The sequence below is a fragment of the Symsagittifera roscoffensis genome, chromosome 3, assembly GCF_963678635.1.
Source record: "Symsagittifera roscoffensis chromosome 3, txSymRosc1.1, whole genome shotgun sequence".
Lineage (NCBI taxonomy): Eukaryota > Metazoa > Xenacoelomorpha > Acoela > Convolutidae > Symsagittifera > Symsagittifera roscoffensis.
The window spans coordinates 54,655,415-54,799,593 of NC_087064.1; the positions used below are offsets into that span (position 1 = coordinate 54,655,415).

Below are 144,179 nucleotides of genomic sequence, written 5' to 3' on the forward strand. Positions count from 1 at the left end.
GATTTCTAGTTTGAAATTGAAGTTCAAACAACATTTTTCCCAGCGGAATAAAAAGTTTTCTTTGTCAATCAATTTTTTCAATTTGGGTCAGCTTAAGAAAAAATTAGCCAGTCAATCAAATTCTTCAAAATCGAAATGTTTGACGTGATAAAATTAATTTTGAAAAATGATTAAAAAAGCTTCAAAAAGTAGTCAGATATTGCGACGTAAGTAAGGGTTCGATAAAATCGATGCAATGATGCTTTATTAATTGTTGCTGATGATTGCCGTTATGCTAACGAACAAACTAATGATTAAAAATTAAAGAGTATGATATAAAAATTGGAAGAAAAAGCTATAGTTAGGAGGAGAAACAAGAAGAATCGAAATTATTAAGCAGTTAGCTTTACAAACAAAATTCATTTTTAATCACACAAAATTATGCTGGAGGAAAAACTAATCAACGCAAATTTTCTCATATTATTTGCAAAATGTATCTGCATTATCTAAGACAATGTCACTCAAACGTTGTAAGCGTGTCGACTTAATTGAAATCAAAATCAACAGACTAACCTTAACTTCACGAAAATTTTCAAGGCCAGTGTGAGGTTTTTCAACGTGGTATGACTGCTCGTAAACTACACTGAAAATCAACTAGCATGATAAGAAGTAACAAGTAGCAAAATTAGCAAAATGATAGCTAATTGCTTTTTGTGACCAACCTGAGGATATTCCATCATGGAGGAAACGAATGCCTTGACTTCTTTAGCCGGATTTGGAATTTTAATACCAGGGTTTCTCATGGGAGAGTCTTTTAGTTGACAAAAATTATGATCATTGGGCAATTGCGAGGACAAAAGATCAAGAAACTGCACGCATTCGCCATCAGACTGACAGACCATGTAATTGAGGTTAGGCAATAAGTCAATGAAAAACCTTTCTGGTTGTCATCAAGCTTTCTGATTTCAAAAACATCAAAAGAAAAAATCAAAAGTTAGTATGAAACCTGAAAAACAATCGAAGACCAGTTTCAAGTTATTCAGAACAACTCTGAAATGCTGCTAGGCTTCTTCTCTAGCGTTTGAGTTTAACCTAGCTGATGCTTCTCTCTCGTTAACATTCTGAAGTTAAAATTTAAATGTCAGGAATCTTAGGCGTGGAATTTACTGCAATCCAAATGGGACTCCAAGCAAACGAAAAAGTTGAGAGTACCCTCAAGAAAGTTAGACTCTAAACTTCTGAGTGTCGACATGACGGAAGTTCCGAAGTTTATCGAGCTACCTTAATTTGAATCTATAAAAGCCGCCGGTGTTATACTTTTTGAAGATGTGAGAACGCCATTGATCGACAGACCAATGGTTAGGAATATGGAACCACTTGAAAAGCTTTCAAAGGCTTGCGCGCATGAAATGAAGCTGCCAATACCAACAATTCCTCAGAAAATCAATTTATTTTCTGAAAAAAAACTAGCTTTCATTGGCTGTTATGGTCTTTATTGGGGGCTTCTTGCTTCAGTGCTTGTCCACTTACTTTTGCCAACAATTCAAGCCAACCAATGATTTCCTGTTAGGCTTCTGAAAGACATCACTTGAAGAGTTTAATTTCAAACAAGTCGCAAGGATGGACTTCGACAAGCATGCAAGAGATGAAAAAACCGCAAAATTTGTGGATTCGAGAAAGTAATGGCAAAAGAAGAACACCTTCTCAGACGTAATTGACAAAAGTGATTCCGTCCCCCAACAGAGCACTTCTAAGGAATAGTGAACGTTGAGTGACGAGGTTTCACGCTAAATTGGAAAGCAGCAGAGGAAGCACGATGCGATCAAGATCTCTGGGACAATTGTCAACAACTGGATGACAACACGGAGAAACTACAGTAGATGAGTCAAGTTAACCCTAATGTCTGGAATCGTAGCCGTAGATACTTGTTCAATCCCGATGTGACTGCAACCAAACAAAGAAAGTTAAAACTAGAAAATTAGACTTTAAAAAATTTCCTGACTTTATTTAACCTTAAAACTATCACCTTGCTGCTAACTGAAGTGGCCCGAAAACAAAATAACAGAAACCAAGAGTGACTTACTAAAACACGCCATTTAAAAAAAAAATCAAACTGGGCTTGTCATGCACAGTTTTTTTGCAAGGACTGAAAATCAGAAGCCAAAATCAGAACAGCTGATTTCACAATCGCGGGAAAAAGCCTAGAAAATTCAATCTTGAGTCCAGTTGCTGTTCGCAAATGGCCCACGTAAAATCCGCGAATGAGTAGAATTGTCTTTATTCTTGACAGAAGGTTCAAGGAGTAGTTCCAGAAAGTGGTCGAGAAAGTCGAAGGTCTAAAAAGTTCGTTACCCTTCTCGCAATTGAAACCAAACTGATCTGACGATCCAAACCTTGTTGAAACGAAAGAGTTTTATTTTTGTCTTCAGATAATGAAATCATTATTTTGAGCAAATCTTTTCTGATTATGCTGAGATAAGGTGAGTCCTCAGTTTAACAAAAATAAAAATTTACTACAGGTTCCCAACTCTGTTTTTAATATCGTTCACTTCTTTTGAGTAATTTGAGACTTTGTCATTGGGGAGTTCTTAATTCTATCTAGAATGTAGGGTTGTGGTTTTAGTAGTTTTAAACTGTAACAATCCAAAGGTTCCAAATTAAAGCAAGCCATGGGTTGACCTGACTCCTACAGACTGAGGATGAAGTATCTGGCCTTTGAACCAAGGCTATAGAGCCTATCATTATTGGCCTCTTAATCGATTTGATTGAAAGACATTTACAGCTATATTTATGTTTGAGCGGTTATGCGGATGAACAAACTACGGTATACAAAAAGAAAAATCTATGTTATAAATGGAAAGAAAAAGCGATAATTAGGAGGAGCTAGAGTAAGAGAAAAAATGACTAACAATGAATTATTTCCTTTTTCAGCTGAGATAGGGAACAAAGAGACAGCTTTTCTGGCTCAAGTGTTATTTAGTTTTTTTTTGTTTATGCATGTCAGCCATGAGGTCTGAAATTATCATGGTGACTAATGGTACTTAAATTGATCCAATGTTTCGCCTTGTCAGTATCCATTGAATTTTAAGATATAAGTGAAAAAAGGAAAAAGTCAGTTGGACGGAAATCAAGTTGACTGAAATGAGAAAACGAACATTTGTACAGAACATACCTGGACGAAAGTCTGTATCGAGAGCAACTTGTTTCAGCGCTTGTCCACTTACTTTTTCCATCAACTTAGGGAAATCCGAGATACCACTTCAAAATTTCTAAAGACTTTTATGGAGAACTCAGAACCAAAACAGTCGTAGTGATGGACAATGACGAGCATGGAAGAAATGAAAAAAAAAACTCGAGATATATGGAATCGAGAAAACAAAGAGTGAAGAAGAACACCTTCTGAGACAAAATTGACAAAATTGTTCGGTCTCGCAAGCATAATAGACGTATGGAGAACGGGATTTTAAACGGCGGGACGATTTGCGATAAACCACGGAAGGCAGCAGAACAAGCATGACATGAATAAGATCACTGAGACATTTGTAAGCAACTGGATGACAACATGGAGCAACAAGGAACTACAGTTAAGAAATCAAAATTACACCAATATCAGGAACCTTATGCGAGAAACCTTCTTGAAACCAATTAAGAGCCCTAATCAACGCGCAGACAACCCAAAGATTTAAGGAATTGAGATAGCAACAATTTGTTAATGCATATCTAATATGAAAGTTTGACCTAATCAATAAACGGTTCATACCTTTCTTTTTTTCTCTCTAATGTTTCTTGTGCTGGCCTATCTACAAATTTAAATCAAATACCGCTTGCAGCATTGATACTCTTGGTGGTACTCAAGCCATGATCCGGTTCATTTAAAATGAGGAATAATTTTTAGTTTGCCCCGTATTTGCTTAAAAAGACTATACGCTCTAACCATTTTAATGCACCATCGACATATAACAATTTGATTTCACTTATAAATGACTTTGATAAGAAGCAGTTTTGAATTGGAAATTATTTTTGTTTTTATTAAAGCAGCACATACTTATAATTGCCACCAAGCAAAGAGTTAAAAGTTATAAAGTTTGGTTTTACCCAAGTTTCTGTCTTATTGTAACTTAAAAATTTCAGCTTAATGCTATCTGAAGTCACCCGGACTAAAATTAAGCCATTTATAAACCAGGTATTTTTCACCCAATTTTTTGATGCTTGTGCAACCTTATGAAAATTCAGCTGATTTTAAAAATGTGGGACACAGTTGTGGATTACATAAAACCCGTGCTTGTGTATGGTTGTTTTTGTTCCTGACAGTAGGTTCAACGATGGGTTCCAGATAATGCCAAGAAAAACTGGATATTCAAAAACTTCGTTATTCCTTTCGGGTTTGAAAGCTTCTCATTGAACTGACCTGAAAACCCAAAACTTTATAAAACTAAATAATATTGAGTTTAGCTGATACTTTTAATCTAATCAATTTTATTACTGTCAATTCCATTTTGTTATTATATCTTGAGTTAGTCAAAGTATTCCCTCGTGCAAAATTTTTTGCATTGCTGAGACAAGGCAAGTTTTGGGTCGATAAACCTCAATTGGAATAAGTCTACACTCTCTATTATAATCCAACCTTAATTAAGGTTCTGAACTTTGTTTTTAACGAAAATTGTTTGACTTAGCTGTTTAAAGACCTGACCTTGCGGGTTTTTTGTTTCTATCTAGGGTGGGGTGGTACTTTTGTAGATTTTAACCTGTAACAATCCAAAGTTTCATATCATAGCAAACCAAAATTAACTACGACAGATTGAGTTGTAAAAGCACAAAAATTCATGTATCTTAGAGCCTATCATTAATCACCTCTATGTGTTTTGAGTGAACTACTGTAACGAAGAATCGAAGTATTGCTGTTAAGCGGAAGAACAAACTGAATTTCACAATTAGGAAGAACTATAAAACAAACGGGGAGAAGTAGCGATAGTCGGAAGGAGAGAAAGTAAGAAAGAAAAAAGAACCAACTTTTTTTCTTTTCAGTTAGCTGAGATAGAGAGAGAAAAAGAAACATCCTTTCTGACTCAATTGTCTATAAAAATTTTTCATCCATGTAAATCAGAAGGTTTTAATTTATCATGGTAACCGAATTTAATTCAGTAGTCCTTCAACAGCTCACACAGCTGATGTCCATGGGAATTTCTCAATTTTAGTGAAAATTAGGGTACAAAATGAATTTAAAAAAGAACCAGATCGAAAGAAATCAAGCTAACTGGATTGAAAAAACGAGCACCTGCACAGAAAAATTGGGATTTGGAAGAACTGCTTTTACGGGAGCACCTTGTTCAATGCTTGTCTGATTACCTTTTCAATCGATTCAAGGCAACCCATGATATCTCTCCAGGATTTCTAAAATGATCTCATTCAGAATTTAAATTCAAAGCAATTATAGCGCAGCTGATTGACAAGCGTGAAAAAGTTGACAAAACTGCGAAACTTCTGAAAGCAAGAAAAGGATGGCAAAAAGGACACCTTCTCAGAATCAGTCGATGAAATTGTTTCAATCCCGCAGCATAGTGGACCTGTAGAAGATGGGGTTTTGAATGACGAGGTGCCAGATTCTATGGAAGGCAGCTGAACGAGCACGAGTCTATGGAAGGCAGCTGAACGACAAGATCACCGAGAAAGTTCTCAGCGGAAGTGGACGAAACGATGGTGCAACAAACAACTAGTGTGGAGAAACGGAGATCACGCCAATGTCCGGAATTTCTTTTTTCTATGCAGTTATTAGACCAATACAACGAACAGACAGCCAAGCGTATTGGGAGCTGAGGTGAAATAAGATTTTATTTCATCTCCGTTCAGGATCCCTTATCAATTCCTTTATTTTATCAAAAATTTCTATGTTTGACTCTAATGACTCTCGTGGTGACTAATCTGTTAATTTGAATTACTATTAAATTTGATTTTCAGCCGGATTTTGTTAGAAGCTGTTCAAACTTTTTTATCAGCCTACTTGAATATAGTGTAACCCAAGCGTAAGTGTTGCTGTCTATAAAACTCCCTAACTTTGTTAACTGGCGTTATCTTAAGTCACCAAGTAACTTATTCAAAGAAAAGTTATAAAATAGATATTTTTCTTTCCACTTTAGTTACTTGTAAAATGTTGTCACAATAAGAAAATATTTTATATCTGGGTTCATTTTGTTTTTGCACATCCCAAACAAATTTTTGCAGTAGCTGAAAATCAGGACTCAAAATCAGACCACCCCAATTTACAATTGCGCTAAACACTCTTGAAAAACCACTGTTGGGTCCAAATGCTGTTCTCAACTGGTCTACGTAAAGCTCGTGCTCGTGTAGAGAGTTGAACCGGACTTTTGTATTCGGCGGAGGATTCAGAGAATGGTTTATGAAAGCTGTGGGGAAAATCTGTATCGGGCATTCAAACAAATCAATACTTTTTTGATTTTAACTTTAATTTTAGGTTAAATTTTTGAAAAAAAAATTTCTATCTGAATTATTTGATTTTTCAAAAGGGTCATGTCATGCGCAAATTTTCTCAATAACTGAAAATTAGAAATCAAAATCACAACGGTCGATTTTACATTTTTTGTGAAGACACACGCTAGTAAAATTAGTGATGAATCCAAATGCTGCTCGCAATGGTCTACGTACAATCCGTGCCTTAGTAGAGTTCTCTTGAATGCCGAAAAAAGTTTCAAGGAGTTGTTCCGGAAAGTGGTCGTGAAAAAGTTTTCTGAATTATGCTGGTGAAAGGTGAGATTTAGTTTGATCAATCTGAAGTGGATCAAGTGCACACCGTCTACCAAGAACCAATGATTACTATATGTTCTCAACTCTGTTTTAAACGTTATTTGCTTTTTAGGAACTTAAAGACCAGGCCATGAAAGCCTTCTTTTTTCTATCTTGAAAGGGCATTGATATTTCCGAAGCTTTTCAGCTGTATCAATCCAATGGTTCCTCTTCGACAACAGATTGAGCGCACAACAGATTGAGGTGTAAAAAACAAAAGATTGTATCTCTCTTGTTTTGAGCCAATAGCTAAAGAGCCGATCATTTTTAAACTAAATAGTGATTTCAGAGAACGACTAGTAAAGCTAAAGTCATGATTTTATTCTATGCAGAGGAATATTCTAAAGTTTACAAAAAAAAACTACTCTGTTATTGTTGAGGGCTCAAAGTAATAGTTAGATACTGCCGGAAACAAAAATTCAGCAATTTTTTTCTAATAGTCAGCTGAGATATGGAGAGAAAAAGAAATATCTGTGGCCCACGTGTCCATAAGAATCGTTTTTGTTCTTGCACGTTTATTAGAATGTCAGAAATTTTCATGGTAGCTGAAGTTACTTCACAATTGTTCATCATCCAACCCAGTCAAAAAACCATTGGAGTTTTGTTAAATAAGGGAAAGTAAGGTATCCGTAAATAAAAGTAGAGGTGAATCGTTTTTTAAGAATCAAAGTAATTAGATTGAAGTATTTAACACCTTCCTAGAATGTTTGGATACTGAAGAAACTCGTCAAAATTGACCTGTTATGAGTCTGCGGGTCTATCAGATACTTTCTCTAAACTGCCCTTTCGACCCAATTGCCGATTTTCATATTATCTTTGAATTTCTCATGGCTTTAAAAGCGAACGAATGAGATTTGAGACGAAACTTTGCCTTATAAGCGCATTCAAGTTCGAAAACCTAAAAAATACAACTGCCTTTTCCAGCAAAAACAGGCCAGGACATCCATTTTCGATTTCAATTTTTCCGGATAAGCATCTCTGATTGCTTCAATTTCTTGAACCTATGCAGTGTCTAATAGCGATTCTCAGCTGCTGAATTTTTAAATTCAATCTTAGTTTTTGACATGGAACGACTTTCAGCTATTGCGAATTGAATTTATCTCAGTCGCATTGAACATTCTAGAAACAGGTTGCAAAAATTGAATACTTTTCTTTTTTACAATTGTGATCATTCACACTTAATTTGAAAACTTCAAAAAAATCTTTCCAAATGATTCCACAAAATTGTTTTGCAAGAAACAAGGAACTATATGCAACAATTTCAGAAGTTTTGGCATGCTAAGCGGTTTTTTAAGCTGAGATCAGTAACTTCAATGACTTCCAAATGGTTTTCAGTTCATGTTTGTTATTGTTTAGCAGTTCTTTGCGACAAACATTTGATAGGGAGCACGGGATTACCAGCTCATTCTAGAAAGTGATTTTAAATTTCCTTCATATTTCTGGACATTGAGCTATGGTTGTAATGTACTGCGTAATTGTGCACGATTCTAGAAGTGATAGCTCACATCTTATTTTCCTAGGCACAAGCAACAGTTTTTGTCGTTATATAATTCAGCAATCCCGTCTTTTCTAACATCCTTTTCCGTCCACAAGACAAATCTCGCCAAAACGAGGGCAAATACGAAAGAACGCATATGGATGGAAAACTCCAGGTGACGACTTCGCAGTCTCCGAGAAGAGAAACGAGACCTGTGCTCACGCAAGAGAAAAAGAGAAGTGCAACAGTAACCACTTTCCGACATGGTATCTGGCCAATACGTCAGCCTTAACATCATGGTTTTCGTGGCAGTACACTCTGCTGAATGCTGAATTCATGACTCCATCTCGCAACAAACCTCCAGGATGCAACAATCGCGACATTACCTCAGATTGCGAGACGCAGTTAGCTTCCCGGAACATTCAGATGAGACTTATTATTCCGAATTTTGGCGAAATTCCAGTAAAACATTTAAACATAGAACTGTCAAATTCGTTGGCGCAACCCACGCATTGCCACATTTTCCAAAAATTAGCGAGCTGTTTTTTTGTGAATCTAAGATAAACTTTAGGAAGTTGTCAAATCAAAAATGGTCAGAAGCCAAAAATGGTCAGTGGATACGAATATGAAACGACTAAAAAAGATTTCACAGACTATCACGCATGGATTGAAGCTACCGAAACCAACACTTTCAAAAAATATATAAAGTTAAGTTCTGATAAAACTTCCGCTAACCTTGACTGTTATATACTCTCTCCTGGTAGCGCAATGAATATTTAGTGCTCGTCCGCTAAATTTTTCCATCGATTCAAGGAAATCCGAGGTATCAATCTAAAATATCTAAGGACACCTGTTGGAGAATTTACAATCAAACCAGTTGTACCGATCAAAAAGATCCTTTCGCTCGCAGCAAGGATTTGCATGCAATAAAGTTTGGCGTTTTTAAGGGTTTTTGATGAAAGTAAGTTTCATAAAAGGCATCCAGAATGCAATAACTTCCGAAAATTTTCCAGATCAGCTTGTTGTCCATTTAGGAGTTCTTTGCGTCAAGAATGGCCTCAGATTCATCCTTCGTTTTTGATTTTATCTTGACCTATACTTTTGGATTTTACCTATATTGAATTGTGCTTCGCTCTTTTGTTCAGTACTCAAAAAAAGCAAAAACTTTTCTGTGTTTAGGCTCAAGCAATAGTTTTTTCAGAATTCAAAATGACTGTTTTAAAGAAATTTTGGACAATCATTTCAGTTTTTTTTGCAAAGCGTTTCACAGACTACTAGGAAATGACCAGAACTACCCCTTTTGATCATAATAATAGTTTCAGAGCTACACTCTTGGGTAGTTTCAGAGCTACTTCTCTGGAACTATCGTTATTTTGTTTCAATGACTTACCATCTTACTGCGGGTCTGAAAATGCCAGTTTTACTCATCTGGAGTGAGTTTTGCAACGTTGTGAAAACCTCTTGAAAAAGTGGAGTAAAAAATAATTCATGCGACGCAAGACATTCTGAGTCAACAAAAGAAATCAATTAGTGCGAAAATTCTACTTGATCTCTGACTTGTTCACGCAGTGTAAAAAAAATTAGCCAATATTTGAAAAACTGGCTTTTTCAGAACAAAATTACGAGGGCAAGTCTTTGAAACATACTTATGATTTTTTCAGAGAGAGTAGTTTTGATCATTTGCCCCTGGTCTACGTAAATTTTGCAGAAAACTGAAGTAAAGGTTGTACAAATAGTGGGCATTAAGGAAAGCATTTTTGAGTGTCCTAATTTGCGCTTAATTTTGTCCAATAGTGTACTTACCAAACGTTTTTTTAATCTAAATACTTAACCAAAACGTTGAAATTGCAATAGATATATTACAGTAATTCTTTTTTGTATTCACACGTCTGTTAGCTTTTTCTGTCATTTAGAAGCTCATTCAGCTGGGCTTAAAAAACGAAAAGGTCACAGATAGTAAAAAAATTTACCTTCTCATGCTGCTTCATTTCAATTTTTAGGAGTTAACCTTCGTGACAAACTCTAAATAACAAAAATTATCAGCTTATGAACAAAATTGTTCTTGTTTAGAAAAACATATCTATAGTAAGAAAATTCCATGAGCTCGAACATTATACAGAAACATTGAAAAATCACCAAAGAACAGAAACTTGACAAACTAATTTATATTTGGAAAATTTTTTCTGGATAATATTTACTTTTTAAATTTAAATTGAAGTCGAGTAAATGGGAAATAATTAAAAATCTTCCAATCATCATTTGCAGTACACCTTTTATCTTAATTTGGGTTTAAGATCAAATCATTTTTGCAGTACCCCTGCTATCTTGCAGTATTTCTGCTGATTCTGCTAGTACCCCTAAAGGACAGCATCTAGGTGGAAGTCAATACATACAACAATAAAACTGAAAGATCTATCTTGATAATCATTACCCATAACCCCAAGAATTCTAACTAAATTGAGTTTCTTGATAAACTTGCTACATCCAATGATTATACACGAGCTTGCAACACAAACTTGATACTAATGGGAGATTACAATAATAACTAACTTGATTATGACAAAAAAGAGTTTTTCAAAACAATTACAACGCCGTATAACCAGCTAATCAGCACCAACATATTCAAAATCACTGATTGATTAAAAAATTGCCCAGCTAAACTCAACAGAATAAAGCCAAAAAGCTCTTATATTTAAAACACCGATAAACACAGAAAGTTTAGCTAAAACTTTCACTACAGAGCTGAAAAATTCTAGAAAAATTTTAATTTTTAAATGTACAATCTATGACAAATCAAGTTATTCAGAAAAAGGTTTCAAGATCGCCATTTCAAAACCAAATTTTGCACAGTTTTATCAACAAAATCATCAGGAACAGATGTTTTGAATATTCAAAACAAAAATAGTTGATTGCTTACAAAAACGCTCGCCGCCAAAATAATTTGTGTAACCAAAAAAAAATTTCAAAGATGACAAATTAATTGCACAACTATTCATTTCAAAAACCACAGAATAACAAAAATGAATTATTATAAACGAGATTGAAACTGCCGAAAAAATCTGCAAAAAAACACAACTTATAAAAACTCGTTTGACAATCAAATACAAACAGAAATTTTCATAATTAGGCTATTTATACGACTTAAAAAATTAAATAAGTTACCGGAACAGTTTGAACTGTAACTTAAATATAAACTACACAAAGCTAAACAACAAAAATGAGAAAAAAAATTGTTTTTCGAGTTCTCAGTGAGTTTGAAAGCATAAAGGAATTAAGCAATCCTAATTCAGGAAAATCACCAGGTCCGTCCAATCTTCGAGCACGGTACTGATCATCCGGCTTGATACTGTTGAACTGCTGGAATGAAGTATATTCTCACTAGATTTTCTTCATAATTGTATACACAAATTATGATACGTCTACTTTAAAACACAAAAAAGCAACTGGCACTCCAATCTATAAAGAAGACAACCCAGAACTATCATTTAATTCAGATCTGTTTCAATATTACTAATCAATACACAATACGGTCTTAGATCATTTTATTCAAGTATGCATACAATACCTTACTGGACCGAATTCTTCCAAAATGGCATGGACAGAAACAAATACGTCGCTGTAGCCTTGTTAGATCTTTCAAATTGATAGTCTAGAAAATCCCAAATTGGTTTTTGAGACGACGTCTGATTTCATCAGCAACAGGCGAAAAAAAGAGTATAGTAAAAGTTACAAAATCTGACTAGATATCACTCCACTAAGGTGTGCCTCAAAATACAGTCTCAGGAACTTCAATTTTCAACGTTTACATAAACAATCTAGGCATACATATGCCCGACCATTGCAGAGTTTACATTATGAAAAAGATTTTCAGAAAAAAGTTAGAGAAAATGGAAGTGGAACTTAAATACTGCAATCAATTGGAAAAGCTCTACCGATCAAGTCTCGATTATATTTAATGAACGCCTTGGTAGTTAGTAATCTACACTACCCATCAATAATGCTAAGCTGAATCACAACAAAATTAACAAAATCATTCGAAAAGCATCTTAGCTGGGCCACTAAGACCTGCTGCAATAGAAAGGAGTTCAGTTTTTCGACTGATCTAAGTTTGATTTACAAAATACCACCCGCGTCAAGGTTTCTCGATTGGAAATCAGTATTTCATCTCCATAAAATATAACAAAATATTCTACCTTAAAAAAGAAGAATCAAGTACAAAAACAGTCGCATTGAAGAAAACAAAAGAAACAAAAGTTATATTTCAAGAACGATTTGAAGATCAATTCATCAAATTTTTCTTTTTCAGACGTGTAGCTTTAATATGGAATCAAATTCGAGACCTAGACCCTAATTTAATAAGCAACGTTTCAACTTTCAATACAGTAAGACTTAATTTTAATTTTTTTTCTGATCTATTTTTAAGGATAATCAATCAGTGGCAAGTATGGAAAGATCTCTTGTTTCATTTTATACAGATTATTATTGATGTATGTTTGAACTGCATCCTCCATATTTTGTTTTTGTTTAATCTTTATTCACCTTGTATTAACTCATCAAAATGATTTACCTTATTGTTGTGATAAACATAAAAAAAAGACATCTCCATTACCCATTCAGATTCCGTGTATTTTCAGATTAATTGGGCTAGAGGACTACATCTATCAAACACTAATAATAAGTCCCACGCCTCCAGCTTAGCGGCTGAAGATTTGTTAAAAGTGTACCTCACTGGAGCCAGTTTTATCAAAGCTGCAATTGGATCAATCCCAACCAACCTGAAGGAAATATTGTTCCTCATCTCTTTTACAACAAAAGAATTGAGTTTGAACTCAAATTCAATTCACAACGTCCGGAACCTTGAATTTCTCCTAAAAAGGAGAAATCTCAAGAAAGTTGTAAACTTCATTCTTTGACACGACGCACTAGACAAAAAACTGTGATCAAATTGAGATTTGAATGACAACAAAACACACTCTGACAAAAACCTAATTCGAACTCTTGGGAAACGTATGTGGAGAATCGAAGCGATAATATTTTGTCAGCGATGAAGAACAAGAAATAAATTCGAAGGTCTCCGATCACTTGATATCTTTGTTTTCCCAGCCAGCAAAAAAGAAATCTCAAGCAGAAAACAAGACGATTGGTGGTACCAAAGAAACCTCACAAGACTTTATTCAACCACACTGTTGAAGAAAAAGTTCTGGGTAACACTCTTAAATCGATTCTCTAATTTAGATTTCATACTCAAGAAAAAACGAAAAGCAGATCGAAAGAAAAAATCGAAAAACTATAGCTAAAGGAAGAAAAAACCGAGAATCAGGTCAGAGAAGAAGAAATACCAGAAGCTTAGGAGCCAAAAGCATAAGATTAATTAATTTTTTTAAGATTTTTTTCTGGAAGCTACCATATGTTTTTTTTTGTTCCGGAGCGGCGCAGGTGAAATTTTGTAAAACACAAGAAGTAAAGATGATCCACAGACAGAAGAGGTATGGACATGTGTTACTTGCATGAAAGCGTTCCGTAATTCAATGGACCAAGTAATGGAAATCCATAGCTGCATTAACAGTATCTGTGTAAAATATTTTAAAATGCCGACGGCTGTTTATGACTACATGTTCAAAATAAAGGAATCTGGTGTTACAATAATTGTTCTGTTGAAGTCAAGAGCTTAATGAAAAGTGTAACGGCATCAAAACTATCAGACGAGATATCCAAAATCAAGACTTAAACGGATAAAACGATTTTTCTTCTGTGAAAAATCAAAGGGAGACTTCTAATTTTTTATTGATGGAAATCAAGTCAAGGCAGAACCAACAATGGGATTGAGTACAACGGAGGAAAAAATTGGAAAACTGAACCAACTGTTACCAAACCTCTAAAAGATATTACTCTGAAAGCGGGAGCCGAACACAAAATGTAAGAAAAAGAAGACTTGAGAAAGAAGAAAAATCTGGTTATAGATAAAGCCTTTGGAAGTTGACTAAAAGTACTGAAAGAGCCGCAGAATGAAGATCTGTTGTTAATACATGAACTTTGGTCAAGCATTAACATTGAGCCAACAATAGTTAATAAACATACCAGACTTGGCAATACACCTAATAACATGCATTACACTGGATTCAGCAGAAAACACTGAGCTCATAATTAAGAACCTGGAAAAAGTTGACATATGCAAAACAAGAACTACGGCAACTTCCAATCGCCACTGATAAGAACCTGCAAGAAAGAGAAAATGTTTAATTTTTAGTGCAGAGAGCAAAAAACTTAACAGCAGAGGAAAGCGGAAACTGCATACACCTTGTCAGAGGAAAAAAAAATCAAAGCAACGAAAAGGACATCAAATTTGCAAGATCAAACACCGGAAACAGAAAAAAAACCAGATCTGGTTTGTCAATATATATACTTTGACTCCCGAAAATTTTATTGAACCACAAATTAACTCAAAGCAGGCAAAAACTTTACCACTCATTATTGCTATGAGTGAACTGAAACCAAAGATTTCTAGAACCTAATGGAGTCCAAACTGGCATAATTTATATTGTTACAATCAGGAATCCAAAAACACGAAACCAACCGAGAAGGGTGGGAGAATGTATGTTTTTGTATATCCGGAAATATATAGATTACAATGAGGTAGAGAATGACTCTGGGTTTGAGAAATTGCATGTACACAACCTGCTCTAAACAAAAGGAGACAATGTGATAGCCTCGACTTATTGCAGCCCATCATCAACTCCAGAAAACAATTCCAGTCTCAACAACATTTTAAGAACCAACATTGGATCAAGCAGAGCTAACTATTTGGTAATGGAAGACAATAATTTCCGAGGCAAAGATTGGAATTAAGTTAGCACGAACCATGCTGAAGTCAGCAAAGAAAATCAATTCATTGAGGCAGCCAAGGATTCTTACCTTGATCAAAACACAGACAGGCTTACACGAGTGGCAAAGCCTAAGGAACCATCACTTCTAGATCTCTTACTAAAGCGACAAGAACTGGGAAATTTCAGCTATTGCCTCATTTTCTCAGCTGGAGAAAAGAAATTATACCTTTATACAACCAAAACTCAACCTGTGGATAAAAAGTCGAAGAAAAAAGTGATTGAAATAGAGCAAAGGGAACTCTCAAGAACTTCAGTCGGACACAAAGAAAATGGTAACTTATGAACAACTGCTTACATTAACAAATTAACTGGAGCAAACTCAAATGTACACTCGACATGGCATCAACAAAATTTATTCCCAGGATGAAAGTTCGTAAGAAGCAAATTAAATTTCCAATGAGAACTGAAGTGAGAGATGCCTTTGGCAAAAAAAAGGAAATTTGGAAAGAGTTCAGGCGAGGTAAGACCCAACAAAACCATAAAAGTGTTGTCATAATTCGAAAAAAGTCAAGAGTTTGACACGAGGATACACTAGAAAACATAAAAATGAGACGTGGAAATGTTTCAAATCCCAACCCAAAAATTTCTGTAATCACGTCAACAAGAAGCTTAAGTCAACAGATGCAATACCTTGCCCTCAGCCTTCGTCTGTGCCATTCTGACGAATTGGCACAGTCGAACCCTCCGACGAGAATAAAACGCACGTTAATGACACTAAAGACGAAGTCGTGATGAAAAGGAGGGTCAAAATGTTCTGGATTTTTTAAATTTTAAAACTTCGATTGTCGGTAGATTATTTCCCGGAAATGTAGAAAACGACCATTTTGATTAAAAAAGAGTAGAAAAACACAACGAACGAACGAGAACGTCGAACGAACAAGTTGAGAAAAGCAAGAGAAAACACGGAGTCTCTTATCGTGACGGTCACGCACGATAAGACACCTAACTGAAGCATATAGGAAGAAAGGAGGCTTCAGTGGGACAGCCGGAGCGGATCCGTACCCTCCCGTGCCACGGGAATGAGGACATAACAGTGTTATCTCAGGGGAGATCGGAAACGGAGGCCCGGTGCCCAGAGACTCAGTAGACTGTTACGTAGTTTTATTTGCTGCTGTGATGCCCTGAATAGCTGAATTTATTCCAATCTTATTTTGTATTTCGGAGCATGAAAAGCTAGAAAGAGGAAAAGAAAGGTCAATCCAACTCCAATTGATCTAGTATATAATTGTCACAAAAAAACATAGTAAATAAGCGTTTCCGAATTGATCTAGTATATAACTGTCACAAAAACAACATAGTAAATAAGGGTTTCCTTTAAATAGTAATCACGTATTTTAAGGATCCGAAACCCAATTATGTGGTTTTTTTTGCATGTAAACGAAAGCTGATCAAAAATCGTTTAACTGATGGCCTAAAAATGGTAATTATTTACTTAGCCCTAAACAGATCAGAAAACTAACTGGCTATGTCTAGATAGTGACAAACGAGTAGAATTAGGGTAACTGACGCCTGCCAGTCGTCAACATATGCTTTTTCTACGCTCCGTCACTATGTAGTATTTCGATGAATGTTACATAGACATTTTTATGGCGCTCCTTGGTGGGCCTGTTAAAGGCAAAAGACCATCATGATCAGCAAACGTTTCAGCGACGAACCCTCTGATCCGGCGTATGCCCGAACTAGAGGCCCTAATATGACCAAAACATCCGGGGGCCGGAGGGTTAGGTGGGAAGTCATGATCCCGCGTGTCCCAAGGCCCCTGGACCAAAAACAGTTAAAGAGAAAGCGTATACCAAACAAAAACAGCGTATAACTAAAAAAAAAGCCAAAAATAAAATTACTTGAAAACGAAAAAGTACAAATAACAAGAAAAAACCCAAAAAAGACCAAAAACAGTAAAAAACATAAAATGACAGATTATATATTATTTCCGGACGGGATGTGATCTGACCTTCCTATTTGTTGTTGTTTAAGATTGATTTATATCATTTTTGATCGAAAGATTGAGTGTTTGGGTGGTGGGTTAGGTGCCCTCCCTTGAGTGTTGTATGAGTATTTAAACACGTTAATGATAATTTTGCCGGTGACCGGAGGGTAGAGTGGCAAGCTGACAGACGTGTTCCAGACTCAACAAGAGGTAACAGGGACAACATCCACAACGACTGTTGGGTATCACTAACACAATTTTAGTATCGTTCGGGTACTATTTTACTAAGACTTAAGAGATGGCACAATTAAGGGTCTGAATTCGGGTATTTCGGTGCAAATCAGAGTATAGTAATATTGATTAATGACTACTAATAGGTTAATATCCTAACTAAATATTACTTGTCTCCCATTTAGACCCGAGAAACACCCCAATTTTATCGAAAAATACTGATTTTCGACCAAGCTGTTTACCCCAGAAATTTTGGATATCTGAGTTTTTTATTCAAGAAGCTTCTACGCATTGAGCTACTAGGTAGTCAAAGGACCCTAACTAAAGAAACCGCGCGGAAAAAGACTAAGTAGAAATTGGTGAGAATAAAACTTTTTCGATCAAAGTTTTTGTAGTTTTCCGAATTTCGTCATATTGTTTCGAGGATCGAGCTTTTGAGTTTGTTCAGTTAGAGCGATAAAAAATTTTGCGTTAGGAGCCCGCTAGCATAACCTGATATGTTGCTAGAACCAGTTTTTAGCAACCCTTCAAATAGCTCCGTGGATAGAACTAGAGACTTAAAGATCGGAAAAGGAAGGAATCGGAGAGCTCAAATTTGACAGTTTTTAACCAAAATTTTGTTTCGAAAACAATTTTGGTCCAGTTTCTTGCATTATTCCAGTGCTGTACAGGGCTACTACGCTCGTTTCAAGCATTTTTACGCACTTTCAGCAAGAACTTTCCGCACTTTCTGAGATTCTTTATAGGTAGTGAAAAAAGGCCAATTTAGCAAACGCGTTTTTGTAGATTTCTCGAAGACTAACAAATCGATTGGATTATATTTGATACCATAAGTCGAAAATTTTGACCATTTTTCTGAACCGCATCCATTTTTAGGTTGATAGCTTCGGGAAATAAAAATTTTTTCGAACTTATTAGCTCGGAGGCTCCCGTTTTTAGGAAACTCTCCGAGCGGCAGAAGTTTTTTATAAAACCACGTTTTTATCCTACTGGGTAGGTTGACCGGGTCAACCCACCTTGTTTTAAGCAAGCTAGACGGCGATCGGAGGCTTCAGAGCGGTGAAAACACTTGTTTTCGTGATTTTTGAGGAACCCTCCGAAGCAACCCTCCGGAGTCAGCTAAGCCCTTAACAACCCTCCTTAGTAGAACATCAGAGTAAATTTAGCTTGTTTGGACTGATTTTAACACTAGTTGGAGACTGTTTGAGGTGAGACTTGAAAAACTAGGTAAGTTGAGGGAACCCTCCGAATTAACCCTCCGGAGTGTAGTAGGCTTGCTATTGACCCTCCTTATTGAGTTTAGGGGGACCCTCCGAAGTAATTTGGGCGTTCAAGGTACCCTCCGAGATAACCCTCTGGAGTAAACTAAGAGTCTTAACAACTCTCCGAAGTAACCCTCCGAAGTGACTTAAGCCCCTTAACAACCCTCCTTTGTGAAAATTTGGAGGGATCCTCCGTGACCCTCCGGTACAGGGAGGGAGCTGAGAGAATGACCCCACACAAGTCGGAAGCTTGCTGGAAAGAGATAAAAGTGTTAATGGAATATGACATGATTGAGCCGTCGAACTCCCCGTGGGCTTGCGGCGTAGTCATGGTAAAAAGAAGGGGGCAACTCAGGTTTTGTTGTGATTTTCGTTACGTGAACGCGGTAACGATTAAAGACGCATACGCGATTCCCCGCATCGGTGAGAGCCTCTCCAAGTTGGGAGATGCAAAATTCTTCGCGACGTTGGACTTGGGCTCTGCGTTCTGGCAAGTGCCTCTCAGAAAACAGGATCGAGAGAAAACGGGCTTCGCGTGTGAACTGGGACTGTTCCAGTGGAAAAGGATGCCGTTTGGACTATGCAATGCGACGGCCACATTCCAACGATTGATGGCCCAGGCCCTCACGAATATGACTAAAAAGTATGGCAACCTCATAATGTGTTACGTTGATGACGTGGTGATCGCGACACCAACGCTGGAGGACCATATAGAGAGACTAGATGAGGTCTCTACTCGCATATAACAAACCGGCCTGAAATGCAAACCTTCCAAGTGCAAAATCCTGAGAGACTCAATCAAGTATCTGGGTCTTCTCGTAGATAAACACAGATTCAGACCAGATCCTTAGGCGGTTGAAGTAGTATTGACATGAAAAACGCCGAAGACCGACACGCAATTGATGAGCTTTCCTAGAATCGCTAATTATTATCGAGAGTTTATCAAAGGGTATGCTGACAAGATACACCCCATGCAGCAGATGATGCGAAGTAAGGGTAAGAAATTCAGCTGGACTGACGAGGCTGAGGTCTCTTTTGAGACCATTAAGCGCAAAATTTGCGAGGTTCCGGTCAAGAGCTTAATGGAAAGTGTAACGGCATCAAAACTATCAGACGAGATTTTCAAAATTAAGACTTAAACGGATAAAACGGTTTTTTTTTGTGAAAAATCAAGGGGAGACTTCTAATTTTTTATTAATGGAAACCAAGTCAAGGCTGAACCAACAATGGGATTGAGTACAACGGAGGATAAAATTGGAAAACTGAACCAACTGTTACCAAACCTCTGAAAGATATTACTCTGAAAGCGGGAGCCGAACACAAAATGTAAGAAAAAGAAGACTTGAGAAAGAAGAAAAATCTGGTTATATATAGAGCCTTTGGAAGTCGACTAAAAGTACTAAAAGAGCCGCAGAATGAAGATCTGTTCTTAATACATGAACTTTGGTCAAGCATTAACATTGAGCCAACATTAGTTAATAAACATACCAGACTTGGCAATATACCTAATAACATGCATCACACTGGATTCAGCACAAAACACTGAGCTCATAATTAAGAACCTGAAAAAAATGAGGTATGCCAAACAAGAACTACGGCAACTTCCAATCGCCACTGATAAGAGCCTGCAAGAAAGAGAAACTGTTTGATTTTTAGTGCAGAGAGCAAAAAACTTAACAGCAGAGGAAAGCGGAAACTGCATACACATTGTCAGAGGAAAAAAAATCAAAGCAACGAAAAGGACATCAAATGTGCAAGATCAAACACCGGAAACAGAAAAAAAACGAGATCTGGTGCGGCAATGTATATACTTGTATAAAAGGATCCCAGGAAGTTGAGATTTCCCCTTCAATCAATAGAGTCGTCAGGATTCACTGAGGTGGTACAAATTGATCATCAGAATATATGCATGCCGGCCACGGGCTATAACCAAGTGCTGGCAATGATTGATAGTTTTACGAAATACGCAAAGGCAGCTCGCTGCATGACAGCATCAGCGGAGGAGACGTGTGATCATTTGATAAATGTTTGGATAGCAAGGTACGGATGCCCGATCACGTTCCAGTCAGACAATGGCAAAGGATTCGTTGGAGATCTCACAAAGGAGTTGTTGAGGAGGTCGCTAGTGGCACAGGCCCACTCGACCACTCATCATCCACAAACGAATGGCCTGGTCGAAAGACAAAATCGCACACTAGTTTCCAAGTTGAGGGTCTATTGCTCACGATACATGGACGAATGGGATAGGCACTTGCCGCAGGTGATGGCTGCTTACAATAGCAACGAACGCTCCACCACGGGAATAAGCCCGCACATGATTTTAACAGGCCATGAGAAGGCCCTCCCCTTAACGTTTTTCTACCCTGAGTACAAGGAAAAGAGAACAGCACCACAAACGTACATGCGTGACATGATCTGGAGGCAGCAGGAACTCAATGATCTGTGCAGGAGAAACACGCAGCAGGCTCAAGTCAAGCAGAAAAAGAGGTTTGACAAGAGGACCGCTGATGCAAAAACCTACTCAGTTGGGGACTATGTCTGGGTGTTCCAGGAAGTCGTTCCTCCAAAGGGAACCAAAAAATTACTGAAAAAATGGCGTGCCCCATTTCAAATAACTGAAGTGCACCAGGGTAGTCGTTTTTATTGGTTGAGCACCGGACGGGCAGCTCATTACGAGAATATCAAACCACATAACGCCTCATCGGTGGACTGTTGCATTCCGGCTGACATGAATGATGAGGACAACTTGATAGTTGACCCGGCCTGCGAAGTGAATGAGAGAGGCACACGCGACAAAAACGACGGAAATGAAGTAGTGGATGACTGTGATCTGCCACTTGACCTGGAATTAACCGAGCGAAGAAATACAACCCGTTTTGTTTTCAACGATAATGGGTCTGGACGAAAAAGTGATGTCACAGGAGATTGACCTGATCAACGACACAGACCAGGACTGGATCGACGACCGCTCAGAGCCGGAAAAGGAAATCGCGCCTGAGGTGGAGCAGATGCATGAGAAAGAGTTAACAAACCTACGAGAGCTCGAATGGCTCCATGATCTACCAGCTGATCACAAGGAGACAATCCTGACGATTCAGGATATCGATCAGACTAGCATCAATTATATTAGTCACGACAACACCGGGTCCAACTGGATCGCTCCAGATGGTCCCTTACGTGTTCCCGCAACCAATCTCAATCTGCTCGATTGTGGGCAATCGACAGGGACGTCGATGGATATTTTGTCCGGGGAGTGGGGGTAGGACTCACCCACACCAAAATTTTGTGATCATAAACCTAAAATCGGCAAGGGAAACAGGCGATTTAGAAACAGAGGGGAAAAAAGCTAAGAAACAGCTTTTTAAACGAAATTTTGAATCAAATTTTGATCTGCCGAATCACTACTCAAACAACATTCTTGTCACAGACAGTGATTTCATCATTACGGAACGTACGTGCGCTATAGCGATAACCGCTGATGTAAGTTTTAAACAGCACTAGTGATCGAATTTAAGAGAGGTTACAAGAATATCGAGTTTTTGTGGAAACAGAGGCCTGGTGTTGGAGGGATGATAGAGCTACCCCCTGTTGCATCACAGATACCAGGAAAATACTTGTGTTTATTGGTAACGAAGGCCACTGACAGACAACTTGTGAATCCCGAGAGTTTAGTTCTGGCACTAAATTGACTCAGGGACTTCCTAATTGAGAGGAAAGCGACCTTGCTTTCCTTGCCGGTCGGTGATCCCAATAGGGGAAAATTGCATTCGAGAGAACTGTACGCCTAGTACATGTAATATTTTTGCAAACGGACATAGAGGTGTACTTACATGAAAATTATTGTCTGAGCATATGCTAGAGCGACATTCAGTGCTAATAGTTTGTGTTAAGTTTACTTTTTAGGCATTAGGATTAGGCTTTAGGATATTTATTAGGTACTAGGTTTTTAAGTAATAGTGTTGATGTATGACATTTGTATCTTATGTTACCGTTAGGTTACGTTTTATGTGATGTTTATTTTTTAGTAACGTGGACCACACCAGGCGCAAAAAGTGACAGCGTTCAATTATACTACTTTGAAAAGATCGCAGGTGGACGATGCTCCTTGGTGCTAGCTTTTCAACTAAGAACAAATAGAGAGTTTCAACTGAGTGCTTTTAAAAGGAATGAATGAAGTCCTGATGTTTGATTGAGATAGCTGGCATGGTTAATCTAAGTCGTGAGTTGTCTTTTAGATTTTGTTTGATCGTACGATTGTTTATTGAACTTGAATTGGAATCGAGGAAACAAAATAGAACCTACACGAAGAAGCATGAGCGACAATAATGACTTGATGGATTTTATCTCAGCGAGCCCAGGAACAACTCTGGACGAGGTGTATAACCGGTTGATTGATTGTAATTTTTGATTGGAAGAACCGGAGTTGGCGATGTTCACCGTCGCACTCCTGAATGCTATGGGATGAGAAGGCCGTGGGGAACGCCCCACAGAAGTGGTGTTAATGCTGGCTTTCGGCGAGTCTGGTACCGCTGAGCGGAGCAGGAATCGACTCATGCGATGGAGACGCGGAGAGATGTCTGGGTATGACCTGGCTCGTGATACAGGTCAAGGCGAACAGAGAGATTATAGGCTGGGAGAAATGCCAATGCCAATACGCCCCAGTTCCTCAGCGCAGCCTCTCTTCGGACCGAGAAGATCACGCAATGGGCTGGCCCCATCGCATTCTGCAGACTCACCAACCGCAGCCTCACCATCAAAGAAGGTGAGAATGAACGAGATTGAATTACTGACGGCTGAAACCAGTGAAACTCTCGAAAAAAGGGGAAAAGACGGGGCAAAATTGTGCGCCAAGTTTGATGAGTACAGGAGAAAGCAAAGGATCGTGACGAATGGAAGAGAAAGTACGACGAGTTACAGTTCGCTTTCACGGAGGAGTAAATCAAGCACCTGAAGGCGAGATTGATCAAGTTGTCACCAGATTTCCTGGCAATGATGAGCCCCGATACGGCGACTAAGGCTAAGGCTCAGGAGCTTTACAGACCGTGTGAAGTGACAGCCCCGCAACGAATAAGCTCGCCTTCAAACTCGAAAAATGCGATACCTGATCCCTCAGATACCTACCTGGCTTCTCAGTATCAGGAGAAGTTCGAGCAGGTGGGAAGAGCTACGATGCAGGAGATACTCCGAGCAAGGGACAGAAGCTTGGGTAGGATCGTTCCTTCTCAGCGTGCAGGCCAGTCGGGAAAAAAAATCTAACAGAACCGAGCCAAAAAGAGGTCGCGAGTGATCGACATCCGAAAGGATCTCAACACACGAAGGAACTTCGTGCAGGTTGTCGCAGAACACCCGATGCCTGAATGGTATGACCTGGAACCCGGCGAAAATCCACCAGCCGGTGCCAACTGGCAGCCAACATCTGATCATAGTTGATAGCTTGGTGAGGGATCTGAAAGATATCCTCGTGTGGGGCAGACTGCTGTAATCTCCTTTGGCGGGGCCTCAGTGGCCCAAGTGATTAAAATTATGAAGCTGCAGAACGACGATAGGGTGGATACGCTAACCCTGATGATAGTGACGAACGACGTTTCGAGGAATCCTGTCACCCTTGAGGCGAAGTGGGAATCCTTACTGACCTATCTCCTCAACGAACAGAAGGAGAAGTATAGACCGAGGATTGTGGTTTTGTGTACCATCTCTTTTAATCCGGTGGCCGACTACATGAATGGGAACTTAACTCAGTGGAACGTGGTGATCAGGAACCTGATTGCAGAGAATCCTAATTAGCTCCGGTTGATGGACGTCAAAAATGCACTGAGAATGGTGGACCACTGCGCCTTGACGAGAGATGGTATACAGATCAAATCCCAACCTGGGAAACAGTGGATGCACGACGCATTTCAAACGAGGATAGAAGAAATGGAAGCTGAGCTGCGGACAATAGTCAACCCGGTAGCACGAGGTAGCCCTGCCGGCGGGGTGAGGTCCCATGTACCTCAGACATTAGCGAATCGTCTGGGACCTCTAGCCACAGAGACAAACGTGGTGCAGCCCACTCCCAGCTCTGACGTGAGAGAGAGGTTGGCGACCGCCTCCGCTCCCCGAGGTCGATCCTTTGAGAATCTACTTGAGACGAGAGATGGTCCATCACAGGTGGCTCCACAAGCAACTACGAGTACAGCAACCCAACCTACAAGGACGCCACCGGCTCAAAGGATCTCGTATGAGGATTGATACCAGCAAGGTCAGTGAGTTGCTAAGGCACAGACCAGACCCCAGACCCTGGAGACGGTATAAAGCAGACATGGCGATCAAGTTGAACAGGAGAAGGTTGACCTGCCATGCGGACGCAAATAAAATGCTCAACGGGCACGACCCTACGGTAACCGGTTTATACCGGATGGCGGGCGTGGACTGGCTTTTGGCCGAAGAGGAGCAATTTAGTTCCGCCACTACACTGCGATTGGCAGATCTGCAGGGTTTGCCCAGAGACAACACCATGTGACCACTAAATACGAGGTCATTGACGGACGTCCGCCATCAGGTGAGAGAAAGAGCCCCGCTAAACCGTAAAGGGAAGTTTCTAGTGGAGAAAAAACCCAACAAAAGCCAGCAAAAGATGTGCACACAGTTCACTAAACCCGGGACAGTCCGCGAGCGAGTATTCGAGGGGATACCCTAGAGTCAGTTCTGTGGAAGGCGACGAGAGAGGATACGCGCATCTGGAGTCGCCAAAGGGAGACAGCCTGTTTGCAGTCCAATACTCTCAGGAAATGAAGCTGGGGAAAGTCGTGATGGTGGCCAGCTCCGACTACCTGTATACTCCCCGCTCACTCTTTTCTTGTGATCTTCCTCATAGCTCCCCACGGATGCGATCTTCCTCATAGCTCCCAACTTGGATTGGGGTCAAGCGGTTGGAATGGCGATAAGTCTGCAGAGAGTGGTGAACGTGGATCCAGAGGTGGTAATAATAGCTGAATCAAATTACTATTAGCAGAGTAGGGGACTCTTGAATGCTCTCATCGACGGATCTACCCCAAGCTCGGAGGCTGTGGAGGAGGTGACCATGGCACTTCTCTCTGCCATGACGGAGGCCGAGAAATCAATAATGCAATGATTTGCGAGGCAACTTGTCAAGGTTATCTTCGTGCTGTCTCCTGGCTATGCCTCACTACCCGAACCCCTGCAACTCGTGTACGCCATGGTCGTCCTGTTGACGGAGGGACGATTTGATGTAATGATATCTGCACCGAACCGACAAGTGGATCTCAAACTTTACTATCCCTTCCGATCATAATTCCCTGCAAAAAGGTCGGACATCTCGAACGCGATTCAAGGATGAAGGGATCATAGCCCGACGCGTGTCGTTTTGGATGAGGGGTTGGGACTGGAACCTTCCAACTTTGCCCGTCTGTTGAAAATGAGGCCAGTAGTGGTTGATGATTACCGGTTAGTACAACGTGTAGCAAACAACTTGTGGTTTCGACAGACGGACTGCGTGAGCCATGAAAGGGGGAACTTGGTGAGGAGAAATGCCCTCTCAACAGAAGAAGACCTTAAGGCTATGGCCTTGAGGACAAAGCCTCACACCAACCCTTGCTTGTATTCGTCATGTAGCTGTGTGCGTTGGGGCAAGATGCCTTTGATAGTGCTCCAGCAGTAGTGAGGGAGATCCACCAGTATCTGAAGAAGATATAAGACGCGAAAAAACAGGCAGAAGCGACGGTGTTGCAACTGATGTAGCAAATCAACACGATGTCCTTGGACTGGTTCCAAGCGGACGTGCTGGCAACGAAGGCCGAATATGAAAGGTCTGATGCGATCCTGGCGGGAATGGGCGTGGGTTGGTCCAGACACTCAACCCGTTCGGCCCAGACACTCAACCCGCATTTATCAGCAGTTGCTACCCTAGGGCATCGTGGAACTTGATAGGCAACTTCATGAGGGATATCAGGAAGTTATCCATTGGCCTTGTGCTGGCACTGTACGGGGCTTTCGGACACGAACGCTTTTTGAATGGTGCGTGCTTTTCACGCAGGAATTGGTTGATCTCCGACTGGATGGTCTGCTCACATTGATTGTGGTCGTTTGGGAGACTTGTTTGTGTTACTGAGATACCCCGAACAGCTGCAAGGACCAAAGAGAAAAATTGATGCCCAAATATAGACAGCCTCTAACCGAAAACTGAAGGATTTGAGGAACTTGCTCTTTCATTACCTACTACAGCAGAATAGAAGTTTAACCGGGGAAGATAAACCAGTGTCCGACGGAAAGGAGGTGAAAAAATGTGGGGGAAGCCTGTTGACCGACTTGGCCCTGATGATGCGGGTCAATCCGCTAGCTCTGATCTTCGGATTGAGCGAATTTGTTACCGTGGTTTACGGGCCTATAGTGACGCATGTGTTACCGGACGTGCAAGTGGAGGCGTATAGACACTCTGTTCTGTACTTTAACCTCGTGTCAGTCGTGGATTGTTCCGTGCTGAACTGGGTGGTGCAGAGGGAGTTGAGGGGACTGGCGAGCGAATATCAATTATTCGGTAGGATAGCGGAGCCTGGCTGAGTGTTGATGGACCTGAACAACAGCTTTAAGTGTAGAATGGGCGGCGAGAACCTTTCGAACGTCCAGTTCAACCCCAAACTCTGGAACTTACGACCAATTATTAAAGGTACGAAAGACGCAGTGAAAAACCTGGCCTGGTCGGAGACATACGCCATGTAAAGGAGAATCAGGACACGTGGTTAGCGGGTTCGTTTAGATCCGCTGCCGGATAGGTGCCCTCTGTATCCGCGCATCAGGAGGATGTTGTTGGGAGCGAATAGTGCAGTCCTGGCACTTAGGATTTGAGCTGCACAGGACGTTATGGAGAGGATGCTCAAGTGGAGTGAGGGAATGGAGCCGCGCTTCATCATTTGGAACGCTACATCTCTACATACTTTCGATTTCACCTTTCCGGACATACGGAGTAGAAAGAAGATTAAGGCAATACCATCAAAAAAGCCAGAGGTATCTGCAGACCATTGGAAAGATGTGTACACTCCAGTCGATGACAAGTCAAGGCTGAAATGGCCCAGACGAGAGACAGTAGTGATGATGGAAGTGAGCAAGGAGTCCAGAGGAGGCATCTATATGACAGTAGATGAAGTGGCGCCGTATAGTGAAGGACAGGTGGAAATTGTCATAAATGACCAAGTGTTGTGCCAAGCAGGTGACCTGATGACACCGGTTCGGCTAGACTCAGGAGTTGATATGCGCCAAGGTCCCTCTGGGCCGAGACCTAAGCCGAACGATGGAGAAAGGGAAGGAGACGCGAATAAAGCAAATCAAGGGAAAGATGATCCTATGTAGGGTAAAGGCGACAAAGTGAGCGAGTTCGACTTGGGTGCCCTGGAGAAAGATCTCCTGGAATACGACTTTAATGAAACGGAAGATGGTGGGACGAATGAGACGCTAGTGCTGATGACACCATCATCATTTATGTCACCCACCAAGGAGCACCCGGCTAGTTTGTCTCCCGTGGAGTCAGAGTCCCTGGTTGAATCTCACCAGAGTAGAGGCGCGCGTAAGCTGCTCTGTGAATCTCCTCGAAGGCGGAGGATTGATGAATCGATGCGAGTGGCGTAACTGAGCATGTTGCCAGAAGAAGAATGGGAACGGTAACAGGGCGAACTGGAGAGAAAAACTGGTGAGACTTCGGGAGAGTACCTGGGGCATAATCCGGAGATACGGCACTCAGTCCGTGATGAGAGTGGGATTGAACCAACCCATCATGCGTGAAGTAAAAAAGAGAATGGTGGAGTTCACTGATCCTGGCGGTCTGACCGCGTCAGTCTCGGAGGAAAGCGCTGAGGAGAGCCCGATTATATGAGATCAACCCATTAGAAGAACCAAGAACGGGCTTAGGAGGTATAAGTCTATGGTGAGAAAACTGAAGGAGAGAGTGAATGATAAGGTGACCAACCCGAAAGTAGTGAGGTCAAAGACCGCAACAGTGGTAATGTCGCTACCGAAGGTGTCCCGTCCAAGTGAAGTTGGACAAGGGGAGGGTGCAATGCACGGCGGATGGAGAAAGAGAATCAGGTGCCTTTTGATGTTGATGGCAGAAGTGAATTCGCCGGCTTCAAAAGCAAAGAAGAGCAAGAGGACCTTGGCTGACACCAGACTGCAAATGGAGGTCATCAGCCAATGCGGATGCGGCGGGTTGAAAGACTATAAACCATCACTACGAACATGGCGAAGATGAAGTGGGAGAGACAGCTCGACGTGTTCGAGTGCAGTCGTAATACTGTGCTCGAGTCAGTCCACATGGGCGATCCTGCTGTTAGCTATATGGAAATGGTGAAAGCAAGAAATTCCGCGAGAGGACACCTGATGGCCTGGCACGATAAACAAGCCATGCAGGAACACTTGAAGGAGTTGGTGACGGGCTCAAACCTGAAGAGGAAGGAATATGTGATGTCATTGGAGGCTAATTTGGAATGGTTTGGAGCTTCTGAACAAAACTTCCTGGAGGGTAGCCTACAGAAATATTTCGATGACACCATGCGTACTCCCTTATCATTGATGGCGTACATAGCCAACCACTGTCTCAGGACCGATTTACAAGTAAGACTTTTGTGGTGCCTTATTGGAATAAAAAAACGTGAGTACGAAGCCACCATCGAGACGAACGCCAGAGAACAGCAGTTGAAACTGATGGGGGCTTTCAAAGTGCTGATCGCTAGGGACGATTCCGCGATAGCATGGGCAAAACGGAAGGATGCATCTTGTTTTGTGAAGTTCGTGGTGAATCGTAACCCCACTCCGGTGCTAGAAGATTGTGCGAAGACAATCAAGCAGAGCTCGATGAAGAAATCTACCAGGATATGCCATTGCGGATCCCGACAAAGGAGTTAAACGACCTTGATAGCTACCGGAGAATGGAGGAAGTCAGGAGGTGTTCCAATAAAGAACTGACTGTCACGAGGGAGTTGTTGGAGAAAGTTCGGAGACTGAAAGAGTATGCGACATTAGGGAAACGGAAGTACTTCTAATACGTTTCGGGTGTCCCCGGAGTCGCCTTTAATCCACTCGTCAACGAAGAATCGAGAGACTCAGATTTCGACTTTGAGCAAGCAGTGATCCTCAGTTTCTGGGTAAAGAGAGTTCGGGAATGGGAATAACGTCTGAACAATTACAGTTAGCAGTATTTCTAGAGGAACGAGTGATAGAACTCTCGGTCCTCCCCAGCTGGAGGGACAAGTAAGTTTTGAGTGTGGTTTGTGGGACGGTCCACTAATGACCAGCTTAGTAACAATGTGGTAACTCATGAAGCCTTCAGGGTGCCCAAATCCAAACGCTTGCCTGATATGGGAACTAATCGCTGTAGTTGAGCTAGAAGGAAACAATGATGAGAGCCTACACGTCTTAGCCGTGATACACCATTTATTGGCTCTGAAAATAACAAAGCAGGATGACAGACAACCCACAGGAACCGTCCGAGGGGAACTCTCCAAGCGATTGGATCAAAGAGGGTACTTGCCTAGCTTCCAGCTGTGGAATGGAAGGGCTTGTATGTGGGAACGGTCACTGCTTGAAAACATTGAGTGAACAGCACCGCCAGTTAGCCCAGTTGTATTGAAAATTGAGTATGTCGGATCAGAACGAGATGGAGTTGATTGCGGACTGCCATGGAGTAACCGACGACCGCCTTAGGGTTCTGCAGTATGGTCAGCTCAATTGAGTCAGGGGAACTGACGACCGCCTTAGGGTTCTGCAGTATGGTCAGCTCAATTGAGTCAGGGGAACGTCTGGAGCGTGCCCATGAGCTGGTCACATCCTTGAGTGTGGAAGTGTTCCCTGGAGCGTTATAGACGGAGCACAAAATTGGAAGCTGGCGAGAAGATCCTGAGAACGAAATGAGTCCGAAGCATAGCGAGGGGTATCAAAAGATAGTCGGCTCCAAGTACCTGGTGGGATCTAGCGCGGAACCATAATGGAACAGTAAATGCCCGACGCACCTGGTGGTTGTAGATGCCAGAACGCAACATAGACTGATTGATCAGCTCTTTTAGGTGACGAAGTGCGTGAGACTGTCGAGAATGTCTGAAAAATCCCATGAGCTACGGACGAAGATCCTTCGGGCAATCCCGGAGAGGTATAAGGATGAAATAGATGAGATAGTGCGAGAAGATTTCGTGAAGTGGGACGAAGGAAACATCATCAGAGAATTCCAGAGAAAGAAGGCGAAATGGATGATGTCAACCAATTTCCCCACGATAGTTGAGAAAGATGAAACACATCAGACGATGATGAAAATCTGTCTGTTGATAGCATCGGGTTATCGAAATTGGAGGAATATCCTGTTGACTCATGGGAAGCATCCGTGTCACTGCCTGGCGCAGACGTTTTGGTACCCCAAGAGAGCGAACCTAGTTCTGGTTTGTGATGCAGAGGAATTATTCTCCATGGGTTTGCCTGATCAAGCCCAGATCGTAAAGATACCGTTGGTAAGCGTCATTTTAGCAGTGAGGTGGCTGGAAGCCAATGCAGGGACGACTGAACAGGAGATGGACGTGCTAACTCCAGAGCAACTGAGCAGAGTGAGCCTCAGTAAGAGAGTGGATTTGTTCAGGACTACTAGTAAAGTTGTGAGAATACCTAAGGCGATAGAAAGAATATGGGCAAGACAAAGATTGATGCCTTGGTTCCGTGCGGTGATTATGGCATGGGTGTATGAACGCGCGAAGCGTCATATGTCCAGAAATACGGAAGCCTATCAATCCTTCCAGCTAGATATAGGACCGGGAGCCTATAGAAAAGCATTCCTGACACATAGGAACGCTGTGACTACAGTGGTGAAAAGAGTAGCTGGGATGTCTTGCACCACAGAACAAGAGAAAAAGAGGTCTTACAAGCTGATCTAGAGCAGAAAATGAGCCTGTGTCTGCATAACAGCTTCTGCAGGAATAGGGAGCAGAAAGTAAAGGTAGATCTACTGCCCTGCTGCAAACAGAGGTTGATGGAGCAAGAAAGCAGGGGCACGGCCCGTAAATCTGTTGATATGCTGCAGAAAGTTCTGGAAGACAGCGAGATGGGTAAACAGGAATAAGAAACTATGGAGTGAATATTGAAGACGAGACTGAATATTGATTATTCAAACTTTTAAACTTTCTGTTTTGATGTTGTTTGGTGAAACTAGTTTTTGAAACTGTTAGAAACTGTTGCAATTGTTGAATTACAATGAAACAATTTAGTTGAAGCTTATTTGTTTTTTTTAGGCCTTAGGTGAGTATTTTTACCTATTTAAACCTGACTGAAGTTTTTAACCTGTGTAGGATACATATTCACTTTGTGGTGATCTTGTAGGGTCTGCGTACGCTCGCTCGAGGAGGATGAGTACCTCATTACTTTTCCTAGCCACAGAGTTTTTTTAATTTTAATATTGACGGCAACAGCATAACTGAATGATTATAATTTTTGAGTGAAATTAAGTTATATTTAACGGATGCGTGGCCGTGCCACGTCCCAAATATTTTTAAATCAGCAAGCGCGAGAACAAATTTTACAGTGGAAGGATGTAAGTAGTGAGAAAAGAAGTTTTATTTTGGACACTCCTCATAGTGCAAATTTTGTGAAAATGTTAGACAGCAGAGCAATGTAGTACAATGCCATTTATGACACGCAGTGATTTGAGGTGACTAGATAAATTTTTAATTTCTAATGCAAATTCTAATTTGATTCTAGAGAACTGGATCACCACTTGAAGATAACTCGGAGTTATGCATTCAATTAGGACATTGAAGGGGACTGTCCGGGGAGTAAGTGCCATTCTGCCGGATTGGCACAGTCGAACCCTCCGACGAGATTGAAACGCATGTTAATGACGTTAAAGAAGATGTCGTGGTCAAAGAGGTCAGAATGTTCTGGAATTCTTAAATTTAAAAATTTCGATTGTCGACAGATTATTTCCCGGAAATGTAGAAAACGGCCACTTTGACTGAAAGAGAGAAAAAAAAACAATAAACGAGAACGTCGAACGAACAAGTTGAAAAAAGCAAGAAAAAAACGGAGTCTCTTATCGTGACGATCACGCACGATAAGACACGTAACTGAAGTAGATAGGAAGAAAGGAGAATTCAGTGGGACAGCCGGAGCGGATCCGTACCCTCCCGTGCCACGAGATTGAGGAGATAAGAGTGTTGTCTCAGGGAGAAATCGGAATTGGAGGCCCGAGCCCAAAGACTCAGTAGACAGTAATGTATACTTTTAAGCCGTTGTGATGCCCTGAATAGCTGAGTTTACTCCAATCTTATTTTGTATTTCGGAGGATGAGTAGCTAGAAAGAGGAAAGGTCAATTTATCCCAATTGATTTAGTATATAATTGTCACTAAAAACATAGTAAATAAGGGCTTCCGAGCCGTGCTTTTAATAGTAATAACGTAGTTTGGGGATCCGAGACCCAGTTATGTGGTTATTTTTGCCTGTAAACGAAAGCTGATCAAAAGTCGTTCGACTGATGGCTTAAAAAGGTAACTTTTACTTAGCCCTAAACAGACCAGAAAACTAACTGGCTAGGTCTAGACGGTGAAAAACGAGTAGAATTAAGGTAACTGACGTAACTATGTAGTATTTGAGCGAAAGTTACAGTCATGACTAGTGGCTAAAAATCGACAAGGACAAAGCAAGAGCATTGTCAAGTTTTTTTTAACACAGTATTTACCATAGAAGCAGCACAAAGCTTTGAGGTAGTGGATAAGTAAGAAAATTAAATTTTTGATGATCTACCTCTCATATGATCTTAAATGAAATTGCCATAATAGACACCACAAAATCAATGGGAACAGATAGTGTTCACCCGCGAACACTACATGAGACTCGAAAAAAAATAGCGGAAGAGCTATACCGTCTAATGCGAAGCTTCTGGGATGCTGGTGAATTCCAGAGGAAGGGAAATGTGCGAACATAACCGCGATTCACTAAAAATGCTAAGCTTTTACAAACCGATAAGTTTCATAGTATTCTGTTGCAAAATTGAGAAAGAATTAAGAAGATACCCACTTGATTACATTAGAGAAAACAAAATTTTACAAGAAAGGCAGTACAGATTGCTACCAGGTCGCTAAACGACCCTTCAGTAACTGAGAGCCCTCAGCGACTGGACGACAGAACTGGAAATTGGAATTGAGGTAGACATTGTTCATATTGATTTCCAAAAAGCCTTTGATAGTTTCCCACACAACAGATTGCTTAACACATTGTCAACAATTGGAATCAGAGAAGAACATCTTATGTGGATCACCAATTTTCTGACTGGAGGAAGCAACGCGTCCTAGTAGATGGAAGGAAGCAATTAGTCCCAAATACTTTTCTAAGCAGACGATGTGAAAACATAAAGATCAATTGCACAGGAAGAGGGAACAAACAAACTGCAGCAAGACCCAAACGGAATATCAAAATTGGCAGAAGGTACCCTAACGAAGTTCAGCATGTCAAAATGTCCCAGCGTAACCTCAACAGGAAGGAAAAAGCTACCAGAACATAATTACATTCCGGATGGTAAGTCATACTTAAGCAACGTAGAAACTGTGAAAAAACTAGGAGTTATTGTATTTGAAATTAACGTTTCGAGAACACATTGCCTCGAAAACGAATCTGATGAACAATATGTTTTCGATTGTAAGTAAAAGTTTTCTGAACCTGAGCAAAGATATTTTGACAACCTTGTACAAGGTATTAGTGATAGCGCACCTAGAGTTCGCAAACCGAGCTTGGAATCCATACCTTTTGAAAGATAAGGTCGTAATCTTACATGTACAACGACGCGCAAAAAACAATATTTCCAGTCATGCTCATATTTAACTATTCAAACAGATTTAGGATGTTGAATTTCCCAATTTTCGAATACAGAAGAAAATGAGGGAGAATTATTACAAATTAGAAAAACTTAAAAGGAATTTGTATTGTAGCAGCAACTGAAGGACTTTTCTCAATTAATCAAAAGGACACGAGAAAAAACCGTACAAAATACTCACCTGAAAGACCAGGACCACTTCAAGAAACTTCTTTTTCTCCGTAGCAGCTATTAATGACTGGATTTCACTATCAAAAGAGATTATATCAACCAACAGGTTAACACATTTAAAGCAGAACTAGATAAACTATGGGCATCTGAAATGTATAACGGTTCTAGGGATTTTAGCAGACCGGTTTTTTAATAGACTCAGAACACTCATAAAATCATTTAGCTAACTTCAAACGCGACATTGGCGTTAAGCGACTCTTTGGTCCGCTGCGCTTCAATTCAGAAGAGTGTTATTGTGCGTGTAATTTTTTTTTGTCGCTAATTTAGATTGTTGTGTTTTTGAAGTTGATAGCTTTGTTGTTGATTCTTGAGATAATTGTCTTAATTGTAGAAGCTGACCGTCTTTTTGAGCCTGTAAATTAATCATCCATCACTTCATTACATTTTAAATAAAAAACCAAAAATAATTTGGGACTTAAGTTTTTAGTGTTAACTCCTTGCTCTTAAAATCATCGTTATTGCCAATCAGCTCTGACAGCCTTTTTTGTGTGCCACTACCAATCGCAGAGATTTCAGCTCCAATTCAGCACTCTGATGCAGCTTCAAATATTCCTTGAGCTGCGCAGGGTCATTTTGCTTGCTCTTGGAGAGTAGCCGTTTTGTTGCTGGAATAATGAGCACTCCTGTGCCGAGAAGCTGACTAAACAAGTCGGGCGTTCCTTCCCTTCTGCAATAGACGATCGCCAATATCTGCTGCTTCTTCGACTTCAAATAGTTTGTCAGCTCCTCGACACCGGCTGGGCGATAGTTGTTTGTTCTGTGGCTGCTAATGGTGTTGTGCACAACGTCGTGCCACACAACCACTTTTTTCTCCTTCAATGGACTGTCTTCTAGTAATCGTCGGAGGTTCTTTCTTTGGTTCAGCAAGTTGTTATTAAGGGATAGGCCAGGAATTGCTGTAACAAGGCTCTCATAACGCTTTTTCTCACAGGTTTTAAGGGTGCTGATGCTGTGGAACAGGGAGCTAGCTGCTACAATATGAAACATTTCGTAACTCAAATTAAAATCGGCCATATTCTACGTATCAAGAAAACTTCAGTTTTTGACTTCATTACGTTGGTCTGCTAAAAGACTCATTTTTTACTTTATGCTAAAAGATTGATCTGCTAAACGATTGGTCCCCATGTACAGCACACATTCTATTGAATGACGCAATGGACGTCCAAGAAAAGAACTGATCGCTAGAGGCCGAAATAATCAGTACTGTATAAAAAAAATTATGCGTACTGTATGTCTAGAATTTCCTATGAAAACATTTTGTTCTCGGCTCAACGGTCTTTGACCCAGGTTTTTTTTCGTCTTTTTTTTTCGCTCGTTAGATGTTTCCTAATCTGTATTAATCGCCGGTTAGTATGATGCTGACATGTTTTCCTTAACTTGAACATCGTTTGAGACAAGCTCTCGTAGTTTTTGTGGATTCGGTAATTTTTTTTAGACTAGGTGGTTTTCATTTCAATTTCTGTCTGCTAGCTTGCAATGTTATTATTTTGTAGTGTCGCTAGTGGTGCGTCATCTCTGTATTAAACATATGATAAAAATTGTGTACATAGTTTTTTTTCTTGAAATGATGGAAATAAATTATATAAGTATGTTAGTATACATTATGCAAATCAATGATTATTTTAGTTTTAATTGAAAGATGACGTCAGTGGTGGATGTCCCACCTACTGGCGCAGTGGATCCCGGTGGCTCAGAAGAAGCTGGACCAACTGTTCCTCCTACTGTTGAAATTGCCGAAGTATCGACATTTCAGCAATATTTGCGGAAGATTTTGCCGATCATGCTTGAGGATGGTGCTATTACACCCTCTGGAAATTTAGAGAAAACTATTGAAATCACTACAAATATCGAATTGTTCAAAAAATTTATGTCTGAAGCAGCAACGAAATCACTTCTTGTGAGAAAATGTGTACTAAAAGGTAAGATAAATTCTTTTTTGTCGCTGTTTCACTTCTGAGGTATTTTAAGTCAGACTTCTTGCAAATTGCGAGGTGTTTTTGGTCCAATTTTTGCTATAGCAAAGATTAACTGTAGAACAGCTTATTTTGCATTGTTTTTGTCTTTCAATGATCTATGATCATTTCTTGACCAGGAGTAGGTAGCTTTATGAGTTTTATCTCCAGCCAGTTGCAATCAAAGGCGTGTTAGTCATAAAACCAAATAAAAGAGAAGGTTAATTCTATCGACAATAATCAAACCCCATACATCGTTACACGTTCATTTAAACGTTTCATTAAATGTTCCCAGTTTCTGAATGTTGGGCCTATGTTACGGCGCGTTTTTAACTTTGAAATGTTTTTCGCTACCGTGAAAATTGCTCAGTATTTCCAAGAGCCTTAGCAGCAAGGATTTTTTAAGTGTTATTACCAAAAATTGACAGTGAAAACTTCACTCTGTTTTTACATGACCACAGTTTTCTCTTTGATAAAACGAATCCTTTTTTCTTAAGCGTAAGCCTTTCTTCATTAATAACAACGATTATTCTTTCTTTTTTGGCCTGTAAGTTTCAAGATAACTGGGAAAACTGATTATTCAAATAAATTGAGGTGATTGCTGGGGAACTTAGGTCTGCACATCAATTTCGGCGTATTGAATTTATCGGATTGTTTTGCGCTTGCTTTTAGCAAGCGTTGTCTAATGGGAAAGTAGACGTTTTTCGTGTTAACAACTACTAGTTAAGCAAAATCTGTTGAATTCGCTTTTAAGGTTTAGCGGTTTTGGAAAATGTGAGATCAGGTTGGTCGTCTCGTGTTACATCACTTGAAAAGAGATCATATATTTTCATAAGCGAGCGTAGTACATTAGTATGACTCTAAATTTTTCAACCCAACTCGCAAATAGAAAGGCCCAATTGGTAGCACTTTTGCTAAAATCACGATCTGTAGCATTGGAAGTTTCATAGCAGCTGTTCTCTGCTTGATTTGTGGCCAGTGTTTGCCGATCGTTAAGCGTCTGTGGCTGAAATGGAAGGAAGTGATACGCCAATTCTCGAGGTCGGAGGTTGGAATCCGACACGTTGTCTTTTTTCTGATTTCAATTTATAGGGCTGCATGTTTGTCGTTATCTCGCTAGTGAATGCAAAGCGCAGTTTTGCCTCTATTCACACTAGCTAGCTTGTGAGAGTTAGCGTTTAGTACGAACCTTCTTTTATTCTAAAGCGTTTAGTACGAACCTTCTTTATTCTAAACTCGCAAATATAGGTGTTAGCGTTTAGTACGAACCTTCTTTGTTCTAAACTCGCAAATATAGGTGTTCATTGACAATGTTCTTTTTTTATGGAAATTTCACTGTAACATTGGAATATGCATAGCATCTGCTTTATTTGTGGCTAATGCTTGTTGTTAATTAAGCGTCCGCGGCTGAGTGGTTAGTGCGTGAGACTCATGTCTAGGTCGCAGTAGGTCGTATCCGAGACATAGCCAAGTTTTTACTAATTCGAGGCTTATTTCCACGTTTTTGATTTGCACATTTTCCGCTTCGCCTCTGTGTCAATGCTTGCGTTCGTGTGTGACACGGTGAACCAAATGATATTTCTCGGCTCAACGAGCATTTACACACGTGTTGGCTGAGTTAGCGCTTGATAGATCTTGTTTTCCTATACTTATTGCTCGAACATTCTTCGGGTGTGTTCAAGTTCTTTCTTTTTTTTTGTTTTCCACGCAAAATCAGGTACCACAAATATTAATTGGAATGGGCTGACTCATATATAATAAAGCCCTTTTAATCGTGAATCGAATGTTAAATAAAGATTTTGAAAAAATTGTATGAGTGTTGAGAAAAATTCGTTTACAAGCCTGAAAATAAGAACAGTGAACTAGAAAAACTTCTTTCCAGAAAAAAATGGTTCATGAAGCCTGTTTACCGCTTTCTTGCCAGTAATACGTTTTAAAAAATCAAAATTTTTCTGCAAATAAATCGGAGAAAAATTTAAGATTTTTTTTTCGACGCCAACAGTTGTTCTGTATGTCTAATTCCTTTTTTTTAGTTTGTGGATTTCGTCTCAAAAAAGCTAGCTGCTGTGTTTTTTTTCCGTTTTTATCACAAGTGGTGCAAAGCTTCGCTTTGCTTCTGCGCAAAACCTTGTTTTTGTTTCTCATTACTTGTAGGTTTTTTTTATCTAAAGGCTTTGTTGTAATTTTCTTCCGGATCTATATAACAACCTTCCCGTTTCATGAAAGGGGAGGATATTCCCAATTCAGCAGAATAATTATATTTTTTTAACCAATCAGAATGCAGGAAAAATAAAAATTTTTCAACTGGAAAGCTGTAAATTGCGACAGCTGTTACATGCCTAATTAGAAGCTGCGCAGGTAGCACAGAATGTTTTCTTAAATTTTTTTTATTCGTTTTCATTCAAAATAGTGTGGTTCATAGTTCGGGTAGTGATGGAAGAACTCTACAAGCGCAAAAAAGTTCCGTGAGTTAGGCTGTTTTTGAAAACATTTGTCTTAAATATCAAATGACTAACAAAAAAATGATAAGTTTAGTTTTTTGTACAAATATTGTTGCATTAGCCTAAGAGCCTAAAGCCTAAACAAAAGTTAATACTGATATAACGTACGTTACTGTATCGCTTTACTCGCTCGAGAATTGAAAGTCAAAAGTTTTAAGCTCAGTTTTTTTGAATCACGATGAAAAGGGCTTGAATCTGATATATCACTCGACCGCTTCCGACGATTATTTGTGGTCCCTGTTTTCTTGTGGAAAACAAATCCAGAAAAAACTTAAACACCTGAATACAAATTTCCTCTCCATTCTTAATGGTGAGAACTATGATTTTCAAGTAAAAAATTTTGCTTTGTTTGGACGACAATAAATGCTAATTTTTTGATGGGGGTGAATAGATATTTCTAAGCAATAGGGAGAATTTGTTTAGCTAGATCCGTTTTTTTGCTGCTACATTTTTACAGTTTTTAAGAAAAATGAATGTTTTCAGGAAAGTCTTATAACATGTCCACGCTAGAATTTGATTTTACGCGGTTTGACTTTGATTTCTTCTGAAGTTCATTTCTTTTTTGTTGGAAGGAAGGCAAACTAAACTCCACTATTGAACACTAAAATTGTTAAGGCCACAAAAACGTGATTTTAGTTTCGAAAGTAGATTTTATGTTCAGATTTCCTTGCATTATAAAATTTTACCTATTGATCCAGTTTCCTCAATTTAGTTTAATTTTATCAAAAAGCATCAGTCAGAATTGTTCTTTAAATTCAAAGAGCTTTAATGGCAGATATTTTTTCTTTAAAATTCAAAATAGCAAATTTTAAAAATAAATAAGACAGTTTGTTTTCCTTTTTTATTGCGTTCATTAGTCTTTTCCAACTCATTTGGCTATTTTTCAATTTATTATCTTTTTATCTGTTTTTGTCGCAAGTAATGCGAATCTTGGATGCGTCTGTTTGTTTTTCTGCGAGCCTAACTTTTTTGGATCCGCTTTTTATCCGATTGTTTTCGCGAAAGGCTTAAATGCCTTAGTGTCATGGATCAAAATTGCTTTTTTGCCAAAATTTTTTTTAAAGGAACACGAATAAAATCCTCTTTTTCAGATAATTTTTTAAACTTATTTTCAGGATAAAATTTGAGATTCATGGAAAGGTTTCTAAAAGTTGTAATTATAATGTTATAAAGAGATAAACATTAAATATAATCTAAAATCTTACTGTGATTTTTTAAGAGAAATGAACGTTGTGAGTACTCATACATAGATCTTGGTGATTTTTTCAGGGGAAAAAATTAATTTTGATCAGGCTCGTTTTTGGTTTTTCGGGGTTCGACTTTTGATTTCGTTTTAAGTTCATTACATTTCCTTGTTTAAAAAAAGTAACTTCCACTATCGAACAGCAAAAGTGTAAAGGTCACGAAAAACGTAATCGACTTCTAATTTCGAAAATGGAATTTATTTATCAGATTTCCCAATGAAATGAAAAGTTAAACGAATTAATCCAATTTTCTCAAATTAGGTTAATTTTATCAAAAAAAACTAGTCATAAATTGTTCGTGAAATTCAAAGAGCTTTAAGGGCATCTATTTTTTCTTTTGAAGGTCTAAAAAAAATTATTTCAGTTTTTTCTGTTTCCTTGCGTCCATGACTGTTTTCCAACTGTCTGCTGGATGTTTTTTTTCTTATTGCAATTTGAATCACGGCTGCGAGAGCTGTGATAAGATATACCACTCTATCATATCTGAAAACTATTCTTGGATCTAATTTTCACTGGAAAATTTCCAATTTCTTAGGTCCCAACTTTTTCTTGTGTTAGAACTAAAAAATGGACCTGGCAGCAATGAAAGAAACCGAACATTTAGTTTGAGCAAGGTCGTAGAAGATAAAATAGTGGTCATGATGATACACCTACAAAAATTGCGTCTAGCTTTTTGTGTAACTTGTTTTTCAATAGCTATGAGTTGGTGATGATATAAGCTTAGACAGATATGTGATTTTTCCTCGTCATATTGTGAAAACACATGTTGCGTTTATTTTGTTTGATTAAAATTTTATGTAAACAGAAATGTTTAGCGAAAGAATGTCAGTGTAGAAACACCATATGTTTGACGCCGCAGTTGACTGCAAATGTGAAATGTGGTTTCATTGCTTGACTGTTTTATGAGCAAAGCTTATTGAGTTGGTAGTTGGTATAAGAAAATGGATTCAGTTTTCATGCAGAATAATCTAATTCTTTCTAGTCTAACTGCTGAAAGAACTGAATGAAATTAGCCGCTCAGTTTTGCAGATCTACTGCATGCTTGCAGGTTTTAAGCTGAGAATTGAGTGTACAACTTCCAGATTTTCTAAGTATAAAAATTTAGGTTGCGCAAGAATTTTTCAGAATTGCGGCATTGAATCGCAGTCAGTGATTGAAGAACCTTTTTGTATCTTTTTCTAATAGGCAATCTCAGAGGAAAGTTGTTGTCTCCAAGAGTTGATTTTATTTGTCTGCTGGTCGTCAGCGAAGTTTTGATTTAGAGATTTAAATAGATAGTCTAATATTTCAAATATATATTTTTTAAAGATGACCTTGAGGCGGATCCCAATGCACCCCCTGGGTCTCCCTCGAGTGCCGGACCCACAACATCTGCTGCCCAAGTTGTTTACACAGTGACAGTGGAAATCAGCTTCGCAAGTGTAAAACAGCAACTCCTGGCCAGTGTGTTGTTCTTGAAACGAGGACTGGTCATAGAGGCGGAGAAGTCAGTGCCATCTCAATTGAGGGTCATGACCTTGGATGACCCCTCGGCGACCCCGTATGAGACACTGCACAACTATGTGAGCAATGCGGTGGCGCCTTACTTCAAGTCGTACATCAGAGCTACTGGAAAGAATGAGTTAGTTGCTAGAATTCTTTATCTAATTCTTTTGTAAATCTTATTAAGAGTCGATGCACGTAGCTCAGACTCTTATATAGGTGCTGATGATTTCGTTTTTTTTGTTTCAGGAAAATTCTAAAAAAAATTTCAGTCTCAAATTTATTTTTCGCGGCTTGACTTTTGATTTTTTTAAGCCCAGTTCATTTATTTTCGTAAAAGAAAGGCTAACTCCTCTATCCAACAGCAAAAGTGAAGAGGTCAGGAAAAACTTCATCGACTTCTAGTTTCGAAAGTGGAATTTAATTTTTAGATTTCCCAGCGGAATGAAAAAGTTTGCCTATTGATCCTGTTTTCTTAAATTGAGTTAATTAAATAAAAAAAGTGTCAATCATAAATTGTTCTAGAAATTCAAAAAACTTTAAGGGCATCTATTTTTTTTCTTTAAGATTCGAAAAATAAGTCAATTGTTCCGACTTTCGATACGAAAGAAACGGAATATTTGTGCTCGGGGTGGGTTTTTTCTTCAGACAAATTTCGACTTTAATTAGCCATTTTTGACGGATTTTTTATATCATTCGAAAGGTATTGTTGTCATGAGCTCAAATTTGAAAAGATATTTCACCTGTGATCCTTTTTCGTGGGGGGTTTAAAGATTGCCATTTTGGCCAATTTGGGACAATTAACGCGCGATATATTTCGCGCTATTAACGCGGAAGCGGAGAGTTAATCCGTCTTAGAAATCGTTCTAAATTGGTAGTGAGAAGCTTATTTGCCATAATTGATTTGTTACAAGGAGAGAAATCTATATTTTTGTACTTTATATGGCGTGTGGGGGGATGATTTTCGTTAAAAATTTCATTTTCGTTTTTTTTTATATTTAATTTTTTAATGTTATTACTGCTCCATAAACCTTAAAAGGCAGTTGGAACATTCTTGGCTTCGCCCTGATACGAGCAGTCTTTTTTTCTGTTTACTTTCGTTCATATAATCTTTTCTAACTGTCTGTTGGCTATGTTTGTTTCAGTATGTTTTTCAATTAAAATTACTGAAAATTAGTAATTGTGTCTTTACCAATTTGAAAGGAAATCCTAATAATGGCGTAAATTCATACATTACGTATCAGCATTAGTTCTAGAACATCATGCATTACTATCATAATCTTGATCTGTTTTGTGTTTAGTCGGGACAGTGATAAATTGGCTCCCTCGGTCGAGAAAAAACTGGCCGAACTGGAAATGAGTTTGCTTCATCTACAACAGAACATCGAAATACCCGATGTCATTTTGCAAATACACCCAACGGTTGTGGCCACAATCAAAAAAGCCAAAGACGAAGATCGAACTGCAAAAGTCGAGGATTTTGATGACCTAATTGAGGACTCCAGCTTCTTGAATGCGCTTCAAAACGGAGTCAATCGCTGGATCCGAGAGATCCAGAAGGTCACTAAACTCGATAGAGATGCCGCATCTGGGACGGCAATGCAAGAGATATCTTTTTGGCTGAACTTGGAGAAGGCTATCCAGAAAATCAGGGAAAAGTTAGACACAATTGAAGTGACTCTGACTTTGGACATTTTGAAACAAGGTCGAAGATACATGGCGCTGTTGTCTTTTGACACTGACACGGGATTAGGACAGGCTATTTCCTTGGTGAATGACTACAACACCTTGATGAAGGATTTCCCTCTGAATGATTTACTTTCAGCGACTGAACTAGACAAGCTGAAAATATCGCTGATAAGCATTTTCCAACACTTCAAGAAAATGCGAACTACTAAATACCCAGTTGGAAGGTGCCTGAGACTGATCGAAGCTATTTCAAGAGATCTAATGACAAAACTGCTGAACATTCTTGGATCCCAGAAATTGATGCACATTTCTCACGACGAGTTCGAAAGAATACTTGCATCATGTACTGAAATATTCCAAACTTGGGACACGGAATATGACAGATTGATTACAGCGCTACGAGAGCAGTCGAAGAAAAAACGAGACGATACTGTTAAAATGATCTGGAGGGCGAATCCTGCGCATAAGAAACTACAAATGCGTTTGGACCAGATGCGAAAGTTCCGAAAGCAACACGAGCAACTGCGGGCTGTGATTGTCAGAGTCCTTCGTCCGACTGTTCGGCAAGCGGCGCCTAACCCGGCAACAACACCGACAGAGCAGTCGGTTAATGTCGTGGATTTGATAGATGCGAGCGATGCAAATGCTATAGACGAAGTGAATCTAGCATATGAAAATATAAAAGAAATCGATTGTTTGGATGTCTCGAATGAGGGTAATTTTCAATCCGTAAAACTTTTTTTTTAGTTAGTTGCTTGTTTTCTTTTACAACACGTTGGTTGTGGTTTTATACCAGACGCAACTGTTGCGTTTTGGGCAGTTAGCTTACGTTACTTCTGATGATTTCGGTGAGAAAATTTCTGAAATAATTTAAGGTGCGACAAGTTGGGAGGCGGCGAAGCGAAGATACGACGAGAGAATTGACCGAGTAGAGACAAGAATCACTTCGAAACTGCGAGACCAGCTGGGCACTGCGCGAAATGCAAACGAGATGTTCAGGATCTTCTCGAGGTTCAACGCTCTGTTTGTGCGTCCCCATATTCGAGGAGCAATCAGAGAGTACCAGACGCAACTGATTCAGAGAGTGAAAGATGATATCGAACATCTTCATGACAAGTTCAAGGTAGCTTTACCAGTGTTTTCTACATGCGAAAACCTGTATTTTAACTAAAAGTTACTGTAGAGCATTTGGAAAGGGACCTGTGAAATTGTGTTAAGATGTAATCCGTTTTTAGATCAACTACCAATCCACCCGGGCTGTCAAAGTCAGCACAGTGGGAGACATTCCCCCGATGAGTGGCAGCATCATCTGGGCGAATCAGATCGAGAGACAACTGGTCGCTTATCTAGGCAGGGTGGAAGCAGTCCTCGGAAAAAGTTGGGAGCAGCAACTGGAGGGAGCTAAACTTAAGTCGACTGGAGATGCATTCAAGACCAAACTGGACACAATGCCATTGTTTGAAGAGTGGGCTAGAAATGTAAGCTCAGTCTTCGGTTATATATATTTTTTTACTACGTGTCTGAACTCATCCGCTTCAAAGGCAGTTATTTTTTGTCGTTCTTTATGCAAATGTCAGGAGCCTATGTTGGTGTTACTATAAAAATTCTGTTGAAATTTTCAGTATATTGTCTTTTCAGTCGAGTCAAAAATTGATTGCCAATCAAGGACGAATCTTCGCCGTAGAAAGCTTTCGAGTACGCAACACGACACGACTTAGATTCAAAGTCAACTTTGACCCCGAGGTCATCTCCCTCTACAAAGAAGTGCGTGACCTGAACGCCATGGGTCATCGACTGCCGATCAATGTGAAAAACAAGTCCCATCAGGCCAACCAGATGTACCCGTTTGCTGTATCGCTGATTGAATCAATGCAGACATACAACAGGACTTGTGATAAAGTTGATCCAGTCTACAGTCTAAGTTTGCTGGTGGCAGTTTTGAAAAGGGAACTGCATAAACTGATTTCAGAGGGGTGTAATTTGACGTGGGAGAGTTATAAATTGGACCATTACGTGCAGAAGTTCTCGACAATGGTGTTCAACTTCCATGAGAAGGTTCGTAATTGTCACTATTATTTATACTAAATGGGTTGATTTTTATTCCAACCTCATATAATGAGCTGTACAGTCTGGATTGTCAATCTAAAAGTTTTTCGCGATCGTAAACCATGATCGTTTGGTAACAAATTGTTTTCAAAATGTATTTAATTTATTATGGTGTTAAACGAGTTGAAGTTTCTTTGACAAATTGTATACTGTAGCATCTGCCATACTCGTGCTGACACGAAGATTATTCTTTCAGGCCGAAGACCTGGTACTGATCGAGGACCGAGTTTGGAAAGAAGTGGAGAAACTGGGAACGTGTGAGTACAGCTCTGAAGTGTTCTCCACCATCCTCCAGAAGATCCAAGATGCTGTGGACGAACTCAATCTGGCATCCTTCAGCAATCTGCCCTTCTGGGTCAAGATTGTAGAGGAGAAGCTGGAAAAGAAACTGGTGGTGAGACTAGAAGCCGGTTTGAAGGCCTGGTCTGAGAAGTTGCTGAGTGGAATCAAAGAGGTGAAGGATGATGATGAAATGGAAGACACGGAGCCGGAAGTGGGACACAAATTGGGAGGCGATCCAGTGATTCCGGTTAGTTGTTCTATCAGTCCCTCGAGGCTTATCAAGTTCCTATCTTAGTATATTTGAGCATGTCTACTGGGCTCAGTTGGGCTTGAACAACCCAGAAAACTAAGAAGTCGTGTATAAATCTCTCATTGAATTAATTAGTTTCGTTGCTCCTATAAGAAAACGTTGGACGATTTCAGCCTCTTGTCCACGAGATTAGAATCATCAACCAAGTCATGCAGTTGTCGCCGTGCATCGAAGAGTGCAGGTATCAACTCATTCAGGCACTGAATGCCTGGGAAGCACATGTCCTGGAACTTCCCAGAATCCAGACTCAAAGATTCCAAGTAGGAACCGAAGTTCAGACAATCCGAAGGTACACACACTTGCTGGACGGTATGCCAAATGGGTACACCAATCTAGTTGATGCGTACAAGGCTATTGAAACTGTAGTTGCCGCCGTTGAAAATTACACGCAGACCTGGTTAAACTTCCAGGCTCTCTGGGACTTGAGTATGGACCACGTGTGCGCTAGAGTTGGCAATAATATGGACTTGTGGATGCAGTTGCTATTTGAAATCAAGAATGACAGGACGACATTTGACACATCGGAGACGAGGAAGACATTCGGACCTATTGCAGTCGACTTTGGAAAGGTATAAATTAAAAAAGACGTTAGAAGAATTTACACAATTAAAAGTCTTTATAGATAAATACACACAAAGGCATTAAATCTTCACAAAAACCACTGATTTTTTTGAAATTTTTTGCAAGCCTTGAATGAAATTCAACTTCAAATGTGCGATATTCTTTCTTGTGATTTCCTTGAGATTGACCCTCTCACCATGGTGCGTGACAGGCTAATTAAATACATCAACAATAGGAATGATTTTTAAGAAATTGTTCGGTTTCCAGGTGCAATCGAAAGTGAATCTGAAGTACGATTCGGTCCACAAAGAGATCCTGGCAAAGTTTGGATCCCTCCTCAGCCACGAGATGTCGGAAGTGTTCACAGTGTTGAGCAAGTCACGTGGCGAACTGGAGTCGCATTCAGTTGAGACTGCTTCGACGTCGGAAGCTGTGTCGTTTATCACGCACGTGCAGTCGTTGAAGAGGAAATTGAAGTCGTGGGATAAACAGGTGGAGACATTCAAAGCTGGTCAAAAAGTCCTAGAGAGACAGAGATTCCAGTTCCCTCAAGGTAGGTTTATTCAGTCGAAGGTTACAGACGAGCAGATCATATATGTATTTCCCATCAAAGCGGTCAGTGCTGTTTAATGTCTTGATAATTGGTGTCAAAAATCTAGAGAATTATTGAAAGCTATAATTAGCTGTCGAAAGCTTTTAATATCAAGCGTGCTATTTGCAAGCGTTTTAAAATCGGAGCGTAGTTTTTTTAGATTAACAGGTTGCTTAACAGAATCCTTGAATCATTGTATGGCTTGCTAATTGCTAAGTTGGAATTCTGGGTTTTGTTATGCACTTTTATGCCTGGCGCTGCAAAGATCGAGAATTCAAATCCGGTCAAAATCTGTTTTTTTTTCGGCTTGAAAAATTAATCGGTTCATCTCTTGTCTTCTTATTAAGTGTAAAACGTTGGACGATTGCAGCCTCTTGTCCACGAGATTGTCCACGTTGACTTTTGTAGTTCGTGATGATTTTTTCGGGAGAAAGTTTAAATATTTTTTCACGCTGAAATTTGATTTTTTGCGGGTTGATAGAAGTTCAGTTCATTTTTTTTTAGCTTAGCCTCAGAAAGGAAGGCAAGCTCCACTATCGAACAGGAAAAGTAAAAGTTACGAAAAACTTGAATGCCTTCTAGTTTCAAAAATGGACTTAAGCTTTCTGACTTCTGGATAATTCAAAAATACCTATTCCTCCAGTTTTCTTCAAATGGGATTTTTAGGAAAAAACTCTAATGATAAACAATTCTTGAGCATTAAATAGTTAAAAGGTGATTTGAATTTTTTATTCGAAATTCAAAAGATGAAAAATAAGCAAAAAGGTTGGATCCGCTGTTTTGGCGGCCGTTGATTAAATATGAGAACATGATACTTCTAGTCTCAAAATCACAATCAATTTTTTTCTCATTTTTTGAAAATCTTTTTGAGTTTTCCTTATTTCATTTTGTTTTGCTTGCTTAGAGCTTTTTTTAAGCATTTTCTTTGATTGCGTTGGCGAAGCGCAGCAACGCCTCTGTGACTTAAATGATTCGTTCGACTGACTTTTTGACTCATCACTCTGATAGCAATTATTCAATTGTGCCGAGTCTTGGAATACTTCGGCTTTGACGTTTTTGAAAAATTTGAAAAAAGCGGAGTTTCGTGCCGTCATTTTCTTACGCTTGAAAAGCGACTTGAACCTTTGTTCTCGTTTACATTAGCGGCTTACACTCGCAAGCTTCGAGCGTAGTGTATTATTACGAACCTTCTTTTTTCTATCCTAACTCGCAAATAAAAATGTTCATTAAAAGTGTTCAATTTTTTGGCATTTTTGCTACAATCATTGGCATTTTTGCTACAATCACGATCTGTAGCTTTGAAAATTTCAAAATATTTGTTTTTTTTTTGCTTCATTTGGAGCTATTGATTGTGATTTATTAAGCGTCCCTGGCTGAGTGGTTAGTGCGTTTGACTGGTAATCTGTAGATTGCAGGATCGAACTCGACAAGTATTCGACTTTTTACTGATTCGTGGCCTTTTTCTACTTTTTCTTATTGCACTTCATAGAGTTGCTTTCTGTCGCGTTTCGCTAGTGTTTAGCGAAGCGAAGCTTCGCCTCGTACAGAAACTTCGTTCTCAGAATTCGTACGTAAGAATAATACGTGTTTACCTTTGCGATAAGCAAGGACTCATTTCTGGTGTACTTCTGGACTCATCTCTAGTTGTACCTTCTGAGAAATCCCGGCCCGCTTTAAATTCTTAGCGTTCGTTTTCAGCTTAGACTGGAGGTAACAAGTTTGCCTGGTACGGCAAAGGTCCTCGGTTCGAATCTGACTGGAACCTGTTTTTTTTTCCAACGAAATTTTCCGTTTCAAAAAAATGTCGGCTTAATATTTGTCTGCTTACATTATCGTAAAATTATTTTTTCTTGCTATGCGCAATTTACAGAATTTTGAGTCAATTCAAGTGAAACGTAGATTTTATGCTCACCTCTGGATCACAAAGTTTGCTATAGTCTTAATAGAAATTGTAGTTTTTCGGCTTAATTGGTTTCAGGATGTTATTATATCGGCTTAATGGCCTCATCTTGCGACTATCGACCAGCGAAAAAAGTTATTGCGTTCCTGTGTGTTTTGGGGGTGAGGGGACAAAAAATTTTGAGAATTTCTTTTTTTTTCCGTCGTAATCGGTTTCGGTTTTTATCATATCTGCTTAGTGGCCCCATATTGGTTGATTTGACGAGCAATTAAAAATTTTTGTGTGTGCTGAGGGTGAGGGGACTTGTTATTTTTTTTACAAGTCTTATTTCTCGTTGATTTTTTTCCATTTTTTTTATTATTGTTTTTTTTTGGCAAGTGGTGCGAAGCTCAGCTTCGCTGTATAAGTTGCTTAATTATTGAAGTTTTTTAAGGTGTTCAATTGGCGTAGAACATCTCATACTTGACCGCCCTAGCTAGATAGTTCGAATCTTATTGGGACCTTTTTGCTTTATTGTCAAACATGTTTTTTCGGTATAAAATCGCCTCATATTATTTTTTGAAACGATTTTTATGCCTGTGTTCTCCTCGGGAGTAGGATTGAAACTCGTAGCTTCAAACATTTCATAGCTCAATTTTTTTTGGCAACATTTTTTCAGATAAACGGGCATATTCCGAATAACGGGCTTCGTCATTTTTGTTTCAATGCTAATTAGAATCTAGCAAAAACATGAAACTTTGTTAGGCTTACTTTTTCTTCGAAAGGTGAGATAGCTTGCCATGCTATATTTGTGCCGTATTGCAAGTGGTGCGTAGCTCGGCTTCTTCTCTGTATAAAAATTGCTATCTGATTAGGCTGGATGTATGCTGACCAAGTTGATGGCGAGTGGGTTGCATTTAACGAGATCATGAAGCGAAAAGATGCCTCGATTCAGTCTCAGATAGCCAACTTGCAGATGAAGATAGTAGCGGAAGACAAAGTTGTGGAGCAGAAGACGGTGGAAGTGTTGGGAGAGTGGGAGAAGGATAAACCAGTGGGAGGGTCGATGAAGCCAAGTGAAGCGACTGTTCAGTTGACAATTTTGGAGGGCAAATTCACGAAACTGAAGGAGGAAAGAGATAACATGAACAAAGCCAAGGAAGCCCTGGAACTTGGAGAACCTGGTAAGCACCGGCACATTTGGAGAAGGATCCGAAACATGATTGCAAACTTGATTGAAAAGTTGCTGATAGGAGCGGTCTAATGTCCCGGGTTGACCAAAACCGCTAATCATACAATTTTTGTACATGGGAAAATGCTGATCATACACGTTTCAAGCAATTCCATAAGTACAAAAAATTGCATGAAAAGTCTATGATTAGTGATTTTTCATATATGGAAATTGTATGACTAGCATTTTTCCATAAACCAAACATATTGATTTTATACATTTTAATTTCTCAAAATTTTTTGGTAGTGTTCATAACCGAACACAAGTGACAAAAACCTTCGTTACTCAAAGTAGAGTAACCAAAGTTTTGACCGTCTGGCATTAAAAATGCATTGGAAACGGCCTGAAACTTGGTCAAATCTGTCCTACACAAATAATATAACGAAAGTATCTAACTTCTAATTTTTGGCAACGATGATTACTTTGGCAACAATGATTACTTTTTAAAATTTGAATTGTTAAATTATCAGACATTGATCGAGGCATACATAAACATGCCATACTAAAAATAAGAATTTTTAGCGTTTTTGAAAAAACGTTAATCAGCGAAAAGGAAAAAAAATCCAATATTAGTGTATCCACGACTACGTTATGCACACAAAAAATTAAATTTTGCATGCAAAAAAAAATTTCCAAATCTTTGTTTTAGTACAAAATTCAATTTGCGATTGAAAAAAAAATTGGGACAATTTCAAAATTACTTTTTCGTTGTCGCTGTCAAAAAATGCTAGTCATACAATTTCCATATATGAAAATTGTATGATTAGCATTTTTTTGACAAAAAGTTTTTCTTTTTTATTTTCAAAAAATTCGATGGCATGGTTTTTGCTAAATGTAGGAAATTTTTATGACAATTATTCTTTCATAGACTTGGTTTATGGAATTGTATGATTAGAATTATTGGTCTATGAAGGTCAACCCGCGGTTTCAGATGAGGAATGTTCAATTCCACTATTTCAAAGATATAATTTGAATAATAATAGCAAAATCTTTTAGATGCTTTGTATGCTCTTTTGCTGTATGAGAACTCGAAAAAGCGCTTTTGTTGAGTGCGAAAAGGCAAATTGAAGTTCACATTTTGCATGATCTGATTCAATTGATTTAAACAGGAGCAAAGAGCGCCCTTGATGACCAACTGCAAATCGCTCTGGAGGAACTCACTGACCTCAAGGGCGTCTGGGGTGAACTGGCTGGCATCTGGGAGCAGATCGAGATCCTCAAAGACCAGGCATGGGTGTCAATATCGCCGAAGAAACTGCGCCAGAGTCTGGAAGCACTGATGACACAGCTGAAGAACATGCCAGCTAGATTGCGACAGTATGAAAGCTTTGATCACGTGCAGAGGGTGCTGAAACAGTACTCGAAGATGAACGTGTTGATCGTGGAACTCAAGGTTTATTACGTTGTTTGTGTATTTGTTCCTTATCCCTTTTGATCCCGATGAATTTGTAAGTTTAATGCAACAAACAGGGATTCGGATTTTTTTTTGCTGAGTTGTTGCTGAGGAATTTTTCTGAACCTTTATTAAATTGAAAGAGCAAAGCTATATGAAGCATCGTTTAACCATCAAAAGTGTTAAAGAACGAGATCTGGGATTTAAGATAATCTAATAGAATCTGACATTGGTTTTAGGCGGACTATTTGAAAGACAGACACTGGAAGACCTTGATGAAGAAGCTGCGAGTGAACTGGGTCATGACTGACTTGACACTGGGCCATGTTTGGGACATTGACTTGGGAAAGTTCGAGAGTGATATAAGAGAAGTGCTGGCTGTTGCACAGGGAGAGAATGCACTGGAAGAGTTCTTGAAACAAGTATGACTTCCTATTATCTGTTCAGAAAGTCTCATTGATAATTTAATAAACTGATAAGTATCTTAACCTTTTCTAATTGTTTGACTAAATATACTTGAAACTCTGTGTAGTTTTGTAGCTTTGTTCTCGTTTCCGTATGCGTAAAATTACTGAAAAAACTATATTTTAATTTTACGGTTGCGAAGAACAAAATTAAAATAACTCGATTGAATCTTGTTTGGCTGTAGGTTAGGAACTGCTGGCAGCACTATGAACTGGAACTGATCAACTACCAGAACAGGACCAAAATCATCAGAGGCTGGGACGACCTCTTTGGCAAGGTCAAGGAGCACATCAATTCAGTCCAGGCCATGAAGCTGTCGCCATACTACAAGGTAAATTAATCTGGAAAGTTACGGATGTCTTTACTGTGGATTTGGAAGCGAATTAAAATCAATTAGTACTAAGTGTAGGTTGATTGACGAGATTTTAGTTTCCATTTAGTGTTTGTATTTATTAGTTGGGCTTAAATTTACTCCATGCTTTTTGTTGGAACTGTTTAGGGGGTGAGTAAAGCTTTGGGTGGGAAAAGACAGAAATTGTTTTTAGTCCACGGTACAGAATTCGAGGCCGTAAAATGAAATGGTACAGGATATAATTAATTTACTGCACTCGCAATTTGCACAAAATGCTGACCGATGTGAGAAAAATCAGATCGTATACCGTTTATCTAACGTTGAAAACTTTAAAAATATATATATTCATGAGAAAAGGTGTATGATCTGATTTAGCTTCAAGGATATTCATATTTGTTTCTATCTCATTAATCAATGATGTATCCAGGTGTTTGAAGAAGAAGCTACTGGTTGGGAGGACAAACTGAACCGGATTAATGCCCTGTTTGATGTGTGGATTGATGTGCAGAGACGCTGGGTATACTTGGAGGGAATATTTGCTGGCAGTGCGGATATTAAGAACTTGTTACCGGTCGAGACACAACGTTTCTCGTCGTAAGTAAATTATGACTGTGTAAGTTTCCATTCCTTTTTTGACGTCAAACTTTCAACGTGTCTAACAGAATCACTGAATCATTTGATAGCTGGATTTAAAATAAATTAGATTTCAGTGTTTTTTCTGCTCATTTGGCGCAGACTTAACGTTCATACCTGAAACGACAAAGGTCAAACGCTCAAATTCGGCCAGAATCTCTTCTTTTTGCAAACTTAATATTTTTCGCATAAAAATAATGGACGGCCTTTCTTTTCCACTCTTCTGGTTGGCTTAGTTGCTTTGCGCTAGCACGGACTGTTTGTTGCGATTTAATTAATTTTCACTATTACTAAATATTTTTAATCAAACCCTCTGATGTTTTATAGCGTATTTTCATTATCTTTGTAGTGACAATATAGCAATGAATGGAGCATAGTCAAATTGTTTGAAATCATCCGATGTTTTCCTCTGCTTAGTATGAGTTTGTCTTATTAGATTTTATCGATAAATGTGTGATTACAGGGGCGGATAACAGGATTTTCTCGAGGGGGCGGATTTTCAAAAAATTTCAAACTTTGTCAACCTTTTTTTTTAGGTCGACCAAATTTATTTTCCGAGCTCTCCCAAAGCACTAAAAAGACCCTGTTTTGGTGAATTTTTGACCAAAAAATTGCGTGTTTTTTGGCGCGCGCTCCCCCCTCAAAATTAGTATATATTGGCGCCTAAGGCGCCTTTAGAAAAACTTTTGTGTCCGTCACCAAATATGAATATCTCAAAATAGTACAAAGAGAGGACCCTTTGGGTCGGCAGGTGGTCGAATCCCTGAGAGAGAGGGGGGGGGGGGCGTCCGCCCCTGTGTGATTATAAACTATGAAATAGGTCACTTTTTTACAGTCAATTTTTATACGCTTGCATGTGGGGATATATATTTGCATCACAAGTAATGCGAAACACTGCTTTGTTTCGTTGTGTCACTATGGTTCTAAAATTTCGGGCAATTTGTTTATGTTGAATCTGTTTAATACGAAGAATATTGATTTCAGTTATTATGTAGGTTGTTGAGATTCTTGTCGTGATGACTGCCTAATCTGAATCGAGAGAAGAATCGACGGGTTCTTCTCTCATTGCACACAATGATTGCATAGCGCGGGGCCATCTGAACCCAATCATGTCGTTTATTGACTATAATTGATAAATTCCAAAATATTTTATTTTTTGATTCTTCGGACTGATCCTGGTTAGCTAATTCCAGCCAGCTTGCCTTGTAACGAAGAAGAATGCGTGAAAGCTGAAGTTGAATGTAGTCAAATGACATTTTATGGATCATAAGCGTGTTTACATTTGCGAGCGTTGTGTAAGAATACTACTATTCTCTTTTTCCAACTTAAGACGCAAATCTTAGTGCTACTTTTGGTGACACTTTTGAAGCTGGCTCCATTGTCAGTTTGATAGCATGTGCTTTGAAATTCAATCTGTAAGAAGCCCGTGCAGTTGCGAGGACCGGAGAATCTAAATCAAGGCTTATTTTTTCAAGGCTTATTTTAACTTTTTTTTATTGCGAATACAAAGAATACCTCTGTGTAGACGATGGCTGGATTATGCCTATTCTTGAAGTACTATGAAATAGGTCGCCTTTCCTTACAGCAACTTTTATAAGCGTGGGCGCTGGTATATATGTTACGATCGCTGCTTAGTCTGTGTGTAAATTCGTTTGCAACATTAAGGGTTTTGGTTTATGTTGAATGTGTTTTTAAACAACGTTGATTTCAACTATGGTATAGCTTTTTGGAGATTCTGTTGTAACTTGCCACTTTTTAGCGTCCCTGTAGATTATTTTGGATGTGATTGATGTGATGACTGCCTAATCTGAATCGAGAGAAGAATCGACGGGCTCTTCTCTCATTGCACACAATGATTGCATAGCGCGGGGCCATCTGAACACAATAACGTTGCTTCTCGACTCTACATGTATATTTTTTGATTATTCAGCTTGTTCTTTGTTAGCTTATGTCAGCTCGATTTTTAATGTAGCAGAATACGTGAAACTTGAAATATATTGTAAACTAGTTTGATAAAGTGTTCAGTCCATGTTCATTCAAAAATATCTTTGCTTTTTTCTTCGCAACTTTATTCTAATTGCAAATGATGACTGCCTAATCTGATAAAGGGATCCGAGGCCTCTGAAAAGGGTTGCTTTGGGTCCATTGCACCAAATGACTGCAATGCGCGGGGCCATCTGATCATTTTTGATTTTAATGGGTTCGGAATGGGTTTTAATGGGTTCGGATACGTTTGAAACGTTCATTTTTTCAAAAAAAATGTTCGCGGGAGTGAATACTGATAATACTAAGAATTATACTACAAATTTAACGAATAGATTTTCGCTAATATAGGTCTTGATCATTGTTTTTTTTTCGCGCAGTCTTGAAATTTGTTCACGTTCAAATTTGCCTGATATTTGGTTGGTTGTAAAGTTCAGATCATTTCGTTTGTTAATGCTATCGATTAAAAAAGTCTAAAGGTCTTGAAAATCTCGAATGATTTCTAGATCAAAAATAGACTTTACTTTTCTGAATTCCCAATGAGATTGATAACTTTTCTCTTACAGGAATGACATTAACATACCTTTTCTCTTAACAATATTCTTTGAAGGGGATAACTTAATGTAAAACGTGCAAATTATGAACAGTTCTTGAAATTTAAAGAGCTTTATCGTGAATTTCAAATTTTTTCGGGAGTTTCGGAAGTTTAACAATTTTTCAGCTCTCTAGGATATATTTTCCAGGCGAATTCTTATTTGGTCTAGTGTTAAAGTGCGTGGTTATCGATCCTCAAGTTCCAAAGCATGGAATTTTTTTCGATGTCAGCAATTTTTACCATTATGGAAGGTCGTTCGGTAGTTCGTAAATTTGTAAGTTCTCAGTTCGCATAAGTTGCTCTGTTGTAAACGAGTAGATGAACGTATTGCAGACTCTTATATAGGTAGTGATGATTTTTTTTCCAGGAAAAGTCTTAAAATTTGTTCAGGCTCAAATTTAATTTACTCGGTTTGACTTTTGATTTATTTTCAAGTTCAGTTATTTTCCTTTATTAAAAGGAAGGCGAACTCTGTCGATGATAAATTGTTCTTGAAATTCAAAGTGCTTTAAGGCCATATATTTTTTCTTTGAAATTCGAAAGTTGAAGTTTTCAAAAAAACAAGTCAGTAAGTTTTTCGATTTCTCTATGTTCATGACTCTTCCAACTGTCAATTGTTTTGTAATTAGTGGTTGATGTCTCAGTTTCTGTTCGCTAGCGTGAATTGCTGTGCTTGCGTTGTATCGCAGGTGTTGCGATGCTCCGCTTAGCCTCTGTGCAGTAGTTTGTAACAGGGAAGATCATTGAGGTTCTGCATTCCAGGATCAGTTCAGAATTCTTGGGATTGATGAAGAAAGTCACTCGTGCTCCTCTAGTTTTGGACGTTCTCAACATCCAAGGTGTCCAAAGACAATTGGAGAAACTTGCCGACCTCCTGAACAAAATCCAGAAGGCTCTTGGTGAATATCTGGAACGTGAGAGGGCTTCTTTCCCTCGTTTCTATTTTGTAGGTGATGAAGACTTGCTGGAAATAATCGGGAACAGTAAAAACGTTGCAAGATTGCAGAAGCACTTCAAGAAAATGTTCGCGGGAGTGAATACTTTGATTTTCAACGAAGATTACACTGTAGTGGAGGGCGTGGCTTCGCGAGAGGCAGAGAAAGTTGTCTACAAAACGAAGGTTTCACTCATCGAGAACCCGAGGATAAACGAATGGCTGACGAAGACAGAAAGTGAGATGAAGATTTCCCTTGCGAAATTTTTAGCCGATGGTGTTGCAGGGATCCAACAGTTTTCGACGGCCGAAGTGATTGACCAGCAGAAGTATATGGAGTGGTTGGACAATTATCAGACACAGTTGGTGGTCATTGCAGCACAGATTGCATGGACTCAGAATGCGGAAGTCGCTTTGGGAAAAATAAACGGAGGTGACGACGATTTCCTGTGACACATTAGAATAGTTGGCAATATTGAAACTGAATACAGTCATCGGTTTTTGCTTAAGCTTAAAATGAATAAGTTTTTTTCTTATTTTTTCGATGGAATTAAAATTCAATTTGTTATTGAAATACTCCTTGGATATGAGTGAAATGTTTCGAAAAACTTTCGTTATTAGGAACTGATCTTTCGCCTTTGGAACAAGTCAGTGGCAACGTGGAGAAGGTCCTAAACGTCCTTGCTGACTCAGTGTTACTGGAACAACCTCAACTGAGACGAAAAAAGCTGGAACACATGATCACAGAATTAGTCCACCAACGTGACGTCACCAGATTGATGGTGTCCAAGAAAATGAATTCGACTGCAATGTTTGATTGGCTCATGCAGATGAGATTCTACTTTGACCCCAAAAACTCGAATCCTTTGAAACAATTGGATATTGTGATGTCTAATGCGCATTTTAACTATGGCTTTGAGTACCTAGGAGTGGTGGATAAGCTGGTCCAGACTCCTCTGACGGATAGATGTTACTTTACTCTGACTCAGGCACTGGATGGGAAATATGGAGGGTCTCCATTCGGTCCAGCAGGTGCGTATCAATTCAATAGTTGAAGTTGAAAACACGCCATTCGAAAAAACATGCCAGGTTAAAATTGGCCTAATTGTTTTTCTAATAACTGCTTGTTTTGTACTGTTCGTTTTGTATATGTTCTTGGTTTCAGGAACTGGGAAGACGGAGTCTGTGAAGTCCTTGGGGAACCAGCTGGGAAGATTCGTGCTCGTTTTCAACTGTGACGAGACGTTCGACTTCCAGGCCATGGGCCGAATCTTCGTCGGACTCTGCCAGGTATAATTCTGATATTTAATGCTAAATTCTGATATTTAATGCTTAAAAAAACTAATTCTGATTTTTAATGCTAAAAGGTATAACCGAAATAGAATCTGAACAATGAATGATGAAAAATTTTTCCTTGCTCTTTTTGAAACGGTCAGAATCTTTTTTAAATTAATATATAAAGAAAACAAATATTTTGTCTTCAAGAGGTTCCCAAATTTTTCTCTAGGTTCCTCGTAGTTTTTTCTACAGAACTCAGATATATCATTAATATGATGTCAGATCAGAGTTTCAATTCGCAGTCTATGTTGAATTTGTAAACAGGTTGGTGCATGGGGCTGTTTTGACGAGTTCAATCGATTGGAGGAGAAGATGTTGTCTGCGGTGTCTCAGCAAATCCAGGCCATCCAGGAGACCTTGAAGACGATGGGTGCACTGACTGTGAAGCCAGACAAGCCACTAACTGTGGAACTGGTGGGAAAGACTGTCTCTGTAAATCCGGACATGGCTGTGTTCATTACGATGAATCCTGGTGAGACCCCCTATGTATAAATTGTTAAAGAATGAAATGACTTTTCACACATTTAGGTCGCGTTTTTTTTCATTTGCAATCTGCAGAATAATCCGCCTTAGTAAAACCTGGGCTCTGCTCAGCCGTGATTTTGTTAGTATTAAAGTTATAACCAATTTCAACTAGTATTTGTTAGTTAATTATTTATAACCAATAGTCAAATCAATTTTTCGTTCTTTTTTGCTAAAAATGGGAAAAAAACTAGATCGTTATATCATCAGGCGAAAACTTAGTTTCGCTTATGCTATGCCTGGGATCGTTTTCATGGAATATCTTTTTTCTTTCAGGCTACGCCGGTCGATCCAACTTGCCGGACAATTTGAAGAAACTGTTCCGAGCTATGGCCATGACCCAGCCGGACAAACAACTCATCGCCCAAGTCATGCTCTTCTCTCAGGGCTTCCGAACAGCCGAAATCCTATCAAAGAAAATTGTCCCCTTGTTCCGACTGTGTACGGAACAACTGTCGAACCAGAGTCATTATGACTTCACACTGCGTGCGTTAAAAGCAGTGTTGAACTGTGCAGGAAGTATAAAGCGTGAACGAATGATGAGAAGACGTGAAGAGTTGGAGAAAGAAGGTCAAACTGTGGACCCGTATGCCATTTCGGAGCAGATCAACGAGCAAGATGTACTGATTCAGTGTATCTGTGAAACAACCATTCCGAAATTGGTTGCAGAGGATATTCCTCTGATGAGGTATTGAACCACTTTCACCGTCATAGATTAATTTGATTATTATTATCTAACTTAACGAGGCAAAACTGTACCTCTATCAGATGCGTATATTTGTGATTTTGTTAGTGGAGTTCAGAAACAGTCCTTGAAAGTGTCAAAACTCAACCGCCGAGTCCACCTGCCAAATTATTGTGAAATATATAAGCAAATAGTTTTTCCGCTATTAATTCCTTATACCATAAATTTTTTGGCACCTACAATTGTCGAGGAGTCCGCTACGAGCGAAAAGATTAAAGAAATAAGCAAAAATATTTCAGAAACATTTTAGCATTTGGAGCAACTCTATATTTTTACCATTTTTTTCTGATTCCAGTTTCTCCTTGAGGATCACAAGGAGGGTCGAGTTGGGAAAGGTTGCGAAGTTCGATGAAACGAGACTCTGCTGGCAAATTCGTGCAGCGTAAACATTTAAGGGAAGCGAGCCAGACGGTTGAAAAATGAATTTTCTAGTCCTTAACTTATAAAATGAGAACTCGTCCTGGCTTGTCTCCGTTGGACTTGAATTGTTCTCTGTTGGTCTTTAATCAACTTGTTTTTTCCTTCAGGTCTCTCCTGGCTGATGTTTTTCCTGGCGTTGACTACTCCGGATCGATGATGGACGATCTAAGACGTGAGATCCAGAAGGTCTGTGAGGAAAAGTTCTTAGCTTGTGGAATGAAAGAAGATGAGTTGGGATACATCTGGACCGAAAAGGTATGTTGTGTGATGTTTGTTGTGTGTTTAATTTCTGCTCGTGGTGCAAATGTGATAGTTGGGTCCCTGAAGAAAAAGAATTGGTATTATAATCTTCGGTAATAGGGTGAGCATTTTAAAATGTTTTTAGAGTCGATGAACGCAGGGAAGACTCTTATATAGGTCTTGATGGTTTTTTCAGGAAAATTTGTTAAGTTTCAAATTTGATTTTCGAGGTTTGACTATTAATTTCATTTAATTTGTTAAAAGAAAGGCATTCAAAAGTTGAAGGCTCTTGAAAAAACAAGTCAGTTTTTTCAGTTTCCTTGCGTTCATTACTTTTTTTTCCAACTGTTAGTTGCCTATGTTTAATCAATAAGTTGATATTAGTTCTGCAATACTGTGCTGATTTAAATTAAACGGACATAATTAACAGAATTTGAATTTTAAAAGGCTTTTTTTCTCAAATTGGGTTAAGATTCGACAAAAGGTGAACAGAACACTAGTTGCTCAGAATTTCATCAGAATTAATATGGTGCAATTTATTTTTTGAAATTCTTCACCAAAATTTTCCCCCAAAAATGGGTCATTTTGGCTTTTTTTTATCAAAAGAAGACTCTTACTCAGTACGACAAAGTTCGCGAAAAGTAGAATTTCAATAAATCTGCCTAAAAGAATATATTTTTGGTTGATAGCCAAAAAAAGGTCATTTTTACTATATAAAAATAAAAATCTTTGCTTAAAAATAATTTTCAAACGTTTTGCGCAATTTTTTGGAATGTTAATCTTTCTAAAACTTTGTCGGGCGTTGTAAGAGGCTTCTTTTGATATAACATTTTCACCAAATAACTCGATAGTTTTAGCATAATTATTGGTTCACTAAAAAAAATGCAAATTGACCCATTTTTGGAGTAATTTTGGTTGCGAATTTCGAAAAATAAAGTGCAGTTTTAAGCAGTTCGAAAGAGCAGATTTGGTCTCTTCACTTTTGTCTAATCTTAACACATTTTGAGAAAAAGCCTTTGAAATTTCAAATTTTGTTCGTTTTGTCCGGATAATTTAAATCAGCTTTAGTTGCTTGAAAATTTGTTGTAAAAATAGAGATAAAGGTAACTGTAAATGAGTTAGGTTTTGAGTATAAGTTTGTTTGCCCTCACAAATGTAATTTTGTGAATCTTTTATAACATAAAAGATCGGAAATGTGATGAAATTATTTGTTTTAGGTTCTGCAACTGTACCAAATCATGAACTTGCAGCACGGTCTCATGTTGGTCGGACCATCGGGAAGTGGAAAGACCTGTGCCTGGAAGACTCTCCTCACAGCCCTGGAGAGATTTGACGGAGTGGAGGGAGTGGCGACCTTGATTGACCCCAAGGCCATCACGAAGAAGGAGTTGTATGGCAGTCTGGACCCAAATACGAGAGAGTGGACTGATGGTATCTTCACCTTGACCTTAAGGAAGGTAAGATTTCAAAAGAAATCAAAGTTGTAGTTGTAGTTAATAGTTGCTGAGTAACTGTGTGGGGAAGATGCTGTCTCAACATTTAAATTATTATCGTCTTCATGATAAGGTTTTTAAGCCTTGCAAGGGTGTGAAGCGTTTCTGCGTGAAGAGCTGATCAGCTCGTATGTTGGTCCTTTCCCTTGTGGATTAACCGTATTTACACTTGCGAAGCAAAGTGTATTAGTACGAACTTTCTTTTTAAGAGTAATGAACGTAGTGAAGACTCTTATCTAGGTCTTGCTGATTTTTTTTCGTTTCTTTTTCCAGGAAAAGTCTCTAATAGCTACAGATGTGCATTCATACATATTGATGCATTTACGAATGCACTTAGGTATATATGCACTTGTTGTGCTCAATTGATATTCATCTGCTGAAAGTGTCGTAAATAGCGTTCTCCAAATACAAAAGTGCAAATAGCGCGAAAATTCGTGAACGATTTCTAGTTTCGAAAGTGGAATTTAATTTTCAGATTTCGAGCGGAATAAAAACTTTACCTGTTGATCCACTTGTCTCAAGTTGGGTTAATGTTATCAAAAAGCGCTTATCATAAATCGTTCTGTAAATTCAAAGAACCTTAAGGGCTTCTGTTTTTTCTTTGAATTTCGAAAGTTGAGATTTTTTAAAAGAAAGTCAGTGTATTTTATGTTTACTTGCGGTCTTTACTCTTTTCCAATCCTCGATTGACTGTTTTCCCTTCTAAGTCGCAAATAAAAGTGCTACTTTTGGTGGTACTTTTGAATCGGTAGGCTGTGGTAGTAGTATAATGTCATATGTGCATTGAAATTTGATTTTAAAAAGTTAACACAGTTGATGCATTTTTAATTCGTCAAACGAACCGAAAAAAGTTATTTGTTTCAAGCAGCAGTACAATGATAAAAAGCTTGCTCTCATAAATTTTCCAACTCAATGTAATTCGCAATTTTTTGAAATGCATCAGTTTAATAAGTTATGTCTTTTTGTATTTGATGCTACTTTTGCTGCGTCGAATTGCCAATTTATGAGCATATGTAGCTGCGTTATTGGTGGCTAGATTTGGTGGATTTCAAGCATCCGTGGCTAAGTGGTTAGTGTATGAGACTCAAATTTGCTTGGTCGAATCCGACACGTAACCGAGTGTATGCTAATTCGAGACCTATTTCTACTTCTTATTTCTTTTGATAGAGCTGTTTTTTGGTCGTGTTCTCGCAAGTGTTTGCGAAGCGTAGCTTCGCCTCTGTAACTGAAATTTGTTCAATCAATGAGTTACAGTACACGTATACAAACTGGGGCCTAGGAAATTAGACAAGCAATCTAGACAATCACAAAAAAAACTGAATTTAGACGATAACTCTGTGATTTTGGAAGATAAAATCTGGGCCAATAAAATTTTTGACTCTACATAATTATCTAATTGATTTCATTATGATTTTCATTAAAGAAATTTTAATTAAGCTAATCAGTCTTGACAACAGAATGCATAAAAAAGAGATACTTATTTGATTGATTTTGATTACTTTTACATATGAATTTAGAAAAAATTATAGAATCATAAAGCCTGCACATGAAAAAAATTAAACAAAAAATTTTCAAGTGTGAATTTATTCTCGAATTCCGTCCTTAATTGAGCCAACTCCCCCTTCCCCCCGCGATCATATATACAACTGTTTCTTGTCCAACTTTAATTGAAGTTGATGTTATGTGTTGTTGATTGAATTGATTAGGTGATTGACAACGTGAGAGGGGAGAGGAACAAGAGACAGTGGATCATATTTGATGGAGACGTGGACCCCGAGTGGGTGGAAAACCTGAACTCCACTCTGGACGACAACAAACTACTCACCCTCCCCAACGGAGAACGACTCGCTGTTCCCCCCAATGTGAGTGGAACAGTAGTACTACATCTAAGTATTAAGAGTTAGACCAACACATGTCAGATCATGTGATATTTGAATAAAGCAACTGTATTGCGAGATAGAGGTCACGAAAAGTTTCCTTCGGCGCCAATCTAGGATCTTGTTAACTATCCCCCCCCCCCCCCTTTGGACCTTGTTAACTATTTGCTCAATCCGCTACTGAGTGTAGAATAGTGTATACAATACCCCCTAAATGGAAAAAATAAACATGAAATTTTTCAAAACAAAGTTGGATCGATATTACTAAGAAAGGCAAGGTAGTAATTAATCTACAACTTATCAAGGCTCTTTTCCAGTTTTGCACCCCCCTCAAAAAATTGCAAAATAAAACTGTTCAAAAATTGCTCACACGACATTTTGCATGAAAAAAATGCTGTACAAATTTGTTCACCTGTTCACGCTGACACATTTTAACGCTGTTTATAACATTTTAACGCTGTTTAAATAGGCTTTCATATATTGAATTTCAGAAAATATTAAAGGGGGAACTGGAAAAGAGCCCTTATCAAAGAATCAATGGCTCTTTCCTTTTTCCTCCCCCCCCCCCTCCACTGCAAAACTTTACATGTAAATTTGTTGACCACATTGGGTTGGAAAAAGAGCCGAAGTAATGATCACTTAATTTCTACGGCCTGTTTGTTAGTAGATTGGGCTCTTTTCCAGTTGCCCCCTTTCAAATTCAATTTTGAAAGGTGTATTTAACATTGTCATAATGTAATGAAATTTTGAAATTTGGCGTGGTGAACAAATCGACAATTCTGAAAAGATTTGTTCTTCATACTTTACATCGCAACATCACGCATTTAGCCGTAATAACACCTAAAACAAACATAAGCGAGCATTTTTTAAGGAGGACTGGAAAGAGCCGTAGATTGTCTTGCTTATTGGTATATAATTGCCAACATATGTATGTGTGAGCGATATATACAACACATACTCTTACTTTTCTTTTGCAAACGTTGTAACGAAAAGCAACTATTGTGGCTATAGGCTCACTATAAACTTAACCAAATTGCGTGTTTGGATAAGCATCGTTGGTGTAGTGGTAGCATAGCAGCCTTCCAAGCTGTTGACATGGGTTCGATTCCCGTACGATGCAGATTGTTTTTATTCCTTCACTAATAAATAGTAGAAAACCAATTCATAACCTATAAAACCAACCAATTCAGAGACATTTTAGCTCTTTTCCTTTTCTTCAATTGTCTAACGTATTGTATTGGCTGAACGCGTGATGTTACGAAATAAGGTCTGACGAACAAATGTGTTTCACAGATGTTAATTTGCTCATCATGCAAAATTAAACATTTCATTAGATTTTGACAACGTAAACTTAGTTTTTCAAAAAGCAACTATGATAGACAGGTCCTGAGGTCCCGCATGCATTTCGCATGTTATACATTTGAGATATACCTTTCATTGTGATTACTATAAAAATTGTGATTACTATAAATTTTATATGAAGAAATATGCTAACAACCATAATTGGATTGACTTATTTGTCATCAAAATTCGATTTTGGCATTTTTTTTGAATTTTTCCACCTTATAATGATGAGGTTTTACTGGGGGGAGGTTTTACGAAACATAGAAACTTCAAATTTGTTTGGCTCTTTTCCAGTCCCCCCCCCCCCCTTTTCAAAATACCGAGTTTTATGTTTGTTTTACGTGTTATTACGGCTAAACGCGTGATGTTACGCTGTAAAGTATGAAGAGCAAATCTGTTCACAGTTGTCGATTTGTTCACCTCGCCAAATTTCATTGCATTATGACAATGTTAAGTAGACTTTTCAAAATTGAATTTGAAAGGGGGGGGAACTGGAAAAGAGCCATTTGTTTGAAAATATACAGCGAAATCTTTCTGAATGGCGAGAGCATAATTGTTAAACATTTCAGAGCCCTGTGTCTTTTTCGCAAGGGACCTGGTTATTTTCAAGGGACCACTCTATCATAGTAGTAAAATCAAATAATGATTATTAATATCATGTTTTGGTGCGATAGAGGGGTCCCACGGAACCAGGGCCTCCGTTTATGTTATTGCAATATATTGCACTGTTGCAATAAAAAAATTTATTTTGCCCTGCTTGTAAGAAATAATTGCAATAAAAATAGGCGTGCAACGAATAATTGCAATTATTGCATTTTATTGCTGATACTTGAAATTTGTACCAAAAGTACATCATACAAATCTTAGTATAGAAATAACGGTTACATGTCAGTATTTAGACAACCTCGTATTCAGACTGGTCAGTATTTAGGCAAATGCTGTTTCAACCAATCAGAATCGAGACAAAGAAGAAATTATTAAATAATTATTATTTATTTTGGATTATTTATGTTTTTTCTCGATTCTGATTGGTTCATACAGTATTTGTCTAAATACTGACCAGTATGAATACGCGGCTGTCTAAATACTGGCTGCACTCCAGAAATAACAGTGGTTCGTTAGTGATTCGAGATGCAGTGGGGAAAGAGATGCAGTGGGGAAAGTAGGCGTCCGAGAGTGAGATTAGCCCGACTGATCGCGGTGCAACTTTTCTGCATTGCGTTTATTGCAAAGTAATCTTATCAGTAGCAAGAAATTATTTTATTTTTGCTCATTCGTAAGAAATTTTGCACTACAAATTATTTTATTGGAGAATTGAAATTGTATTGCAATAATTGCAAAAGCAATATATTTTACGGAGGCCCTTCACGGAACTAATATCGTCCCTAATTAAATACCCTCGCAAATGAGGCAGGTTAACCCAGAGTTGGAACAGGCCTGACTTTCAAAAGAGTTCACACCTTTCACACTTTGTTAACACCTTTCACACTTCAAAAACTTCTCTTTTGTGCCGGAGACAGTCACAGCTGAGCGGCGATTCAACTGCTAGGATCGGCTGCAGTGAATGGGCTCATTAAAATTTTGATTTAAAAAAAAATTACATTTGAATTTCAAGTTACTTTTTGTTAGAATATTCGTGTTTTCATTAAAAACGGGCCCGGGCTTGAAATTTTCGTTCTCCATCCGGGCCCATTTCAAACTCTGGGTTTGAAGAAAACCATTTGGAGAAAAGTCTTCACAATCGAGTGGCGTCTGTTGATTTACTTGATTGCTGTCTTTGCTTAGATTAAGCGTGACATGAGACCCCTCGGTCGCACTTGGTTCTTACAGGGACCCCCTGTATCTCATTTTTACCGCTGCTTTTTTGGATAAAAATGTATCTACCGCTCGATGCTCGGCTCTTGAAGGCTTGGTCATGAAGTCATCACATCAGGGCTGGTCAAAAATTAATTGTCATTGCAATTCACGCATTTTGAAATACCCGCACGTTTCTCAGAAAATAAATTACATTTTTAAACTCTGACTTCAAATTAGCTTGAAAGATTTTTTCAGTATTGCAGAATATTCATATTCTGATCTTCGGCAAAGTTTGTTGCCGCAAAACCTGGAAATAGATTTGGCAATCTGAACTAGTACCATCTAAACCCGGTACCACAAGTACTGGTACGTACTAGTACATGTACTGATACCACAAAGAGAGGACTTCGTTCAGGCTAAAAAAAACCTTGTTTCGAAAACCTTTTTCGAAATCGTTATTGGAGTAATTGACTTTATCAACATCATCAAGTAGAACAGAGTTATGGTAGATAAAAGTCAACTTTTCGACTCTGAAGCACGGAAGGCGTTGAATTTCCCGCGTAATCAACGAATACCCTTCTTACTCTTTTCAAGTCTTTTTTGAATTTTTCATGACTTAACTTTGTTGAAACTATTCTGAAAAACCAAACGCTTTTTCAGAACGAAATTCTTCAAAATTTTTTGAAAAAATTTACTCCAAAAGGTCAAACTGGAGCGCAATCTTCAAAAAATTCGAATAAATGCTGGAATCGAAAAATCATTTCAAAAACGAAAGCAAATAATTTGTAATTCCGCAAATAAAATAGTAATACCGCAAGTTACTCACAAAAACCTTACGAAAAAAAAGTTACTCCCTGCTAAAAAAAAACAAAAATAATAATTACCAATTTTTTCCTAGGACGTTGCTGAATTGAATACACCTCCGATTATTCAGATTCTTTTCTTCCGACTTTTATTCCATCTACGATATAACCTCGATACGATTGAACCTCCTGATTTACGAAAACTCTGAAAGAAACAGAGTTAAAGACTTTAATTTATATTCAGCGCTCAAATTTTTCAGAACACCTGCCAATCAATTGGTTCTTTTCTATATCAGTTCCCAGTTTTTTCTTAATGTTAAAGGGGGAACTGGAAAAGAGCCCTTATCAAAGAATCAATGACTCTTTCCTTTTTCCTCCCCCCCCCCCCCTCCACTGCAAAACTTTACATGTAAATTATGTAAATTTGTTGACCACATTGGGTTGGAAAAAGAGCCGAAGTAATGATCACTTAATTTCTACGGCCTGTTTGTTAGTAGATTGGGCTCTTTTCCAGTTGCCCCCTTTCAAATTCAATTTTGAAAGGTCTATTTAACATTGTCATAATGTAATGAAATTTTGAAATTTGGCGTGGTGAACAAATCGACAATTCTGAAAAGATTTGTTCTTCATACTTTACATCGCAACATCACGCATTTAGCCGTAATAACACCTAAAACAAACATAAGCGAGCATTTTTTAAGGAGGACTGGAAAAGAGCCGTAGATTGTCTTGCTTATTGGTATATAATTGCCAACATATGTATGTGTGAGCGATATATACAACACATACTCTTACTTTTCTTTTGCAAACGTTGTAACGAAAAGCAACTATTGTGGCTATAGGCTCACTATAAACTTAACCAAATTGCTTGTTTGGATAAGCATCGTTGGTGTAGTGGTAGCATAGCAGCCTTCCAAGCTGTTGACATGGGTTCGATTCCCGTACGATGCAGATTGTTTTTATTCCTTCACTAATAAATAGTAGAAAACCAATTCATAACCTATAAAACCAACCAATTCAGAGACATTTTAGCTCTTTTCCTTTTCTTCAATTGTCTAACGTATTGTATTGGCTGAACGCGTGATGTTACGAAATAAGGTCTGAAGAACAAATGTGTTTCACAGATGTTAATTTGCTCATCATGCAAAATTCAACATTTCATTAGATTTTGACAACGTAAACTTAGTTTTTCAAAAAGCAACTATGATAGACAGGTCCTGAGGTCCCGCATGCATTTCGCATGTTATACATTTGAGATATACCTTTCATTGTGATTACTATAAAAATTGTGATTACTATAAATTTTATATGAAGAAATATGCTAACAACCATAATTGGATTGACTTATTTGTCATCAAAATTCGATTTTGGCATTTTTTTGAATTTTTCCACCTTATAATGATGAGGTTTTACTGGGGGGAGGTTTTACGAAACATAGAAACTTCAAATTTGTTTGGCTCTTTTCCAGTTCACCCCCCCCCCCCCCCCCACCTTTTCAAAATACCGAGTTTTGTTTGTTTTACGTGTTATTACGGCTAAACGCGTGATGTTACGCTGTAAAGTATGAAGAGCAAATCTGTTCACAGTTGTCGATTTGTTCACCTCGCCAAATTTCATTGCATTATGACAATGTTAAGTAGACTTTCCAAAATTGAATTTGAAAGGGGGGGGGAACTGGAAAAGAGCCATTTGTTTGAAAATATACAGCGAAATCTTTCTGAATGGCGAGAGCATAATTGTTAAACATTTCAGAGCCCTGTGTCTTTTTCGCAAGGGACCTGGTTATTTTCAAGGGACCACTCTATCATAGTAGTAAAATCAAATAATGATTATTAATATCATGTTTTGGTGCGATAGAGGGGTCCCACGGAACCAGGGCCTCCGTTTATTTTATTGCAATATATTGCACTGTTGCAATAAAAAAAAATTATTTTGCCTTGCTTGTAAGAAATAATTGCAATAAAAATAGGCGTGCAACGAATAATTGCAATTATTGCATTTTATTGCTGATACTTGAAGTTTGTACCAAAAGTACATCATACAAATCTTAGTATAGAAATAACGGTTACATGTCAGTATTTAGACAACCTCGTATTCAGACTGGTCAGTATTTAGGCAAATGCTGTTTCAACCAATCAGAATCGAGACAAAGAAGAAATTATTAAATAATTATTATTTATTTTGGATTATTTATGTTTTTTCTCGATTCTGATTGGTTCATACAGTATTTGTCTAGATACTGACCAGTATGAATACGCGGCTGTCTAAATACTGGCTGCACTCCAGAAATAACAGTGGTTCGTTAGTGATTCGAGATGCAGTGGGGAAAGAGATGCAGTGGGGAAAGTAGGCGTCCGAGAGTGAGATTAGCCCGACTGATCGCGGTGCAGCTTTTCTGCATTGCGTTTATTGCAAAGTAATCTTATCAGTAGCAAGAAATTATTTTATTTTTGCTCATTCGTAAGAAATTTTGCACTACAAAATATTTTATTGGAGAATTGAAATTGTATTGCAATAATTGCAAAAGCAATATATTTTACGGAGGCCCTTCACGGAACTAATATCGTCCCTAATTAAATACCCTCGCAAATGAGGCAGGTTAACCCAGAGTTGGAACAGGCCTGACTTTCAAAAGAGTTCACACCTTTCACACTTTGTTAACACCTTTCACACTTCAAAAACTTCTCTTTTGTGCCGGAGACAGTCACAGCTGAGCGGCGATTCAACTGCTAGGATCGGCTGCAGCGAATGGGCTCATTAAAATTTTGATTTAAAAAAAAAATTACATTTGAATTTCAAATTACTTTTTGTTAGGATATTCGTGTTTTCATTAAAAACGGGCCCGGGCTTGAAATTTTCGTTCTCCATCCGGGCCCATTTCAAACTCTGGGTTTGAAGAAAACCATTTGGAGAAAAGTCTTCACAATCGAGTGGCGTCTGTTGATTTACTTGATTGCTGTCTTTGCTTAGATTAAGCGTGACATGAGACCCCTCGGTCGCACTTGGTTCTTACAGGGACCCCCTGTATCTCATTTTTACCGCTGCTTTTTTGGATAAAAATGTATCTACCGCTCGATGCTCGGCTCTTGAAGGCTTGGTCATGAAGTCATCACATCAGGGCTGGTCAAAAATTAATTGTCATTGCAATTCACGCATTTTGAAATACCCGCACGTTTCTCAGAAAATAAATTACATTTTTAAACTCTGACTTCAAATTAGCTTGAAAGATTTTTTCAGTATTGCAGAATATTCATATTCTGATCTTCGGCAAAGTTTGTTGCCGCAAAACCTGGAAATAGATTTGGCAATCTGAACTAGTACCATCTAAACCCGGTACCACAAGTACTGGTACGTACTAGTACATGTACTGATACCACAAAGAGAGGACTTGGTTCAGGCTAAAAAAAAACCTTGTTTCGAAAACCTTTTTCGAAATCGTTATTGGAGTAATTGACTTTATCAACATCATCAAGTAGAACAGAGTTATGGTAGATAAAAGTCAACTTTTCGACTCTGAAGCACGGAAGGCGTTGAATTTCCCGCGTAATCAACGAATACCCTTCTTACTCTTTTCAAGTTTTTTTTGAATTTTTCATGACTTAACTTTGTTGAAACTATTCTGAAAAACCAAACGCTTTTTCAGAACGAAATTCTTCAAAATTTTTTGAAAAAATTTACTCCAAAAGGTCAAACTGGAGCGCAATCTTCAAAAAATTCGAATAAATGCTGGAATCGAAAAATCATTTCAAAAACGAAAGCAAATAATTTGTAATTCCGCAAATAAAATAGTAATACCGCAAGTTACTCACAAAAACCTTACGAAAAAAAAGTTACTCCCTGCTAAAATAATTACCAATTTTTTCCTAGGACGTTGCTGAATTGAATACACCTCCGATTATTCAGATTCTTTTCTTCCGACTTTTATTCCATCTTTGATTGAACCTCCTGATTTACGAAAACTCTGAAAGAAACAGAGTTAAAGACTTTAATTTATATTCAGCGCTCAAATTTTTCAGAACACCTGCCAATCAATTGGTTCTTTTCTATATCAGTTCCCAGTTTTTTCTTAATGTTAAAGGGGGAACTGGAAAAGAGCCCTTATCAAAGAATCAATGGCTCTTTCCTTTTTCCTCCCCCCCCCTCCACTGCAAAACTTTACATGTAAATTATGTAAATTTGTTGACCACATTGGGTTGGAAAAAGAGCCGAAGTAATGATCACTTAATTTCTACGGCCTGTTTGTTAGTAGATTGGGCTCTTTTCCAGTTGCCCCCTTTCAAATTCAATTTTGAAAGGTCTATTTAACATTGTCATAATGTAATGAAATTTTGAAATTTGGCGTGGTGAACAAATCGACAATTCTGAAAAGATTTGTTCTTCATACTTTACATCGCAACATCACGCATTTAGCCGTAATAACACCTAAAACAAACATAAGCGAGCATTTTTTAAGGAGGACTGGAAAAGAGCCGTAGATTGTCTTGCTTATTGGTATATAATTGCCAACATATGTATGTGTGAGCGATATATACAACACATACTCTTACTTTTCTTTTGCAAACGTTGTAACGAAAAGCAACTATTGTGGCTATAGGCTCACTATAAACTTAACCAAATTGCGTGTTTGGATAAGCATCGTTGGTGTAGTGGTAGCATAGCAGCCTTCCAAGCTGTTGACATGGGTTCGATTCCCGTACGATGCAGATTGTTTTTATTCCTTCACTAATAAATAGTAGAAAACCAATTCATAACCTATAAAACCAACCAATTCAGAGACATTTTAGCTCTTTTCCTTTTCTTCAATTGTCTAACGTATTGTATTGGCTGAACGCGTGATGTTACGAAATAAGGTCTGAAGAACAAATGTGTTTCACAGATGTTAATTTGCTCATCATGCAAAATTCAACATTTCATTAGATTTTGACAACGTAAACTTAGTTTTTCAAAAAGCAACTATGATAGACAGGTCCTGAGGTCCCGCATGCATTTCGCATGTTATACATTTGAGATATACCTTTCATTGTGATTACTATAAAAATTGTGATTACTATAAATTTTATATGAAGAAATATGCTAACAACCATAATTGGATTGACTTATTTGTCATCAAAATTCGATTTTGGCATTTTTTTGAATTTTTCCACCTTATAATGATGAGGTTTTACTGGGGGGAGGTTTTACGAAACATAGAAACTTCAAATTTGTTTGGCTCTTTTCCAGTTCACCCCCCCCCCCACCTTTTCAAAATACCGAGTTTTGTTTGTTTTACTAGTTAAGAAAATTTTCTTCTAAAAGTCCGGTGCTTTTTGCCCTTGAACGTAATGCTTGTTTCTGATCTTAACTAGTATCTCTCTGTTTGCAAAACGTCATCTTGATCAAATTGTAATTTATAGCTGTCTAAATAAACGAAGCTATAGAAACAATTTTTCATGGTCATAGTTTTCACACAAGTATTACGCATTGCAACTCTTGCGCATTTTAAGTTCAAATTTGGTTCCTCACAAGCTAACCAGTGTTCTTATTTAATATCATATCGTTCTTGTTTTTTTATAATCAATACTGTTATGACTATTTATATGATTTTAAAAAGCAGGGGACATTCATTCAAACCCTGGTCCCTTGTAAAAATATGAAAACATCACACACAAGTAAGAGAATTTTTGGGATAATTTTAAAGCCCTTCATCTTAACTGTAGAAGCTTAAACAGGAAGCGAACAGAGCTCCAAACTTCCATGAAAAAAATAGGGGATAATACAATTTTTGGCTTTTCAGGAAAGTGGTTTCATGACTGACGACGAAAAACTGTGGACACGAAACAGTTCAAAGTTGGTCTCTTTTCGATGTGATAGATCCTCCGAAAACAGCAAAAAGTTAAAAGGAGGCGGTGTTATGCTGCTCGTACCAAAGAGTCTAAGCCCAAAGCTAAGTCAAGACCTAAACATTCTACTCAAAAAGTATGATAGCATGTGGATAGAAATGAAAAAAACTCATCGGACTAAAATGCAAGAACAACTTTGCTGAATGTATCGTACAGCCCAAATAAAAACAATACAGTTAAATTTCTCGAAAAACTTGCTATATTTATAGACTATGCGCAGTCATTCAACTCGAATCTGATCTTATTAGGAGACTTCAATCTCAATTATTTGAAAGCAAACGAGAATGCTTCTCTCGACACAATATTCATACCGTATATTTTTGACGTCGCTAACAAAATCATACCAAAACATTCCAAAACCCTAATAGACCTAATGATCAGTGACATCAGTTTAAAAGACCAATCAAACAGGTCATTTATTTTCACTCCCCCGATTAAAACGGATCATCTAGTTACACTTTTCATAACTGAGCGCAGGGTGCGTAATCGAATTATCCCCATCAAACGCGAAATATATGAGAAAAGCAATTACTCAGAATTGAAATTTAAGACACAAATTTTGAGGATAAACTGGGAAAGCTTCTACAGACAAAACACTCCCGAGGAGATGTGCAAAGTTTTCTGTTCAAATATTGTGATAGCCATCAATTTATGTGTACCGCCGAAAACAATATTTATACGAATTGATACAACTAGAGTGAATTTAGCTGAAGAAAAATTTATATCAGAGTTGTTTTCGTCGAAAAAATGAGACACCATAAATGACAAGAAATACAAAAAAAACATCAAGTAGCTTTTATTTTCTAAAAAAATCTTTTGAAAATCAATCTCCAATCTTACCAAAATGGCAAACCTCCCAAACTACAAGTTTTCAACACTATGCTGTTTCTTTGACAAAAAACAAATTTCCTAATCTTTTTGAGCGAATGGCACATTTCATTCAGAAAAAAGGTTTATATAAAGAAATATATAAGTATCTACAAACAAACAATCTCAGAAGTAACACTCAATTTGGGTTTCGAACGTCTTATTCAACCATTGACGCTATCTTATACTGTACAGAAGCCCTTAGAAAAGCAATTGATAACAACAAATGCATTGCTCGCTCAATACTAGATCTACTGGTTCTCAAAGCATTCGGTTCTCAAAAGCGTTCGGCAAAAGCAAATTGTGCAATACGCCGACGACTTGCTTATTTTTGTGAACACCACGATGTAAATTTTGCACTGTAACAACTGGAAAAAAATTGCAAAATCATGGATATTTTTAAATCCCACTCTCTTAAACTCGGCCAAAAAACTGAACTCATTGTATTCACTCAAAAGTTTTCAAGAAAAATTAAAGAAAAATACTCAAATATGTTAGATAACCAATTAAAAGCGGAAAAAACTAACGTTAAGTATCTTAAGGTTGTCTTAGACCAATTTTTAACGTTCCAAAAAGAAATCATAATGATTTTGCGAAAAATGGCGTGCGGAATAAAAACACTTCAATCAATCAAAATACCATTTCCACTACCCAGCCATTCTTATAGGCGGAATTTCCACAAATTTAACTATATCACTCGAAAAACAAGTAGGTTGGGCTATAAAAACATGTTGCAATCGCGCAAAATATGACTCATCCTCCGTTTTGAAACTGAAACATAATATAATGCCAGTTTTAATGTTTCTTGACTAGAAATTGGTTCGCAACTACTGGAAAATAAAAAACAAACGACTGCCAGATTATGAAAAAAATCAAATATGAAAATTCTCAAATCGAGGAAAACTCAAAAAAAACTAAAGCTAGTGGAAAGATGTAATAGTAATTTTATGGATTTTTTTCAAAGACAAGGAACAATATTCATCAAAATAAATCCTCAGATGACGTACCTACTTACAGAAAAATAAAAGAAAAATACTATGTGACAACCTATGGTAAGCTGTCATGGAAAGATTTCAAATTTATTTGAGCTTTTCTTTTATCTTTCTTAATTTGATTTTACTGCGATTAATTTATTATGAGAATTGTGAAATTATGTAAAAGTTATCTGAATTAGACTTACATTTGCCTCTTGGATTATATTTCAATTTGCTGAGAAAGTGTTTTTTTACTCCAATAGCTTAGCAAATCCGAGCGAAAACTACATTTCTGCCTCCTTTCGGTTCTGAGGTAGATCGGTTTCGGGTAGCTGGCTGATTGCATTTCATACGTAATTTAATCGTTGTTATCGGAAATTACAAGTTAACAAAGAATAACGAACTGGCATAAATTCCGGCAATTATAAGCAGAATTCAATATCATAAAATACGCAAAATGAAAGCATTAATAATTAAACTTGTGAAGCGAGCGTATTAGTATGAACCTTCGTTTTTCCAACCTAAGTCGCAAATATTGGTGCTAATTTTGGGGCCCTTTTACAGCCTATTCATAGCTTGTGCTTTGATATTCAAATAGTAATAAGTTAACACAGTTAATACGTTTTTAATTCATCAATTGAAACCAAAAAAGCGATTTGTCTCGAACAATATTACATTAATGAAAACACGATTTCAGAATTTTTCTATTTCATTATATCTGGCAATTTTTTGAAGTGCATTTTTATACATAATGTGACTTTTTGCTTTGAGATATGTTAACTGAAAAGTTAGTGTGGATGCCTTCAGTTTGCGATAATTCAAATTGTTACTTGCAAAATTGTGTCTATTTGTATTTGGTGCCACTTTTGCTGAATCGTATTTGCAGTTTTTGTTTGTCGATTTTTAAGCTTGCGTGGCTGACTGGATAGGGCGTGAGACGCAAAATCTTTTGATTGCATTAGGTCGCAGATTCGAATTCTACACTTAGCCGAGATTTTGCTAATTTGAGGCTTATTTCTATTTTTTCTTATTTCAATTGATAGAGCTGCTTTTTGGTGTGTTCTCGCAAAACGGAGCTTCGCCTCTGTGTTCAATTTTTAAACAGCGCCTGAAAAACCTGTGAGTTTTGTTTTGATTTTTCAGCTTTTCGGTTTTTCTCACACTGTTCATCAGAAAATTCATTAGTTACGACCTTGATTTTTCTCGCTATGAAATCTAGCGAGAACACACTAGGTGAAAGTTGACACCCGTGTTTGCAAGGTATTAGTAACTCATAACGTGGGTAACGTACTGTACTAGTACTTGTACTAGTACCAAATGTACTAGTACCGCTATCATGCCAACGCTACCTGGAAATGCAATTGTTTCTGAAAATCAACAAAAAATACTGGGAAAAAAACTCGTGTCCAAAAATGTTAACGAAGAGTGAAGCTTCGTGCTTGCAATCAATTGCAATTTAATTTCGGGTTGTGCCAATTAATTGATAATTGATTTTTAACATTTCAATTAATTGCAAAAGCAGGATGAAAAACGATGTTAACGCCGATCGAGGATTTTCTTCAAGGGGTTTCGAATTTTTCTAATTCTGGCAAATCGATTATCCGAGTTTCTCCTTAAACGAGGGCTCATAATGTCAAAATGACCCTATTTTGACGAGTTTTTTTCGCTGATAGGTAAACTTTTGAATCAACAGACAAAAGCGATGTTTTCAGGCACTATTTGAAGGTTTTGACATATAAATGTTCGCGTTACCCAAAATTAGTACGTACCGGCGTCATCGAAAAAGTTTAGGGTCATGTAAGTCTTGAAAGTTGTAAGCTAGGAACTTTTCCTACATATTTTTCACAAGTTTTCTTATAATCAGTTTAAAAATTCTCCACTGTCGCAGAAAACACTAACGGTGACTCGTTGACCACACGACTCGTATCGCCACATGAGTTTACTGAAAAACTCACTAACTTAAAGTAAGTTTTTTTGCTGATAACTAGAAATTCCGTCGATATGTACCTGAACCCCTTATACAACACTTCCGCAGCTATATGACGTGATTAGTCCAAGTTGGTGTTTTATTGTCTCCAAAATAATTCAGATCTGTAATTACGCGTAATCAGGAGGTTCATTGAAAAAAATTTACATGAAAAAAAATTTCGAAAATTGATTTTTATCTGTTATTACGGTACAGAAACACAAATGTTTTTAGCAATTTTTTTTTGAATTTCTTTTTTTTTGAAAAAGTTCCAAGATAAGGGAACTTTTGTAGGATGGTGAGCCCGGGTGGAGAAAAAAGTCAGTTTGAGGCCCAATTAAGTGAAAATGTTTCGTTTACCAGTTGTATAATAATACCGTTTATTTCCTATTAACATTGGTCAAATTTGAAAATAAAAATTTTCATTTTTATTTTTCATCATTTAGGGGTTGTATAGCCAAATAGACTCAAATTTAGTATCGGACAGCGAAAATGGATGTAAATTAGTTCTAAATGGGGACCGTTTGGGTGGTAAGAGTGTCGAGCCACTGTGGGGGGAGGGAGGTAGGCTTAGAAAAGGCGACCACACTTTGCCTCTTTCTAAACCTGATATTGGTTAAGTGTCGTTAACGTAGTGAATCTTCTTTGATAGGTCTAAGTGATTTTGTTTGTTTATTTTTTGAAGGAAAAGTCGTAAAATTTATTCACGTTAACTTTTGATTTTTCGGGGTTTGACTTTTGATTTTTTTAAGTTCATTTCATTTCCGTTGTTCAAAGGAGAGCAAAATCCGCTATCGAACAGAAAAAGTGAAAAGGTCACGAATAACGTGATCGACTTCGAGTTTGGAACGTGGTTTTTATTTTTCAGATTTCCCAGCGAAATAAAAAGTTAACATATTGATACAGTTTTTGTTTTCAAATTGCTTCAATTTTATCAAAAAAAGTCAATCTTAAATTGTTCTCGTAATTCAAAGAACCCTAAGGCCATATTTTCTTTTCTTTGAATTTCAATAGTTGAAGTTTTCAAAAAACAAATATTTTTTTCTTGTTTTTTTTTTGCGTTATGACTCTTTTTCAACTATCTGTTGGCTCAGTTTGTCATAATGCAACGACATTTGGCATGGTGAAACAAAGTAATAATTTTGAAGAGTTTGTTCTTATACTTGACATCGTAAAAGTTTCATACTCTACATCGAGTTTGGAATTGATCTTTTGAAGGGGCGTTTTCTGTTAGTATACGGATCAGCATTAATTTAGAGTAATTAACGTAGTGAGTACTCTTATATAGGTCTTGTTTTTTTTTGGAAAAATTTGTTCACGCCAACTGATTTTTAATGTGAAGCTTACAAAAAAGGCGAGCGATTTCTAATTTCGAATTGTATTTAATTATCAAATTTCCTAGTGAAATAAAAAAAAGTTTACCTATTGATCCAGTTTTCTAAATTTGGGTTAATTTTTATCCAAAAAGCGCCAATTATGATTGTTCTTGAAATTTAAAGAACTTTAAGGGCTTATATTTTTCTGGCTGTAACCTATTGATCCACTTTCCTAAATTTGGGTTAATGTGCGCTATCTGCCAGTTTTTTCGACACGACTAGCGTGAGCAGCAAGTTAGATCGCTACAAATTGAATTGAGGCAGCTCAGTTGTTCCAAAATTTTTTGTTAATAGTTATTGCGTGTGGGATAAGGTTTAACAATATAACAAACTGTTTGAAAGCTTTCATCATTTTTTGAAAAATTGTTTTTTGCGCCAATTTTCCACTTTTTTCGAATGTGCATTTACGTCTTAGATCTCTCAGTGTCATTAAATCTTGTTTCAGATTCATGAACATAGTGAATACTATAGGTTTTGGTGATTTTTGTTGGTCGCGGAATAAAACTTTACCTATTGATCCAGTTTTCTCAAATGAAGTAATTGATCAAAACAGTGACAATCATCATTTGTTTTGAAAATCAAAGCGTTTTAAGCCTTATTTTTTTACTTTGAATTTGTAAAGACGTTTTTTTTCGATTTTTTGGTTTTAAAAATGACTTGTTTTTTGAAAGCATAGCCAGAAGACAGTTGGAAAAGATTCATGAACGCGTCTCTTGGCAATGTTTTCAATAACAAGTCAGTCATTTTTAAGTTTTCCTGTGTGAATTGCTACTTTTCAACTGGATGTTTGCTCTGCTTGAGAATGGAAGCAAAACTCAGATTAAATAAGTGGAAGCCTAATTTATTATTAATTTTCTTTGTTTTTTTTTGTTCACGCTCAGTTTTTACGCGTGGAAAGAAAACTATGCTCTCTGGTAACTAAAGTGGAAATTCCGCCAAGAAACGTGAAGGACTTAAATTTTGAAAGTGGGTTTTATTTTCAAGTTTTCCAGCCGAATAAAAAATTAACCTATTGATCCAATTCAGATTTAGCCAATTTGGTTTATTTTATGAAAAAAGTGCCGATCATACAAGATTATGTTAATTCAAAGAACTTTAACGTGATTTAATTTTGTTTGCAATTTTTTTGGCTTCTTTGGAATTTTTTTCTGGAGTTCACTGGCACTTTTTCATCTGTATGTTGGCTATGTTCTATGATTGATCAAAATTTCTAAAATGTTTTTTAATCAAAAAAGTGTCAATCCTAAAAGTTTCTGGAAATTCGAATAATGTTTGAATTTCAATTAGTTTTTGAAATCCATTGAGTCACTTCGCTACTGCGACAAGATCAAAAACGTATCTATAAACGAATTGTTATTTTGTTTTAAAAGATGCTAAAGACAACAATTTTTTACGGTTATTTTAATGGTTGGTAAACTACGTATGCATAAAGGAATTTTTATTTTGTTTTAGAAAATGCTAAAGACAACAATTGTTTGCGGTTATCTTAATGGTGGGGAAACACTTGGCACTCGTATACTATATTTTGAGAAAAAACTTCCAATACGGAAGGTTTTTCATTTTTCAACGACTAGCTTGACACACAAACAATGTGTCATTTTGGCGTTTCATGAGAACCCAGAAACATGTTGAGTCGAGTTCAAAAAATTGAACGATGAAAGCGTTAAGTTATCGCACAATTCCACTGAATGAATTTTGATTTGGAAATCCAATATTCTAATTAAACTTCCTAGTTTAACAAGCGAGCTTGCAAGCGTTGTGTTTGACAATAAGCCATTTCTGTCCAACAAAACTCGGGCATTATAGTGCAAACTTTATGCGTACTCTTTCGCATAGTATTGCACTTTCTATGCTGCCTGATGTATTAAGTATGCGCAGGCGTAAGCCGAGGCGCGGTTTTTTCCATTAAAATTTTGAAAATTCAAGTGATTTTCTCCTATATAGATCGTGGTTTTAATTGTTTTTTTTTGCTGGAAAAGTCAAAAAATTTTGTTCACACTCAAATTTGATTTTTCGAGGTTTGACTTCTGCTTTTTCGAAGTTCAGTTCATTTCTTTTGTTAGGAGGAAATCGTTTCAACTATCGAACAGTAAAAGTGTGAAGGTCATGAAAAACGTTCATGAGGATATTTAGTGGGCGAGGTAGAGATATTGGGGCAAAATGTAATATGAGATGTGAAATGTGAGCAGATCAATCAATCATTATAACATCTATTTCTCTGCCACCAGGTGCGCATCATGTTCGAAGTGCAAGATCTGAAACACGCCACCCTGGCCACAGTGTCCAGATGTGGTATGATCTGGTTCAGTGAGGAGGTCATGACAGTGGACATGGTTTACCACAACTTCCTCCAGAGACTCAGAAATGTATCGGTGGAGCCGGATGACGAGCAGGCAGTTGCCGGAGGAGGGGGAGGGGCATTGCAAGGGGCGCAGATGGGAGATAAAGACAAAGATGCGCAGGATAAAGAGTTGTCACCATCTATGCAGGTCAGGCAAAATTTGATGTTTCAGTAGCTAAAAGATACAAGCTTTTGAGAATTTTTGCTTCTTTAAATTTTTCGTTCATTAATTTAAAACTACTCTATAAAAGGTCTGAACTCGATTTTATTTAGCAATTTCTGCTTTCTAGCGTAATTCCCGACCTTGCTAATCTAGAAGTAATCGCCTTTTTATTTGCAGCTAGACTTAAAAAATTGTTTGTTAGTAATATTACCAACACAATCGAATATCGTTTTTCATACAAAAACAGTCATTGCTCGGTGCAGTATTTTGAATTTAAAAACGCGTGTTGAATAAATAAATCACTGGCTTTTAACTACACGCATATTAGAATACTTTGAAAAATATTGTAAATCTGAATCTCACACGACGATGATCAACGTTCGCAATTTGAAATTACGCGTTGAAGCGGACGACTATCTTGGGTTCAAGAAGAAACTAAAACTGCAAGGAAAAGAACTGAACCCAATGCCACCAGAGCTATTCCACCTAACTGACCTCGAAGTTTTGGAGGCAAGTCCAGAGCGGGAATCGTGCCTTGACTTCTCCCTACGAGACCTCCCAAGAGACATCGGACGTTTGACGAACTTGAGGATTCTCATCCTTGATACAGGAAGTTTGACAATGCTTCCGGCTGAAATCGGATACTTAATATACCTGGAGAGATTGTATCTATCGAACAACGATTTGAGAAACCTGCCTCCAGAGTTTAGTAAGCTTGAGAATATAAGGAGTCTCCATTTGGCCAACAATGAGTTCAGAGATTTCCCGCTTGAGATCTGCTGTTTGGAGAACCTCGAGTTTTTGGACATGACGGATAATAAGATCAAGGCCATTCCTCAGGAGATCCAATTGCTGACCAAGATGACATCATTCTTGTTCTACTGCAACAAACTGAGAAAGGTAACTATTTTATGCTATTTTTTAGGATTTTCGGTTCAGTCTTGGAAATATATACTAAGTTTGTGGGGCAGCGTGCGACAAAAAAGAGAGTTTTGGTTCAAACTTTCCTATAAGTGCTCAATTTTTGTTTGGGTTGACATGTTTTTTACCCTTGTAACAAGCAAGGGTATTGCAATCGGGTACTAAATTTTTTCCCGTAAATAACATTGTTCACAGAATGGTCTAAATTAGCAATGGTAAATTTAGGATCAGTTCATAATGAATTCAAATTTCTGTGTTTCCGGCACACTTGGCCTGGAGCTAACGAATACGCCTGGGAAGGCAAAGTTGGTGGGTTCGAATTTGACATGAAATGTTTTTTCTCAATGTTCCGCTTCAAAACTAGTGTTGGTTTATGAATTGTCTGCGTGTTTTGTCGGCTTAGTTGTCACATCGTAGAATTGTTTTTTTTTATATACGAAATTCATATTGTAGTTTAATTTGTTTAATTTTATTTACTTCTGCTGTTTGTAATTTTAACAAGGATAGCCTCTTACTGTGCAAGTAGCACAGAATGTTCCGACCACAATCTTGAAAAAAAATACAAAAAATGGTTTTTCAAATTGATGTCTTGATAAAAAGATCCGAACGAAAAAATATTGCTTAAATATATTTGAGAGTCATAGTAAAATAGGTCAAATGGAAAACAATTTTGACAAAAATGACCAGAAACCAAAAAAAAAAATCAAAAGTTTTTTTGTTTTTTATTCCCAAAGTTGCGCTATAATTTCCAAAAAGTACCTTTACTTGAGTAAAACTAAGTTTTCACGCTTTTTAAGTTCTTTGTTTCTTAGATTTCAAGAGGGTAAAAATATCTCGTGGTTTTCTAATTTTTATACTCTTCAAAATTTTCTGTTTGATTAGAAATTTTTTTAAATTCAAGTTCTCTTTTCGGTGCAAGGTTTCTGATTTATTTTCTTAATATTAAAGTAAGTGGAATTAGATTTCCTTTAAATGTATTAGTGTGCTATTGGATTGAGGAATTTTTTTTTGAAATCGATTCAAGTCGATGGCATAGCGTATTGTTTTCAAATATTGTTTTCAATCGTCATTTTTTTCGATTTTTTTTTGCATTTATGACTTGACTGTTTTTTCTATAAAGATATGTGGCAATAGTGACATGAGATTCAGGAGTGGGTTTTTTTTCTGCATGAGTTTTCTGCTCTATGCTTTCGATGTTATTTAAGGGTTTTTGTTTTTTAATGTTATCTTTATTTTTTTGTTGTGATTTAGCTCTCTTAACGTTGCTTATCAAGTTCATATTTCATAAGTTTGGCGTATTTGGGTTGTTTTTCACTTGTGTTTAGAGTTTTTTGGAGATTTTATGCATGTCTTTTTATGAAAATTAATTGAAACTTTAGTATTTTTTGTGGTTCTTTTATCTTAAAAAAAAACCTTTTTTTTTTCTTAGATTTTAATGTCTTAGATTTTAGCAAAGGTTTTTTTGATGTTTTTATAGCCAATTGTTTATGCAGGTTGTTTTGTTGCAAGATTTCAAGCAATGTATTTGAGTACATTTAGGAAATTTTGAATCTCAGATTTTTTAGCAACCTTTTTTCTGGGCGTTTCCATCTATTGGTTATGAGAAAGAATTGATTGGAGCTTGTGCATTTCGAATATTTCTTATGTAATTGAATTTTATAACAACTACAACAAAATTTTTCTTGATTTCTCTAGTCTACGATTTTTTCAACAGAATTCATTTATTTTTTCTCTTTCCGTTTAAGTCGCATTATCTTTTCATTTTGGGCATTTTATTTTGTATCGCAAGTGGTGCGTAGCTCAGCTTCGCCTCTGTGTGCTTTTTAGTGTTGATGTTTAACCTCCACCTCCCTCGAGAACTAGATGAGTCCCTGTATTGAATACTAATTTATTCATTGCAAGCTGTGCAAAGGGTTCATTGATTTTAATTGAAGCACAATCACACTTAAGTGACAGTTTCTCCATTTTGGACAGCTGTCGTAAACTTCGAGGTCTAAGTTGTATGAATTGTTTGTGACCAGATAAACTCTCTTAATTAAATAGTGATTTAAGGTTCCGATGGGACTGTGCAAACTGAAGTTGCTCCGTACTCTGTGGCTGGGCAAGAACAAACTGCGTAAGCTGCCCCACTTCTTCGGCAGACTCAGCAACCTCGACTGGGGAGAGTTCTACAAGTCAGCCAATATTGACGAGAATCCCCTGATGCGGCCGCCAGTGGAAGTTGCGAGACAGGGACCGGCCGCGATCAGAAGGTTCTTCGATGACCGAGGAAAAGGTTATTACTGTTTACTTGCAAAGGCTGCTTAAATTCTTGCTTACATTGCTATGAAACCTAATGAACAGTAGAGCTTATTAAGGTATTGACGAAAGATTTTCATGAGAAATACGCATTGGTACAAAACTATTCAATTTAATACAGATTTTATTTGAATGAAATAGGTTTTAGTAAATGTGAAAGTTGTTTTCGTTGTTGTTTTGTAAATATTTTTAATTAGGCTGGGATGGAGTGAACGAAAGTGAAGATGAAGACGAGTGGGTGCCCCTGTCAGACTCAGATGACGATGATAACGGAGGCGTATCAAACTTCTTCTAATGACTGAAAGTTCTCGAGAACAGTTAAAATTGAATCGAGTCGAAAGGAAGCAGCTATCTCAATCGAAAAATTATCGTAGCAATTTGGGTCGAAACAGAAACATTTATGGAATCGTTTGAAAGTGTTGTATTGCTTGTCGAAGCAAAAGTTAATTTGTAACTGGGTTATCTGCTATTATGTTGTTCTAGTTGATTTAGAAAAAGAATTGTAGTGTATATTAAAATAAAATGTGAAATCTTTGCATGCAATGAAAATTCTTCCAATTCAAAATTGGTCTTTTTCTAAGGGACGTTTTCTGCCACAGATTTATTGATTTGATTGCCTCATTTTACAATGATTCATTCTTACACAAGCGAAGCGTTGTGTACTTTTACGGAGATTGATTTTTTCTAACCTAAGTTGCAAGCAAAAGTGCTCATTTGGTGGCACTTTTGGTGAATTTCACTTTAATCATATTTTAGCTAATTTAAGCATAAACAATTTCATGGCAAATGTTGCTGCTTTGGTTTTGGCTAAGGTTACGTCCTGTTTGAAAAAAAATGTTTTATGAAAATGTATGGGATTTGTTGTTACCCTTGCGACATAAGTTCATAACCATTTCAAGTAAGTTCGTAACCAATTCATAAGTTCATAACCAATTCTGGGAAGGCAAACTTGCTGGTTTCGAATCTGACCAGAACCTGTTTTTTTTTTTCAAATGGTAAAACTTCCGGTTCTAAAAAATTTCGGCCTGTTGTTTGTCTGCTTGTTTTGTCAGCTTAGTTTTGTCAAGATCTAAGAAGATCTTGCTTGTTTTGTCAAGTTCTAAGAATCGTTTTTTTGGTGCTAACAAAATTCAATGTAGTTGCTTATTGTCTTAGGATTTTAAAGACGTGGACCAATCGAAATTTGCATTTTTTGCGTTTTTACATAGGTTGTAATTTTAACAAATTGATTTGTTAAAATTTTTGTTTTCTCAATCGTTTTGTCTGCTTTTTTCGACTTAGTCGGTTTCGGCTTACTTTATGTCTACTAAGTGGGCCCTTATTGCATATTTTGGTTGTCATCAAAAGTTTTGTTTGCGTGTGTGTTCTGAGGGGAAGGGGGACTCATAGTTTTTTATTATGATTTAAAAAAAAAATTTTTCGCCATAAAGGGCTACTGCCGAGGTTTTTTCTGTTTTGTTGCTGCTTGGTTAGTTTTGTTCGGATGATATTTTTGCATTCTAATTTTTTGGCATGTTTTTTTTCAAAACTATCATTCAGTTTGATAGACTGGTTGTATGTATAGTTATAAAACATCGGTTTTATTTCTTGCTGATGATTTTTCGTTTTCTGATTGAGCACTAGGTTTAGCTTCCGAAGTGTGTATACCACCTTAAGTTAAGCACATATATGGCTTTCGTAGATATTATTTGGGCAGTATTTGTATATTTTCCAATAAAATTTTGCCGAATAATTTTGGTTTAAGGTTCAGCTATTTGGCTGTCGGTTTTAATTCTGTCGGCTTATTTACCTAATATTTTGTTTCCTACGAATTTTTAATATTATTGATGAGATCGTTAAGACTTTGGCCTCAAATATAAATTTTCGAATGCTCGAGTTCAAACCAACTTGGAACTTTTTTAAAAAATTAATACGTTTAAACATAAAAGATTGATTTTAATTTTTTTTGTTTCTAGCTGTTCCTCTACACTTCAAATTTTCGAAGTGCTTTTTGATAACTATTGAGTGTCTTGCTGTTTTTTGGTCGAAATTTTGCTGCATAACATTGGCAATTTGATAGAAACTGTAGCTGCTTTTTGGTGGCTGGTGTTAGTAAAGTTACAAGTGGTCGTGAGGCAGATGTGAGAACGTGATACTCCTAGTTTCTACAAAATTTATTATAAATTTTAGCTGATAATTTTGTTATTTTATCATATATTTTTTATGAATATAGCTTATTGAGCTTGTTGCATTATTCGCTCCAAATTGAGCTAAAACACACATTCGGTAAATTTTTAATTTGTTCTTGGGTTGCGACTGAAACGGCTAAAATATGATTACGCGATTAGCAAGCGTTATGAAATCTGAATCTATCTATATCTATCTATCTATCTATCTAATCTATCTAACTATATTTAAATGCTAGTGACAGCTATCTCCCATGTTTAAGCATAGTAATTTTGCATGTTTAACGAAAGAATTTTTTCATGTTTAAGCTATATCATATATTGCAATGCTTAAGAAATTTTTTAAATTAGTTTTTCGCAAGGTCATTAATTTTTCAGTATTTTTTTCGAGGCCAAATTAAGTCTGTCTGTCTGTATACATGCTTTTTAAACTAATTTGATTATGTCTGTCTACCCGTCGCCTAATTTTTTAACTTTCATCTCTTATCTATCTATTAAATATTTAAATGCGGGCTTCACTGTCTCGCCATGTTTAAACGTATTATCTATCTATTAAATATTTAAATGCGGGCTTCATTATCTCGCCATGTTATGTTTAAACGTATTATTTTTTCAAGTTTCAGCTATATCGTATATTGCAACGGTTAAAGTTTTTTTTTCTATTTTCCAGTTTAAATTTAGTGTTTATTCCATCAAGTTTGAATTAAGCAACCCAATGGTAAGATATTGTCAGAGTTTTCCCAGATTTTGCGATTCTGGCCTCCATATATGAATAACCAAATCTTTTTAGTTTACGAGATAGGCAATTTTCGAGGTTTTTCAAAAAATTTCTGGAAAATTTAAATTTAAAAATGTTCTCAATTTTTGAAATTCTCGCCCTGTAGTTGGGGTACTCTCAGGGGTTGCGAATCTTGCCTCCAATTCCTTGTAGTTTTCGAGATATGACGTTTTTTTATGATTTTTTCAAAAAATTTTCAAAAACTTAGAATTTAAAAAATTCCAAAACGTGAAGATCTCATTCCTGTTATTGGATATTGTGAGGGTACTCTCAGAGGTTGCGAATCTTGCCTTTGATCATGGCAGCTCAAATCCGTGTAGTTTTCGAGATGACATATCTTTGGATTTTTTCAATATTTTTCAGAAAACTTAGATATAAAAAATTTAACAAAACTTGAAATTACCATCTATGTAGTGAGGCTTTGTCAGGGTACTCTCAGGAGTTGCGAATTTCGCCGCCAAATATGACTACTCAAATTTTTGTAGTTTTCGAGATAAGATGTTTTTTATGATTTTCTCCGAAATTTTCAAAAAAACTTAAATGTTAAAAAAATCCAAAACTTTGAAGTTATCAATCCTGTTATTGGAATATTCGCTGTACTCTCAGGGGGTTGTGAATGTTGCCTCTGAATAGGACTGCTCAAAATCTTGCAGTTTTCCAGATATGACGTTTTTTGTGATTTTTTCAAAAAATCTTCATGAAAATTTAATTAATTTTTTTTCAATGTTTGAAATTCCTAACCTGTAGTTGGGGGCTGTCAGAGTAATCTAAGGGGTTGCAAATTTGGCCTCCAATTACGAAGGCCCGAATCATTTTTCTTTAAGAGAAGACGATTTTTGTGACCACTTGAGAAGAAGAACTTTTATAAAACTTGACAAAATTTTATGGTTCTTCAAAATTTGTATAAAAACATGAATAAAAAACTTTGCACATTTTTTAATTACGAACCCTGAAATTGGGTGCTGTCAGAGTACACTCAAAGAAAATCTTAAAAGTTTGAAAGTTTCAATCTTAAATTTGAAGCACCGGAGGTGCGGTACACGCTAGTATAGACTTATTTTCGGGTTGACATTTAGCTCGTAAACCTTGCATTATCAATTCCAACGGTACAGCGGTACTTCAGGTGTTATAATCACTTTTTTCAACATGCTCAATTTCTTTGAAATTTTTATTTAAGTGCTGGCTACTAGGAACAACTGGTAAATGCTTTATCTAGGATTCCAACTATTGTATGTAGTTTTGTAGAGGTTTGATAGAAGATTTTTTGCTGATTTTTTTGGCGAATTAACCTCTGTTGGCTTATTTTACGAAATATGTATACCACCTTGCATACATTACATATAAAGCACTGGTTGATTGTATACGGGCGGTACATGCATTTTTTAATGAGTTTTTGCCGAAAAATGTTGGTTGATTTTTATTCTATTGGCTGTCGGTTTTGATTCTGTCGGCTTATTTAGATTATTTCAAAAATCACTTCGGTTAATAAAATCAAAATCAGGGCGTCTATCCGCACATCGGCATAGAGGTAACACATGCTTGTAAAGGCAAAAGTCCGTGGTTCGAATGCAACCAGGGCCTATTTTTTGTAAACCAAAATTTACGGTTGACAATATCTTTGCCGAACTTTTTTGCCGGCTTAGTTGCCACATCGCCAATATTTTTTTGCATTTAGCATTTTACCTTTTCCAATATATTCCAGATTTGTGCAAGTAATTGCATGCACGGAAGTTTTGCTCCATTTTTTTTCAAAATTGGTCAAATTTTTTTCTTTATTTTGTAACTAATCAATAAAAAATTTCTGTCCTAAAATTTTTTGATTTTTTGAATCTATCTGATTGCGAAATTTTGAATAAATTTTTTATATGCCAGTACTACGGCGTAGAAAAAGATTCAGATTTTCCTACTTCAATTGTTTCATTTGCCTGGTTCGAGTGTATCAAGTGAGTTTTTCTCAAAATTTTGGGTAAGAGAAGGTTCAGTTTTTCCTCTTTCAAATGTTTCATTTGCCTGGTTTGAGTTTATCAAGTGACCTTTTCTGAATCCTTAATTTAAGGTAAGCGAAGTGACTCATTCATTTAAGGTAAGCGAAGTGTACCTGATTTTGAGTGGAACAACTGTTAGGAAAATACCCGAAGTTAAGCTCACTTTCAGTGGTCAAAAATTGATTTTCACTTTTTTTACACATGCGAGATTACCAAACGTTATCAAATCTCAATATAGGTTTTTTCAGGTTGACCACTAGCTTAACGAAATCACTTGAATCACTCGGGGCAGTAGTTGGCATATTTGTTCTGATAGAAGGTCTGATAGAGTTTTATTTTTAATCGCCGTTCCATTTTAATTGTTTTGTGAACTCACTGAGCGTACTGAAGACATAGATCGGTCGTGATGAATTTTTTGCTTTTCTTCTGCGATTTGGTTTTGATTTTTATTCAAATAATTTTGCTGAAAGGAATTCAGTTTTTGCTCTCCAATTGAGAAAGAGGAAATGACCCAAAATGTAATCAGCTTATAGCTTCGAAAAAGGATTAAAAATTTTTTCAGCGGGTTACAAAAAATACCTGATAGTCTAATTTTCTGCAATTTCTGAAGTTCGAAAGTTGCAACAAATTTAATTTTTTTTTTTGGTTTTACTTCTTTTGGCTCAACGGTCATTCGCCCAATACTTGTCTGCCTAGTTATCGCTTGATAAGTTTTGTTTTTCAATTGTCATATTTACTCTTGCGATCAGCTTAGTGTATTATTACGAACTTTTTTTTCTAACCTAACTGTTTAATAACAGTGCTCATTAAAAGTGTTCACTTATTTGGAAATTGCTTAGCATCTGTTCTCTGCTTTATTTGTGGCTAGTGTTTGGTGAAAAGTTGGTGTCCGGTGCTGAGTGGTTAGTGCGTGAGACTCTTAGTCGCTAGGTCGCAGGTTCGAATCTCAGATGTTGCAGAATTTTTTTACTAATTCGAGGCTTATTTCTATTTTTCTTAATGCACTTCATAGAGCTGCTTTTTGACGTGTTCTCGCACGTGTTTGCGAAGCAAAGCTTCGCCTCTGTGTTAATGCTGGCATTTAAGTTTATCAGCATTCTTTCTTCAAATTGAACGCATTGGAGACAAATTTTACAAGGATTTAAATATATCTTCGATTTTTTCGTTTTTTTTTGGCTAGCTGGCGTTCAATTTTTGTGCTTTATTGTAGTTGGTGGGAAGTGGAAAAAAGTTTTGTGCGAGGATTGACTTACAGTAAGCTAAAAAAAATCTAGCAATGGCTTTAGTAGTGTAAAAAGATGAAATATTAACAACTGTATCTGGCTTGAAATGGTTAAACTTGAGGAGTAGCTTCAGTTATATCTCTGAATTCTTCTAAAAACAATAGTTTCATAATGTCAAACAGATTTTTCTCAAAAATTTAATTTGGAAATGTCTTATATCGATCGAATCAAGGCTGAAAGGTCTTCAATATGATTCATTTGTTTTGCTACATTCAGCCTTTGAACCATTAATAGCTGTCGTTTTTGGAGATTTAAGACCACTTTAGTTGTACTACAACAAAAAAAAACTGGGCTCAACCTCTTCCCCTTCTGTTCTAAAAAAGATCTCCCTCCCCCAAGGACATTTATGTCATGAATTTGTCTCTCGTTAGTTCACACAAAACGCGGTGAAATCACTTAATAATGTCATGACTTGTTGCGAATCATGATATTATTAAGTGATTTCACCGCGTTTTGTGAGAATTAACGTGATGTTGAATTTGACATGACATGAATTTGCCTCACAAGTATTCATGGAGTTAATGAGCTCAATGGAATAGTTGCAGTTCAAGTAGTGTGAAAAAGATTTTACGATATTATACTTGTCAAATGCCAACCAATCAATCGCTGGACGTCTGAAAATATTCAGATAAATTTATCTCGGTACTGATAACGCTTTTTCGAAACTTTACGATGTGATTTGTCACTCGACTTCGTCTAAAATTGTTGTCTGTTTAGATCAAAAGCCGACTAGTTTATCGAGTAATAATCAGTCTATTTTTCTGTTATAACTCTGTCTTACGCTAATTCTCTCTTCGTAGTGTTTCCTCTGAAAATGTAAATATTTGTGTTGTAGGCTAATAAACAGACTAGAAAAATGGCAATAAAGGTTAAAATCACAAATTAAATAATCGATGATCACAGTTCGCCCTTGCATTCACAAGTTATTTGCATAGCGTTGACACCATCGATCGATTCATGCAAAGCCTTGCTGAGAATTAGAAAATAAAAAACATGCATCACACGTTCAGTGACATCGAAACTGTTTTCACTTGCTTGAGAATTGACAAAAAATACTTGCTTTTATTGAAATTTGAAAACAATTTCAACTGTTTAGGTTCAAAATGACGTTGCAGCTGTACTTGAACCTCATTTCGCAGAAGGCGGCATTGTGTCCAGAGTCCTGGAACAGGCTGCATCCTTGGACCACATCATGGAGTATACCAAACTACGGGTTCTCTCGACACTCTTCTCGATGTTGAATCAAATCGCGAGGAACATCATCAAGTATAACAGAGACCACGCCGACTTCCCATTGGCTAGGGAAAAAGTTGAGTCGTATTCTGGGAAAGCGTTGATCTATTCGTTGATTTTCGCTGCAGTTGGCGATGGAAAACTGAAGGCGAGAGAGCAGCTGGGAGCGTTCATTGCTCAGGCGACAACAATCCAACTGCCGACAATGCTGCCGAATCAGAGCATCATTGACTTCGAGGTGACTGAAAATATGTCAACCGTTATCTAAGTTCGAAATATCTCTTGAAAAAAAATCTGTTCATCGGAATCTAAATGTCTTTTGTTAGTAATCGAATTAAATTTTTCTCTTATGAGTACTACTCTTGGTGTTTTTGCAACAGCTTTCAAAAAAGTCAATGGTATAAGAAAGTAGTGGTTTGTTGTATTTAATTGTTTGTGCTAGAGAAATGATTTTGTCTATTTCAGGCAACAGTGGAGGGTGAATGGCAGCCGTGGTCCAACAAGGTGCCCCAGATAGAAGTGGAGACACATAAAGTGGGATCCCCAGATGTGGTGGTGCCTACATTGGACACAGTGAGACACGAGGCACTCTTGTACACTTGGTTGTCCGAACACAAACCACTAGTGCTGTGTGGACCACCAGGTGAGAAACAATCAATTTTCAAACTCAAAGTAGTTGGGCTTCAATAACTAGAATTTAACTGCAATTTTTTTGCGGTCTCGATTTACTGAAAAATTCTTGGCTATTTTACTGTTTCTCTCCCCCTATAAGTTTTGACTTCATAATATTTTCGACCAGCTGTCCAAGTATATGCATACGATTCTTCTCTCATTTTCCAGCATTTTTGGCTGAAAAAAGAATCTTGTAAAGCCACTAGTTACTCCGTCAAATGGACATTTTGTCTGACGATTTTCATGCAGGAAGCGAACCATGGGGTATCATGAAGTTGTTTTTGCGTGGACCAGTGGCTTGCGCAGAAATTTTTCTAGGGAGGCGGTTTTTCGAAAAAACTTTAAATTTTGCGGACCTTTTTTAGATCGACCAATTTGATTTTCCGAGTTCTCCGAAAATACTTTAAGGACCCTATTTTAACAAAAATGTTCTGAGTCGCAGGCAAATTTTTCAAGAAACGGGCCAAAAAGGCGTTGTTAGGCACTTTTTGGAAAATTTTGACCAAAAAATTGCATTTTTCGGCGCCATCTCCCAACTCAAAATTAGTTATTTTGGCGCCCTTAGAAAAATTTTAAGGTTGGTCAGCCAAAAATGGGTGTCGTAAAGTTATACCAAAGGGCGGACCCTTTGGAAAATTTTGCAACCAGAATTGAGAAGGGGTGGTCGCTCCCCACCTAGGAATCACTACTGGTGTGGACATATTTATATTAGTATGAATGAGAGAATCAAACTTGGTCTGATCGAATTTATTTTTGTTCAGGGTCGGGAAAAACAATGACTCTATTCTCTGCTCTACGAGCCCTGCCAGACATGGAAGTGATTGGATTGAATTTCTCAAGCGCCACGACACCAGAACTTTTAATCAAAACTCTAGACCAGTACTGTGAGTATCGAAAAACTCCAAATGGAACCGTAATCGCACCCATTGCTCTCGGTCAGTGGATTGTGCTGTTCTGCGACGAAATTAATTTGCCCGATCAGGATAAATATGAAACACAGCGAGTGATAACCTTCTTGAGACAAATTGTAGAACACGGAGGCTTCTACAGGATCTCAGATATGCAATGGGTCCAATGTCAAAGAATCCAAATTGTTGGAGCTTGTAACCCTCCGACAGACCCCGGACGAAAGCCGATATCTCCTCGATTTTTGCGTCATATACCGGTTGTGTATGTCGATTACCCCGGAGAAATGAGTTTGAAACAGATTTACGGGACTTTCAACCGAGCTATGTTGCGGTGTATATCATCTTTGAAGCCGTATCACGAACCCTTGACCAATGCGATGGTAGAATTCTTCTTGAAGACACAAGAGCGATTCACGGCTGATATGCAGCCCCATTATATTTACAGTCCGCGTGAAATGACGAGGTGGGTGAGAGGTATCTACGAGGCAATCAAACCTCTGGAAATGCTGCCGGTGGAAGGACTGGTCAGGATTTGGGCACATGAGGCCTACAGATTGTTCCGCGTGAGATTACTCTACCGTTTGAACCTATGAAAATTGTTAACTTTGAAAATGGCTCCATGAGACAGAAGTGGAAAGTTGAGCATCGTTAATTTAACGGAATATTTTATAGAAATCTGATAAGTTCATATGATAAACGCGATGCGTCATTTTTCGCATACGAGTTTAAACATCCATCGCTCTGACTAATTTATCATTAATTGTTGCATTCTATTTTAGGATCGCCTGATCGAGGACGAGGAGCGCCATTGGACAGATGAGCACGTGGAGAAGGTGGCACTGAGTCACTTCCCAGGCATAGACAGAGAGGAGGCACTAAAGGGACCCATCCTGTTCTCAAACTGGCTCTCCAAAGACTACATGCCAGTGGAACAGGAACAGCTCAGAGACTATGTCAAGGCCAGACTCAAGGTAACAGTTGTTACTAAAACAATGAGGCTATTCAAGGTCAGCTCATCGATAATTATGTGCATCGATAATTCAGTTCAAAATTTTTGGTAAAGAATTTCTTTGGAAGAAAATTTAAGAGGCATTGTTAGAAAAGACTTTCAAAACTGAAAAATCGTCCTTGATTTTTCCTAAAAGTCCCCGTAAGTTAACATCTTTGTACTGTCGTCTTTTCCATAAAATGATATTTTAAGGATCTTTTGCTCTCAGGTGTTCTACGAGGAAGAATTGGACGTGCAGTTGGTGCTGTTCAACGAAGTGCTTGACCATGTATTGAGAATAGACAGAGTGTTCAGACAGCCCCAAGGTCATCTGTTATTGATCGGGGTGTCAGGTGCAGGAAAGACTACTCTGTCTCGATTTGTGGCCTGGATGAACGGACTTACTGTCTATCAGATTAAGGTACATACTCTTACACTGCAGTGAGAATGTAGAAAAGATCGAAGTCACCAAAATGAAGCTGAAGTTGAGACATCAATTTTCAGCCCAGAAAGCATAATTTTTTTAAAATTTTACGGTTTTGCTTATTGGTCCGTACTTGTGAATAAGCGGTAGTTAAAGCTCAACTCAGAAGTATACGCTGGTTGGCCATTTGAGGTGATATAATAAATGGTTAATATAAATCTCGTTTCTATTAGTGCAACTAAAAAATGAATTGGTGAGCTAAACTATGGCTTAAAATTGTGGATAGTTAGTTTCAAGGGTGTTAGAGTGCGGTTTAAGTGGGCTTCACGAAACATTAAACGATGATTAGGTGCACCGCAAGTACACGGGAGATGATTTTGACGAAGACTTGCGAATAGTGCTGAGACGATCGGGATGCAAAGGAGAGAAGATCTGCTTCATCATGGACGAGGGCAACGTGTTAGACGCCAGTTTCCTGGAGAGAATGAACACTCTGTTGGCTAATGGAGAAGTGCCTGGTCTGTTCGAGGGAGACGAGTACACTACTCTGATGACACAGATCAAAGAGGGGGCGGTGAGAGAGGGATTGATGTTGGACTCGAACGAAGAGTTGTACAAGTGGTTCACGCATCAGGTTACTGTCACTGCTTTCTAATGATTTCTTCGTGCTACATAGCAATCGAAATCAATTATGGAGATAAAAATAAATAGAGGAAAGATGGTCGAATTCTTCCGTGTCAGCATGAAGAAGTTTTATCTAAACCATCTATGATCCTCTTTTTAGTTAACTTAAGTTAAATCTATTACAGAAATAGACATCTTTCAGCAAGTATTGAAAATGGAATTTGAAGTAGAAAACGTTTGATAGCTTGCATTTTTTTAGGTAATGAGAAACTTGCACGTGGTGTTCACGATGAATCCCTCTGCTGATGGGCTGAAAGACAGAGCCGCAACATCGCCTGCACTCTTCAACAGGTATATATTTGACAGTTTCAACAGATGAGATCGCCGGAGAGTTAAAATGATCAGTATTCTAGAGCGTTTGATTCCATCTAGTGCCTCCTGGTATTAGATTCATTTCTTGCCCTCAAATATGTAGGTTAAGCGAGTTGTCCAACATTTGCGCGTTGAAATGAACAGAATAATTATGTAATTTATGCCGTTATTCAGGTGCGTGCTCAACTGGTTCGGCGACTGGTCACTGTCGGCCTATTTCCAAGTGGGCAAAGAATTCACAATCAAGGTTGACATCGACAACAACCATTACACGGCGCCACAGTTCAACCCGCCCCTCGCCTTCGAAAGTATCCCGACACCACTGTCGTTCCACGGTGCAATTGTGAACACATTTGTATTCATTCACCAGTCACTGCATAAAGTGAGTGATAAGTTGATGAAGCGAGGAGGCCGTCCAGTGGTGGTGACTCCGAGACACTACCTGGACTTCATCAGTCACTATGTGAAGTTGTCGAGTGAGAAGAGGAATGACCTGGAGGAGCAGCAGCAGCACTTGAGTGTGGGTCTGCAGAAGATTAGAGAGACTGTGCAGCAGGTGGAACAGATGCAGAAGGAGCTGAAAGTAAGTAGACCCGTTATTACTCTTCGTCCGCTATTACTCTTCGGTAATTGTTGAGAAACACTATTTACACAAGCATAGCTTGTCCTATAGTTTGAACTTTCTTTTTTTCCAGCCTAAGTCGCAAATATTGTTGCGATGCAATTTTTGCGACAAAATGTGTTCATTTTGATCCAGCTATGAAGTACAGCCAACGCTAAGGATATTAATAGAGACTATTATGTTAAAAATAGCAGTTCAGTTTCAAGGTATCATGGATCTGTAACGTAGAGGTAGAGAAGGAGACCAGCAACAAAATAAGAGGGTTCGAACCTGGGCAGGGTCGGATGTTTTAAATGAACTTTTTCGTATGCTAGTTAAAATGCGTCCGCTCTATAAATTGAGGCATGTCTAAATTGAGGCATGTAAATGTCTTTTTTCTTCTTCAAATTGACTGGTACTGCTAATGCGTCTTAATTGGCTTGCGTCACTTAGCAATTATGTAGACTCATAATTGGCGTGTGTCACTTAAGAAATTTCGTAGACTCAAAGTTTTACTCATTCAGTTTTCCCAGTAGCGTTATCGGTCTTATTTTTGCTTGTGTATGCGAAGTGCAACTTCGCCTCTGTGTAAAACATTAGGTATCAGTGCGAAGCCCTGAGTATTTGACTGCCCTGAATATTCCGACTGCCCTTAAACATCTATGGAGTAGTGTTCGATTTAAAAAGAAATAATGAAACTTACAAAATCATACTTTTTTGAAACTCATCCCCCATATGCTTTTTAAAGCACAAATTGATGTATTTAGCAATCAGTAATGTATTCTTTAGAAAAACTAGTCTACCTGTATTCGGTTTGGAACAATTTCTGAGCCGGATTTAAAAGTCGCTCACGCGTTTATAGCACGAAGTACAGCGCGCGTTAGTTTTCCCAAATTGGCAATTTTAAAACCCTTATAACTTCGCGACAAATTATCACTGGTAAGTTATCTTGTTTAATTTGAGCTCAAGACATTAAGAGCTTCAGATGTAGGAAAAAAAATTCCGTCAATCAAAAATGGCTGATTAAACATTCGAAATGCGTCTGGAAACAATCACCCTTAGCACAAATATTCCGTCGCTTTCTTCGAAAGTCGGAATAATTATCCGGAAACTTTTGCCCTTTATAAGCATTACTTGGGTTACTTGCGATATAATATTGGAATTGTGAATGAGTTGAAATTCGGTTTTCTGCTGTAGATTTCTGACTTTTGTCGACGGAAATCTGTTGGCCTGAATAATTCCGCTAGTTCGCCTTTCCTAGTTCTCCTTGAAAGAGTCAATGAGTGTAGTGAAGACTCTTATATAGGCCATGGTGATTTTATTGTTTTTTTTTAGGAAAAGGTCTTAAACTTTGTTAGCATTCAAATCTGATTCTTCGCGGTTTGACTTTTCAGTGGAATGCAAACTCCACTATCGAACAGCAAAAGTGTAAAGTTCACGACAACGTGGATTTTGAAGTTTCAAAATTGGGATTTTAATTTTCAGATTTTTCAGCAGATTAAAAAGTCTACCTATTGATTCAGCTTTCTCAAACGAGTTAATTGAATTTAAAAAAGTGTCAATCATAAATTGTTCTTGAAATTCGAAGAGCTGTAAAGCCTTATATTTTGTCTTTTTTGAAGTTGTAAAGGTGAAGTTTTTTTTTAAAAAAAAAAAGAATTCAGACTCTTATATAGGTGCTGATTATTTCGTTTTTTTTTCAGAGAAAATCTTAAAATTTTTCAGGCTCAAATTTACTTTTTCGCTGTTTGACTTTTGATTTCTTATCAAGTTCAATTCATTGTCTTTGTTAGAAGGAAGTTAAACTTCACTATTGAACAGCAAAATGTAAAGGTCTCAAAAAACGTGATCGACTTATAGTTTCGAAAGTGGAATTTAATTTTCAGATTTTCTAGCGGACTAAAAATTTACCTATTGATCCAAGTTGGGTTAATTAAATAAAAAAACTGCGTGTTTTTGATAACACTCAATTTTGAAGTTCTATTCTAATTCATTTGCCAAAAGGAAAGAAAATTACGCTCTTTAAGGAAACAAATTTTGGGAAAAAAAAATAAGGAAAGAAAATTATGCTAATAAAATGGTGTGAAGAAACGCGAAGGGCTTTAGTTTTGAAAGTGGATTTTATTTTCGAGTTTTCCGTCTGAATAAAAAGTTAACCTTTCAGTCTTTTCTAGTTTTTGTAAATCTGGTTAATTTTATGGAAAAAATGCCAGTCATACAAGGTTTAATTTTTGAGTTCATTGACACTTTTTCATCTTTATGTTGGCTATGTGCATATAAGAACGAGTATACATGCATCTCGTGTTCGTTTGCAGGTGAAGTCGAAGGAGTTGGAGGAGAAGAATGCGTTGGCGAATGCGAAGTTGAAGCAGATGGTGGCGGATCAGCAGGCGGCAGAGAGTAAGAAGACGGAGGGCGAGGCACTGCAGGTGAAGCTGAAGGAGATGAGCGAGTACATCTCGGTGAAGAGGGCAGATGTGATGCACCAACTGGCGGCTGTAGAACCAGCCGTAGAAGACGCAAAGCAGGGTCAGTTCAAATCACGTTATTTCGCTCAATTTCAGGTCAGGAAGGAGCTGTTCTTTAAAACTTCTTATTAAGCTGATAACTACGTAACTATAGAGAAAACTCATAAATTAGTTCTGACGTTGCAGTTATAGGATGCATTGATGACTAAATTTTGCTCCTTTTTGAATTGTCTTGGTATGCCAAAAAGTAAGTTTTTAAGTTCAGATATGGCATGAAAATTTAATTGGCATGTTTTATCTAGTTTCAAATTTTCGAGACATCATATATTAAATAAGTTCATCCTCAATATTATATTGATAGAACAAAAGTGTCCAGGCTAACGCTGTCATGTTGATATTGCGGACAATGCTTGTATTTTGGAAACTATGTTTGCAGCTGTGAAGCAAATTAAGAAAGATCATCTGAGAGAAATCAAAGCTCTCAAAACCCCTCCGAAGCCAGTAGAAATGGCAGTGAGCTCACTAGTTCTCCTGCTGGGCAAGAAATTCACAGAGTGGAAGGACATCAAGGCCTTCATGGCCAGTGATTCATTTATCAAAAGCATCATAGAATTCGACTCGGAGAGCATCTCGTATGTTTCTAGGATGCCACCTTTTTCAGGATATATTGATTGACTGGCTCGATTTGGTGAATTGGGATCTCTTTAAGCCGGCATCTTAAGTCATTTCTTAACGCTAGTTGGAGATGGATTCTTGCTTAAAATGGCATAAATGACTGGCTTAAGTGACACTCGAAGCGGAGAACTTGGAACATTTAACTATCAACTTTCATATGGAGTGTTTCACGTTTTTTTTGTATTCCTGATTAAAATGGATCTTGTTTGTTTTTTCCCTTTCAGACTGCTGATACTACAAGTGACTTAGGTTTAGGGTTCTTTTGATTCTTTTCAGCTGTGAGCTCCATCAAGCGTCAGAATCTAGTTGAGATCAGGACAATGAACAATCCCCCTCCCCCAGTCAAAATCACTCTGGAGAGTGTCTGCCTCATGTTGGGAGAAGGAACTCCCACTTGGAGAGATATCCGCCAGTTAATAAACACGGCAGACTTCATCCCCAGGATTCTGAACTTTGACGCTGACCAGATCTCGTACGTGGTTGGGGGCTCTTTATCTTTCTCTCCTTTCACATATTTTCATGATTTTCTATACTCAAAACTGAAATGTAGAAACTTTAGAAAGCTCATCTTTCTAAAAATTTTGGTGCGATAACTCAAGTTCAATTAAAATTGATTATGATAAATATAGATAAAGATAAAAGCATCGATGGGTTTACAAATGGTTAAATGGCTGCTGATATGTCTAGGCCGTCGCAGCCAAACCGAGTTTGTCCTTCTTTAAAAGCTCTGCATTTCAGCGTTGAGATTCATCTTGTGAAAACTGCATGCTTCCCTGTTCCTTTTCTGAATAAAAAATAGACGTTTGTGTTCTCAGTTTGAGTGAAAATAGGAAACGAAGCTTAATACTAATTTAGGGACGAAATTCGTGAACAAATGAACAAAAAGTACCTCTCAAATCCGGATTACACCTTCGAGAAAATCAACAAAGCAAGTCAGGCGTGTGGACCTATGGTAAAGTGGGCAATTGCCCAGGTGAGCTACGCAGAGATGCTGCGCAAAGTGGATCCACTTAGACATGAGTTGAGTAGTTTGGAGAACCAGGCGGCCGAGAATCAGGCGAAAGCGGATGAGACTAATAAGTTGATTGCAGATCTGGAAGCGAGTATCGCTAAATACACGGCGGAGTATGCCCAGTTGATCAGCCAGGCTCAGAGTATCAAGACGGATGCCGAGTTGGTTGAAGCAAAGGTCAGTTGAGGGCGATCTAGACAGTAAAAAAGCCTGAAACCTTTTAAAAAAATCGTTAAATAGAAAAAATAAACCGATAGAGGTGTATTGCATGATTACCCTTGCGATAGCAAGGGTATTGCAATCGGGTAGAAGACTTTTTTCTCGTAAACAACTTTGTCCGCAGGACTCATTTGTCTCCTGGTGGTACCGTGGTTCATAATGAATTCAAAATTGGCAGTGTCTTTTGCACATTTAACCTGGTGGTAACTAATACGCCTAGGGCGGCAAAGGTCTCGGGTTCGAATCTGACCAGGACCAGTTTTTTTCAAACGCTAAATGTTCCGGTTCAAAAAAAATTCGGCCTATTCGCTTGTTTTGTCGGCTTAATTGCCTTATCTAACAATCATTTTTTAGCTGTAAATAGTTTTACCTGCAGTTGCTTTTAGCTTTTAAAAATCCGGCCGAATGGTAATCTGCTTTTCACATTGGTTGTAATTTTACCAGCTCGATTTGTTAAAATTTCACTTTTTTAATTTTTTTTCGTCTTTTATCGGCTCAATAAGTTTTGGCCTAATTAATATCGACTTATTGGCCTCATATTGCGTCGTTACGTCCGAAAAAACTTGTTGTGCGCGTGTGTGTGCTCTGAGGGGAAAGGGACCTAACATTTTTAGTAAGTTAAGAATTTTATGAATTTCTTTTCGGCATGAAGGGTTTCTGTTCAGGTTTTTTGGCTTTGTTACCGCTTGATAATTATAAATTCAAAACCAATCAAATATCCGGCGCTTCAGGCGTAGAGGTAAAACAACTGCTTGAGACGGCAAAGATTTGCGGTGCGTATCCGGCTGGGGCCTTTTTTGCAAAATAGAGTTTTTGTGCTTTTTCGGATTATCATCCGTCTGTTTATTTTTGTCGTCTTAGATCCCTTAGCTCGATTGTTCAGCTTTATTCCTAGTTGCTGTAACCCCCATGCTTGAGACGACAAAGCCCGGGAGTTCAATTCCAGTTGAGAGTGTTTCTTGTAAATAGAAAATTTTGGGCAATTAAGATTATTGTCTGTCTGCTTATTTTCGTCTGCTTAGTTTCGTAGAAAAGACTTTTTTGAAAACTTGAATTCTGTATAGCAATTCCAAAGCTCTTTGTAGAGTTTCTAATGGTGCTAGCAATTTTGTTACGGATTTTTTGGACTTTTGCTGCAGTTTTTATTGACAAAAACGATTTTTTTGTTTGATTTTCATAGTCATTCATATTCGTATCGCAAGTGGTGCGAAGCTCAGCTTCGCCTCTGTGTTATGTTTGCTATTAGCAAGCCTTAACTGCATGTTTAATTTGATGATTTGACTTTATTACTAATTGAAAATTGAGCAGAAGCAATTTTTTTGTAACTTGAAAGGATGGCGAAATACTTAGTGTTTGATTTGGATAATTGCACTTAGGTGACCCGAAGTCGAGCCCTGTTGGGCAGTTTGGAGAGTGAGAAAGTGCGATGGGAGGCAGGCAGCGAGACATTCAAGGCACAGATGGCCACCATAGTCGGAGATGTGATCCTGTCTTCCGCCTTCATGGCCTATGCCGGATACTTTGACCAGAGCATGCGACGTGTGTTGGTGCAGGCATGGAGCAAACAGCTGCAGCAGTCCAACATCATCTTCAGAACTGACTTGGGTTAGTTTGATAATTGCCATATGCGTATATGGAATTGGAATCTACCCTAATGAAGGAAATTACAAAAAACTCTAGTTTTAAATTTGACTTCTTGTATCGTTGATTGGCTGAAGAGAAGGGTCAGCTAAAAATTTCACCCAGTGAAAAATGGTTTTAGTAAACTTAGCGATGGTTTAATGAAAACCTCTTTTCTGCTGTTCAGCTTTGGTGGAGTATCTCTCCTCTGCGGACGACAGACTCTCCTGGCAGGCCAACTCGCTCCCGGCTGACGACCTCTGCGTGGAGAATGCCATCATGCTCAAGAGATTCAACAGATACCCGCTTGTGATCGACCCCAGTGGCCAGGCCACAGAGTTCATTTCCAAGGAGTACAGGCACAAGAAGATCACCAAGACAAGGTGCACTGATATTTTTGCTATTTTTCCATGAGACAGTCAAAATACTGGGAAAAGTTTTTTTTCTATTAACTCTGATATGCATAAAATTGAATAAATCATGACATTATAACCAGCTAGAATCTTTCCGAGTGTTTTCAACACTTAATTTTTTTTGGAATTGTGAAACAGAAGTATTAGGATTCCCTTAACAAATTCCACCTTCCCTTTTACGAGAGCTAGAAAACTCCTTGCTAGTTTCATGATTAGTGTATGCGCAGCAGTTGAATAAGTCATTGTCATATATAGTCATGGATTCTTTTCTTGGTACGACAAGTATATGCTGAAGAGATCTGACAGTCTCGTGCTTTTTAAGAGTCGATGAACATAGTTCAGACTTTTTATAGGTCGTGATGATTTTTTGCGTTTTCAGGAAAAGTCTTGTAATGCTCTAATATCAAAAAGATATAATGCTCTAATCTCTAATACTTATAAGAATGCCCGGAGGTAATATGCACTTTTTGAGTTCAATTAAGTTCATTTGTTAGAAGATAGGCAAAATGCACTCTCCAATTATGAAAAAAATGAAATATGATCTATTTCTAGTTTTGAAAGTGGATTTAGTTTTTAGATTTCCCAATGGAAGAAAAACTTTTCCTATTAATACAGTTTGCTCATATTGGGTTAATTTATCACACAGTGCCAATTTTAAGTTGCTACTGAAATTCAAAGAGCTTTAAGACTTTCCAAAGAACTTTAAGACATATACTTTTTTGTTTGAAATTCGAAAGTTGAAGTTTGTCCAAATAACAAGTCTTTTTTTTGTTTCTTTGCGTTCATTGTTTCTTTTCCAACTGTCTGTTGGCTATTTTCTTCAAATTGTATTGCTTTTATATATCTTTCGTTAGAGACTTTCACAATAGAATGAATTTGTTTTAGCTTCTTGGACTCCAACTTCCGAAAGCACTTGGAGAGTGCCCTTCGATTCGGAAACCCACTTCTGGTACAAGACGTTGAGTCTTACGATCCGATCTTAAACCCTGTTCTGAACCGAGAAGTTCGCCGAACTGGAGGACGTGTCTTGATAACAATTGGTGACCAGGATATTGATTTGTCGCCGACATTTGCGATCTTCCTCTCAACGCGAGACCCGACTGTGGAGTTCCCGCCTGATTTGTGCAGCCGAGTGACATTTGTGAATTTCACAGTGACGAGGAGTTCGCTGCAGAGCCAGTGTCTGAATACGGTTCTGAAGTCTGAGCGACCAGACGTAGATGAGAAGCGGTCGGATCTGCTGAAGTTGCAGGGAGAGTTTAGACTGAAGTTGAGGCACCTGGAGAAGTCGCTGTTGAATGCATTGAATGAGTCAAAAGGATCGATTCTGGAAGACGACAAGGTCATTATTAGTTTTTATATACACTAATCTTTGCTATGCTAGTGGTCCTCTTCAACAGTTCAGAATGAAACTGTATCTATGAAAGTGCGAAACCAGAAAATCCTAATCAGATTAGAAATTTATCCATTGAAACAAATGGAACATCTATAGTTCGTTGAAAGAATTGAAATTTAGGTATTGCCAGAGTCTTGTCAAAAGTCTAAATGTTAAATCATACTGTACTTGGCGCTTACGAGGGAATTAATTGGAAAGATTTACCGAATTCATGATTGTATTACTAGGTTCCATGAACAATAAATGATTGCTTCATTTACGAATCAGATCGTTTTCAAGGGTAAATATGTGTTTTTGATCTGTTCATGTTGTTGTGCAGGTGATCACAACCCTGGAGACGCTGAAGAAGGAGGCGGCGGAGGTGCAGAAGAAGGTGGAGGAGACTGACGTCATCATGGCCGAGGTAGACGCCACCTCACAGCAGTACGCTCCGCTGGCCACCGCATGCAGCAAGTATGTGCCATCACTATCTTGTCTTCTTTATCACTCATAACTTCCGAAACTAATGATTGCTATCGAATCTCAAATTTGCTCGGATTAGAATGCGTAAATGACTGTATGAATTGAGTTTATCTGTTTTTTGAGTAGTAGTAGCAACAATACTTAAATTTTACTAGGCAGAATTGAAAAGAGATTTGCCTTTTAAATGAAAGTCATCAATTGAGATAGTGACCCTTTTTTTACTGGAAATCCACCTTGACTTAATGTGTCTTAAAAATGAATTAGACGGAAGTATCCTATGATTCTGAATTCCGATGACAGATGTATTCATTTGGATTGCATTGATCTCCAATCCAAAAAGCGCTGACTCGTACGATTGAATGGTTTTGCCTAATCATTTATCTTGTGGTAATTTTGGACCTGTCTTTCAGTGTGTACTTCACCTTGGAGGCCCTGAACCAGGTGCATTTCCTGTACCAGTACTCACTACGCTTCTTCCTCGAAATATTCCACGCGGCCCTGCAGGGCAAAGGGGCGACTGACAGCAAGAACCCACTGAATGGAGTGAACGACCCGGGACAGAGACTGAAGATCATCAACAGACTGCTGTTTGCACTCACCTTTGAAAGGGTGTCCAGGGGCATGTTGCATCAAGACAGAATGACCTTCGCAGTGTTGTTGGCCAGGATTCAAATGAAGGGAAATCCAGGGTATGTTTAAAATGCCGAGTGTGATCTTTCAAAATGACGTTTTGATTGTGCTATCGGACGGAACATGGTTTATATTTGAAGGATAAAACCACTAAAGAGACATCAAAATTACGGTGTTCGCGTAATTTTATGACATAATTTGTGACTGGTTAAACGAAAATTATTTGGTACATTCAAATTAGTATCTAACCTGTGTTTATAACTGGAGGTATAATCATGTGTCTTTTTCAGGTTACAAGCCGAACTTGGGTAAATGAATTGACTAACTGTTATTTTCTGAATCTGATATAAAACAAAATTCAATTATTCAAATGCAACACTTACACTGAAACTGGTAAAAGTAAATGCGAGCGAATAGTTTGTCAGTTGAAAAGCATGGATTTGCAAGTTAAACATTTAAATTGTCTGTCGTCTCGAAGCATAAATTGGGGACATAATATTTCTGACTATGGTAATGCCAAACTAACTAATATTATCCTGTAAAGAAGCAGTCATCAGACTAAACGAAATGTTTTGTCCTGTGCCACAGAAAAAGCATGTGCATTTTCTAATCGATATAATTGAATGTAATGAATTTGGTTGGTTTGGGTCACTCAAGTTGGAACACTTTTGTTTTCCCAGAGACCACGGATTCGACCCGGAGTACAGACACTTTATAGAGGGTAACCAGAAGGTAGTGATGGCCAATCCGCCCCTGATACTTCCTGGACTGCAGTTGGAACAGGCGGAGAGAATGACCAAACTGGCATCGTCGTTGCCAGCATTCAAGAGCATCTACAACAGCGTAGAGTCCAGTCGCGAAGTGAGTTTAATCTCAGCGTATTTCCTCGGCTTCAGAAAATATCGTTAATAGCTACTCGAGACATTTTATAATCAAAAGGCACTGTACTGTGTTTGTTTTGCATTTGAAACGGGGATCTAATACCTGTAAAGCATCGCACTAACGACTGTAAGTTGAAGTTCTTAGGTCTTCATGTGGAATTCAAAAAGAAAAGTGTTTTAGCAGAAAGGATTCCAGGTGTATTCCATTGTCCTTTTTGATCATCTATTTTAAGATAGGTAGCCCTTATTTTGCCTCTATTAGTTGATTCAGTTTATTGACAAAATAGCGAGCCATATTAAAGTGACCAGACAACCTTAAGGAGAGCAGGAAAGAAGGGTTAAAAGAGATCAACTGCGGTTGTCCGCAATGAGCTGTGAGCTTATTTAGGTGATTAATAACTTTAATCTACTCAAGAAAAAATTTTAGTTTTCGAACTGGCTGAACGAGACCTATCCGGAGACGAAGGTACCGGAGGAGCTGTGGCAACTTCCGAGTGGAGCGAAACCACTGAACAAAGTGGGCACTGCTCTCTACAATCTACTGCTGGTGGAGGCATTCAGACCGGACAGACTGTTGGCAGCTGTCAATCTCTTCGTAGCATCAATCATGGGGGAGGAGTTCCTCAATGTGATCGACTCGCCCCTGGATCTGAAGAGAGTTGTAGAAGAAGAGGTGGAGATATATTTCATCCTTAAAGAAAAGTTTTTAAATTGCACTACAAGACTACAATCTGATTGGCAAAAGTGAAATGTCAAGGAAATAAATTTACCAAAATTTTGCCTGGGGTCATAAGCTGGGGGCTAGAGGCTTCTACCGAAAAAAAACATTGATAATTCTTACATTTAGTGAACTAAGGACTTTAGTGAACATGTTTTTTGAGTTAAGCCCTAGCTTCGTAAAGGCGGCTTACAGAATATTGTATGCTGCAATAACGACGACCAAGAACTGAGTATCCTTTACGACCACGAATCATGTTAGATTTCTTAAATAAAATGGTTTGTTCTGCTAAGGTGAACTGTGGCACAGCTGTGCTGATGTGTTCTGTGACTGGATTCGACGCATCAGGAAAAGTGGAGGATTTGGCTGCAGACACTGGCAAACAGCTCACCGCCATCTCAATCGGTAAACGGCAACCTGAATTACTATGCCTGATGGATATCTTGAAATAAGTTTTTCGCAGTAAAATCAGCACAAAATACGTTGGATTTGGTATATTTTAGGATCTGCTGAGGGTTTCAAACAAGCGGACAGCGCGATCAGCATGGCCGCCAAGTCAGGTCGATGGGTGCTGCTGAAGAACGTGCATTTGGCCCCTCAATGGCTAGCAGGAATAGAGAAGAAACTCCACAGTTTGACCCCAAATCCCCAATTCAGACTGTTCTTGACGTGTGAAATAACTCCGAAGCTCCCAATGAATTTGGTGCGAGCGGGACGCGTCTTCGTGTTTGAGCCGCCTCCTGGAATCAAAGCGAACTTGATGAGGACTTTCGCTGAAATACCAGCGAGCAGAATTACCAGAGTAAGATATTTTTTCTAATCATACTTTAGTGTGTCCAAATTTTTCGTTTGCCATGTTCGAGCGTTTTGCTGTTGTGTGCTGGGATTATATTTGCCTACTTGAAGAATTTCACAAATTGAATTTCAAAAACTGCAACTGAAGAAATTCAAATACCGGTTTCGAGAACCAAGATCTCTTGGAGTTCATTCGGATATATTCGAGTTCCGATCTGTTTTGTTTCTAGGCCCCAAATGAAAGGTCTCGACTGTACGTTCTGTTGGCATGGTTCCATGGCATTGTTCAAGAAAGACTGCGCTACTCGCCTCTCGGTTGGAGTAAGAAGTATGAATTCACTGACTCGGATCTCAAATGTGGATGTGACTTGCTCGATACCTGGATTGACTCGACATCAAAGGGACGATCGAATCTGCCGCCAGAGAAAATTCCCTGGGATGCCATGCGAACTACTCTGGCTAATTGTATCTACGGAGGAAAAATCGATAATGATTTTGACCAGATGTTGCTGAATGCGTTCCTGATGAATCTTTTCACGGCCAAGAGTTTCGAGGGAGACTTCGCCCTGATTGATGATTCGGACGGACAAGGCACTCCAATTTTGATGCCGGACGGAATAAGGTTAGTACAAATGTTTTTTACACAAGCAATGCTTGTGTTATAGTATGAACTATCTTCTTTTTCTCCAACCTAAGTCGCAAATATTGTTGTGACGCAAATATTGTTGCAATAAAATGTGTTCATTTTGATTAATAACCACTTATCAAGTTCAGCCAATGCTAAGGTTTTCAACAGAGACTATTATTGTTACGACTTTCGTAACGAAAGTAACAGAATATTTGTGCTCGGCGTGGTTTTTTTTCTTCAGACAAATATCGACTTTTTAATTAGCCATTTTGACGGGATTTTTTTTTGATATCATTCAAAGAGTATTGTTGCCCTGAGCTTAAAATAGGGGGGTTTAAAAATTGCCAATTTGGAGGACAATTAACGCGTGATATATTTCGCGCTATTAACGCGTACGCGGAGATTTAATCCGTCATAGAAATCGTTCCAAATTGGTTGAAGGAAGCTTGTTTGCCATAATTGCTTTGTTACTAGGAGCGAAGTTTATCACTTTCCACTTAATATGGCGTGTGCGGGGATGATTTTTACAAAAAATTTCAGGTTAAGACATTTCGTTTTCTTATTACATTAAATTTTTTCATGTTATTACTGCTCCATAGACTGCTCTATAAATTGAGACATGTTATTTGGTAAATTTTTTTTAAATTGACTGGTACTGCTAATGCGTCATAATTGGCGTGCGTCACTTAAGAAATTTTGTTGTAGACTCAAAGTTATACTCATTCAGTTTTTCCCAGTAGCGTTATCGGTCATATTTTTTTTGCTTGTGTATTCGAAGTGCAACTTCGCCTCTGTGTGAAATAGATGACTTTCGAGGTTTCTAGAAAGAAATGTTTTGTTGCCTGCTTGTTAGTAGGAGTCGATGAACTGAGAGCAGACTCTTATATAGGTCGTGATGTTTTTTGAAAAAGTCTTAAAAACGCTCTAATAATTACAGAAGTTTATACATACATTTTTATTCATTTATGAATGCCCTTATTAGACAGCAAAGCTTGTGTGATGGTATGAACTCTTTTTTTTGCAAACCAATTCGCAAATATTAGCGTTTATTTTGAAAGTGTTCTTTTATTGAGAGTAATGAACGTAGTGAGTGCTCTTATATAGGTGTTGCTGATTTTTTTTCAGAAAAAAAGTTCAAATTTGTTCACGCTCAATTTTGATTATTCGCGGTTTGACTTCTGATTAAGTTCAGTGCATTTTCATTGTTAAACGGAAGGTAAACTCCACTATCGAACAGCAAAAATGTAAAGGTCACGAAAAACGGAAATTGTTTATCAGATTTTTCAGCGAAATAAAATTTTTACGTATTGATCCTGCTTTCTCAAATTGGGTTAATTCTAACAAAAAAGTGTCCTTCATAAATTCTTTTACTAATTCAAAGAGCTTTAAGGCCATCAATTTTTTTCTTCGAAATTCAAAAATTGAAAGCTCTTGAATAAACAAGTCAGTTTTTTAAGTTTTATTGCGTTCATTACTCTTTTCCAACTGTTTGTTGGCTATGTTTGCAGTATGTGCATACGATCATTAACCAGCTATTAAGTACAGCTAGTGCTAAGGATATTAAAACAGACTATTATTTTACAAATAGCACTTTAGCTTCAAGGTATTATGAATCTAGCGTAGAGGTAGGGAAAGAGACCCGTAACGAAATAAGAGGGTTCGAACCTGGGCAGAGTCGGATACCTTAAATGAAATTTCACTTATACTAGTTAAAATGCGTCCGCTCTATAAATTGAGGCATGTTTTTTGTTCAATTTCTTTTTTTTCAAATCGACTAGTACTGCTAATGCGTCATAATTGGCTTGCGTCACTTAGCAGTTATGTGAACTCATAATTGGCGTGCGTCACTTGAGAAATTATATAGAATCAAAGTTATACTCATTCAATTTTTCCCAGTAGCGTTATCGGTTCTATTTTTGCTTGTGTATGCGAAATCCAACTTCACTTCTGTGTATAAATGTTTTTTTTTCATTTGCTAAAAGGCAGGCGAAATTCGCTCTCCAATTACGAAAAAGGAAATGGCCAAGAAATGTGATCTTTTTCAAGTTTCGAAACTGGAATTTAGTTTTCAGATTTCCTAGCGGAATGAAAACCTTTGCTAACAGTTTTCTCACTTCAGATTATTTATAAAAGTCAGTTTTTTGTTTCTTTGCGTTTATTGACTCTGTTTCAACTCTGTTGGCTTCGTTTGTTGCAGCCTCTGAGAGTGGGGATGAACTTTCTTTGTCGTTTCGAAGTTTTTGATTTTTTGTCCAATTTCGAGCGAATAAAGCTAGCGAGCAGGCCTATAAAAGTAAGCTTATAATTGAAATTAAGTCGTCAAATTTTGTTTGAAGTTAAGCCATGAAAATCCAGTAAAATTAGTTTTCGAAACTTCTAGCGCGTTGTGGGAATAAAATTTCAACGATAAAAAAATCCTCAAAAGTTTTTTTTTCTAATTTTCAATGTCACTAATTTTCTATTACTATCAAAGTTTTACGCGTTCGCTCAGATCCTCTCATTACTCCACGAAAGAAAAATGATGCGAGACGCAATTAGAAAAAAAAAGTTTTTTTTTTGTGGCTGGAACTTTCTGTGCTAATTGCTCGGCCACCGTCTATCCTCGTTTTAATTCAGTTTTGATATAAAGTCATAAGCAATTTCGTGCGAGTACTCCAAATTAGTTTGCAGTCCGATTTCAGGTGCACCAAATTAACACAAAATTAAGAAAAACAATCAGAGGCTATTTTACTAACTTGTTGGCTGTTTTTTTTTCAGCGATGGCCTTCAATTGTTCGACAACTTCTCTCTTTTAAAGCTATCAGAGTTATAATGTACGATCAAGGCAATTTTGTGTTATCAGACACGAGCAGTTTGTGAAGTGGGTGGGAGACTTGCCCGACACTCAGACCCCATCATGGCTGGGGCTGCCCAACAACGCAGAGACTGTACTCCTCACAACCAGAGGTCAGTTCACTATCAAAACGACATCTAACTGAAAAATTGTCTAATTACCTGGGTCTGAATCTAGAGAAAGTTGTTAGCTTTCGCGCAACCTAGTCACCCAAGCAGTAGTTTTGGCTTTGCAGTAAAATTGATATCCTTATTCAATTTTTCGTACGCATAAGATAAAGTTTCTATGTTGAGATCGTAAAAGTTGAGGGGTTCGACAGTCTCTAAGATAACTTACGTGTTTGAAATGTAATGTTTTCTAGGAATTGAGATGACGACGAAGCTGTTGAAAATGCGCACTCTGGAGGATGAGAGTGAAGAGGACTTGACTGCGGGAGGAGGTCTGGACCTACTGGGTGATGCAGTGGGCAAGGGAGGCCAGGACGGAAAGGGAGGCGAGGGTGGAGCTTTGGATGATGGGAGGCCGGCATGGATGAAACAACTGGCAGATACAGCCTCTGAGTGGCTCAGTCTCGTTCCCAAGGTCAGTTACGCTCATAGGAAAACGTGGAATTCGCAGTGGAAAACAAATTTTTTGTTTTCTGTCATGTTATCTAATGAAAGCAAGCGGAAAGCATTTTGTATCATATAAAAATTATTGCAAAACGTTGAATGATATAAAAAATTGAATAGATTTTCCAAAACTAAATCTAATCATTCATAATTTCGCTGCTACAAATGATGTCTGTCATCTCTGAAATCTGTAACAATCTTTCGTAATCTCGTAAAGGTGAAGTAAAACTTGAAATTTTTTCAGGATAATGTAAGTTGTAGCTACAAACTGCTTTCAAATTAATTCTGGCTTCAATCGAATAAAAAAGTGTCCGAAAATGTAAATTGATTACTTGATCAGAGCAAATTCTGAGTTTCATTAAGATCAACTTGTGTTCATTGTATTTGTATTTTAAAAGGAGGTAAAGTAAACAGCAACAGATACATGAAAAGCACTGGATAGCAGGGTCTTCTAAATCATCAATTGTTTCTAAACTTGAAAGTGTTCAAATGTTTCTAAAGGCGAAATTGGAGAATCTATCTGGTTCAGAAGATGGTTGCAGGTTTCTTTTTAGCTCCTGAGCTGATGTTGAAATCTTTCAGTTCAAAATAAAATAATAAAACCGGGTTGAGGGCATGGTGATAGTTGTATGAAGTATTTCCTCAGAGAAGACTGCTGCGAGACTGTGATGAACTTCAGGTTATCCGAAATGTCATAACGGGGTTACCTAAACTATCGAACATAGTCGTTTCCTAGTTTTCAGGAAACAATGAAAAACGGTTTGAAGCAGGGTTTGAATGTTTTGGGACAGTGTGTTAAATTTAATGTCACTGTCAAACTTCTGATCAATTGGTCAATCAGCTTGTATACATGAAATGGAAGTTGTAGCGTACCATCATTGATTCGCTTAACAAATAGCAATAGAGTGTCGCCTGTTTTGCAGAGTCTGCAAGTGCTGCAGCGTAACTCTGAGAACATCAAGGACCCCCTGTTCCGCTTCTTCGACCGGGAGATATCACAAGGGGCAGCACTGTTGGAGGATGTGAGGCGGGATCTGAGGGATGTGGTGGCAGTGTGCAAGTTGCAGAAGAAACAGACCAACTATCTCAGACAGCTCATCAGCTTTCTCTCTAAAGGTTAACTCCTGGCTTAGAAGTTTGAACGTTTGCTTTGCAATAGATAATTAGCTTAGACTTGTTGAGTAACATCGCTGCAGTCTATATTTTTTTAAAACAAGTTTAATAAGAACAAGAATGGAAAGCTGTGATTTTCTCGCTATTTTCATTAATCGCATATAAATGTCGTAATCAGGAGCAGGTATGAGAAGACCTCACACTCTTAGGAGTTCAATTATTTCTCAACCCAATTGTTCCGTCTTCTTTTGATAGACATTACATTACTTTTCTCCCGATTATCCAATAATTGTCTCGAGTCGCCTAAGATACAAATTGAAAGGGAAATTGCGTCGAAAAAAAAAACATTTTCGTTGTTCAAACCTTCCAAAAAGCGACAAAACTCAAGTCACGTGAATGTTTTAAACTGGTAGTTTATTTCAGGCATCTTGCCTTCCAGCTGGAACCGATACAAGGTGCCAAAGTCTGTGACAGTGCTGCAATGGATCGCTGACTTCAGCGAGCGAGTGAAACAGTTGAGAGAGATTTCACAGGTGGCAAATGATAGTCCGAATAGCACAGCCCCCCTGAAGGGTATCCACGTGTGGCTGGGGGGACTGTTCACTGCGGAGGCGTACATTACAGCCACTAGACAGTATGTGGCTCAGGCCAATCAGTGGTCGCTGGAGGAGTTGTCTCTACAGGTACATTTCTTTCATTCTTCAATTGACTTATACTTACTTATTGAAATATAAGATAACCTTATCTACACTTGCAAGTGTTGTGTAATAGTACGACTATTCTTTCTTTCCAACCTAAGTAGCAAATAATGGTGCTTCTTTGGTGGCACCTTTACGGCTTTTTGATAGAATTAGTACGTCTTTCGAATAGTAATAAGTTAGCGCAGTTGATGCGTTTTTTATTCATCAACTGAGCCAAAAAAGCTATTTGTTTCAAACAACAGTACAATAATTAAGAGTAATGAACGTATTAAAGACTCTTATATAGGTCTTGCAGATTTTTTTTTTCAGGAAAAGTCTCTAATAGCTACAGATGTGCATTCATACATATTGATGCATTTATGTATGCACTTAGGTATATATGCATTTTTTGAGTTCAATCGAAATTCAACTGCTGAAAGTGACGTAAATAGCACTGTCCAAATATGAACGTGGAAATGGCGCAAAAAATGTGAACGATTTCTAGTTTCGAAAGTGGAATTTAATTTTAAGATTTCCCAGCGGAATAAAAACTTAACGTATTGATCCAGTTTTCTCAAGTTGGGTCCATGTTATCAAAAAAAGCACCAATCATATATTGTTCTAGAAGTTCAAAGAGCTTAAAGGGCATCTATTTTTTTCTTTGAAATTCGAAAATTGAAATTTTTTCATGAAAGTCAGTGTTTTCTTATGTTTACTTGCGTTCATTACTCTTTTCTAATCTTCGATTGGCTATGTTTAGACTTGCGATCAGCGTTGTGTATTATTACGAACCTTTTTTCTAGCATAACTCGCAAATAAAAATGTTCATCAAAAGTGTTCAATTATTTGAAAATTTACTGTAGCGTTGGAAATTGCATAGAATCTGTTCTCTGCTTTCTTCGAGACTCTTAACTTAGTGTTCGAGACTCTTAACTTAGTGTTCGAGACTCTTAATCTCTTGGTCGCAGGTTTCGCAGGTTCGAATCTCAGGTAGCAATTTTTTTTATTACTTGAGGCTTATTTCTAATTTTTATTATTGCACTACATAGAGCTACTTTTTGTGTTTTCTCGCCTGTGTTTTCTCGCCTCCAACTCAAAATATCTTGCAATTTTTTAGAAATGCAAAATTCATTCATGCTTTCCAATTGATTACATGCAAAGTTAGTCTGGATGCCTTCAGTTTGTTATATTTCAAATTATTAAATGCAAAATTGTGTCTTTGTATTTGGTGCCATTTTTGCTGCATCGCATTGGCAATTTATTGGCATATGTAGCTGCTTTATTTGTGAATAGTGTTTGCCGATAGTTAGACGTTCATGGCAGGGCGTGAGAATTCAAGTCTCGAGGTTGCTGGTTCGAATCTGATAGTTAACAAAGTTTTAACTAATTCGAGGCTTATTTCTACTTTTTTATTGCACTTTATAAAGCTGCTTTTTTCGTGTTCTCGCTAATGTTTGTGAAGCACAGCTTCGCCTCTGTGCATTTCGATAACGCCGATTGTGGCGTGCCAACGTGTTTACTTCGAAGATAAAGTTTTTGCATGAATCTGCATTGGTAGCCAGTTACGCTTGTGATTTGTCAGCGTTATCAAACCGGAATATAGCTTTTTCCAGGTTAACAACTTGTTAAACACAGTGTTTTGAAGCATTGACAGCAGTACGTGCGCTACATTAACGCGCTGACACGCTCAATTTTTCGAATATTCAGATAAAATTACTGTATTATCTGGTTGATGTTACAGTACCCTTTTTAGCAGTTGTTTTAGTTCTCTTTATATTGCAGTTTTTTTGGTCAAATTCACTTTTTGGTCTTTTGTTTCTGCTTTGTTTTTGTCGGCTCAGTTTTTTTGCTTGAATTTTATACATAGTCAAGGCTTCATTGATAAAATTGGTAGTAATTTGGTTTTTTTTTGGCTCAAACCGTTTATTCGTCTTATATAGTTTCGTCATACTGCAACATTTGGAAGGCGATAATAGGTTTTTAAGTGTGTGTGTGTGTGTCTCTTTTCAGAAGTGAAGCAATGTTAAAACTTCGAGTTTTCAAGTTTTATAGCTGAATTTTGTGACAACAATTTTGTTTTCGGCTGAACGGTCATCTACCCATGTATCGTCGGCTTAATTACCGCTAGATACATTTTGCCTGAATGCTAATTTAACACTGGAAGGTAAGCTTTAAGTTTTCTTCAATTTGAAGTGCATTCGTCGAGACCCACAAGTTTTTGCTAAAGGCAGTTTTTTAAGAGTCAATGATCATATTCAAGACGCTCATATAGGTGATGATTTCGTTCCAAGAAAAGTCTTGAATTGCAACTATAGCAGATATTGCGAACAATCCTCATTTTTGTTCATGTCACAGGTGAAAGTGTACGAGGACGTGCACACTAGACTGGACATGTGTTCCTTCGGAATCCTGAATCTGAACTTGTTGGGGGCTCAATGTGTAAACAACAAACTATCGCTGTCCTCCAAAATATCCACCGACATGCCACTCACCGCCCTCAGCTGGGTCAAGTGAGTAAATACTAGAAAACAAACAATCATATGAATAAAGAAGAAAAGTTAGAAAAAAAACATTATCGATGATTTTATTCATTTGTTATTGATATTGAACAAACTACTTTTAAAAAAATCTGTAGAAATGTCAATCAAACTAGTCCTCGTAGTTGCAAACTCTGTACAGTATAAATCTTCTATTTGAGAAAAACTTCGAATTGCCTAATCTCCTACAGACGCGTTGAAAAGATCGTCAAATAATCTTATTGTTTCTATGTTAATTTTGTGGGTTGTGTTTAGGTTACCGCCTGAGCAGCGAGACATTCTTACTGACATCCAAGTGAGGCTGCCAGTCTACTTGAACTTCACCAGATCAGAGCTGCTTTTCACTCTGGACTTCGACACTGTGAACTCGGATGGCATGAAGTTCTACGAGAGAGGAGTTGCATTCCTATGCTCGAAAGCTGTCTAAATAGACAAAAAGAATGAAAAGGATAATTAGCGATTCGTTTGAAGATCCTATTTTGAAACACTCTGATTGAATCAGAGCTGGAACTTCACTTAATGCTACTCAAACTAACATAGTACTGTAATTAATGGTGTGTATCTTAAATTAAAAAAAAAACTAACTCTTGTTTCGATATAATTGGTGAATATGCAAATGAGGTTATTTTAAAACACTTATTGAAAAAGAGCAGGGGTAACCAATTCGCAAAAAGTTCATGGATTGCGTTGAACCTAACGTATTTATTTATTATTTGGGTTGTTTGGGAATGCTCTTAATTGTTGCTTTTAGTGAAATAGATTGACTAACTCATGGAAGGGAACTAAAGTGTGTAATAAATTGGTGTAAGAAACGAATACAATAAATAAATATAACATTAGTTTTTGATTACAGGTTTTATCAGATAGAAAATGCAAAATAAACGGCCTGCAGTGTGGGTTACCGTTTTAAGAAAGGAAAGTTTGCTGCAGCATTAGGAAACTACCATGTCAATTTCTAAAACAATGACTTAAAATTTAGTCTTTACTGTGTTAATTTAGTGAATTTTGAATGTCAACCATACTTTTCAAGGCTGTCAAAAACTGCAATTAAACAATAATTTCATTAAGAATGCTTCCAACAATTTTTGGCGTGCTTGCTGCCAGATAACCTAATTATGCGAATTAAGTGTCAATAAACGTAGCGAAGAAGGCAACATTTTTACACCGGTCGTGATGATTTTATTCTGGAATAAGTCAAAAACATTGTTCATTAAGAATGTTTAATTAAGTGTCAATAAACGTTGCGAACAAGTGAAAAACTTTATACAGGTCGAGATGTTTTTTTTTCCGGAAGAAGTCTTACATTGTTCAAACTCAGATTTGATTTTCGTGGTTTGTTTTTTGAGTTCTTTATAAGTGCAGCTCAAGTCCTTTGATAATAGGAAGGCAAAATCCCCTATCGAACAGTAAAGTGTAAATGTCTCAAAAATGTAGCTGACATAATTTCAAAAAATATCGAATTTTATTCACTGAACGTAGTGAAGACTCTTATATAGCTCTTGATGATTTCTTAAATTTTTTTTAGGAAAAGTCTTTTAAATTGTTCACGCTAAGTTTTGATTTTTCTCGGTTTGGCTTCAATCTTTTTTTAAGTTCAATTTATTTCCGTTGTTAAGCAAAGACTAACTCAGGGAATAAAAAAATTAAGCGATTGCTTCAGTTTTCTCAATTTTTTTAACCCTTGCGATAAGCAAGGGTATTGCAATCGTGTACTAGACTTTTTTCCCCGTAAATAACTTGTGGCAAAGGACTCACTCCTGGTCCTGGACTCATTCTCGTTGTCCTAATTGCAAATCAAATCATCTTCCTCTCTGTTGCAAATAATATGCTCATCTTATTTTTATTATTGTTTTAAATATCCCAGCTTTTCGAAATTGGCTTTTCATGTTGGTTGTAAGTTTTCTTGCTCGCTGTTTTAAAACAAAATTGTTTTTGTTTGTCTTATTTGCCGGCTTATTAAATTTCGGTCTATTTTATATGGGCTGAGTGGTCTCATTTTGAGCCGTTTAATAAGCAAACTGTTTTTCCTGTGTGTTTCGGGGAGTGGAAATGTTTTGTTTTAAAATTTTTTGTATCTCAGATTTTTCTGTTTGTCCTTGTTTTCGGCTTTATAGATTTTGGGCCTATTTTATATAGCATCAGTGGCCTCATATTCAGCCTTTCGATTTGCAAAAAGTTTTCTGTGTGTTTTGAGGGAGAAAGGAACTTGTCGTTTTTTCAAGTTGAGAAATATTGCAGCTTGAAGGTTTCTGCGCAGTTCTTTTTGGCATTGTTACTGCATGGTAAATTTTCTTCCGATGCTAATTCTGCATTCTTTTGTACGAGCATGTTTTTTCCAATCTATTTAAGATCTAGTATTTATACATTAAGATTTAGTTGCTTGTATAATTATATAATTTCAATAATTCAGTTCAGTTTCCGAAATGTGTATACCACCTTGACTTCTTTACATGAATGACATTCGAGGATACTATATGGGCAGTACATGGTTTTTTATCAATTTTGTTTTGCCGAAACATTTCGGTTGAGTTTTAGCTTATTGGCTGCCGGCTTCAATTACGTTGGCATATTTACCATTTGTCTGGCTTCTACAATTTTCCAATATTATGTATGAAATAGATAAGACCATCGCGCCACATTTTTGAATCCGTAAATTCTAAACCATTGGGATCTCTTAAAAATACTTTGTTTTTCTAGAATAATTTTTTTCAAATGTAACATTGTTGTAAGTCCTTTTTATCAATTCTTGAGCGTTATGCTGTTTTAACCCTGTAATTGCTGTATCGCAAGTGGTGCGAAACTCAGCTTCGCATCTGAGTAAAAAGGTCCCAGTCACGAATTTTTCCTGACTTTCAAGGAGTTTAAGTGCATCTAACTTTAAGAGTCAATGACCGTAATTTGTGTCAATTTTTTTTTCTGTTTTTTTTTTCAAGAAAAGTTTTAAAATTTGCTTAATCTCATTTTTTCTTTGGTTTGACTTGTCATTTTTTTTTGCTTGAAGGAAGGAGCTCTACTATCGAACGGCGAAAGTCATGAAAATTGAGAATGAGCTGAAAGGGGAAATTTAAATCAAAACGCTGCAAAGAGCTGGGAGGTAAAGGACTTCAAGCCTGTCACGCTGATGTCGACAGTAGAATTGTGACAAAAAGTCATAACGTCAACGAATGGAAGCACCTTTTGCTTCAACAAGACTGGTGACCAAATCATGGAGGTCATGAGGTGACGATGTATCTCAAAGTATCCAGTGATCTTTTACTCGGCCACCTGAACATTGATGTGGATCGCCTATGGGATATATAGTCCAATACGCCGTCCAGAGCAGTGAGCACCCTGCTGACAGATGTTGCAGGAAAAACTTTCCGTCTGAGAAGAAAACTCGATCAGTTCAATGAGGTATCTACGAGTCAATTGCAAGATGAGAAAAATTTTCCCATGGATATCACGAAAAAAAATTCAATAAGCTAAAACGCTTTACGATGGCACAGATGAATGCACTGTACCTGGCTGGCTAAAATTTATCAGATGCACAAGACTGCGGGGCTATTGTGAATAAATTGGAAAACACGGCTCAAAGTTGTGTGATGGCCACGACGCCTGAGAAATGTAACGCCCCAGACTTTAGTTTTGGCACACAGCTCAACCATTTTAGATCCAGATAAAAACGTTCATTAGGCATTAAAGCGTTTAAATATCAAACACATCTACACAATGAGTCGATTGCCAAGTTGAACTGATCCAGAAAAAATTATGAGGAGGAAACTTTCCTTTTGCTTCAAAATTCATCGAATGATGAGCTGCGGGCAATGCTTGCGAATTTTTCAAAATCTAATTGATCTTTGCCTTAGAAATTCAAAATTTTAAGGAATAGGGATGGAAGAAACCATGACGCGAGGCGACAAATCGTCGCAAGCGACTAGTCGCAGCATTTTTCAAAGGCGACATTTCGCACCAAGCGTCAATTAGCAAGCGACAATTAGCAGCACGATTAATTGCTAATTGGGAGGACTAAAAACGATACGAATTGAGCAAAATGTTTTTGGGTGGTTGAGGGGGCTTAAAATCCGACGAGCGATAAATTTTTTTAATTTAGTGCCAGTTTTGAATTAATTACCTAATTGAAATGAATTAACAGTGAAGATAAGAGTAATTAAGCGGTAGTAGTATCTAAGACATTTTATTTTGATTCAGTCGTTTCAATTTCTTCTTGCAAATCCATACACTTACTGATACCAATAGGCTTTTGAATTTTGTCATGAGCGATCGAAGAAAACAGCAAATTGTCCGCGATGGAGAAACTTTCAATCTAAACCGCCACAACAAAATAACTGATGCATCCAGTTGGCGATGAGTGAAGAGACCGTGTAAAGCTTCTGTTACCACCATCGCAGATGTAGCAATTGAATTGGCCATCCCGTCGATCCCTGAGTGGTATATGATACCAGAAACTCTTATAGATATAAAAGAAACCAAAGAAAAAGTAGTATAGTACCTCAGAAAAAAACAAAAAATATTTAAAAAAAAGCGGAAAAACCAAAAACAGTAAAAAAAATATATAAAATCAGCAGAAATCATTCCCCAGACGAGATGTGATCCGAGCCTCATGTTTGCTGTTGTTAGATATATTGTTGTTGAAGGCATTCATACCAAACCGGATCGTTACGACTAAAAGTGTGGTCTTTGTCTGGTGCCTGTACTGTAGGGTTGTTTGAGTGTTTAAGCACGTGAACGCTATTTTGCGCTCAATCCGGAAGGATCAAGTGATTAGAGTGGAAGAGTGAGCAGGCAAGGAGCAGCATGAAGGGTCTCTAGGACAACACCAATCGACTGTTGGGTATCGTTGACAAGTTTTGTATCATTTTTGATGCAGAAAGTACCATCTCAACCTGCGCGGGCTCGGCAGTGACTGCATTTTAGTGACCCCCCACCGAGTTGCAAATTTCCGAGTTAAGCACCTTAATTTGGAAGTTTTCAGACCAACTTTCAACCAAATAGACAGTAAACAGTCCGGTGTTAGAATCAAATAGTGATATTTTGATCCCTCCACAAACCGCAATTTTTGAGATATGCATGTTTTTTGAATTGGAAAAGTTAGTGAGTTACATTAAAACTGGACCAATATAACCAAAGGAACCGGTTGCAAATAGTTCGGACGTGGTTGAGTTTCATGGCGTACCAAAATCCAATTTTTCGAGTTAGTGTGAAAAGAATTGTTGTTCGGACAACATACAACAACCAATCTACAAGTTTTAGAAACCGTTTGCCAACAACCTTCCTGGCGTCAAAGAAATTGAATTTAACGAAGTTGATTTAGTGGATTCATCAATCCTGAGGGTCCAAGTAGCATGTTTTTAGCCAATTTAATCAACTGAAAAGTTTATGATCGGGTTTTTTGCATTGAACTAGAAAAGTATAGGCCTTCTGAGCTCGGATCAAAACTTTTTAGGTCAATAGTACAAAAACTGTACAAAAAAGCTTAGCCCATAAATTTGTAAATTTTTTGAACTTGGGAACAACTGGACCGATCCAATTCATGTTGGTACCGTTAGACCACGAATTAAGAAGGCTTAAACGTGAGCCAATCGTTTTGAAGAAATTAAACTCAAAATTTTTTTTAGATTGATCACAGCGAAAACACCGGCTTTGAAGGTAGACTCTACACATTTTATAAAGTGTTTAGGAGCTTATATCCCTACAAAACGGTAGCAACGGTTGATTTAGGCATTTTAACGTTGTTCTAGACAATAAGGAAGAATTAGGGAACCTTGAAATCAGTAAGCAAGTCGGAATTAGGCCGGTTAGTAGACTCCTCCCTTTAAAGGAAATTGTTATATAAGCAGCTTAGCTTTAATCCAGAGGGATATTTAATAAAAGCGAACCCTTCCCAGATAGATAATTTTGCAATTTAGGCTCTATGACCGTACCCGAAAGGGGTCTCGGCTTAGATTTTTGACAATTCGGATAGGTCACAATTTTGCCGACTTGGAAGATGTCGAATCCGGAAGGATCCCGTTTCTCGCCAATCCGGAAGGGTCATATTTCTCCGAAACCGCAGGGGTCCGTTTTTGCCAATCCCGAAGAGTCATATTTTTTTTTGCCAATTTGGAGGGTTCTTCTTTTTGCCAATCTGGAAGTTTCCTATTTTTGCCAATGCGAAGGGGTCATATTTTTTTGCCAAACCGGAACGGGGCTCATGTTTTTTTTTGCCAATCCAGAGGGGTCCCAATTTAGCCAATCCGGAGAGGTCCCGGTTTTTCTAATCCGGAAGGGTCCTTTTTTGCCAACCCGGAAGAGTCTTAGTTTTTTCAACCCGGAGGGGTCTAAGTTTTGCCAATCCGGAAGGGTCTCGTTTTTGCCAATCAAGAGTAGTCCCGTTTTTGCCTATCCAGTGGAGTCTAAGGAACTTTTCGTACGCAAACGAAAGCAAAACAGCAAGTCCTTTAGTGGATATTATTAGGATATTAGGACAAATAGGCAGACCAAAGACGACAGGAAACCATTGACTGCACTGGTAACTTGCCTTTAAATAAAAACCAAAAAGATAAAAGATTTAACTAAAAAAAAACAGAACAGGTCTGTACCCGGAGATTCGCGACTCTAGGTCTAACCGAAAACAGAACTCGACAAAAAATTATTTCGGATTGGAATCTGAAACTGATTGTTTTGGAAGAGTGGTTGACTTGAGAGCTTTAGTAGGTCTAGCTCGGGCAATCCGAAGCCAGATAGGTAACAGAAAACTCGGTGGGTGCAATAGACGTCCTTTTGAGAAAGACTGCCTTCAAATTTTGTCTGATTAGTGCAGCACTAAACAGGGAAAACTCTTTCTGTAGAAATCGGTTTGACTATTAAATTGCAACAGACCGATCGCAATACACATACATTTTTTTGATTTTTCGTTCTTCAAGTTGAATAAATTTTTTAAAATCATCAACGACTGAAATCAATTCAGTATTGAGTGCACTATCTTTTAAAGAAAATTGACATCATCAGACTGTGCTAGCATTTTGTCCGATAACCAAAATTTATTGATGTGCATAAAATAAAAATACGCTGTACTGTGATATCTTAATAAGATACGTGGTCACTTCTTAGGTAAAACTTTCGGACATTATCGTTTTGTGTCAGTGTTATCTGTTGTTGGACAACAAATACGGTAGCAAGCGAAACAAGTGATTGAACAGTAAACGCAATAGACTAAGATGAGTCTAGACAAGTTGAGGATACCTAAGCTAAGTGATAGCTCTAGGAAAAATTATACCGAAGAAACAAAGGAAATCAATGAATGTTCTTTTTGTGGAAAGAACCAAAAAGACATGGATCAAGAAGGAGGAGAAGGTTTCAGGCGTAACGGTGTAACAAAAAAGCAGAAGGTCTACGAAGACAAAAGGACAAGGTTGGAAGTAGAGGTCTATCGGAGCCCTGCTCAGGTTGAAAATCAGGTGGGACTTGGAACCGAAGGAAATTGGTTCAGGATATTACCGAGTGAATCTACTCCCGTTGAACAGGGCCACGATTTTGCTACTTCGGCCGGGACCCTTGATTGAGAAGAAATATCGGAACTGTCCAACATTTCGATTGAAAAACTGGCAGTAGGAGGCTCACCTAAGAACAATACCATGATTCAACGGGTGACAGAAAAAGCGGCAACGTCTTCCTCATTTTCGCAACGGGTGAAGAACACTTTGGGAAATTTCTTTCCGTTTACCATGGGAACGGCAACTAACGATGAAGTAGACAAACAAGAAGAGGATGAAGATAAAGGAAAAAATGAAAAAGACTGAGTCTCAAGTGAGCCTGAGCAGTTCGACTCATAAAAACGAGGCACCCGTAAACAAGGAGAATGGCTATTCAGACCAATTTGGTTTGTTCAGAACCACAAACACAACTGTGAGTGGAATACAACAATCAAGAGATTTCTTGATATTGGCAAATTCGAACATGCAATCAGGAAAGACTAGGGTCACCGGGTCAGGTACCACACTAGGGGAACTAGAGGTGGAGTATAAAGAAACTTCGAAACAGAGAAGAACAGCGCGAGTTTCGACCATTACTAAACTGCCTGGAACGAACAAGGTGACGCCGACACTAGAGACTTCATTGATGGACAACGGAGCATCAATGGAAGAGGCCTTGACAAGAATTGTGGATAGCTTGGGTGAGCATAATGAACAGATTTCAATCAGAATGAGTGATTTAGAAAGAGCAGTTAATGTTGAGAGAGAAAGTCTACGGGAGGAAATAAATCGAAATAGACAGAGGGCTAGTAAAAACGAAAAAAGCTTAAAGGAGAGGACAGATAAATATTGGGGAGGCTGAGGAAAGAGAGAAACGATTTAGAGGTGACCTCGTACAACTTCGGAGTCAACAAGAGCAAGCTCTTGCCACTCTCGTAACAAGGATATACGCGATGATAGAAAGACGCACTCAGGCTATAATGGACAGGTTAGACGGTCTCCTGGGAAAACAGAGTGGGCCGAAAAACAGGGGAGGCTAGCAAGAGCCGAGAGTGAACTTCAATGAGCATTCAAACAGAGGATGGAAGTATGGGTCCACAAGAGGAAGGGTTAATTCATACAGCAACGCCACTGGGAATCACCGGCCTAGGAGTCCCGCGAACATCAGAGGAGGCTCTACTGGCAGTAGACCAACCTCAAACGAGCGACTTACGCGAGTTGCTCATGCGAGTGGAAGAAGTGACTCCTCAAATTGGAATCACTCGAATCAGGGAAGAGCTCAGCCCAGCGACTCCGACAGAGAGAATGTAAAAGAGCCTCAAAAAACAGATATGAGCGATCAGACAGGTTAATCTTGCAATGCAACAGCAATGGCCACAGCCTTCAAACCACTGAACAGGTAACTGGAGCTGTTCCTCACAAAATTGTCCAGGACCAATGAGCGCAGCGAGAAGTCTAAAAGAGTGTTCAAAATCCAAGATGTTATAAGGATGAATCCGACGGTTGTAAAGCTACGTGGATAAAAATCATGAAGCTGCATTTTGAGGAAGAAGACTTCACAAAAAGACCAGAAAGCAGTGTGCTCACCAGCAACGTGGTGGGGCAGCCCTGAATTGCGTGATGGTGAAAAAACAATACCAGCGGGTTACTGCCGAGAAAGTTTTCTTGATACTGTTGAACCACTTTGGCTCGGGAGTGCTCGGACACCAAGCGGTGATGCGCTTCGAGAAACAAAGGCAACGTGAAGATCAAATCATGGACAAGTTCTTAGATGACTTAGAAATGCTGGGAAGATTTAGTCAACCGTCGAGTCAGACAGCAGGATGAACTTGGCAGTGGCTTCAAATTTCCTTGATGGTGTGAAGAACAATGAGCTCATGACAATGTTAGCGACGAACCATACACCTCTTTCAGCCAATGAACCTACACCAGAAAAACTGCGACTGAAATCCAAGGAAAACTTATTGCTGAAAGCTCCGATGAGATCAGGTTATTATAAAAAAAAATACAGAAATTTTAACAATGGACCTGCAAACCAGGTTAACAAGTGGTTCAATTCCACGGATGACATGGACAAAACACGCTCTTGTGCATACTGCAGTTCCACAGACCATCATGTATCAGCATGCCCAACCTATAAACAGGGCATGGTTTCTTTTGCCACCTCGAGGGTCATTTTAAATCAGATTGACAACAATTCTGGGATGCTGTGGCGGACATCAAGCACCCTAGCCATGAGACGGCTTTGCCAGGCGTTAAGGCCACCAAGGCACACCTAATGAGCGAGACGGAAGCACGGAGGAAAGAGAAACCGCAGGAGCTGGCTTAAAAAAAATGCAGTTCGTGCTAGAAAAAGGAATGGAACGGAGCCTGAGACCGCTAACGACTTTAAGATTGATTATAAAGCAGCGGCAAGAGATACCCTGAATAGAGTTCAACAGGAGTTGGCTACAAAGGAAAAGGAGCAAAAACTCAAGCTCGAACTGGAGAACGAGGGAACTCAAGATCAACTCAACGCCTTTGAAGCATCCGTAGTGGAAGAAACGAAGGTTGCGAGCAGTTTGAGCACGAAATTGAATTTGATATCCGGTCAGACATTCGGGAAGCAAGATACAGTCGATAATCTTGGTGGCGGGGCATCAGGTAATCATGATTTTGAGTGAACCTTCAGAGTTCACCATGATGCAAACGGACAATTATGCAGATTGTCTGAGTCAAGCAGAGCCACGCACTGAATCAAGAGCTGTGCGAGCCTTGTTGAGAACGGGTGGCACTCGAACGATGAGAATTCACGGCCGGTACGTGGAAGTCTACGGACCATATCAAGTAGTGCTCAACATGGATGGGATTAGTTTTTACACCAAGGGTTACGTCACGACGGACACTGACCAAATAAAACAGATATAATTGGGTCGAGAAGAGCTGAAGTTCCCTAGAATTGTTCAATACGCCACGATGGAACACGTTGCCGTACACATTGGATACGAAGCAGATGTGACTGCGCATCTACTAGACACCGATAGAAAGAAGATAGGTTTAACTACACTACTAGACACAGGAGCTAGGGCAGTGTTAAATCAGAACGCATATTTTTTTTCAAAATTTAAAACGTATTTTGGTTGTTGTAATTACGTCGAGCACAGGGAAAAAGCGACGCGCATGACACTGCCTAAATCGAAGACGTGCCGATCGGAAACAGAAATTCTGCTCGAGTACAACATGATAGAACCCTCGAAGTCACCTTGAAGGAGGACAGCTGAGATTCTGTTGCGACTTTCGCTACCTAAATGCGGTGACCATAAACGATGCTTACCCTAAACCACACTTGGAGATGCTAAATTGATCAACAATTTGGATCTGGGTTCTACCTACTGGCAGGTTACCTTGCGGAAACAGGATAGAGAGAAGATCGGATTTGCGTGTGGGTTAGAATTGTACCAGTGGAAGAGGATGCTTTTCGGCTTGTGCAATGCGTTGGCGATATTTCAGAGACTCATGGCTCAGGCCTTGGCTAGCCTGACAAAAAAGTATAGGAAACCCGTGAAGTGCTTTGTGGATAATCTATCGAGCCAGCTCTGCATGAGGAGAGGTGGCTCGAAATGCGAGATCCTTAGGCACTCGATAAAGTACCTGGGTAAGAGGTGGATAATCATGGCGTGAGGCCCGACCCGGATGCAGTGGAGGCCGTGTTAACGTGGAAAGCCCTGTTAACAAACATACAGCTGATTAGCTTCCTCGGGTTCGCAAATTAATATTGAGAATTCATAATTGGGTACGCAGACATAGTCTACGCGATGCAGCAGCTGATGCGCAACAAAGGGAAGGATTTCGAATGTAATGAAAGAGCTCAGAACGCCGTCGAGAATAAAAAGCGGGAGCTGTGCGAAGCGCCAGTGCTAGGCAAGCCAACAGAGAAAGCATGTACGTTCTCGATATTGATGCTTCAGAGGTAGCCATTGCCGGTATAGTGCATCAGGAGCAAGAATGTAATGGGAGAACAATTCTCCGTCCCATTGCATACGGCAGTAGGGCGTTGAGCAACACTGAGATAAAGTACATTGCTAAAAAAGCAGAAATGTTTGCGATAGTCACGTTCGTGGAGAAGTATCTTGCCTCTTTAGGGAGCTCTCCCTTAAACTTGTGAGTGGACAACCGCGCCTTGTCCTGGTTGAAAACCTATTCAATAGACCAGAGTTAAATTGGTCGTTTGATAGTTAGATTGAATTGCTACCACATGATACTCGAACACAAGATGCGTGAAAAGCACCAGAATGAGGCAGTCTCAGCAAGATAATTGAATTTCACGAAAGATTGGAACAGAAGCAGACCAATTAGGCGGAAATCAGAGAAGGGTTCTCGTTCTTAGACAATAAGACTCATGAAGCGCTTACCTTGATGAGACGGCTAGATAAGTCAGGTCATCTGATAACGGGACACCTAGAACTCAATGTAAGAGGACCTGACCAGAATTGTGGATAGCTTGGGTGAGCAGAATGAATTGATTTCAATCAGAATGATTGAACTAGAAAGAGCAGTTAAGGTTGAAAGAGAAGTCTACGGGAGGAAATAAATAGAGATAGACAGGGGGCTAGTAAAAGCGAAAAACGCTTAAAGGGGAGTACAGATAAGCATGCGGAAGTCTGAGGAAAGAGAGAAACGATTTAGAGATGACTTCGAACAACTTCGGAGTCAACAAGAGCAAACTCTCGCCACTCTCGATACAAGGTTATACGCGATGATGGAAAGACGCACTCAGGCTATAATGGACAGAACAGACGGTCTCCTGGGAAACATGAGTGGCTAGCAAGAGCCGAGAGTGATTTTCAATGTGCATTCAAACAGAGGAAGGAAGTATGGGTCCACAAGAGGAAGGGGTAATTCATCCAGCAACGCCACTGGGAATCACCGGCCTAGGATGCCCGCGAACATCAGAGGAGGCTCTACTGGCAGTCGGTCAACCTCAAACGAGCGACCTACGCGAGTTGCTCATGCGAGTGGAAGAAGTGACTCCTCAAATTGGAATCACTCGAATCATGGAAGAGCTCAGCCCAGCGACTCCGACAGAAAGAATGTAAAAGAGCCTCAAAAAACAGATATGGACAATCAGACATGTTAATCTCGGAATGCAACAGCGATGGCCTCAGCTGTCGAACCACTGAACAGGTCCCTGGAGACGTTCCTCACAAAATTGTCCAGGACCAACCCAATTGGGAGGACAGAACCTTTGGATGAGTTTTTCCTGGCGGAGAACCTGGATGATTTGGATCACTTCATATTGAGTTTGTCAGGAAATTCGACGCGACGATTGACCTTAATAATGGACTGATAAGGATTAGGAACCCGGACAGGAATTATGTTAAACGACCAGAAAATATGATAATAACTGATGAGAATAAGATACCAATTTTTTTTTTGGCAGAAAGGTAAAATTTTAGCCCAGCCAGGCAGTAGTAGCGATCTTTAGAATAATAAAACTATTCAAATGAGTGACAGTAAGCAGGTTTGCATAGTCCCGAGCCCCACTAGTCAAAGTTCAGTAGTTTTAGGCCGGAGCTTTTCCGTTACACGGAATGGGCTTTGTGTGTGTGTATTGTTGAGTAAACTGGACACAACGGTTTCAATCCAGCGTGTGAGGAAACTTGGATACTCTTTGCCAATGAGGAGGACTATGAAGAAACGCCTAACTTGAAGAAGCATCCAGTAAAGGACTGTTCAACTGTTCAGCATCCAGAAAAATGATCTGCTTTTAAAAAGACTTAATGAATTGAAATCTTTAACAAAAGTGTTTTCATTGAGATTTGCATCAGATGACGGCTCATCGAGCTGCTCAAACTTTCCAGAACGTCCCTAGTCATATAAATAAAGTCCGACGAACAAATTTTGAAGGAAATTGAGTTTTTCAGAGGTAAGATAGGTGAAGTAGAGTTTGAGTTTCTAGGGCAGTGTTAAATCAGAACGCATATTTTTTTCAAAATTTAAAACGTAATTTGGTTGTTGTAATTACGTCGAGCATAGGGAAAAAGCGAGGTGCATGACACTGCCTAAATCGAAGACGTGCCGATCGGAAATAGAAATTCTGCTCGAGTACAACATGATAGAACCCTCGAAGTCACCTTGAAGGAGGACAGCTGAGATTCTGTTGCGACTTTCGCTACCTAAATGCGGTGACCATAAACGATGCTTACCCTAAACCACACTTGGAGATGCTAAATTGATCAACAATTTGGATCTGGGTTCTACCTACTGGCAGGTTACCTTGCGGAAACAGGATAGAGAGAAGATCGGATTTGCGTGTGGGTTAGAATTGTACCAGTGGAAGAGGATGCTCTTCGGCTTGTGCAATGCATTGGCGACATTTCAGAGACTCATGGCTCAGGCCTTGGCTAGCCTGACAAAAAAGTATAGGAAACTCGTGACGTGCTTTGTGGATGATGTATCGAGCCAGCTCTGCATGAGGAGAGCTGGCTCGAAATGCGAGATCCTTAGGCACTCGATAAAGTACCTGGGTAAGAGGTGGATAATCATGGCGTGAGGCCCGACCCGGATGCAGTGGAGGCCGTGTTACCGTGGAAAGCCACATAATCAAACACACAGTGGATTAGCTTCCTCGGGTTCGCAAATTTTAAATGAGAATTCATAATTGGGTACCCGATTTAGCAGCTGATGCGCAACAAAGGGAAAGATTTCGAATGTAATGAAAGAGCTCAGAAAGCCGTCGAGAATATGAAGCGCCAGTGCTAGGCATGCCTACAGAGAAAGGCATGTACGTTATCGATTCTGATGCTTCAGGGGTAGCCATTGCCGGAATAGTGCTTCAGGAGCAAGAATGGAATGGGAGAACAGTTCTCCGTCCCATTGCATACGGCAGTAGGGCGTTGAGCAACACTGAGATGAAGTACGTTGCGCAAAAACCAGAATTTTTTGCGGTAGTCACGTTCGTTGAGAAGTACCACGCCTCTTTAGGGAGCGCTCCCCTTAAGTTGTGAGTGGACAACCGCGCTTTGTCCTGGTTGAAAACCTATTCAATAGACCAGAGTTAAATTGGTCGTTCGTTAGTTAGATTGAATTGCTACCACATGATACTCGAACACAAGATGCGTGACAAGCACCAGAATGAGGCAGTCTCAGCAACAAAATTGAATTTCACGAAAGATTGGAACAGAAGCAGACCAATTAGGCGGAAATCAAGGAAGGGTTCTCGTTTTGAGACAATAATACTTATGAAGCGCTTACCTTGATGAGATGGCTGGATAAGTCAGGTCATCCGATACCGGGCCACCCTGAATTAGTGTTGGAAAAAGCGGTAGAAACTAAGATTTTATCCAAGAAGGACCCGGTGCCCTTGGATCTGTTGCTACGTTCACACCTGGTCCGACAGGAATTGCCACGCATGAATATAATCAGCCTCTCAATGCTGGACAAAACAGTGCAGCTCACACCAGATGTGATGCGGATGCTAGTTGGACTATAAGACAAAGAAGTGACTAGAGATGTGACTAGATCCTGAATAGGCAGCAGCCAAGGCATCGTTGACAGTTAGTGAGAAATTACGGATTAAACCATCAAGACGTCAGCACAAAGAAAATGAAAGGGATTGTAGGACAGTAGTTCAGCAACTAGTTTCCTCAATTCCTCAAAGCGTTCAATGAGAACATTGTAGAAGACGAAGAAGCAGGAGATCGGGACTCAGAAGACAATCATTCTCCAGGCGCCTTATAGAAACCGATAAAAGCCGATTCGAAAAACTCAGAGCAATAAAATTTGGGCGGGGAGTCGGAAACTAAAGGAAGCGGATATGCAGATGGACAAGACCAGGTGGTTAGAGTTCTGTCCGGGGAGTTTGGATGGATGAGTAGACCATTCAAAACAAATCTGCAGTGAAGACTTGCTCCACAGTAGACTCATTTGTCGAAGATACCTCGAGGAAATCGGAGATTGACACGTACTCAGACAGGAACTCGAGCACGGGATCCGAAATATCAGTGTTGGCGATTCTCACACTGCTGGCGGAGACTCGAGCAAGAGACTTGGACAGGGAGTTGTATCAAGACCCTGATAGTGATCGCATGAAAGTTTTCTATAACGCGGCAGATGACTTGAAGAGGATAACCGTGTGAAAATGTTCGATAAGCCGTTTATCGCAGAGAAATGTGGTTAGGATTGACTTAGAAACCATTCAAACAGGAGGAAAACCATTCGCAAAGATTTTCTGTCTTATGAAGGAAGATGAAGCACATCAACCCGATGAGCTGAACGTCACTCTATGGTCAGGAAGACATACTTAAAGGCAAGAAACAGACTCTCGGACTTACCAGGAGTGCAGTTAAATGACCGTATGACAAGTAGCATGAAAAGGTGGATCGATAATGGGGCACCAGACAGGAGATCTGGAAGAAGATAGTTACCGGATCTTGAGACAGTACTGTTTGCATAGAGAGGGACGGTTATATCTGAATAAGGATGGAATAGTTGCGTGCAACAGGACAGAAGAGGACAAGCTGCTCTGCAAATATAACGCGATAGTGTCGCCGCAACTCAGACGGAATTAATATTGAGGTCGCTTGATCAGATGGGTCATCAAGGGATTGATAAAGTGTACCAGAGGATCGTGAAACACTTTGAATGGCCTGGGATCAAAAAGGGATGCAAAAAGTCGGTGACGAAATGCCTGTCATGCCAGCAGGTGGAAGTTTCTAGGAAATTACGATTCCCATTTCAGTCAATCGAGTCGTCCCAGTTCGATGAAGTGGAACAAATTGATCATCAGAAGTTATGTATGACGGACATTGGCAATAATCAGTCATAATCAGGTCTTGGTGATGATCGACCACTTCACCAAGTATGCAGAATCCGTGCCCCGCCTAACGGCCTCAGCCGAAGAGACGTGCGATTAACTGATTAGTACTTGGGTAGCTAGACATGAAAGCCTGATGACGTTCCAGACAGGCAATGGAACTGCTTTTATAGGAGAGCTTACAAAAGAGCTGATGAGATGTTCTCAGATTGCCGAGGCTCATTGTACAAAGTAGCATCTGCAGACGAATGGCTTAGTAGAAAGACAAAATTGGACTCTGTTATCGACGTTGAGGGTCTAATGTTCCCGATACTTTAATCATTTGAACAGATAGTTGCAACAAGTAATGGGAGCCTACAACAGTACGCAGCACTCCAACCCAGGAATTCGTCCACACCTGATGTTAACTGGGCATGAAAAAGCATTGCCTTTGACTTTCTTTTACCCTAAGTATGAAGGCAAGAAGACATCGCCACAAGTCCATGTACGAGTTATGATTAGACATCAGCAGGAGCTAAGCGAATTATGTATGCGCAATACGCAACCAGCTCAGTCGAAGCAGAGAAAAAAAATTTGATAAGAAAGCTGCTACTGCAAAAGTTTACTCATTAGAAGACTACGTGTGGGTTTTTCAGAACGTCAGCTCAAAAAAAAGTAACGAAGAAACTCCTAAAGAAATGGAGGGAGACATTTATGATAACGGAGGTACATCAAGAGGGACGTTTTCGAGACTCAGTACTGGCCGAGCTGCGCACTTTGCAAAAATTAACCAACATAACCCATCCGCAGAGGACTCGTGTATATATGTAGACAAGAAGGAGGGGACATGATAGACTTGAAAAATATAGCAAAATATCAAGCGGGGTCTAGAGGAGATAACGAGAGGATCTAAAGAAATCTCACAAGAAGTAGCCATTGTCGATGATCAAGACAACGAATGGCTCGACTATCGGTCTAAACCTGAAGTAGAGTTTAACGACGAGCAACCGCAGCCATTCGAACAAGAATTGACAAACCTGCGCATCTTGGACTGGTTGAACGAAATGACGTCAGACTCTAAGGAAACCAGTGTCACGATTCAGAAGAAAGACCGCGAGAGCATGAAGTACGTAAAGAACAACAAACATGATCCTTCCTGGGCAGCCCCTGTTCATTCATGCGTCCAACCTCAACCTAATATCCGGTATGCGATCGCAGGCGACATCGATGGATGTTTTTGCACGGGGAGTGGGGGTAGGACTTACCCACAATGAAAAATTGTTTAAAAAAACAGAAAATTGCAAGAGAAACAGGCGGTTTAGAGGCGAAAACAGATGAGGACCCTAAGAAACCAGACAAAAGGAGAATAAAAGAGTCATAATTTACTCTGCCGATTGAACACTCGAGTAGAACAAAACTAACAGATAGCGATTTGTTACTTACAGATAGGATGTGTGCGATAGCTATCACCGCGGATATGAGTTATAGAACAGAATTAGCAGACATTTTCAGAAGAGAGTACCAGAAGATAGTTTTTATGGAAGCAAAGTTCAGGAAAAAGGGGTGTAGCAGCTTTGTCACCGGCGGCTAGACAAATACCAGGGAATTATTTATGCTTCTTAGTGACGAGGGGGACGGAAAAGCAGCACGTCGTGGACCCTGAACATTTGGTTTTGTCCCTGAAGAGACTAAGAGACTTCTTAGTGGAGAGGAGAGTGATATAACTCTCATTTCTGGTCTATGAACCAAACAGAGGACGACTGCATTCTCGGGAGCTGTGCGCACTGATACGCGTAACTTTTTCAAATACCAACCTAGAATTATAATTACATAAGAAATGTTATTTAAATGTTGATTGTAGGTTGTGTTATTTGTTATGTTGTTGTAAGTGGTTTTTCTTTTCTGAAAGCAGTTTCGATTCAATTTGGTGGTTTGTAATTTCGCTTACTTTTTGATTTTGTATATTTGTTTGGATTTCTTTATTGGCTCTGAAGTTTCAAAAATTTGGAATTTTGAAGCTTCAGAGCAAACTTTATTTGTGACATCATTTTGTTTTGCTTTTGACTTTTGACGGGCGTTTGTCCAAGTGTTGTCGGCTCAATTGTTGCTCAGTTAATACTCATTTAAAGCCGTTGTTTGTGTTGCTGGACGAATTTTTATAAAGTGAACATCATTGAAGACAAGACTTGGAGTCTTTGTAGATATGGGTTTTGAAGTTAGTTTCATTGAATTTTTCCCGTTTTCGTATCTTGTCTGCAGGATTGCAATGTGAGGTTTGCTTGGTATCGCAAGTTTCGTATCGCAGCACCTCAAAAATAATTAGGAGGCCATCTGTGTGTTTTGTGAATTGTAAGCGGATTCTGCAACGACGCTCCCTTTGATCTTTTTTTGTTCTTTCAATCATTTTAATCGTTCCAGAGACATAAAGACACAAAATTCTGCGCCTATCCAGCGCAGTTTGATCTCGTAACAATACTATGTGGTGAAATTGTAAAGCCATGAATGACTCAAACTGACTAGTTGGGTGTGGTTTGAGTACAAATTTTATTTTCATTTCAAGTTTTTGCGTGTTCTGTTGATTGAAAACTTTTATTCAATATCGAAGTTGATCAAAATTTTTCCGAATTATCTTTCTCCTGATTGCCGAGAAATCAAAAAAGATATTGAATTCTGATTGTGTATTAATTCAACAATTCAATATTTTGTCAACCCCTCGTATATTCTTTGAGATTTTCGATATTCAACATTTTGGATGAAGACAACTACAAGCTGGTTTCGACATCAAGGGTTAAATTTTTTCAACATTATGGATATTTTAATCATTGTTTACTTTGATTATTGTATGTCTTCACTTATGTTGCCATATGGTTTTTTGTTGTTCCAGCCACTAAAACTGGAATATCTCATTTTTTTCAAATATTTCCTTCATTTCAAATATTTCAAAAAATTGATATACAAAGAGAACCTTATGCTCAAGGAGTATATTGGGGTATTCGAGACAACAAACGCCAGAAATCAGCGGCAAACAACAAAAAAAAACAGTATTCTGAGAGACGTGTGTTAAGCGGGTGATAAACAGTGATGCCCGACGCCCAAGCGAACCATTGAATGAACGGTGCTGCTGTCGAAAAACTTCAAGAATTGTCGCAAAAAAAAACATTGTATATAGCTATCTCTCTCTCTCTCTCTCTCTCTCTCTCTCTCTCTCTCACACTCTCCTTTTTTTTCTCTCTCTCTCTCTCACAAAAAAGGATGTGCTGAAGTTTTGCAAAGGCTGCTCTGACAAATATATGAGTTCCGTCTGCAACTCAAAAGGACACTATGCTCACATTTAAACGAATGATCAGCTAAAGTCTACCAGGAAGAGTTTGGAAACTCCTGATCTTGTCCAAATTTGAAAATTTTTAGTCTGTTTTTAAGCCAGGTGTTTATTTAGAAAAAATATATAAATTGATGAAAAAAAAATGAAAAAGAAAGCATATATAGAATATCTTCATCAAGAAAAGATCCGATCAAAGGTACATTGAGAAAGTAGGACCAAGCAATGCAGTGTCATGGATCTCCAGTATTGACCCCCATTGAAAAATGCAACTACAGAAACTGAAAATGATATAAGTGACGCTACTGCAGCAAGAAAACAACCAATCAAAGGTACATTGTGACAATAGGACCAAGCAATGCAGTGTCATGGATCTCCAGTATTGACCACCAATGCAAAGTGCTACTACAGAAACTGAAAATAATATAAGTGTCGCTACTGCACCAAGAAAACATCCGATCAAAGGTACATTGTGAAAATAGTACCAAGCAATGCAGTGTCATGGATCTCCAGTATAGACCACCATTGCAAAGTGCTACTACAGAAACTGAAAATAATATAAGTGTCGCTACTGCACCAAGAAAACATTCGATCAAAGGTACATTGTGAAAATAGGATAAAGCAATGCAGTGTCATGGATCTGCAGTTTTGACCACTTTTGCAAAATGCAACTACAGAAATTGAAAATGATATAAGTGTCGCTACCGCAGCAAGAAAAAATTCGATCAAAGGTACATTGTGAAAATAGGACCAAGCAATGCATTGTCATGGATATGTAGTTTTGACCACTAATTGCAAAATGCAAATACAGAAACTGAAAATGATAAAAGTGTAGCTACTGCAGCAAGAAAACACCCGATCAAAGGTACATTGTGAAAATAGGACCAAGAAATGCAGTATCATGGATCTCCAGTAATGACCACCATTGCAAAGTGCTACTACAGAAATTGAAAATGATATGATTGTCGCTACTGCACCAAGAAAACATCCGATCAAAGTTACTTTGTGAAAAAGGGACCAAACAAGGCATTTTCATGGATCTCCAGTACTGACCACCGTTGCAAATTGCAACTACAGAAACTGAAATTGATAAAAGTGTCGCCACTGCAGGAAGAAAACACCCGATAAAAGGTAAATTGTGAAAATAGGACCAAGCAATGCAGTGTCATGGATATCCAGTATTGACCACCAATGCAAAGTGCTACTACGGAAACTGAAAATGATTTGAGTGTCGCTACTGCACCAAGAAAACATCCGATCAAAGTTATATTGTGAAAATAGGACCAAGCAATGCAGTGTCATGGATCTGCAGTATTGACCACTATTGCAAAAGGCTACTACAGAAACTGAAAATAATATAAGTGTCGCTACTGCACCAAGAAAACATTCGCTAAAAGGTACCTTTTGAAAAAAGGACCAAACAAAGCGTTTTCATGGATCTCCAGTATTGACCACCATTGCAAAATGCCACTACAGAAACTGAAAATGATATGAGTGTCGCTACTGCACCAAGAAAACATCCGATCAAAGGTACCTTGTGAAAATAGGACCAAGCAATGCAGTGTCATGGATCTGCAGTATTGACCACCATTGCAAAGTGCTTCTACAGAAACTGAAAATGATAAAAAGGTCGCTACCGCAGCAAGAAAACATCCGATCAAAAGTACCTTGTGAAAAAAGAACCAAGCAATGCAGTGTCATGGATCTGTAGTTTTGACCACCATTGCAAAGTGCTACTACAGAAAATGAAAATAATATAAGTATCGCTACTGCACCAAGAAAACATTCGCAAAAAGGTACATTTTGAAAAAAGGACCAAACAAGGCGTTTTCATGGATCTCCAGTTTTGACCACCATTGCAAAATGTAAATACAGAAACTGAAAATGATATAAGTGTCGCTACTGCACCAAGAAAACATTCGATCAAAGGTACATTTACAAAAAAAGGAACAAAGAAGGCATTTTCATGGATCTCCAGTATTGACCACCATTGAAAATGCTACTACAGAAACTGGAAATGATATAAGTGTCGCTACTGCACCAAGAAAACATCCGCTAAAAGGTACATTTTGAAAAAAGGACCAAACAAAGCGTTTTCATGGATCTCCAGTATTAACCACCGTTAGAAATTGCCACTACAGAAACTGAAAATGATATGAGTGTCGCTACTGCACCAAGAAAACATCCGATCAAAGATACATTGTGAAAATAGGACCAAGCAATGCAGTGTCATGGATCCGCAGTATTGACCACCATTGCAAAATGCTACTAGAGAAAATGAAAATAATATAAGTGTCGCTACTGCACCAAGAAAACATTCGCTAAAAGGTACATTTTGAAAAAAGGAACAAACAAGGCATTTTCATGGATCTCCAGTATTGACCACCGTTGCAAACTGCAATTACAGAAACTGAAATTGATTTGGTGTCGATACTGCAGCAAGAAAACATCCAATCAAAGGTACAATGTGAAAATAGGACAAAGCAATGCAGTGTCATGGATCTGCAGTTCTGACCACCATTGCAAAATGCAACTACAGAAACTGAAAATGATATAAGTGTCGCTACCGCAGCAAGAAAACATCCAATCAAAGGAACATTGTGAAAATAGGACCAAGCAATGCAGTGTCTTGGATCTGTAGTTTTGACCACTAATTGCAAAATGCAAATACAGAAACTGAAAATGATATAAGTGTCGCTACTGCACCAAGAAAACATTCGATCAAAGGTACATGTTGAAAAAAGGAACAAACAAGGCATTTTCATGGATCTCCAGTATTGACCACCGTTGCAAATTGCAACTACAGAAACTGAAAATGATTTGGTGTCGATACTGCAGCAAGAAAACATCCAATCAAAGGTACATTGTGAAAATAGGACAAAGCAATGCAGTGTCATGGATCTGCAGTTCTGATCACCATTGCAAAATGCAACTACAGAAAGTGAAAATGATATAAGTTTCGCTACCGCAGCAAGAAAACATCCGATCAAAGGAAAATTGTGAAAATAGGACCAAGCAATGCAGTGTCATGGATCTGTAGTTTTGACTACTAATTGCAAAATGCAAATACAGAAACTGAAAATGAAATAAGTGTCGCTAATGCAGCAAGAAAACATCCAATCAAAGGTACATTGTGAAAATAGGACCAAGCATTGCAGTGTCATGGATTCATAGTGTTGACCACCATTGAAAATGCAACTACAGAAAATGAAAATGATATATGTGTCGCTTCTGGAGCCAGAAAACATCCAATCAAAGGTAAATTGTGAAAATAGGACCAATCAATGCAGTGTCATGGATCTACAGTTTTGACGACCACTATTGCAAAATGCAACTTCAGAAACTGAAAATGATATAAGTGTCGCTTCGGCAGCAAGAAAACATCCGATCAAAAATACATTGTGAAAATAGGACCAAACAATGCAGTGTCATAGATCTGTAGTTTTTGCCACCATTGCAAAATGTAAATACAGAAACCGAAATTGATATAAGTGTCGCTACTGCAGCAAGCAAACATCCAATCAAAGGTACCTTGTGAAAATAGGACAAAGCAATGCAGTGTCATGGATCTCCAGTATTGGCCACCATTTCAAAATGCAAATACAGAAACTGAAAATGATAAAAGTATCTCTACTGCATCAAGAAAGCATCCGATCAAAGGTACATTGCGAAAATAGGACCAAGCAATGCAGTATCATGGATCTGCAGTATTGACCACCATTGCAAAGTCCTTCTACAGAAACTGAAAATGATAAAAGTGTCGCTACCGCAGCAAGAAAACATCCGATCAAAAGTACCTTGTGAAAAAAGGACCAAGCAATGCAATGTCATGGATCTGTAGTTTTGACCACTAATTGCAAAATGCAAATACAGAAACTGAAATTGATATAAGTGTCGCTACTGCACCAAGAAAACATTCGATCAAAGATACATTTTGAAAAAAGGAACAAACAAGGCATTTTCATGGATCTCCAGTATTGACCACCGTTGCAAACTGCAACTACAGAAACTGAAAATGATTTGGTGTCGATACTGCAGCAAGAAAACATCCAATCAAAGGTACATTGTGAAAATAGGACAAAGCAATGCAGTGTCATGGATCTGCAGTTCTGACCACCATTGCAAAATGCAACTACAGAAACTGAAAATGATATAAGTGTCGCTACCGCAGCAAGAAAACATCCAATCAAAGGAACATTGTGAAAATAAGACCAAGCAATGCAGTGTCATGGATCTGTAGTTTTGACCACTAATTGCAAAATACAAATACAGAAACTGAAATTGATAATAGTGTCGCTACTGCGCCAAGAAAACATTCGATCAAAGGTACATTTTGAAAAAAGGAACAAACAAGTTATTTTCATGGATCTCCAGTAATGACCACCGTTGCAAACTGCAGCTACAGAAACTGAAAATGATTTGGTGTCGATACTGCAGCAAGAAAACATCCAATCAAATGTACATTGTGAAAATAGGACAAAGCAATGCAGTGTCATGGATCTGCAGTTCTGACCACCATTGGAAAATGCAACTACAGAAACTGAAAATGATATAAGTGTCGCTACCGCAGCAAGAAAACATCCAATCAAAGGAACATTGTGAAAATAGGACCAAGCAATGCAGTGTCATGGATCTGTAGTTTTGACCACTAATTGCAAAATAAAAATACAGAAACTGAAATTGATAATAGTGTCGCTACTGCACCAAGAAAACATTCGATCAAAGGTACATTTTGAAAAAAGAACAAACAAGGCATTTTCATGGATCTCCAGTATTGACCACCGTTGCAAATTGCAACTACAGAAACTGAAAATGATTTGGTGTCGATACTGCAGCAAGAAAACATCCAATCAAAGGTACCTTGTGAAAATAGGACAAAGGAATGCAGTGTCATGGATCTGCAGTTCTGACCACCATTGCAAAAAGCAACTACAGAAAACGAAAATGATATAAGTGTCGCTACCGCAGCAAGAAAACATCCGATCAAAGGAACATTGAGAAAATAGGACCAAGCAATGCAGTGTCATGGATCTGTAGTTTTGACCACTAATTGCAAAATGCAAATACAGAAACTGAAAATGATATAAGTGTCGCTACTGCAGCAAGAAAACATCCAAACAAAGGTACATTGTGAAAATAGGACCAAGCATTGCAGTGTCATGGATTCATAGTGTTGACCACCATTGAAAATGCAACTACAGAAAATGAAAATGATATATGTGTCGCTTCTGGAGCAAGAAAACATCCAATCAAAGGTACATTGTAAAAATAGGACCAATCAATGCAGTGTCGTGGATCTGCAGTTTTGACGACCACCATTGCAAAAAGCAACTTCAGAAACTGAAAATGATATAAGTGTCGCTTCGGCAGCAAGAAAACATCCGATCAAAAAAACATTGTGATAATAGGACCAAACAATGCAGTGTCATAGATCTGTAGTTTTTACCACCATTGCAAAATGTAAATACAGAAACCGAAATCGATATAAGTGTCGCTGCTGCAGCAAGCAAACATCCAATCAAAGGTACATTGTGAAAATAGGACCAAGCAATGCAGTGTCATGGATCTCCAGTATTGGCCAGCATTTCAAAATGCAAATACAGAAACTGAAAATGATAAAAGTATCGCTACTGCATCAAGAAAGCATCCGATCAAAGGTACATTGTGAAAATAGGACCAAGCAATGCAGTATCATGGACCTCCAGTATTGACCACCATTGCAAAATGCAGCTACAGAAAGTGAAAGTGATATAAGTGACGCTACTGCAGCAAGAAAACAACCGATCAAAGGTACATTGTGAAAGTAGGACCAAGGAAGGCATTGTCATGGATCTCCAGTTTTGACCACCATTGCAAAATGCTACTACAGAAACTGAATATGATATAAATGTCGCTACTGCTGCAAGAAAACATCCGATCAAAGGTACATTGTGAAAAAAGGACCAAGCAAGCAAAGCAAGGCATTGTCATGGATCTCCAGTATTGACCACCATTGCAAAATGCTACTACAGAAACTGGAAATGATATAAGTTTCGCTACTGCAGCAAGAAAACATCCGATCAAAGTTATTTTGTGAAAATAGGACCAAGCAATTCAGTGTCATTGAGCGCCCCTCACATGGTAGACACCTCTCCGTGGTTCAACTTTCTCGGACGGCTAAGTCTACCGGCTCTGACCCCTCCAAACCCGGCCCGGAACTTCATGCGAGGTGCAGCACTGACAATGGTGTTAAGCGGTTCAATTCAACGGGAGCTCTACAACAATTGGCCAATTTGCTAATTACAAAGAATTGCCGCCCACGTTTTATTCACTTCAATTTTTTATTCGCCTTAATTGACCGACAATGTCCTCGGTACAACTTTGCATTGCGCAAAGTTCTTTGAGCTCGTGCCATAGTTTGTCAGCGTGCTTGGACCCTAGAGATTTAGAGGTGTACATGCCGTATCAATTTTTACGTGAGCAACATCGAGTAAATTTTTCTTCTTTGGTAATTACGAATGTTTTGACTATAAAAAACAACTAATAAAAAACTTTATTACCGGTAACATTGTGACTATAAAAAACTAATGATGATGTAAATATTTTTTTTCTTGAACTGAAAAATCAGACAGTACCGGTTTGATTTTGCGCCATCCGCTGATGTTCTGTAGTGTTTTATAAAGCAAATGATGTGAAAAAACTTTTTTACGCCCCATCTAACGTTTTGCCGTTTTTTCTGATGGCTGAAAGTTGCTAATTCTCGATCAATCTTGACCAAAACAAATCACTAGTAGCGTCAGATAGTTTTTAGTCAGAAAATATCTGTTTCATGATAGACTCTTAGTCGCATTTGTTGTTTCCGTTTTATAAAGAAAAATTGAAAAATTTATTGTTTGCCCATTTGAATGAACAGCAAAAACTTGAAGTAAAGCTTTTCTAAATCGATATTTGAGCCTTCTCAAAAGATTTTGCCACAAAAAAGTACTTGAAAAATGCAGCCAACTCAAACAACAAAATTTAGGCATGAAATTAAATTTTTAGGAAGAAGAAAAGGTCAAGCATTGCACTAGCTACAAATACGCCAGAAGAGCCAAGACTTTCGACTCAGTGTAATGCCCCCGGAGATATTCTTTGTTGAGTTTGGACTCTGGGCTCTTTTTCCTTCGCTTACTTTAAAAAGATTAACTGTAGTGGATCCCAATGTTTGGGCACAAGCATTTGAACGGACATGGAGGCTTTTATGACTCAGATGGCTAATTTTTGAGAAGAAATCTACTTTCATGGGCCGAAGAAAACCTGCTAGGATGACGCAGGTAGATGCATCAACACCTGGAATGAAATCATGAAACTGTAATTGGCCCAGGATGGTCTGTCAGATTGACCAGCCTGCAAGGCTCTGCTGAGTCACTTGGGAGCCAGTTTTCAGCTTGAAGATTGAAAAGTTACATTTGCGTGAACACTTTAATGACAAAAACAAGATTGGTTCTCATGACCTTGTGTACTGACATGTAATCCATGCAAATTTACACTTACGAAAAAATTTATCCAAATAACTGAGAGCTAGTAAAAGAGCACTTTTCTTTTTTTTGTGCGAACAAAAATTAAAATTAGAACGTAAACTGCGTGAAAAAATTGATTGTAATCGGAACGTTAATTGAACAAAATTTAACTAAACAGAGCTCCAATAATGAAAAAGTTTGCTGTCATTACTGTATATACAGATTATAGGATTAAATTCAAATTAATTTTTCCCGACAATTCGAAAACAATTGTTTATTGTGTAGAATTTCTATCAAACCTAAATTTTTCGAAAAATGTATAATTCAGAGGTCTAAATAACCAAACTAGTTCTGCTATGAAAGTTTATAGGTAGGAATTAGACAGTTATTACTCGATCTTAATAAAAAATTGTTGTTTCTCTGTCTTAAAAGATCCTTTTCTCCGCAATAAACAACTATAACAAAATTAATTTTTTAATCAACACTCAATAACTTTGATGATTTACTTTACCAATTTATCAACAATGGTTCATCATAATTTGAACTTTTTCAACTGTCAGGCAGTTTTTCTTTCGAACATGCTCGTAATCATTTGACTGCGTTCTACTGTGTGAAACAGTTTTGACAATAAGACCAAAAGTTTTGCAATTATTTTTCAATTTGATAATTCACTTTGTCAAATGTAGATATAAAAAATGCCACCCGGGGGTCAGACCATCAGAGGTGAACCCTCCAGGCCTCAATTTTTCCCAGAGCCGAAAGAGGTTAGCAATTTTAGACAGAAAAGGCAGGGCAATAAACCAGCGGAAGAAGCTGGACCGAATGATAGAGACTGCATTTGGATTCTGGAGCGTGACCAGCGCAAAGAAGAAGATTTATCCCGTCAGCACTTCAAGACACACAAGCCCAGGTAGATACGGTCAGGATAGACTCTAAAGTATAGCCGCCACTCATTATGAAGCGGGCAAACAAAGAGATTGAGGTTGAGCTGAAAGGGGAAATTTAAAACCAAAAAGCTGCAATGAGCTGGGAGGTAAAAAACGTTTAGCCTGTCACGCTGATGTCCACAGTGGAATTGTGACAAAAATTCATAACGACAACGAATTGAAGCACCTTTTGCTTCAACATGACTGGTGACCGAATCATGGAGGTCATGAGGTGACGATGGATCTCAAAGTATCCAGTGATCTTTTACTCGGTCACCTGATCATTGATGTGGATCGCCTATGGGATATATAGTCCAATACGCCGTCCAGAGCAGTGAGCA

General features: G+C 38.3%; 2 protein-coding genes and 3 non-coding genes across 9 annotated transcripts; all 5 read left to right on the forward strand.

Annotated features, from left to right (window-relative positions):
- The first annotated feature begins 36,248 nt into the window (after window positions 1-36,248).
- Window positions 36,249-116,720, forward strand: LOC134841105 (cytoplasmic dynein 1 heavy chain 1-like). 5 transcript variants are annotated; one of them, XM_063856887.1, is made up of 52 exons: window positions 36,249-36,538; window positions 41,625-41,937; window positions 43,100-44,202; window positions 44,363-44,610; window positions 44,723-44,965; window positions 45,126-45,542; window positions 45,790-46,122; window positions 46,299-46,754; window positions 47,014-47,299; window positions 50,093-50,401; window positions 51,558-51,841; window positions 52,081-52,263; window positions 52,491-52,637; window positions 53,086-53,252; window positions 56,632-57,236; window positions 57,425-57,835; window positions 57,969-58,093; window positions 58,406-58,613; window positions 58,940-59,351; window positions 59,936-60,083; window positions 61,286-61,525; window positions 63,268-63,423; window positions 80,673-80,933; window positions 91,214-91,246; window positions 91,475-91,849; window positions 92,077-92,254; window positions 93,045-93,754; window positions 93,971-94,162; window positions 94,409-94,600; window positions 94,953-95,237; window positions 95,487-95,578; window positions 95,774-96,182; window positions 98,516-98,729; window positions 99,105-99,300; window positions 100,199-100,532; window positions 101,951-102,179; window positions 102,382-102,577; window positions 103,493-103,949; window positions 104,323-104,456; window positions 104,876-105,154; window positions 105,386-105,403; window positions 105,776-105,956; window positions 106,404-106,649; window positions 106,988-107,099; window positions 107,198-107,496; window positions 107,720-108,111; window positions 110,960-111,063; window positions 111,312-111,532; window positions 112,485-112,677; window positions 113,098-113,357; window positions 115,710-115,864; window positions 116,147-116,720. In XM_063856887.1, the coding sequence occupies exons 1-52, from the start codon at window positions 36,259-36,261 to the stop codon at window positions 116,316-116,318; spliced, it is 14,193 nt and encodes a 4,730-aa protein (XP_063712957.1). In that variant the 5' UTR covers window positions 36,249-36,258; the 3' UTR covers window positions 116,319-116,720. The 5 variants fall into 5 exon arrangements, with proteins under 5 accessions (XP_063712957.1, XP_063712956.1, XP_063712958.1 ...); XM_063856886.1 differs by lacking the exon at window positions 99,105-99,300 and adding an exon at window positions 99,620-99,815; XM_063856888.1 differs by lacking the exons at window positions 99,105-99,300; window positions 105,386-105,403 and adding an exon at window positions 99,620-99,815.
- Trnag-ucc (transfer RNA glycine (anticodon UCC)) lies at window positions 64,488-64,558 on the forward strand. Its single transcript has one exon. It is a non-coding gene; the product is annotated as a tRNA-Gly (tRNA).
- Window positions 68,263-68,333, forward strand: Trnag-ucc (transfer RNA glycine (anticodon UCC)). The gene has a single exon. It is a non-coding gene; the product is annotated as a tRNA-Gly (tRNA).
- On the forward strand, window positions 72,015-72,085 carry Trnag-ucc (transfer RNA glycine (anticodon UCC)). Its single transcript has one exon. It is a non-coding gene; the product is annotated as a tRNA-Gly (tRNA).
- LOC134841107 (uncharacterized) lies at window positions 81,161-84,753 on the forward strand. The gene is made up of 3 exons (XM_063856891.1): window positions 81,161-81,848; window positions 83,922-84,144; window positions 84,365-84,753. The coding sequence occupies exons 1-3, from the start codon at window positions 81,318-81,320 to the stop codon at window positions 84,460-84,462; spliced, it is 852 nt and encodes a 283-aa protein (XP_063712961.1). The 5' UTR covers window positions 81,161-81,317; the 3' UTR covers window positions 84,463-84,753.
- Window positions 116,721-144,179: the final 27,459 nt, after the last annotated feature.

What these genes read in the sequence shown, in the direction of transcription:
- LOC134841105 (XM_063856887.1), top strand. Translation starts at nt 36,259, where the DNA reads ATGACGTCAGTGGTGGATGTCCCACCTACTGGCGCAGTGGATCCCGGT. An exon ending in TCGCCTGCACTCTTCAACAG is followed by an intron (nt 95,579 to 95,773) that starts GTATATATTTGA and finishes GCCGTTATTCAG; the next exon opens with GTGCGTGCTCAACTGGTTCG. An exon ending in TGGAGGAGTTGTCTCTACAG is followed by an intron (nt 113,358 to 115,709) that starts GTACATTTCTTT and finishes TTCATGTCACAG; the next exon opens with GTGAAAGTGTACGAGGACGT.
- LOC134841107 (XM_063856891.1), top strand. Translation starts at nt 81,318, where the DNA reads ATGATCAACGTTCGCAATTTGAAATTACGCGTTGAAGCGGACGACTAT. An exon ending in ACTGCAACAAACTGAGAAAG is followed by an intron (nt 81,849 to 83,921) that starts GTAACTATTTTA and finishes TAGTGATTTAAG; the next exon opens with GTTCCGATGGGACTGTGCAA. An exon ending in CTTCGATGACCGAGGAAAAG is followed by an intron (nt 84,145 to 84,364) that starts GTTATTACTGTT and finishes ATTTTTAATTAG; the next exon opens with GCTGGGATGGAGTGAACGAA.